The following is a 144,179-nucleotide window of genomic DNA, read 5'->3' as shown; positions in this document are numbered from 1 at the left end:
GCCTGAAACTTTTCCTCTTGCTTTTGTGCACACACCAAAGAGATGTACACCTCAAAGAGTGTGTTTATGGACCCTGGGCTCTCAAACTGAATCAACAATGATTTCTCTGCTTTCCACCCCACTGCAGCCAACCAGCATGGTTATCTTAAATTTTAAATCAGATCATGTCACTTGCAATGGTTTCCCATGCCATTCGATAGAAAACCCAGCCCTTCCTATGAGTCTACAAAAGCCTGCAAATGGAGTCCCTTGATACTCCTTTATCCTCATCTCTTACTAAAGTCACTTTAGCTCACTTCACTCCAGCCATACTAGCCTGCTTAGTGCTCCTGGATATGCTAAGCAAGATCTGCCCTTGGAGACTACACCCCTGCTACTCCCTCTGTTTTGAATGTATTGAATGGACCATTCACTCCCTCGCTTTCTTCAGCACTCTGTTTAGAAGTTACCTTCCATGGCAACCCAACATAAAATAGAAATAAACACACATTCCCTATTCCCCTTACCCTGTTTTCATTTTCTCCCCTTTCACAGCACTTGTTAACATTTGACACAGTATTCATGTACTTGGTTATTTGTTTATTGCATGCCCTCTTCCCAGAGAATACAGGTTCCAGGAGAACAGAATTGGTTTTGGGGTTTTTTTTTGTTTGCAGCTGTACCTGTAGTGCCTAGAAAATTGGCTAACACATAAAAATCTTTAATCTGAGAGACTAAAGGAATACTATAATTTACATTTTTGAAAAAAAAAACAGATGCATGTGAACAAAATTTGTTTATTGAGACTATTTAAAGGATATACACAATCTACATTAAAACATATATATTGATATACAAGTCTATTTAAAATATAAATGTATGTTCAATATATTAAAATTACACTAATATAATTATTCATGTATTAATTATTAATATAATATAAAATGTTACTATATAATAATATAATATAACATATATGCATATAAAGATTTATCAGCTCATTATCTGATCCAAAAGTACAGGTTTACAAATTCAGCTATTGAAAGTTCCTAAATTAAATAGTAATGGAGGAAAAGTGCTCTTTCTTTCCAGTAGTTTCTCCAAAGAACCTTCCATCTTCATCCAATCCAGAGAGGAAGAACAAATAGCCCCAACAGTGTCTTGATATCTGAGCCACTGGTGCTTTCCTCTTAGAAAAGAAAAGATGGTGGTCCTGGCAATGATCTCAGTGTAATTCCCAGTAAGATAGTCTAGAGAAAGGGTATCTTACTGCCCTGAAAATGCTGTCAAACCAGTCCATGCTGTTTGTGACTCAGAGTAAGAATTAAAGTGAAAATCAGGTGTGAAATATCCTGAAGTTTTTAATGTAAAGTGTTGACGGTTGAGGAAAATAGACACTATTGTGCCTTAATGCATCTTTCAGCTATAAGTTATGATTAAGTGATAGGGAAAAATGTTGTTGTACTTCCAAAGCATTAAAACTTAAATAATAATAAATAGCAGCAGATGGAGGGAGAAAAATGTGGAGATAGGGGTATTTATAAATCCCTGATTAGTTAAGAGCACATTACCTTTATTTAGCATTAATTGGGAAACAGTAATTTTAAATAAATGGTAGGTTTTTGAGTTAGAAAATTAAAATAAAACTGAGAGAAGAGGCACATTTTAATAATCAACTCACCCAACTTAGGTGGATTATTAGCAGCATATGATGGAAAGAACATGGAACTTAGAGATGTAGCTCCACCATTTGCTAATTTAGGGACTTTAGCTATGAATATATCACGTCATATAACAGGTCAATACATTCAGCTGGAACCATGAAACAAATCAGGTGGACAACTGTGTCTTTCCTTTTTTCTTCAGTTAGTTTTATATAAATATATCAGCAATCTTTGCTACTCCTCCCTCAGTTTGATTAATTTGACTGCTGACATTAGCCAAAGAACAGCCAACCTATTATTTCATTTGTCTGTCATAAACAGAGTTTAAGCCAGAGCGAAATAATGCATAAGCAACCAGATTCCCTTCAGAGGCTGTTTTTAAGGGGAAAAAAAAAAAAGATTACAGGACTTCTTGCAGGTCTCTCTTTTACATATCCACTCCCTACCCTTTCTACTTCACTTCCTATAGATAAGTTGCACTACAGACAAGTCCAACAAATTATGTCTTTAGTCTCTAAGGGAATAACTACAGAAACCATCAGAATTAGGAATTCTTGGTTTTCAGCCCAAACTGGATTTCCCTAGGTCACTCCTGTGACACTTCTCCCTCTATTTCTACAGATTGATATTTTGTATGTCTAATTTTCATGGCTCTTTAAGTCACCTGGAAAAGATTAGTATATTTTCCAGAATAATTCAACTGGTACGTGACAGCTGAAATTAACACTTCTCCCTTACCTATGCAGTCTCATTCTACTCCTCCGAAAAACAAATCCCTGTTGATAGAGAAGAGTTTCATTTGATTTTGTGCACCCAGCTACCATTTGTGAGACCTTGTTATTTCTTTTTTCTGCCAGTTTGAATTGCTGTGGCACAGTTAATGTCTCCATCGACAAGAAGAGAGATGAATACCAACAATTAGTGCTTATCTAAAATACTTCTTGTGCAAATGCCCTCACAGATCTATTTCACTTAAGTTTGAATGTACCACTCAAGGCATTGAAGTATTCTGCTAGTGGGGAAAGCCGAGAAATAACAAAAAGTGCCAGTAATGTGTGATTTGACACCAAACACATTTAAGATGAGGTTAAGAGTTATATACTTATATGTGCATTACTGATAGAGTAAACTTTCTATATCAACAAAAGAGGACAGTTTTTCCACTGCAAATTAATAGATTATAAAATCAGTAGGCTTTTCATGAAAGCAATTAAGAAACATAGGGGCAGAAACAACTTCAATCTTTTAGGAATACTTTGCCTTTAAAACAACTTTCTGTAAAATCACCTAAAATGAAATATAAGTTAACTCTGATTCTATGAGTTCAGTGGAATCAAATTTAACTTGAAAACATCTTTCATTTCTGTAGCTACTTTATTATATTTATACAGGACTACAAAAAATTAATTGGGTGATTTAAGTGAGTCAACTGTCACATATATTATGGGCTCTGCATGTGTGTGTTATGAAGCAATGCTGACCATGAGTTCAGCCTTTTACCAATTTATTTAGCCAAGTTGCTAGAAGTTACTTAATGAGCATGAACACACAAACTGTCAATAAACTTACAGGGGGAAGAGTGGCCCATGACCTAAAAGGACCCCTCTGTTGGGCCAAGGAGATGATGAAGTATGTAAGTCACTGGTCCCTCTGTGTGATCCTTGTTTATGCTGCCAAGGCACGTGTGGCAAATTTGCAGAGTTGAGGGGGTGCGGTAGGTGAGTAGGAGAAGGTCAGTTTCTAAAACTTCACCTCACAGCCTGTATTAAATAAAAAGCTGACAGGAGTACATTTTCCCAAGTAAAATTTAAGAATGTATGAAGATTTGTAACATCTAGTCTTTGACCTCTCAGTGCATAAGCTTTTCCTTGATTACACTTGGCAATCTTTTTGATTCTTTCAGTTTATAGAATATCAGCGGCAGGAAAAAAAAAAGCTTAAAAATTACCTATTGAATACATGGAAGGGTTAAGAAGAGCAGTTCAAGAATCAAGTGGAGCTGACTTGCATCCTGGCTCCACCTTAACAAGCTGTGTGGCTTTTGGCAAACTATTTAAACTCCTGAAGCTCCAGTTTCTTTATCTGTTAAATGATGAAAATAAATAATGCCTGCTGGAGGAGAGGGTTGTAAGATTAAGTGAAATAAAACAAAAATTAATATACTGTGATTTGCTCAGAAGTATTACCTTCTTATACTTGTCAAGGTTCTCAGTTTTAAGCAATAGAAACTGACCTTGGCTAAATTAAACAGAAAAGGAATGTATTGGCAAGATATCAATAACTTAGAGAATCAACTGAAAGGGTGGAGAATAAGGCTCTGGCAGAAAACCAAGGAAAGCAGGTTATAAGTGTACGGTCTGCTTAGGGCATAGGAACTGATACTCCTGCTACTGAATTCTTGCTGCTACACCACTGGCCTCTCAACTCCTCCATGTGGGCTAGGAAAAACCTTGAACTGACCCCACTCCCTCAACATTCAGAGCTACCAGAAAGAAGATCTTACTAGCTAAGCTTAAGACATGTATCCATATTTTACAGTCCAGAGAGTAAATATGGACTGCTTGTATTTCTATAATGGTAGATAGGGCCTGTCTTCTCATCCTATGATTCAAAAGAAATAGAATATAATATGGGGCACACCACTAGGCTACAAAGCAAGACTCAATAAATTTCAAAGAATCAACATAAACCGGATTTATTCTCTGACCACAACTACAACTCCATTAAATCAGAACTCAGTAAATACAAGATAAATTTTAAAAACCCATTATATCTATAAATTTTTGAAAAGTGCATTTGGAAATAATTCAGTTAAAAAAGAAATCATAATGGAAATTATGAAGTAGAAGTGGATGAGAATAAAAATATCAAAACATGCGATGCAGCAAAACTGGCATTTTGAGGGAAATTTATAGCCTCAAAATGCTTATTTTAGAAACAAAGTCTGAAAATTAGTGAGCTAACTGTCCAGTTAAGAAGTTAAGAAAAGAATGACAGAATAAACATACTAATGGCAATCAATGAATAGAAAACAGATAAAGTAGGGAGTAACAATAAACCAAAACTGTTTACTTGAAGTAATTAATAAATTAGACAAACCTCTGATAAGATTGACCAATAAAGAGCAAGAAAGCTTTCAAATAAACAATTTTAGGAATAAAAAGATGGATACTCACTGAACAATAGAGATTTTAAAAATAAGTAAAGAAAATTAATAATGTGAATTAATATTGTGAAGGCAATAAATTTGAAAATTTAGATAAATGGAATAAATTCCTAAAAATTAATACCTTATCAAATGGACTCAAAAACAAGTTGAGAGCTTATAGATTCCCTTGCATATTTAAAAAAAACAATTGAATCAGGTGTTGAAAATCTTCCTACAAAGAAAATATCACGCTCAGAAAATAACACAAAATCACTAATCTTAAGAGAAAAAAATGACAAAAATTACATTAAAATAAAGAACATGTTCATCAAAAGACACTACAAAGTAGGAAACAAACAAATAAACAACCAAAACAGCCATAAACTGAGAGAAGAGTATTTGCAACACATACTCTTTTCTTGACAAAGAATTGGAGGCCAGAATCCATAAAGAACTCCTACAAATGACAATAAAACTGAATAACTAATAAGTCAGTAGAAAATTGATGTGAACATATATTACACAGATAAAGAATGGCCAGAACTATTAAAAGATGCTAAACCTCATTAACAACGAGGGAAATGAATATTAACACCAGAAGGAGAAATTTCATATCCAATAGATTGGAAAAATTTGGAAGTCTGATTATATTAAGTGCTGGAAAGAGTATTTGCACACGTTGCTTTTGGGACTGTGAATTGGGACAACCACTTTGGTAACCCGCTTAGCATTATATTCCAAAGTTAAGCATTGCATACTTTACAATCCAGAGATTCCAACTCCAGGTATATCTCCTAGAGAAACTCTTGCTCATGAACACCAGGTGACTATGCAAGACATGCAAAAATGTTTACAGCAGGACTCTTTAAAGCATCAGAAAACTCAAGTTACTAGGCGCCCAACAGGAAATAGTAACAAATTGTGATACAGTCATGTATTTGAATATTACATAACAGTGGAAATGAAAGAATTGCAACTGCATGGAATAACATAGATAAATCAGAAGCATGTTATTGAATAAAAAAGCAAGACCATGAAGATTACATACAATATGCTGCCTTGCTTGTAAAAATATAAAACAGGCTAAACTAAAAAAATAAAAATTTACGCATAAATGCTTACGCTATAAAACTGTTTTTTAAAAAGGAAGGATAAACACAAAATTCACAGGGAATGCAGGAAAGCACAGAAGTTATGAAGCTAAATTCGAGATGGATTTAAAAGCCCCTTCATGATTTCTCTAAATTGAGCTGCATTTTCCAGTAAAAATGTATCCTAATCAAGGAATAGCCTTGTAAGATAGTCTTCCTATGCACCTCTGTGTCGTCTCTCTTCTCTTCTGGCTTCAGTTGCACCAAGGATCTGATGCTGAGACAAGGTGGATATACCCTTAAATGTTGGCAAACAAGAAACAAAGAGTTAAAAGAAATAGAGCTGGCAAATAAACCATTCAGCATTTGGCTGACTTTGGCGAATTGTCCTAGAACTAGCAAGAGCAGAAGGAGACCTGTGAGTCAGGGTGCTACCGCAATGTTCCAGGGAAGAGATGACGGCAGCCTGGAAGAGGATGGTGGGATGGACCTAGAGAAAACCGAACAGATTCAAGAGGTATTTTGTAGTTGCCTTCAGCTTTGTCATCTCAAGAGCAGTATTAACAGGAGTATTCTCATCATAGTAATCATCTAATCCAACTGACAGCCTCCAGGTGCTGACAGAGCTGAACAGCGACTGACATCAGCCCAGCCAGGATGGTTCTATGCTCAATCTCCACAAGGGTGCCTTGATCTCAAATTTTCTTATCCCTGTTTTCCCTGTTTTCTTCAGTTGCCCACCTCTCCACAGCCCCAATATTTAATCGGCCTTCCTCTTTTTTTTTTTTTTTTTCTTTTGAGGAAGAGTAGCCCTGAGCTAACATCTGCTGCCAATCCTCCTCTTTTTTCTGGGGAAGACTGGCCCTGAGCTAACATCGTGCCCATCTTCCTCTACTTTATATATGGGACGCCTGCCACAGCATGGCTTGCCAAGCGGTGCCACGTCCGCATCCGGGATCTGAACTGGTGAACCCCGGGCCGCCGAAGCAGAACATGCACACTTAACCTGGCTGGCCCCTGACCTTGCTCTTAATGACTCCACTCAGCTCTGAAACTCTTGGAAGTACTGCTTCACAGTCAGCCAACTCCCTTAATCCCCTACCTTTTTCAGAACATTCCTCTTAACTCCTTGCCTTAATACAATCATTCTCAGTCTTGGTTGCATATGTAAACTATCTGGGAAAGCTTAAAATACTACTGCCTGTGTCCTAGCCCTAGAGATTATGATATAATTTATCTGGGGTGGAGCCCAGGCAAACAGAATTTGATTAAATCACCCTTTGAATTGCTAATGGACAACCATACATGAGAACTATTGTTTTAACTGAAACCTCATATGATGACTATTGATCATTTCATACCTTCATACCTCAGAGTTATATTCTCAACCGCCTTGCTTTCCATTGTCTCTTTGAAACCAAAACTGCCTGATCCTAAACATCCTTGCTCCCATGAAGCTCAGTATATAGATTTCTTTGATATGACATCAAAAGCATGATCCATAAAAGAAAACAAATATTTTGGTCTACATTAAAATTTAAAATTTCTGCTCTTCAAAAGACACTAAGTGCACAAAAAGACGAGCCATAGAGTAAATACTTCAAATCAAATATCTGATAAAGAATTATATCCAGAATATATAAAGATCTCTCAAAATTAAATGATAATAAAACAAACAACCCAATTTTTAAAATGGGCACAGAATTTTAACAAATATTTCACCAAAGAAGATATATACTTATTAAACAAAAGCATGAAATATACTCAACATCATGAGTCATTAGGAAAATGCAAATCAAAACCTCCAAGAGATACCACTACACAACTATTAAAATGGCTGGAATTATAAAGATACATCATACCAAGTGTGAGTGAGGATATGGAGAAACTCATGGAAACTGGAAAGTCACTTTGGAAACAGTTTGGCAGCTTCTTAAGAAGTTAAAACATATGCTTACATGTGACTTGGCCATTTCACTCCTAGGTACTTGCCCAAGAGAAAAGAAGGCATGTATCTATGCAGAAATTAGTACAAGAAGGTTTACAGCAGCTTTATTCATAATAACCAAAAACTAGAAAAAACTGTATGTTCATCTACAGGTAAATAAACAAATTATGTAATATCCATACAATCAAATATTATTCAGCAATTAAAAAAATGGCTATTAATACACGGAACAACATGGATGAATCTCTGAATAACTATGCTGAGTGAAAGAAACCAGAAAGATAAACGAATAGACACTGAATGACTTTATATGTGTGTGTGTGTGTGTATGTTTCTGTGTGTATATATGCATAGAAATATAGAAAATGCCAACTAATCCATAGCAGGAGACAGCACAGCAGTGGTCACCTGGAGAGGGCGGGACAGAGATTACAAAGGGGCACAAGGTGACATCTGGGGATAACAAATATGCTGTATGCTCTATCTTGTTTGTGGTGATGGTTTCATGGGTGTACATACATGTCAAACCTTATAAAATTGTACCCTTTCAATGTCCTCACTTTATTGTATTTTTATTATACTTCACAGTGATGCTGTTTATAATTATAAGATATATAAATTATAATTATAAGCAATTATAAGAAAGAGAAAAGTAATTCCATTCCAGATATTAGCCAAAAAGATGACCTCAAACTCCAAGCTACTCAATATCCATAAAATACTCCATGGAGCTCAGACTCTAGCGGGGTGAGTTTGATAGCAAAGAAAGGAAGAAATATGTGCTATGTCATGGTGATAAGTGCTAAAGAGGAAAAGCAGGAACGTTTTTCCTGACACCATAAAATTTTCCTCTGAATTCACCTATTTGCATTCTTTTCACCCCTAGTGGAATTGTTTTTATTCAACTGCACTTTGGGAATGATGTGACAACACGCACTGAAGGATCCAGGAGATATAACCTCACAGAAGTCACACAGAGAAGAAAAATAGGAGGTGAGCTCACTTCTAGTTGATTTTACATTTTAAAAAATTTTATTTAACAAATACTTACATAGCACTTCATATGTGCCAGACACAGTATGCTTTATAAAAATTTACTCATCTAATTCTCAGAATGACCTTATGATAAAGGTACTTTCATTATCCCTAGTTTCAGATGGGTAAACTGAAGTGCAGAAAGATTGAGTAACTTGCCCAAATCCCCCCCCCCCAGTAGTAAATGCCGGAGGTAGACAGCTGGCTCCAGAGTCTATGCTCTAAACCATTGCTTCGCGGTGCCTTCCTTGAAACAAGAAAGCTTTGATAGGGATGACAGCATTCCATAGATTGCAGCAGTGATATGTAGAACAGGCATATTCCAGGAGAAGTGATAAGGAGGAATAATGAAGGTTAAGAAGAAAGAGCGTTGCCCAGAGAAGGAACAGTTTGAGCAAAGACAACAAATAGGAATTGCCAAAAAACATTCAATTTTTCAACCAACATTGAGGAAAAGTCTACAAAAAGGGATAGAATGATGGGCCAGAGGCAAATCTAGCCTGCAGACAGAGGCAGCTTCTCACATTTATGTTACCTGCCTGGTCCTTGAACACATCATCTTCTCAGTTCCTGACCAGGAAGATCACTAAATGCTGAGAATGGGGAGAAATAAGACCCCAAATAGCTCATCCATGTTCGTTCGTTTATTCTTTCATTCATTCACTCATTCTTCTATCCATCAGACTTGTTTTAAGGGTCTATTATGTGCAGGATCAGATCAAGCACAAGACCAGACCAGATCAGACCAAACTAGATAGTCTCTGCCTTCCTGAGGATTACATTTAGCTCTCTAGTAGGAGAAGAAAACTCTAAGCTATTAATTTAATAGAAAATTTAATTGCCAAAAAGGATAAATTCAATTGCTGAGGAGACATAAATACAATCGCAATTTAGAGGGTTAAGCACTAAGACTATTAGACATAGGGAATTAAGAGAGCACAGAAGAGAGGCTATGCCACTCTTTGTAAGAATGGGGAGATGGGGTGAATGGGGGAGGGGCAGGTGGGAGTCAGGGAGGAAATTTCAGAGAAGCAATCCATCTCAAACAAATTATTGAGATAAAGAAGGAAGAAGGAGATTGTAGCTTCCATTTTCCTCTCTCCATGTAGGCTGCAGGGAGAATTATAGAAAACAATGATTTTCTATGCCAAATTATTTTGTTTTCCTGACATATAGGTTTGTCCCAATTTTAAGATTCCATTCATCTCCATATGCACGTGGAAGGGCGTGCAGCTAAATGTGCACTAATGGCACCACCCTTGCACCATCTGTTTCTAATTAGGTAATTCAGGCTCTCCCTGGGTGAATGACTTAGCATGACTCTGCAGCCTAATTTGTTTTTTAAAGGATCCTGATTATTTTATGACATAAACAAGTTAATACTACAAAATGCTAACCCATACTCTATGGAATAAAAAATTATACTTCTTCTCCATGAACAGAAAGGTTAAATGACTTACGCAAAGTGCATGCACTGACAGCTGGATTTTAGACTTTCTATCTATCTTTAAGAGCACGCTCTTTGATAAGTCAAGTCTGAGTTTGCATTTTCTGAGTGCTCCTCCTGTGGAACAATTTCTTTCAGCAGCCTTCTTTGTTCATTTTTATGAGTTCAATCCAGGTTGCAAATAGATGGATCTGTCATCATTTCTCAGAATGTGTTGTTTTCAATGTGACCTGCTGATTTTCCCAAGTGCTTGCTGTTACTGCGGAGTCATGGTAGCACGGCCCATCAACTCCTTTCGTTTGCTTTTTGGCCACTGAATCCCTTGCCTTTCCTTTGACCTCCACCCAAGGATATAGCCTTGCATCATCCTTTTCTCCAGATGTCTCTACTTTTTTTTTTTTTGATTCGAGTCCAAAGTATTTTAACTTGAATTTCTTGACTTATCTCAAGCATAAGAACAGCTGCTGGCAAAAAGCCCAATTTTGCACACTGAGATCAAGGTAGCAGAGCTCTCTCACGTGCATAGCAACTTCACTGTCATGTTTCTGAAAACAGCCCCTCTCATTTTCTTTTCTCCCCACGGTGTTGTTAAGAGAGTCAAATGAGATCCAATATGTGAAGCTGTTTTGTACACTGTAAAAATATTAGTGGGGGATAACATTTTTATGGCTTTAGTCTTTGTTTGAATGAGTTTTCTTAATCTGGTAAACAATACATTGAACAAATGGCTTGTTAGATTGCAATGTAGATTGACTGACGGATGGTGACACCTGCTTTATGTACTTCAAGGCTTGTCTCAAGGTATCACCTCCTCCAGGAGCCTACTGGAACGTTGGTCTCAACTTAGCTGTATGTTAGAATCAGCAAGGGGGTTTTTAAAATCCTGATGCTCAGGCCACACATCTGAGAGCAATACATTAGAAATTCTGGAAGTAGGAGCCAGGTATACTACCATATAAGATACTTACCATCCTACCATAAAAAATACCATAGGAGCCAGGTATTTTTTAAAGCATCCCAATGATTCCAGTGGGTGGCCAAGCATGAGAATCATTGGTCTATGCTCCTCAACACCATGTGTAGAGCCCTGTCACAGCCCTTAGCACATTATATCAAATCTATCTGTCCACGTGTCCATCTCCCCTCCCAGACTATAGTCCCCTCCTTTATTCAGTTTCATCTCATGTCTAGAGCCTAGCACAAGGACTGGTACACACTAAGCATTCACTAAATGTTAAATGGAAGAGAACTGTAAATCCCTTCAGCTTCCTCTGGATGACTTTTCCTATTATACTGAAAAGGAAAAGGCTCAAAATTGGTTGGGAAAAAATGACTAGGTAAAATTGAATTTTTGCTTGTTTTGAATATTTAAACTATTGGCTGTGAATTTTCAAAGATAGTTGGAAACACTATTAAAATTTCATCTCTGAGAAAAGAACAACATCTTTTTGATATGCAGTATTAACTTTTAGAGTAAAAATTATTGAACTGAAAACCGGGTGGTAAATTTATTAACAAATTTTAACAACTTTAAGAGAAATTTATTAGAGTTTTCTGAAAATAGTTTGCTCTCAGTCTTCTAAAATACTGGTCCTAGTACTTTAATATGCTTAAGAATGAACTTGTAACTTTGTTAAAAATGGAGGATCCTCGGTATTTGTCCCAGAATTTCAGATTCAGGAGGTTCAAGGTGGAACAAAGCCATGTAGGAAGTTTTGGGTTTTTTCTATGCCAGAAGAATGTTTTATTCTCTACACAAATTTACACTATCTCAGGCTCTAGTCAATATGTTGGAGAAGCAGTGTCAGAGATTACTATTTTAAAAAATAAGATACTACCATCAAAATACCATACTAATGTCAGAATATCTCTATGGTAAGATGTTTTCAAGATCCACATTCTAAATCACATCATGGGCTTTATTTTATATGAAATAAATAGAAGACATCAACATTCAGATGCTCAAATAACATTGTTGGCCACACAAGATTAAATTAACACAGTCAAAACTGGTTAGATTTCTCTCTCTCTCTTTTAAAAGCTTTTCCCTTCGTGCCTATGCTCTTGTTATTATTCAAGTTGATTTGTTCCCAGTTGAAACTGGCTGCCAGTGTCTTCACTCCTACAAGAGCAATTATCAGATATACTAATATTCATAGTTGCGATAACAGAATCCACTCTACTTACTTTACGAAGAAAGGGTTTTATTACGAGATTTGGGTGGCTCACAGAATCATGGAAAGGCCAAGGAAACAGACTTTAGGATAAGTTCCAGGAATGACTCCCAGAATCACACTCCCAACTGGCCCACCCAGGAAGCTGATGCCTCTGCCAAAATAAGGAAGCTAGAGATTCAGGAAGCTACTATTAACAGCTCTGCCACAGTCCACACTGAGAAACGGAGACATCGCATCCACTAGTTTTCTCTGGATAATTCATTTCCAAACCAAAGTCTTCTCCAGGTGCATCTGATTTCTAGAAATCAAATTAAATATCTGTTCCCAACAGGAAAGGATTCTATCTTGGAAAGTGGTATTTACACTGTAGGAAACTGTATGAGTGTAGAAATGGTGTTCCAAAGTTTTTGGGTATCTGATGCCCCTCTACTAGGTAAATCATTATAATGATTAACTTTTTGCATCCTGAAATATTCTTAAATGCTGTTTTCTGAGTTTCTTGAAATAAAACGTAAAAATCCCTGGGTGTTCCTCTAAGTATCATGGCTGCTACAAAATCAATGATTGCAAATTTTTCAGTTTCTCTTGGACTATTCATTTCACCCTCAGGGATGTGTTTATTTTCCGGTTTCACATGCGTCACAAAACAGATTTCAATAAAAATGTTTGAGTCAGAGCCTCCATGTAGATACAGTTTAGCCTAATACTTCACCTTTGAAAGTAAATAGAATATTTTTCTCATTTTGTGAGTTGAGAGTGTATTAAAATGTTTAATTCTTGGGAGGAAGTAGGGGACAAAAAAACTTGTCTACAGGGTGGGCTGGAAATATGCCAATGTCCTTTAATTTACTAAAAAGGGCAAAAAGATGTCAAATGTGACATACTGACCAACACTACTGTATATTTACCAGCACACAAATATGATCCATAATAATAAAGAAAGAAAGAAAACAAAGAAAAGACCATTTGCCTTAGCTTAGACAAAGCTACCTGACATTTGGGATGGATGCCAATTAAAGTAATAGACAAAATTCAGCCAAATTTGACAATTATATAAAGCACCATGGGTTTCCTTTAAACAAAAAGGGTGGTGGCTTGAAATTAATACTGGGCTTAGCTCATTGCCTGTCTCTTGTGTGAATTATCTAGTACAAATACAATGCACATGAAGACCTTCTAGGGGTCTGTTTTCCCTTGCTATTGGAATCTCTATATGTGCACTTGATGGAAACTTTCCAAATCATTTCACGAAACTCAATCTGCTCAGACTTCATTTTTAATGAAAGGTTTTTCTTTCCTTGTTGCATCACCTGGGCAAGACTTTGAAGTAGCCAAGAATCTTTATTCTCTGTAATCTTAGTCTCCCTATCTCGAAGCATAACTATCCCCTCTCCTCTCACCTAGGGGACCAAGACCTTTATACATCTACCTTATCACTCATCCCAAATGTATTACTGATTTAATTCATGCTGAGAAAACAAGAATGACTGATAGCTTCAGGTTCAACATCCTATCAGGAGCTAACAGAGCCAAGTCTTACAAAACTAAAAAAAAGAAAAGACACTAATGGTATCACCCAATAAATAGGAGGATTTTAACATGGATTTAAGAGAAAGATGGATACACATCTAAATAATACATCTCTCCATTTACATGTGAAGCTGAATGTGTCTGTAAAGGAAGACATGCAATGCAATTGACTTTTCAAAAAGTCTTAAGCCACGTCTTTTTAAAAACAAATAATTCACAAAGGAATAAATTGGTATTCCCCTATTTCCACCCCCTATTGTCACTGACTCAATTCAAACCATTACTACATTGCTTATAGTAAGGCAAAAAGCCTCCTGCTGGGACTCCAAGTTTCCAGGCCCTCCATGTCACCTCCAGAGCCATCTTCCAAAAATAAATATTGTGTTTGGTCGCTTCTCAAATTTCTTCAAAGAGTCCCAGTTACCCAAAGGATAAAGCCCGGATTTCTTAAGATGACATAGCAAACTCTGATTAATATAACCACAGCCTATTCAGCTCCTATTCAGCCGTAGGTCCTAAAGGTTTTTCACTCTAAAGAGCCAGCCCTGCCCAGGTTTGGAATTGATCCTGCATGAGCCATTTATGCCTTTTGGGAGGATAAGACCCTTAGGGTCTGCAACTAGTCTTACTGCCCTAAGATTAGCAACTAGCATATCCTGGTTTAACCCTATGCATGCATGAGCCTACCAAGATTCAGCCTTCTCACTGACCTCCCAATATTTGTCTTCTCCCTATTCTGTGTTTAGGCTTTAATTTCCTAGTTTCCCCTCCACTTCTACCACTAGGATTCCAGCCTTGCCCTGAAGTTCAGCCTACTTGGATAGGTCTATAGAACCCTATAAACCCAGGGCAAAAGCCATATGACCGGACATTAACTGAGGGCTGGAGATATGACCCATGTAAGATAGTCACCTACATGAAACTTTGTCATCACAATCTTGAGACTTCTGCTACCATGTTCTGTCTAGTAGGTCAGATTCTTTAGCATGTCAGTGCCAACCCAGATACACCAAATGAGCCTTCTAAAGCCAACAGTATGGTTAGTTCCTGGAATCCTAGCCTTACCTGTTCCAGGATTCCTCCATCTTTACTAGTTTGCACCTAAGAGGTCCCAACCTACTTTTGGCACACTCCACATAAGTTATGGCTCTACAGTCTAGCCACTGATTCTTGAGTGAAACATGAGGCTCTATTACATTGACCCTGGCCCATGTTATTTGCTGTTCTTAGGCTTTCCTTACCTTTCTCCAGTCCTCCAACTCCTATCAATCTTTCAAATGCCACTCCTATGAAGTCTTCATTAAAACCCTAGAGCCTGCTCCCACTTGGCACATGCCTTGATTATAGAACTTCTCAGATTGCATCGTAATTTTTTTGTTCTAGCATATGTTTACCCCAAAAAGACTGAAACCTCCTTAAGGACTAGCTCAGCCCTTAACAGCTCCTTCCTCACTCACAGCTGAGACCATATGTGCCCTATAAAAATGTCCCTGGGGCTACTCCAACATTTCATGGAGTATGTCCAGGATCCACTCCCACTCTTTTGTCCAAAACCCTTGTTCTAGTCTAGTACACACTTGCCTCATATCTAAATGCCTTATTCCTGGATAAACTGGTGGGTTCTGCCCCTCTGCTTTGCCTCTTGGGGTTGAGCTCTTAAACTATCTTCCTAGCTTTTGATTTTGGTTCCATCCTTGGATCTATTTGAGCAACTTGCTCTTGTACACACTGGCAAGAAACACTCCAGCTTGTGTCCAGCCCAGCCTCTGGAGACTCTAACTTAGGTCCTGTTTGTCCAGGCAGAGAGTTTGGACAAAACAAATAAACATAGTTGAGGTTTGCGAAGCTTTCCCTAATGAAAGAGAACAAAAGCTTTCTCTTCATAAGGAGTAGTTATTGATTTATGTCTTGGATAGTGAGATGGTAAGATATCTGCTCTACAACCCATGATGTCAAGCCAAGCCAAGGACTCTAGAGGTTCCACAGATGAAGCACAAAGTGACATAAGGTAAAAATGAAGACCATTTCGGATATTAATTTATTCAGTGAAAAAGATGACCACAACATGAACAGTCATGGAAATACTTTAATCATCACTTCATCCCTCATACTTCCCACCCCTTCATACTGACCTAAGCTTCTCAAACGCGTCATGGTGTTTTCATGCTGTTGAGCCTACTATAAACTCTACCTCAAGCAGTCTTGCCTCTACCTCGTTTTCCCCCCGATCATATCATTTTCATCTTTCAGGTTGCAGGTAAATACCATCTCCTCTTGGAAGGCTTTTTTGACCTCCTTATTGCACACAGTACTCCTCTCATTAAAGACATTTCTCATTAATTTGTTTGCAACTCCCATGAGACTTTAAACTCAGTTGGGACAAGGATTGTGAGTCTAGATACCAGAGTACCTACTACAGGGTATAGTATTTAGTTCATGTTCAATAAATATTTGTTAATTAAATGAGTAAATGAATGAACAACAATCAGTACTATCTCTTTCATATGACGTGGCTGGTCACAGGAGGAATGACAGCATGTGTACAGATGGAGCTAAAACAGACTGGATGTGTTCATTCTGGAGGAGGAGCCATGGGAAGAAGAGGGAGAACAGACAAAGGCCATCGATCGAGTGAAGACGCTGAGCAGAGACTGTGATGAGTGGCAGATGTCATGGCCAGAAGAAATTGCTGTTATCAAAAGATATAGCTGAGATAACAGAAGATATTGGTAAACGGGCACAGAGTGACAAGGAACCTTGGATCAAGCAGTGTTCACTAATACAGTTAGGTAGTCAACTTTAGAGGTATCTTTGGGAAAGCAACAAGTCTGTAGTAACAAAAGTGGAAAGTCAGGACAACACTTCAATTACCCCTTGGGACGTCCACAGGTGCAATAGAGAAAGACTGGGAAATTGCACAGATCAGCAGCGTCTGTGTATAGTCATGAGAGAGGGAAAGGCAAATATGTAGTTAAAAGAATTGTGTCACCAGATACTGATTTCGTGTCAAGAGCAAGTTAGAAGTCTAGTTATTAGTGTTGTACAGAGGCAATAACATGGAAACTTATCTTCCTGCCTTTCCTCTTTCCTTGGTCAAGAAATACTGGACACAGAAGCCTGAGTTATACCTTTAAAATGTAAATCAGATTCAATTTTCCCACTTTCCTGCCTAAACACTTTTCATGGCTTCCCATCACACCTAAAACAAAGTCCAAAACATTATCCTGGTCTACAAGACCCTACGTGACCTGGCTTCTACCAGCTTCTCCGACTTTATCTTGTAATACACTTCCTCTTAACAATTTCAGCTGCAGTTATCCTTACATCCTTCCTTTCCTCAAACACAGCAAGTTTGTTCCTGCCTCAAGGCCTTGACACATGCTGTTTTCTCCATCTGGAATTCTTTTCCCTCAAATATTTGCGTGACTTGCTCCCCAACTTCCTTTAAGTCTTCAGGTAAATGTCGTCTCTTCAGAGAGAGCCTCGCTAAATTAAATATCATGCCACTACTTAACTCTTTATCCTTTACCATGCTTAACTGTTATAGTCCCTAGCACTTTTGAACATCGCATTATGTATTTATTTTCTATCTTTTCTCCCAGTAGAACATAAGCTAGTGAGGGCACAGACCTTCTTGATGAACATCCTAAAAGATGTTAAGGTAAAAGACAAAACCATTTCAGAAATTTAGAATAGGGGCTGGCTCCATGGCCAAGTGGTTAAGTTCGCGCACTCCACTGCAGAGGCCCAGGGTTCGGATCCTGGGCTTGGACATGGCACTGCTCGTCAGGCCACGTTGAGGCAGCATCCCACATCCCACAGCTAGAAGGATCTGCAACTAAGATATACAACCATGTACGGGGGGGGGGGGGGGGGGGCGGTTTGGGGAGATAAAGCAGGAAAAAAAAAAAAGAAGAAGATTGGCAACAGTTGTTAGCCCAGGTGCCAATCTTTAAGAAAAAAAAAAAAAGAAATTTAGAATAAATTGCAAGGTGCCAAAGGAAGATTCGAATGAAGTTTGAAAGAAAATATAAGGAGCGCTAAAGAAAAAAACAAGAGAATGAAAGTGAAATAAAGTAAAAAGTAAAAAGGACTTGGTGAAAAAGTGGTTGAAATGGAAGACAGCAATAGAGATTGAACATACATGGAACAAAAGCACAGAACACAATTAACATCAATGCAATAATACAAGAAAACTTTCCAGAAATAAGAGAAAACCTAAATCTACATATCCAAAGGACTAAGCATGAGAATATCAGGAAAATTGACACAGAATGATCGATCAACTTCAAGACAGATTCTAATAAAACTATGAAACTTTATTGAAGTAACATTGGTTTACAATATTATATAAATTTCAGGTGTAAATCATTATATTTCAATTTCTATGTAGACCACATCATGTTCACTACCCAAAGATTAATTACCATCTGTCACTGTACACCCTATACCCCTTTTGCCCCTCCATCCCCCCTTTTCCTGTGGTAACCACTAATCTAATCTCTGTATCTATGTATTTGTTTTATTATTTTAATCTTTTACTTATAAGTGAAATTACGTGGTATTTGTCTTTCTCCATTCTGAGTTATTTTGCTTAGCATAATACCCTCAAAGTCCATATATGTTGTCACAAATGGCAAGATTTATATAATGTTATAAGCCAACGTTACCTCAATAAAAATAAACAAATAAAAAAATAAAAATGAAAAACAACCTTTAAAGAAAAAAATTCTTCAGGACCTCCGGCAAAAGGAACAAATTACTTACAAGGGCAATAAAATTTAGAAAGACATAAAGTTTCTTTAAAGCAGCATGCAAAGCACAGCAATAGTACAGCATTTTTAAGAAATTCCAGAAAAGAAAATGTGAACCAAGGATGTTTTTATGTACAGCAGAACTCTTCTAGTTTTACAGGGATAGAAAAACAGTTTTACATATGTAAGAGCTAAGGCAATAGTGTGTTCACAAACTCTTTCTGAGAAATCTACAAGCCAAAAGGCTTCATTTAACCAAAAGCTGATTGGAGAAACTTTGATGAAAGGACTGAAAGTATTTAATACGTATAACTGCTGATCCAGAATGAAACAAGGATGAGACTATGAGTGTAAGAATAGTCTGAGACTGTTATATGCACTAATAAAGTAGAAAGTAGAATATGAGCATTGATTTTTGCATGAGTCAAAGGTGGGAGTCAAAAAATATAATTTAAAATTTATAAACCAGACTGTATATAATTAAAAGGGTATTGAGGACACCATGAAAGGTATGGGTACAAAACTAACCATTAGGATAACAAAAATAAAAATCCTTCTCAAAAAACAAAAGGAATTTTTAAAAAGAGCGATAGAAAAGACATCCCTCATAGAGAAAGAAATACAGTATAATATATGCTGAAATTAAAACAAAATTATAATATATAACAGGAGTTGAGATATAGTTGACACTTGATAGTCCCAATACTACAGAAATTACTTCAGAGCATGGAAAATGAAAGAAAACTTCTAAATTACTTTTATGAAATAAATGTAACACTAACAGCTAAACCTAATAAACAGCGCAAAAATGAAAACTATAGACCAATACACTTATTAATATCAATGCAAAAATAATAAATGAATTTTTACTAAAACTCTACATCACATTGAAAAGATAACCCACCATGATCAATTTATGGGATTTATAATAGGAGCGTAAGAATTGTTCAACATTAGGAAATCTAATAACTTAATCTATCACATTAATATATCTAAGGAGAAAATCATATAATTATCTACATAGATGTTGTAAAAAACCTTTAGTAGTATTCAATATCCATTCCTAATAAAATCTCAATAAACCAGGATTGGTTGACTACTTCCTTAACATGAAAGAATGTATATGCCTCTTTCTAAATCCAGCATATTGCTTAAAAGGGGGCAAAAGAAACTACAGGTATTACTATTAAGGAGAGGAATGAGGCAAGAAGACCCACTATCTCCACCACCACTTAACAATGGTACGAGAAGTATTAGCCAATGCAATTAGACAACAGAAAATAACTAGAGCCATCAAACTTGGGGAAAAGCTACTTGCAGATAACATGCTATAGCTATAAAGGGCAGAATCTGGATAATGAAACCGAGTAAAAGAATAAAAGAATTTCAGTCACATAGAAGAATATAAAGTAAATATGCAAACAGTAAAAGCCTTCTTGTACACAAATAAAAATGACCAGACAGAAGATATAATGGAAGAGAAGATTTCACTTACAACATTTTCATTAAAACGAATAAAATACTCAGGAATGAACTTAAAAGAAGTGTGCAAAATTGACATTAAAAAAATCCTATAAAACACTTCTGGAGGACCAAAAGTAGACATGAACAAATAGAAGGCTCTCCCTTGTTCTTAAATAGTACATCTCAACATCATCAATTGTATCAATTCTCCCAAAGTTAATTTATAAATTAAATGTAATCTTTTTTTTCTTAGATTGGCACCTGAGCTAACAACTGTTGCTAATCTTTTTTTCTCTGCTTTTTCTCCCCAAATACCCCAAGGACACAGTTGTATATTTTAGTTGTGGGTCCTTCTAGTTGTGGTATGTAAATGTAATCTTAATAAAATGCCAGTGAGCTTTTTCCTCCAGCCAAGAAATAGGTGATAGTAAAATTCATATGAAAAAATAAACACCCAAGAATAGCTAGGAAAACATGGAAAAGAAAGAGAGCTGAGGGAGAAATAACCATAACGGACCTTAGAACGTTGCACAAAGCCTCTGTAACAGCGCTGTCCAATATAGTAACCACTAGCCATGTGTGGCTAAATGAATGCTTAAAATGCAGCTAGTACAACCAAAAGACTGGATTTTCTATTTTATTTAATTATAGTAAACTTAAATTTAAATAGCTACATGTGGCTAATGACTACTGTATTAAATAAGGATAGCTTTACAATTAAATAAGTATGGTCCCGATGTATGAATAAATAGACCAATTAAGTGGAAAGTCATGTCTAGAAATAGCATCTCTCTCCCTCTCTCATATGATATATATCTGTATATATGACAACTTGCTATGGGAAAGGCATTATTTCAAATCAACTGGGCAAAGAAGAACTTTTTAAAAATGGTGCTGGAACAACTAGATAGTCATTTAGTAAAAGGTAAAACTAGATTTATTCCTCACGCCATAATCAAGAGTAAATTCCAGTGTATCACAGATCTAAATGTAACAAATGAAACCATACAAGTACTGGAAGGAAACATGGGTGAATTCCTCTTTATCAACCTCAGTACAGAGGAAAACTTTCTAACTATGATTCAAAATCCAGATGCAATAAAAGAAAAGATTGATAGATTTGACTATCTAACAATAAAAAAACTACAGAATGGCAAATCAAAATCTCATGATAAGCAAATCAAAGACAGATGATAGGGAGAAAAATTGCAACAATATCACAGAAAAATACTAATTTCCCTCACAAACAAATAAAAAGCCCTGAAAAAATGAAGAAAAAAAGTTTTATAAATGCCATGGGAAATGAGCAAAGCTATAAACATATCATTAACCAAAAAGTGGCCCCTAGATGCATGAAAAGATGTTTCATTTTACTCATAGGAAGAGAAAAACATATTAAAACTCACCGAAATAACTTTCCTTATCCATCATGTTAGCAAAAACTTCAAACGTTAATAAAACACTGTTGGCAAGGAGGGCTCACACACTGCTGATGGAAACGCAAAATATCACGACTCTTATGGGGGAAATTTGGCGATATTTAACAAAAGTGTATATGTATTTGTGTTTTGAAGCGGCAATTCCACTTCCTGGAATTTACCTTGAACAGTATGAAAATACATGCAAGAGGTTATTCATTGCCTCATTATTTGTAATTGCAAAATATTGGAAACTACCTAAATGTTCAAACATAGGAGATTGGTTGAATATACTATGTTGCATGCATGCAATGCAGCAGCTTATCATGTAGCTTGAAAAAGAGAATGAGGAGGACCTTAACGAAACAACAGGGAATTGCTTTCAGAATATATAGTGAAAAGGACAAAGTGTAAGAGCATATACTATATCAATTGTACATTTCTTAAATTTGGTCATTTTAGTGTGGCTACCTGAGAAATATCTTTGTTCTCAGGAAATACACAGAGTATTAAAGAATAAAAGGGAATGATGGATGCAACCTGCTTACAAGTGGTTCAGAAAAAGCAGCCAGAAAGAGAGAGAAAGACAGGAGAGCGAATGAAAGACAATGTTAAAATGGGCGAATCTGGGTAAATGGTGTAAAGAGCTACAGGAGGAATCCGTGGCATCTCTTGAGCACTCCTAGAGCACCCTTTGCTTGTTTCCATCCTTTTTCATCACTGATTGTGAGTTGCTTAATGCTTACTTTGTACCCCCATTACTTCCAACAGGATCTGGTACGTGGGAAGCTCTCAATTATAGTGCAAATGAATTCATGGATGAATAATAAGGAATTAGAAGAGAGAAATTATGTGGTTTGGTTTCTCCAAGGAAAGTATCTCAGAGGAGGTGGATCTCTCGTTTTTTTTTTTTTTAATTGCAGTAACATTGGATTATAACATTATATAGCTTTCGGATGTACATCATAATATATTTCGAATTCCGTGTAGATTACATCATGTTCACCACCCAAAAACTAATTATAGTGCATCCCCTCACATGTGAGCCTCATCACCCCTTTTGCCCTCCCCCCTCCCCCCTTCCCCTATGGTAAGCACCAATCCAATCTCCAATGCCATGTGTGTGTTTGTCGTTGTTTTTATCTTCTACTTATGAGTGAGATCATATGGTATTTGATTTTCTCCCTCTGACTTATTTTACTCAGCATACCACCAGGAGGTGGATCTTAAAATGTATCTTGAACATTGTTAAAATTGGGGAAAAAACAGGATGAATATGAGCAAGGAGAACAACTTAGACAAGGTGCAGAAGCAGGAGTAAGTGGATAGGGCTGCAGGCAGGGCCATTACGACAGGAGCAGAGGCTTTGGAATGGAATTAGTGGGAAATAAGTTTGAAGAGCTGATAAAGAGAATCAGACTGCAGAGAAACTACAAATGGAGGTAGGAAGTTTGGAGGGTACTAGAAAATCCCATTGGGCTCCTGGTACCAACAACACGATACCCATAATACACAGCTCCTCCTGTTGGCCATTCTACACTGGGGACAAAAAGAGGACAATGGTAAGGACTTGTTTCCCTCTCTGATGCTGGTCACTGATGAAGCAGGCTTCCCAATTGCTCACATCTTCCTTTTGAATTTGAAGACAGGAATCATGACAGACGGCAGCCCCAGGAAAATGTTGTGCAGTTGTTGTTTTTATCCGCCGCCCTAACCACATTGTTCCATGCTCTGAGAGTTTTGCTTGGATGAAACAATACGAAAAAGGAAAAGATAATCTTAATTGGTTTTAACTTTAAAGGGCAGAAAATACGCATTTCAGCTCCCATTAACTAGGCACGGCTTATACTCTATGAGGTGCCAAAGCTTAACTTGAAAGATGTTAAATGCTTCAAGCTGTGCAAGCAATGTGTTTCCTAAGTGGGCAGAAATGCTTATCATGAACACAGGCAAAACTTTAATCGAGGGATGTGCACAGTTTTCTTGGTCACATAGCAGTTACTAGGTCTACAATTTACTTATTGAGTGATTTTATTTTTTTCCTGAAAAGATTAATATTAATCCATGATAGGTGTATGTCTATAAGAGATTCAAGGTGTAAGAATATAACTATGAAATACGGACAGCAGAGCCAGCCCGGTGGTCTAGCGGTTAAGTTCAGGCACTCCACTTCGGTGGTCTGGGGTTCAGATCCTGGGCATGGACCTATACACCACTCATCAAGCCATGCTGTGACAGCATCCCACATACAAAATAGATGAAGGTTGGCACAGATGTTAGCTCAGGGCCAATCTTCCTCACCAAAAAAAAAAAAAAACATACACACAGCAATCAGATTGACCTCAGCATTACATGATAGAGAGTAGAATGGGTAATCATTTAGAACTAAGACAGCAAACTGATACCTTTCCTCTGGCAGGCCCAGGTAGGGGAGAAAGAAGATGAGTGAAATTCAGAAAAAGAAATGATTCTTCAGTCTTTTGTTTGATGCATATTTATTAGCATGAGAAGATGCTTATTTTTAAACATGTCTAGAAAAACATATCCTCAAAATATTAATAAGCACCTTTTTCAAAATTCCCCTATACTCAGTTGTCTACAAGACAATGCAATTGTAAATTACTTTAATTATACAATTGCTCGTTCAACAAATATTTATTAAATACTTAGGAAGTGCCAAACACTGCTCTGTGCAATGGGGATATAAATAGGAAAAAAAAAAGGCAAAGATAACATTCCTGCCCTTGGGAGCTTACATTCTAATAGCAAGGGCGAGACACTGAAGGACATAAGTATAAAATCTGGTGTGCTGGGGGTGGTAAAGAGTGTGGAGAAATACGAAGTATGGGAGGATAGGAAGCGTTGAGGAGGGTGCAATTTTAATTAAGTTTTTTGGGAAAATCTCACTAAGAAGATAGTTGAGAAAAGACTTAAAGGATGTGACAGAGTGAGGCTTGTGGACAGCTGAGCAAAGAGTCCTGAAAGGGACACAGGGAGTAGCCAGGACCTGCTGGGGTGTCCTTAGAGAGCAAGGGCAAAAGAAAGCCCCAGGCAGCCTACAGGACATAAAATGGAGCATCTAGAAGGGAAAGAAGAACACAGAGAGACAGAAGTGCTTCAAAGATAAATTGGCCACTTGGTAGTTTTTCCTAGGGGCTGTGTGAAAGCACACCTGTAAGGCCACTGGATTTCCCACTGCCTTTGGATGCCAGCACCCCATCTTAACCTCATCTTAATGCCTCTGGAGGAGTAACTAGGGCCATAGGAGCTGTTAGTAAATCAGAGAAGGGGTAAAAGGGGAGAAACAAAGAATTGATAAAGGAGAGAGAAGGGAAAGAAAAGGTTCAAGAAGAAAACAAAGATGAGCATGGAAAATCTTTTAATAGTGTGACAAGCAATGGCCCCAGCCACTGTTCTGTGACACTCACAGTGCCAGCGCAAACATCTGATCAAGGGCATGCAAGGATACGGTTGAGCAAGAGAAGAGATTTCTGACTACATTGACTTGACCAGCCTTGTGTGTCTAGGGGACAGACTCTCTGGGTGTATTTCAAATATGATCCCTGACATTATTTTGTAATAACTGAATAAAGATAAAAGTGCTTTATACTATCGCTAAATTATCTCAGATTGTTTTAATTCCCTTTGATTGTACTGTTATTTTCAGCTGGAGAGGAAGAAATAATTGAACATAAAAATCAGAGCTGGATGAAATTCAAACCAAAACTTCACTGGAATTTGATTAACCTGATCAAGTTAGACAGCTAAACTAGATAATTCAAGCCTCCAAGTGGATTTTTTGGATCAAGTAATCATACAGAAATGAGCAATCCAGTTTGGCTGTCTGAATCGATCAAGCAAACCAGGTAATTGCAAAATTTCTCCCTTATTTGTGCTACATAGATACAGATCAATTGTAGCAAGGCAGCTCTGAAAAATTCTAATGGGATTATATTGGCTATGGAGTTTTCCACGTTTTAATTCTCAGCATCTTCTCCTAACGACTTGTTTGAACAGAAATGTGGTTTGTGATCCAGGGTTGAGGACAAATGATGCTGGATGGTTTATTATTAATTTGTGGGCTCTTTCAGCTTTTTATCACAGTTCATGTCCCCATGATGATCCTAACGTCAGGTTGCTGGGTCATAACTTTTTTTCCTCCCGTTCCTGACACACATCTGGAAACTCATCAGCCCTTTTTCCCATCCAACTGCTGAGGAGGCCTATTTACAAAGTCAGCGGCAAGCAGCAATTCTGAGTAACTGCCCTTCTCCCTAGTCTTGAATTTCTCACCCCCTCTCCCCCAGCACACACTGTGCACTCCTCCACCTGGCACTAGTTTAGGATTAACGCAAGAGCGAGCCAACAAAGCAATGCAAAGTAGCGTTGGGAACAATGGTGCCTCACACACCCAACTACATTACACTCTTCCCATCGACCACCAATTTTCTATCTCTTATGGGTCTTATACCCTAAGTCCCACTCATTTTCTCCTCCTCATTATACAAATAGTCACCTTATGGTAATAATAATAATAGCCAGCACATCAGCATTTAATAATGTCAGGCACTGTTTTAGCCTCTATATAGATATATACATATATATATATATGTACAATATAGTGTGTATGCATATATATACACACATATACAATATGTATTAACTGATTAATAATAATTAATAAATAATAATAGTATAACTGATATATAGTCATATATTAGTTAACGCACAATATATTAACTCAATAATGATATCATTAATACTATATGATATATAGTTACATAGTTATTAGTCATTATATAGATAGTTATATAGTATATTAGTTATTCTATAACTATATATTATAGTTATCTATATATACTATAATATAGATATATTAACTCATTGGGTTCAAGCACTATGAAATAGACATTATTATTGGCCACCTTTTATAGATGAGGGAACAGAAGTACCATTAAGTAACTTGCCCAAGGTCACACTGCTCATGAGTAGGAACTCAAGGTGAGGTGGTCTAGCTTCAGAGCCCATGCTCATAACTACTCTGCCCCAGTCGCCTCTCTGCAGAGCCTACCGCTGCTATGTGCATGGCTCCTGGTCTGGCGAACAACTGAGGGGTCTTCTCTGCTGGTTTTCCTTTAGTGACAGAATAGCACTCACCCACTCCACAGAGAGACCTTGGAGATTTCCTCTTTTCCCAGGGCCTGGGGGTCAAAAGTGTGCTCCATGGAGCTGTGACAGCTGAATCAGACCAGCGTTGATATTGCTGGAGCCCTGCCTTCCCCAACGTCCCCTCTCCCTCTGTTCTCAAAGGCTGTGGAAGCATAGGAGGAAATAAAGGTGCAGTTATAAATTGCTAAATTCCCATTCTAGTGGCCAAAAGGTCACTGGTTGATGTGTGAATATAGATGCAGAGGTCTAGCTAAAAAGAGCTTTACAGAGCTCACCATGGATTCATTCAACTGCACGTACTAATGGGCCAGGTACTAGACGAGCTCTTGGGCTTCTCAGTACTCCTGTATGTTTCATTCTATGACGTGAACAAAATTAGTTTTACTTTACTCACTCATTAATTCATTTGACTTTTATAAAGGACCTATTTGGCAGCATCTGATAATGTGCTAAATTGGAAGATACAAAGTTGAAATACAAGCTCCGGGCTGCAGTTCCTCATATCAACTGAGGCATCATTGTACGGTGCTCTCGCCATACTCGATATCCTTCTTTATGGTAACACACGTGTCTTTGCTCATACAGCCTCAAAAAACATAACTCCCTGAGTACCAAACCTTTGACTATTAAGAAGCCCTGTTAACACTAAACTACTGCCAATACTTGTATGGCTTATTATTTGGGGCTTTCATCTCTCCGATTTTTTGCAGAATTCTCCACTTAAAATATTTTTATTGTTGAAAAAGGAGAAAGAATAGAGTATATATGGATATAAATGTCTTAGTATTTGTCCCAAACTAGTTTCTAGCTGAATCGGTTTGAGAAGTTTACCTCTGAAGCCTCAATTTCCTCATTTGAAAAATGGGATAATGTCTAATGTGAACGTTATAGCGAAGATTAAATGAAATAACGTGCATAAGATACCTATATATAATAGACATTAAAATGGCAGTGGAGGAGGAGGAGAGGGGAGGTAGAATTTACTCCATGTGACTTTTTTAGGAGTAGAAATATTGTAATAATAGGAGAACCTCCATGACCGATGGAGTATGAGATGAAGACTTTTTTAAAGAAAGGAAGAGTTTTTTCGTCATTTTGTTTTTTGACCTTGGAGATCTTTTTAGTGAAACACAAGAACCCTTTCTATATTTTTAAGTCCTTTAATTAGACTCTTCCTTGGCTTTCTGTTTTCTCTTAGCCTAAATCTGATCCTCCACATTATTTGGGAAATTTCCTGTAGTCATTGTCCTCCCAAGTCCCGCACAGGAATATAGTGCTTTATGTTAGCCTGTGGCTTTTTTTTTTCCATTTTAAAATATTTCTGGGATAAGAGATGAGCCCACATATTTCTGTTTAATAAAGAAGCCTTTCAGAAAGCCATGGTGACAACTAGATTGAGAAAATGCTAGATTCTTGGTTTCAGAGGGTCAACTTTATATTATGTAAAGAGTATTTGAGGCCAAGAAACCACAAGGAAAAAGAGAAAAGAAACATAAATATATTTTATCCAACTTTTAGGAAAATATACATAAGATGCCTAAATATGACTTCAATAGCCAGTTCAGAACATGATAGGAATAATTAGAGAGCTGACTTTGAAAGAAAGACAATAGCACTCTGATCAAGTGTTCTGAGGGCTCGTGGAAAGCTTACTATAAGAAGATGAAATGTATTTCAGAAACTGTGAAAGATCCAGAAATTGAAAATGTTTCAAGTTAAAACTAACCAGAGAAAGAATAATACAGTGAAGTGGGGAAAGGGATATAAAACTTTTACATGCAAAAAGCCTTCAAAAAATACTTAGAAAATGAGAGCAAGGGGCTTGGAGGTGCCATATGTAAAAATAAGTAGAAACGAGGCAAGAGATTTTAGCTGTTGCAATCAGTGAAAGGATTATGTGCCAAACCACAGGAAAATATTTCAGCAGAAAATAATGGGCTCTTGAAATATATTTTCAGAATAAAGGAGCAAAGGTAAAAGCTGTTCCCCTGACAACATACTAATGAGAAATTAAAGACAGGGAAGAAAGGCTGTGAAGATTAACCCTTACTTCCTGGAGAAGGAATACCTAGAGAAGGGGAGCTGGCAACCCATTTCCTAGGATAACTGGGAAGACGTTTTAAAGTGAGATGGTAGAAATTAAAACAGCAATGAGAAGGCTAGAAACTGACAGGGCAAAATATATACCAGGTCTTAATAATATATCATCATGATTACTAGATTGATAGCATACTGTTCCACTATATCAAAACCTTTTGTAGTAAAGGGATCATATAAAAGGATCAATAAAACAACTCTTTAAAACAATAAAGCAAACATATTCCATATGTTTTAGAGGAAATGAAGAAAAAATTCATTAAAATTTAAGCTTGTTTAGGTCTCTCTGGCCAGGTTAGATTAGTAAAAATTCAAGACAGAAGTAAACATTATTTTTCTAAAGGTTGGGAATTTAAAATCAGAGGAGGAGCCCAGGCAGAATGTACTGAAGATCTGGCAATTTTCTGGTTAATTTGTTTAATGTGGATAGCCTCCAAGTCTTTTTTTTTTTAAACCTGTATGATTAATATTCTCTTTCTATAATACTAACTCATACTGTCAGTTTCCTCTTTGTGCGTTATGAATATAGCCTGAGAAGCATGGGTGTATAATTTAAGATTTTTCAGCAATATTTGTACCAAATAAATTATAAAATACATACATATATAAATACTATGTATTAAATTCTGTGGATATAATGAATAAAAGAAAATGTTTACAAATATAAGTTCTTTACATATATATTAATTTATTTAACCCTTGCAAGAGGCTGTAAGATAAATTCTAGTATCATCCGCATCTTGTAAGTGAGAACACAAAGGACTCAGGATTAGAGTGAATTGCCCAAGATCGCAGAGCCTGTAGCTTTGATTTGAATCGAGGCTGTCTGGTGCCCATGGTCTCTTGCCACTACGTTATGTAGCCATCAAATAAACGGGGGGATATATATTTGTGAAATCACTCTGTTCAAGTATGAAAAGCATGATATGAGAGCAGAGGAAGGGATACCTAACTGCATGGTGGGAAGGAGGATTAGGAAAGTCTTCCTTGAAAGATAAGTAGGAACTCGCCCAGGTGGTAAGTCGGAGATGCAAGTACATGGTGAGAGAGCACACGTTTGGGGAAGGGAGAGATGACAAATAGTTAAACGTCACTAGAACACAAAACAGAAGCATGTATATTCAGCAACCGATTTTTACAAATATGATACAGTATGATCCTCTCTCATGATGCTGGGCAGCAGCAGCCCCCACAGCTCTCAGGCACCCCTCAATCACGAGGGTAAACAACCGATACACTTACAACCATTTTGTGCCCATCTAACCATTCTGTTCTTCACTTTCAGCACAGTATTCAAGAAATTACATGAGATATTCAACACTTTACTATAAAATAGACTTTGTGTTAGATGATTTTGCCCAACTGTAGGCTAAGGTAAGTATTCTGAGCACATTTAAGGTAGGCTAGGCTAAGCTGTGATGTTCGGTAGGTTAGGTGTATTAAATGCATCTTTGACTTATAATATTTTCAACTTCTGATAGGTTTATCCAGATGTAATCCCATCGTAAATTGAGGAAGATCTATAATGAAGTAATTCCATGTTATTAAGATAGACTAGGCTGTTAATTTCTAAATCTTTCTGTTAGTCCCTCCCACCCTTAAAATCACTGGGGCCTTTTTTGCTTTACTTTTAAATATTGATTCATATTCTCAATTAAATAGGTTTCTTGAAATGCTTTAGAATTTCCTCCAAGAAAAGATTTAATGTTTAATATTCTAGTGCATAATTGGTGTCCCAAATAAACATAATTAGACAATTAATTTTGAGATTGACCACTCTTCACTTCCACTTCACTCTACTATCCTAATTCTCCACTCCCACTCTATTCCTATTTGAATTCCTTGCCATTTTCCTGGAATGAAACGAGATCTGAATTTTGAAACCATGATTGGGCCGCTTATTTCCTGCCACTATTTTCACCATTCCCACCGCCTCCCCCACCCCCAACCCCGCAACAGTCCTTTTGTTTGCAATGATTCATATAGGTCTCCCTAACTCATAACACCCAGTGTACCCTTGTTAAGAACCAAAGCTCTTTGAAGATTCAGTTGCTATACTTACTCATACCCACTGATGAGATCTCAGGTCCTCATGCCAGACAAGCCAGAATCAGAGTTAGTCATGCTCTTTAGAGAGCACACAGTTTCTGCTACACAATTTCCCTCAACTGCCTCTAAACATTAGTTCCCAAAAGGCCCTTAAATTACACGCTTTGTGGCTGAACACATATTAATAACAGAAAAAAACCAACACTTTGCCTGATTCCTTTCACAGACTGGGAGCTCTGAGGTTCCAGTCACCCACTCTTCAGAGCTGCCAACAGGAATGCCATGTCTCCCTACCTTCCCGGTACACCCATGCCTAAAGCTGGCAGCCAGGATCATGAGGTTTCCGTGACATGGCCATCTCTCCAATGGGATCAGACTCAACCAGAAGATATATTTCAGGGACTCGAACTGCCTAGATACCAACTGATGGCAGGGGCCCTAAATTACCACAGCCCCAAAAGAGACTCAGATGCAGAGAGTTGTCTCTATTAAGGACCACTGGCTGATGGATATTGTCAATCTAGGATGTTGTCTTTTCCAAGAAAAATGAAGTAAGAAGGAAAATGGTCGCTCCAAGACACCCGGAATGCCTGAAAATGATAACTATCCCCATGACAGCTGTATTTTTATATGGAGCTGAGCACCTCAGTGCATACACCTTCATAAGTTTAAGTTAGAAATACAGCTTGGAAGGGGCAGGCCTGGTGGCACAGTGGTTAAATTCCCATGTTCCACTTCAGCAGCCCAGGATTTGCTGGTTCAGATTCTGGGCGCGGACCTAGCACTGCTCATCAAGCTATGCTGATGTGGCGTCCCACATAGAACTTAAGAACATACAAGTAGGATACACAACTGTGTACTGGGGCTTTGGGGAGGAAAAAAAAAGACGAAGGTTGGCAGCAAATGTTAGCTCACCAAAAAGAAGTGGGGACTGTATTGTTGCTGAGTTGCCGCCTAAAAACAACAAAGAAAGAAATATACCTTCGGGAGATTGTTTTTAGAGTTATCTTGTATTCATTTTAGACACCTGAAGTCCAAGTTTCCTCTTCCATCTTTTCGTTATTTGCATAAACTAGGGTTCTTAGCGATTTTTACATTGATATTAAAAAATAAATATGAGGTTGAGTTGCCCTCTCTTCATTATGTATTCACTTTTCCACAATATTCTTTAGTGAAATTAGACATTCATCGGAGGACACTAAAATGCCAATGACAAAAACAAAATCCAATTAATCCAATTTTGTCTTTCACTCAGAGGACTACTAATAAAAAGACTTTCTTTAAGAATTTCAGATAGAGGACAATTTCCACCTATTTTTAGAGTGAGAAAAGATTATCTTCTGGCATATGCTGAATAACATGAGTATTAACTGTAGGAATTTATGTCACTTCTGCATGTGCTTTCTTTGGGTGATAGACTCTTGCCCACTTTAGAAGAGTCACTTTACAAAGAAAGCCTCTAAAATTGCTTTAAGCTGTGTAGTAAGGAATACCATACCTCCGAGTTTATGATAAATTAGCATAGGCTAAGTTAAAGTCTTGTATATTCCTTCAGAGCATGATCCATGTTTGTTTTATTTTTTTAAAATGTGCCTGGTGCCATAACACCTAGGGACAGTGCCTTAAACAATACTAAATATTGATGAATGAATTAAAATAATTCATGTATTTGAAAGGATTTAAATTCAGTATATTATATAACTTCTACTTCACCATTTCACAATTGAGCTCCCTTGTAATTGGTCCAAATTCCCCAGAGCTTTTAATATTTTTGAATTATGTCTAACTATGGCATCACTAGCTGAGATAAATCTCATTACTTGGGATTAATACAAGGAACTAGGTTGGTAAATTCATTGGAATAGATTATATTTATTTATGGATCTGTTACATCACATAAAAACGTAAGTTTAAAGCAATTGAGAAAACACACAATTAAAGAAGAATAAACTGGAACAGACTCAGCAGAAAATGTTAAACTATTTTGGTGGATTTTGGTTTTGTTAAATTCTTAAATATGTTTGGCCTAACACATTTCCCTTTAATTCTCTTAATATACCCTGTGGATTTCCACAGAAATGTGAACCGTATGTTTCTGATTCATTTACACTTAACTCATCAACGTGTTCGGTAAAAATCATCTGAAGCACAAAGCCTCATGAACAGTTTTTGCGGGCTCTTTTATTTGGGTTAGTAAACAACTGGAACCTGAACCCAGAAATCTTGGGGCTTCATTTAATACTCAAATTCCATAAAGAATGAGAGAATTCTTAAGTGCATCAGGCACACTTTGCCGCTAACGGTGCCTCGCTCCAAATCTTGCAGCTGGGAGGAATTATTTTGATAGTTCACTCTACGTCTTGTCACTTTTATTTTAGAGACTATAGGCCTTTGATGCTGCAAAACTTGTTTGAGTCAGGACTAGATGACACCCTATCAGCTCGATTTGTTTACCCAGGCCTAGGTAAATGCTGTAACTGCCCTGGGAGCCTGCTCATCACTGTTCACTAGTAAATGAAGAGGCTGAAGCAGTGCTATTCCATCATCTCTCATGACCCACCTACTACAACTTGTTTATTTATGTAGAGAGAAAGAGATAGAAATTTTCAACCTGACTCTCTCTAGGATGTGAACGAACAAGTATAAAATTATCTTATTTAATGACTATTTTCATGAAGCCAATTATTCCTCAGTTTTCTAGTCCAACCCTGGCATCTTTGATACAGCATGGGGACACAGCCATTTCTTTTCTCTACCAACTTGGGAAAACATACACTAAAGGTCTATGCCTGAGTATTTAATGAAAGATAGTTAGTCCCAGCATTCTGGCTAGCTCCTCTCTGCCATTAGTCTATCATCCCGTGGGGTTTTATTTTTCTCATTAAAACGGCTGACATCTTGTTTTTTGGAAATTAGCAACCACACCTCTGTTCTTCCTCCTTCTTCACAGGCATTCCTCCAACAGCTGTCAGATCCCAGTTTCCTGCAGTTTGTATTTATAAAGACCCTTAACACTCTGTAAAACATTAGAGATAATCTGCTTATACTGATGTCTACTTTTCCCTCCTCCCACCCGCGCTACCTCCTTCATTACCAAAGCCCATGCCTTTCCTGTTACTTCTAAGGTCTCCTTGGGAAACAAGATCTTAGGTCTAGGGGCATTCCTTTCCTTCTGCTACTCATTGCAAATTAGAAATAAAAATTCTCTGGCTATTAGATATATGAAACTTCTGTAGAAGAAACTTAAAAACAGAGGATTAGCATACTGAAGTAAGAAGAATCTGAAGGAAATTCCTAAGGGGAAAAACAACTCTCTTTCATCCACTCTCTCCGGAATAATAGAGAGATGAAATAGATATGTGCAGTATTTGTAGGGAAAAAAAGCGTGTTTTTCAATGCAGAGCATGAAATCTACCTTCTGAGTTTTATGAACAAAGGTCGTGATCTTTTATCAAGCTCGAGTGGTATAACTTATCAGGGAAAAAATACAGTGAAAGAAAACCATGCGGAAATGGGTCCTGAGCCACTTGTTTAATAAACATTCCTGGACCAAGGTGTTGTGGAAAATAAGGCACTGGGGATGGAAGTGTGTTACCCCTCATTTATAATCATTAAGGACTTTTTATTTCCCAGTTTACATAAATCATTCTGCCCTATTAAGATACAAGTCTGAGTGGCCTCATGCCAAAGTGGGGAGAGGAGGAAATTTCTAGGACTTCTATATATTATTTATTTTTAACCTTATCTTTTAAAATTTTCTTTTTGAAATATATTGTATAATGTAACAATATACTAGTTGTGTAGTACATCTATACATTTTACAGATAAATACACAGATCTTGGAAGAACAGCCTCAAAATGCCCCTTGTTTAATTTTGTTTTGTTTTACTAATAGGGATGCATAAGCAAAAATATGTTTGGAACCCACTGACCTAACAAAGCGAATCCTGGACGGGTAGTTCCGGATCTGAGACACAGTTTCTGACCTGTTACCACTTAGCTGCTTTCCCTGGATGACTCACTTAGGTCTCTGAATCTCCATTTTAACTTCCAAGGTTAAATTAGATACTCTCTGAGGTCCCTCTTGGCAGAATGAGAGTCGTATGTTGTACACGTGCTTGTTAAAACCAGCAACTTGAAATTCCCAGTGACTTGCAACTGAACAAGTTGAAAGGATGCAGAAGACTGTCATCAAAGAGCTGGGAGTCTAACAGGAGAAAATTAAAAGGCTTATTCTATTCCAATCTTTATAACGAGGTCACCAGGAAAGGCTTCACTCTACTTACCTAGATGGTTACACGTTGGACACATCACTGTCTCCTTCTCAGGATTTTCCTGGTGGTGAGTTTAGAGGCATAGTTTCTGCAAACAAGGGGGGGAAAGTTCTTAGGTTATAAATTGGGAGCAAATAGAAACTCAACTGTTAAAGATGAAGAAAGAAAATAGCTAATGTAATGTAGAACCCACTTTGATAAGAATTCTTCTAAACCTTCTTTAGTTACATCCTTACATTTCCACTATAGAGAACTTTCTGGATTTTTATGGTTTCCCATTTTCTTAAAATCATATGACTCATTTTCTTAAATTAAGATTCTTGGATGTATACCTTGTGAATTCAAAAAGTCAGTTCTTATCTTCACCCAATGGATCAAGTTCTACCTTCTAACTACGCTGCTCAGCTCTAAATAATATGGAGTATATTTCATCCATCTCCTTTCAGAATGGAAAGATCTTTATGTGACATATCTCCCTTAGTATATTTTTTGATTTGTTGGCAAACAAAAACAGTGTTTAATTCATTTTGGATCCCCCAAAGCACCAAGTATGACTGTTTGCACAGAGCAGGTGCTCAAAACATACATTGAATGAGTGAATGAATGTACAAGAGGAGAGCAGTACCATACCAAAATCTAGAAGAGCTTTCCCAAAACGTAATCTGTGGACCAGTTGCATCATTCACTCTTTGAGACCTTGTTTAAATGCATTTTATTGTGCCCCACTTCTCCTATATTAATAAGCTCACCAAGAGATGCTGGGCATGCAAAATTTAGGAACCACTGACCAAGAGAAATGTCAACGCCTCCCCTCTTTTAGTTTTTGGTGAATATTAGGGACATGAAGGACGGCTTCTGTTCTGACATTTCTTGAGATCTAAACTTTCCCTTTGCTCCCGAGTTTGTTTGGTTTAGAATTCCATCTGAATCTCCAAGGCTGCATATTTGTGGTAATTGGACAGTAGGGATCTTCTTGTACTGGTGGAGGGTTAGGGGCCAATTGAAAGTAGGACTAATAAAGGCTACAACGTTTTGAGTACTTACAACATGCCATGTTTTGGTTTAAGAATGTTTTATATAGATTTATTTAATCTTCACATTAACTCTATTTACTAGGCACTGTTTTTAGGTCCACTTTACAGATAAGAAAACTGAGGCACAAAAAATAACTAACTTGCCCACAATTAGCAAATGGCCATTATGAAGAGATTATTTGATAGCCTTTTCCTGAAGAACTGTTGCTTAGCTGCTCTCACACCCACTATGCCTCAGTTACAAACATCATTCTTGGAGTTAGTGGCTCTGGTTGATCTTAATATGAGCAGTCTCTCAGGGGACTTGGGTTCTTATCGTGGGGAAAGTCTAAGAGTTACAGGGAAGCTTGGGCAAAGGAACAGATACCTAAGCGGAACTGAAGATTCCATGTGGAGCATAAATAAAAATGTAATTTTAGGAAAACAAATTAACACATTCTTTGCCGTGGACACATTACAAAGTGGGAGCAAGGAATTTCTTATATGCTATGCTGCTGGCCCAGGTTATATGAGATTTATCAAAATGAAAGGAGTGTGGAACTATAGACTCCAGACCAAGTCATTCTCACTAGCCTTAAGTAATAGTGGGGGAGAATGCAGCTTCCGGGGGTGGGGGTTAGGGGGTGGGAGAAGTCACTCTCTTAGGTTCAGGGTAATTGTACAGCCAGAGTAGGTGCTGACAGGCACTTTACACTTCAGTCCTCTGAATAGGAAGGTCTGAGATCCATCACACTTTTCCTGGATTAAGTCAGGACAGCTCCAGTTGTGACACCCCATTGTCATTAACAAGAAGGATATAATGTCAAATAGGTCCTTCTGAGGCAGCTTCCTGATGCCCTGCTTGCTCTCAGTAAGACATAGGGAACTTTGATCCCTTAATCAGGGGGAATAGGTCAGTTTAGAAGTGGACTAAGACCCAGAATTACCTGTGTTATTGAGACAGACACACACTTCAAGCCATCAAACATTTTTTTGAACACCTGCTATATGCCAGGCACAATGCTAGTCTCCAGTGGGAGAATTTCTTGCAAGTCATATGGAAGAGTATCTAATAGGGCAAGAAGTAATGGGAATAGGATGGATTCCAGTCGCTGGATCTGATGAACAAACAGAGAAAAGCACATAAAGTAGGTCGTTCTTCTGAGGGATGATCTTGAACACTGATTAAAGTCCCACAGTAAGAATTAAGAAAAAAAAAAAAAAAAAAGGAAAAAAGGGTCCTCTTTCCCTCAACAAAGTAGGATGATTTTTTAAAAAGCAAATCCTAAACATCAAGTTGACACAAGAGAAAGGTCTTTGAAAAAATACACACCAAAAAGTAGCTCTCAGCATGAATATTTCAGCATAACTCAGCATGCATTTAAAACGAAATGTGAATTATTCACCACCAAGAAAGTTCAAAGCTCTTCAACTGAATTTGTTTGACCTGTTTGGCAGCAAAATCAATATGATGGGAAGTCTGGTTGAGGCACCTGCCCAAGTCCAATTACATTACATTTTCATAGTATCAGCATTTAAAAGCCCCATCCCTGTTGCATCAACAACAGCGCGTGGGAACATCTCCCAAATACATGGCAACCAACGTGTTACCCAAACACGTTTGCCCCGAGAGCCAGACTCTGTAGTTTTCCAGAAAACACAAACTCAGCAAATGAAGAAGGGATTTGCATGTTACAACTCAGAGCTCTACCGCTTGAAATGCGTCACCTGGACTCGAGGAGGATCCATCTCATTAATAGTCAGCATACTTTGCAAAAGCGCAGACACCATTTTTCAGCTCAAATGGCAGAGAAGGGACTAAAATGCAAGCTTTCTCACTTTTAAATCACTATATTTTCCATTCTACAGGATGTTTCTCAGTTCAATTTTCCATATCAATGAAGCCTGGGATAGAGTTAATCAACAACCACCAACATTTTTCCCACTCCTTTAATATATGAGGTGTGGCCAATAGGTCAGATAACTTAGATTTGAGTCTACAACTCTGCCATTAACTCTATATACCTAAACAAGTCACTTAACTTATCTCAAGTCCATTTTTCTAGCCTTTAACTATATTGACTAAATTAAAGGGGTTTTGAAAAGATTATATGAAGAGTCTTGCATATTATAAGCACCAGGCAAGTATGTTAGTATTAATAATAATAACCATCTCCTTGAGGTTCAGAATTACATACACACTTGGTAAAGTACCTTGTGTATGGTAGTAATAATAATTGAATATTATTAAACATTTGCTATGTATCAGGCACTGTTCTAAATACGTTAGCTGTATAAACTAATTTCATCTTTACCACAAGACTATGAAGGAGTTACTATTATTATTCCCATTCTACATACGAAATATCTGTGGCTCAGAGAGGTAGATGGAGGAACTGAGATTCCAGCCCCACAAGCTCCACTTCATGACCACTACTGCATAAAGCATACGATATAATTAATTCATAACACTGGACCAGTGGTCAGCGGGCGTTCACTGTGCTTCCGGTTTAGGGTCCTCCTAGCCAGAGCCTAGAATCAAACACATGCCCACAAAACACTTACTGAACTCACTCTGAGCAACATGTTCTTCCACAAGTCTCTGAATCTCGCTTCACCCACCTACCTCTGTGATACGTGTGAGGCTCAATGAGAAAAACACCTTTTATACAGGTCTAAGAAGCTATTAGCAACATTTGTTAAGAAACAAATAATAGCCTGGAATTCATAGCTGGACTGATTTGTTCTACTCTTATTTTACCCTTTCTTTGGTCTAGTCCAGTACATGGTGAATTGGGTTTAGATTTCAGAGTAGAACTTGCTGATTATGTTCCCATATATAGAAGAGTCAGGAGACCTTGGAAGATTTATGCAAGGCCATGGATCTTGCTATGGGGTCCATCCAATAATTCCACCGTGGAACATGAAAGACCCAAGGGATGACTCCACTGCCAGATCACTTCCTGTGCTATTTCCTGAGGCCTCCACATTTTTGGCCACTCACCCCAGCAGGCCTTTCCCTCTACAGCTGGTCTGGCTGACAACTTTTAAGATGTGAAATAATGCAAGCCTGAGACATTATTATTACCACTTGTAGTGGCTTGCGTATCGTCCCCCCAAAATTCATGTCTATCCAGAACTTCAGAATGTTACTTTATTTGGAAATAGGGTCTTTGCAGATGTAATTGTTTAGGGATTTTGAGACAAAATCATCCTGGATTTAGGGTGGGCACTAAATCCAACGACCGGGATCATTATAAAAGAAAGGAGAGAGAGATTTAGGCACAGAGACACCCAGACACTGAGGAAACAGAGATACAGGAAAGAAGGCCATGTGAAGACAGAGGCAGAGATTGAAGCGATGCAGTACAAACCAAGAAACGCCAAGGATTGCCAGGAGCCACTGGAAGCTGGAAGAGTCAAGGAAGAATTCTTCCCTCGAGACTTAGGGGGGAGGATGGCCCTACTGACACTTTGATTTTACATTTCTGGCCTTGAGAATGGTGAGAGAATAAATTTTCGTCTTTTCAAGCAACACAGTTTGTGGTAATTTATTACAGCGACCCTAGAGAACTAAGACACTATTTCTAATGCTCCTTCTACAAAGAATTAGAAAAGGTATTTCAATGACTTTAGAATTCACTGAAGACTCAGAGATTCTAAATATAAAGCTAAATTAAAAATTCTGTAAATCACACCCTATGTGGGGAAAAAAATTCTGTTAATCACACTTTACATGGAGAAAACACAAACCATTACTGGCAACGTTTATTTTCACTTTTGATGGTCCAATAATGAGAACAAAATCTACTTATAGTCAAGAGACTTTCCCCTTGTGTAGCATACTTCCACATAATTATAAAACAGCACGCTCTTAAAAGACACACTCTATAAAAATAAACTTAAAGGAAATATTTTAGAAAAAAATGAATTCCAAAATATAATAAAATACTGTCATATTTCTGCCATCAAACAACCATTTCAAGAAATATTTTCATTACTCTTGGTTACCACTGATCTATCTATCCCAGTTTTAAATCTATTATACAGTAAAGGTCATTTAAAATATTCATTCATCCACATTTTTCCATAACCTAAATGACCAGGGACCATCAAAGATGATTTTTTAAAAACATATTTTGACTGGGTCCATTTAGGCACTTCTGACTATTTTGTCCTGGATTATTGCCCAAATGAAACATAGGAGAGACCCCAAATTTTAACTTATTAGGAAAAAAAAGCCTGTAAAAATTTTATGCTTTGCAATCAAAGGTAGTGCTCCCAGCATGGTACCTGCTACCCATATGCAGCTGTGACTGAAAAAATCAAGGCGTGATTAAACAGTCTTTTTCATATTATCCTCCCTTAAAGGCTTTTTAATTGGAACACTGCCATTATTAACAGAGCCTGTTCACCAGAAGTCTTTGCTCCAAGTGACGAAAGGAGCCACCCACCTTCTGACTTCTTCATGCTAGGTCGATGCCTGCTACTGACATCTCTCAATGGTGTACTGTTCTGTCACATGTCAGTTTTAATAAAGAAAATAACATGATAATAACTCTGTTTATGAGCTTTTGACATCCTGTGGCTTCACAACAAATTTACTTTTCACAGCACAAATAAGAAGCATTGGGGCGAGAACTCTTCTCTGTACACATACCTGTCTCTTTCCATCCCCACATTCTCCCTCCTTTCCAGGCTCCACACATCCCTCTGTAGTAGGATTATTTTCTGGTGCCCTGGCCTGAAAACTTTAGAACCACTTTAGTTCTTCCTTCTGAATGTTCTCTGCATCTCATTTATCATCAAACCCTTTCATCTCCTAACTGAAGCTGTTTCCATTCATGTCATTGCTCCGGCTCTCAGACCTGCCATCTCCCGTCGTCTGAGCCTTCTCGATGACATCTTTGGGCATAGACTCCTCCCCTCTGGAATCTCTTCTACAGTCTCCATCCAGGGAAATGTGCCTAAAACATTACTTTCTTCATGGCATTACCCTGCTTAATATTTTGGTATGGTTCCCAATTGTCCACTAGATAAAAGCGCTAATCCCAAAATGAGTTTTCAAACCCTTCTACAATGTAGCTCAATTTATCTATCCATCTTTCTTTTTCTTGTAAACTCCAGTACAGCTACTGTTCCAGACAGATCAGTGTTCACACCGCTTCCTTTCTAGCTGGATCTCCTTCTTCTTCGGGCCTCATGGTAGTGGTGCTCTTTCAGCCTGTCCCCAGTTCTTCTTTGATGTTGGGCATAGACCATCCTCCGTCTTCTCCACCAATAAGACTCTACCAATTCTTAAAGATCCTGCTCAGTCCTACTTCCTCAGGGAGTCTTCTCACACTACTATATTCCACACAATAGAATCCCACCTCCGAAATAATTAACTTTCTCTGTCCTTTATTATATGTAACTTCCTGTCCTTCCATCTCCCTCATTCCCTCATTTTCACTAAATGAGCTCAGAGATCCTGTTGGAAACCTGCAGGCTTTATTCTCTCATTATTTTTCCAGTCTACCTGCTGTCTCTTGACTTAATTCTTTCCCTACTTAGCCTATACAGTACTACATTTTCATCAGTCGAATCAGTAGTCCCATCTCACCTTGAAATGCTCCCTTGCTATCTCCAATACGAGATCCATAAATTGTTTACTTCTTCTGCTTCTTTCCAGTAGCTACTGGTACAAATTTGATGGCAATATAAATTAGTTCCTTTAAATTTTCTATTTGCACTTGTGACTATTTAGCAATTCTTCCCCCTTGGAACTCAGCTTCCTTTTCGTATAAGCCTTTATAAATTTTCTTAAGTCCTTAACCTTTTTCCTATTCCTTTCATTCTTAGCAAATGGCCATTATAACATATAGTCTCGCTCAGCTTCACTAGTCTCACATTCAGATTGGCCTATAGTATTTCTCTCTAGTCTTAGAAGAAGAGCACCCCCCTCTCCAAGGCTCTCGCTCCCCTCACCTTCCGTCTTCTTTGAGTCCTTGTTCAAACTATTGTTCTAGTTTTACCTCTCCCCTGGCTTCTCTTGTCAATTTAGAAATTTATTTATGCTCCAATCATCCCTGGATTTAAAAATACCCTTTTTTTTTTCAGCCTTCCTTCCGTGTTTTACAAGTAAACCTTTTAAAGGAATCAATTACTCTTGCTTTGTACACATTCTTACTCTAGATTCTCAGCCTGAGCCACTGCAATCTGCATCCTGCCTCCTACCCCAGTGCTCCACTGAAACTCTTCTCCACCACCTTGCTACCTGCCAAATCCAATGGCCTCACTTCATCCTCATGTGGCCCCCACAATTGTTTACCTACATCTTGAAACAACTGTCTCCTTTGCTTTCATGACATTCCTCCATATTTTCTGCTACCTTATGATTTCTCCTGAGAGTTTTTCACTGATTTCTCTTCCTTGACCTAGCCTTTAAATGTGAGTCTTTAAAAAAAATTATTCCTAGGTTCTCTTCCTCCTACTATTAATTTTCTCTCAAAATGATTTCTTCAATTCCTATGGTTTTATCTGATTCTTATGTGCTGATGACTTCCAAAATTGACTTCCATCCCTGATCTAAGCTTTAGACCCATACTGCCAGCTGTCATCAAGCTTCTATTGATACCTCAAATAATCTGCAAAAAGAGGAACTCATTGTCTTCACTCCACACCTGCTCCTTGCTCCATATTCTTTGTCTTTGTTAATAGCTTCACCAGAACTCTTGGAAATAGTCATTTTAGACTATTTCCTATACCTCTCCTCCAAGAGCAGTGGGAGACCAAGACCTAGCTCATTTCATCTTTCCAGTCTGCCCCCACCTGCATCCTGAAAACCACTGCCTAAATTCAGGTAATTCTCATCTCTCCCTAGTCTATTGAAAAAGACTTCTAAAGAGTCCCTCCTTAGCCTCTTTCAGTCTACCCAATATATTGTCCCTAAAGTTATGTCTATGTTGCCAAAACTAGCTTGTTATATACATGACCATGTCACTCCTCTATTTTACAAAAATAAAATAAAACAACTGTGATCTATGTTTCTATACGCTAGCCTGTCTTTTGCATCTTCCCAAGTTAAAATATGGCTTACACATAAAGGCTGGTTGAGAAGACCAGTGTATAACTTTTGCCCATGTGGTTTTTATTTGAGAGATGGTTCTAATTTTCTTCTCTTGTTCAAAGTGCCAGGTGCTGTCTGTGAAACCATTTCCTCCTCTTTCCAGATGCAGCTCCCTCTGCTCCAAAATGGTTCTCTCCATGTCAGTGTCTACACATCAGCCTCATTTGCCTGCTGTTACCGTTTCCTCATACCTCACAGCCATGTTTAAAAGATGGAATCTGGGCTTCAGTGAACTCTCTTAAGAAGTCTCATTTATTTCTATAGAATAGTCTTCTCACTTGGCATAAAAATAAATATTGTCACTTTTAAAAAAGCCTGCCAAAATGTCCAGTGTCCTGGCTTTCCATCTAGAATAAGATAATGAGTAGAAGTTTAAAAGAATTCACCTAATTGGAGATGACCTTGGATTCTCAAGATTATTTTAGGAGATTTACAATTGTTACTTTGCATTTTACCTGTGCAAACAAAGCCATCAAGCCAATTAAGGCTGCTTCCAGTTTACTCTGCCAGTACATGAAGGTACTTATTCACTGCCAGTGCCAGCCTGGGCATTATGCAAGTCTTAACTCATGGATCTCACCTCCCACTGCGGCTGGCTGGAGAATTCAAGCATATTTTTCAAGCCTTGTTTAGGATTTGTCAAGAGACTCTTCTCCCACTCTACTTTCCAATGTAAAGCATTACTTAGTAGAGGACAGAAAGCCTGATTTTGTGTTGATTTTTCAGCCTTTCACACAACATAAATATAAAGAGTTTTATCTGAGTTTACTTTTACTGTCTCAAGATGGATCTTAAAAAATGCTTTAAGAATCTCCCCCTTGTTTGTCATGTGGTAGGGTGTGTGTGAGAGCAGGAAAGAAGCAGCCAAGGATTAAGTTTGTTTATCTTAAAATTTTTAGCTCGTAGTCAATCACTTCATCTTAATGTGGTACATCATGCTACAGTAATTGTTTTAACCTATTTCCTGCTGGCCATACCAAACCTTCTGTGAAAGCAATTTAATTTTGTCTTTTTGAAATTGCTCTCCAGAAAACAAGGAAAACAAAGATTTGAAGCAATTATATGAATAATTACACCAAAATCTAACTATTCAAGGAGAGTTTGAGCTTGCATATTTCTCGATTGCCTCACATTTTTGAGCATATTTGTCATGCAAGACACTGGGCTCTATATTTTGCAAGATATAAAAACACTTAGATTAAATGGGTCAATCATTCCATTAACTAATTAATTAATTAACATCCTGCTTCACTTTTCCTCTAATTACATAGCTGTTAATATTTGTTTACAGGAGGCAAACATGATATACTGATAATCATTCTCATAAGCTATTATTCCATATTATAGAAGTTTTGTGACATAAAAATCACACAATTAAAATGTCCTTTTAAAAAAAAATAAACCCTTCCCCCACCCCAAAGAAAAGCTATAAATTTAAGCCAATATAAACTTGTCAGAGTTTTCCCTCACAATTTCACACCAGGGCGTGGTGCTGCACAGCTGGGGAGCTGAGCTAATAAGTGTTGAAAAATGAAAAATGCTGCTTTATGGCATCACATAAACTGGCAAAAAGAATACTTTTACCTCCACCCCATTTTTGACAAACAAATGCCGAAATGTAGATGCTGTAAGAATGAGACTTTACGGTATTGGACCCGTGGGGCAAACAGAATTGTCTTGTGGGATTTTGTTTTTATTGAATACTATATGTAATAAGAAGTGGCATAACATTTATAAAATCTAATCACTTCGTGTTCCATTTTGAACCTCAAAGGGGTCATTTCTAGGAAAGCTGTTGGAAATACTGCATAATGATCTATTTATCCGGTAGTGAAACAGGATTATCCCTTCTACAAGGCAACTGAGCTTTCCCTAACAATATAAATACTGTAATATGAATGCACACATTGAGGATTTTGAGGAACATCGTGTTCAACAAATATTTACGGAATAGCTATAATAGAGTTCAAAGAGTGATGCCAAGGCCTCTCGTGTAATTTACATTAAATAATATAATCAGGATCCAGCTGTTTTTCTTGGGCTGGTTTGTTTCCTAACTGATGGCCATTCACTCACTCACTCACTCTCTCACTCAATTAATCACTGGCTATTCATTCAACACTCAATCAGCAAACATCTACTGCAAGTTTACCGTGACCAAGACACACAGGCCTACTAAATCATGAGAACTATACCATCATAGCAACACATCCCACATTTATTATGAGATGAAATCTCTTTATTCAGGGCCTAGACATCAACTTGATGGAGCCAGAACAAGGTAAGCAAGAAAAGAGAGTCCACTGTGAGGGTACATTTCTTCTCCTTGGAGAAACACATTGAACCTCAGTGAAGAGGGGGGACAGAGCAGCTCAAGGTCCTATCCTGAGGCTTCTAGGTGTTGTTAGACTTCAGTGGGAGGGAGTTTTTTATTATAATACTTAAAGAACTATGACTGTCTATTCTACATATGTCTTTCCTGATTCTTCATAGCCGGAAATATATTCTCTCTCCTCTGAATTTGTTGACATTTTATCTATGACCTTAAAGGAGCTCTTGGTATTTACTTTTTATTATAGACACGTATACCTCTTGTCTCCCTACTAAATGTAAACTCCTTAAAGGTAGGACTAAAGTCAGATGTATCTTTCATTCACCAACAGTATTTAACACAGTGCATTATGGCTATCGTATATGGTGTGGTTGAATGAATGTCTTCAAGGGACTCAACCAATGCATAATCAAATACTCACAGCATCAGAGAATACTTATTGTCGCACTAAATAAAGATGAAAAATATAAGTACTAATTGAGAAAACTAAAAAGAATGCCTAACATTTGGAAGAAGTACCATTTCGGTAGTCTAAATCATGTGCCCATCAATAAATAATAGGATGAAATGAGGGAATTCTGATGTCAGTTTTTAAAATGTGGAATTACATGAAGAAGCCACTGAAAAGTGACCTTATCCAAATTTCCAAAAGTATTTGAGTATATTTGATAGGACACAATTGAGGACTACAATTTACATGAACTAAGTCATATTATCATTTTTATGTTCCATAATTTAATAAAATGCATCACTGGAGTATTTTCCTCACAAACAAATGCAAATTCTGCAAATGGCAGATGATTTTCAGGAATGAATCTATTCCCCTGTCACTATTATTACTCTCAGTGTTACTATACTGAGCATTTCCCCCGTCACTATTACTACTCTCAGTGTTACTCTACTGAGTATTATTACTACTCAGTATTACTAAGTTACTACTCAGTTTACCATTACATACACGAAAATGGTAAAAACAAAAAAGATTTTGGTTAATTGAAGTAGCTTCTAACTATTAAGCAGATAGCTTTAAAATGTATCATTTTCTCATCACCCTGCTGCTGTACTCTGAGCTATAGAAAAGAAATATAAGTTCTTTAAGAGTACAGACTTGTCAATTATCTTTGTTTTAGTGCTCAAGATATAGCTGGCAATCTACCAGTGCTAACAACATCTTAACTAACTTGATCAGGTTTACTGAAAAGTACTACCAAACCTCAGGTAATAGTCGCTACATTTTTGGTATCCAGTTGAACTTCTGGATGACTAACAACACAAAGGCAGTTTCCCACATTTCCACATCATCTCTAGGAAGCTTACGTCTATTCTTGATTTCACTCTAGAAGAGAAGATCATTACATCTTTTTAAGACTCAGACTGTTCATATTTGGGAGGTGGTGAATACTGGACAGTTTTACATGAACACGAGCCATCTGGATATGTGAGTAATCACTAATCTTGTACCACTTACAGTGAGGATTTTTTATCCCTTTGAATTCAAATGATGGCCATCACAATACAACTTCACTGGGGTAGGCACAAAATACCTTAAAGTCTTAAGTGAGCTTAAGTGAATCAAGTGCAAACAGCAAGGCCCGAGAGAAACACGCCTTGGGATGGAATAAAGTACTTCTTCAAACAACATGGGAGGCAGGCAAAGAAACTTCAGCCGGACAGCTTGGAATGTAGTCACGTGGAATGTGGTGACATCTTTTGAGGAAAGGATTTAGTCCACGACAGGTCGAAAAAGACAATAATTATAAACAGTGACAACCTCTGAGAACAGTAGCTAGAGCTACAAATTAAAGTTCCCTCTTCAAAGGCCTTCGTTTTAAGCTTCAGATCCCAAAATAATTGTCATGATTAGCATAATCTTTGAACGTAAGGAACAGCCTTTTTTTCCTAACTCGGGATATAGAGCACTATTTAAGAAAAAAAATATATTTGGTTCGTTGCAGTATTTGTGCGGTCTTTTTTGAGCTTATGTGAACTTTTTAAATGAAATCCCTAAAGAAGATTCTTGGGTTGATCCTATTGGAAATGCCTTAGAGATCTGTGGAACATAGCTAAGAAATAGTTGCTGTTGAGTACAAAGAGTATGGCTGAACCCTTAATATCACACTCTATATTTTTCTTCTCTTTTTTTTCCTAACTCAGAAGTGAACAAGTCCCCTTAATGATGTTATGAGGGAAACTTAGTGCTTTACTCAATGCACAACTTGTAGGGGAAAAAAAGCATGGACCTTGTGTTTATGGCCAGGGCCATAGGTCAAAATGAAAATCAAAATGTCCTGTGTGAATTGAAATAATCAAGAGATTTCACTGGCAGTGTATATTGATGTTTTCTGGAAGTTTGTTTTAAGACAAAGAATATATTTATTGATAGTTCAGTCTTTTCACTGCTCTGATGAATGGCTTAAAGACAATGATGAGATTTGTCTATGGGGGCGTATATCAAAGGAAACATGGAATTTGCCTTCTCTATTTCCATTCTAGTATGTCTTCCCTGAATAAGCAACAAATTGGTGGTAGCTATTACTCCAAGTGGCTTCCAGATGTTAACCATGTGACTGAACAGAACTATTCTCTGATGAGAGTGGCAAGAGGGGAATTGTTAGTATATGCGATGATTTTAGTAACCACGAAACACACCTTTTTGTCTATCACCTCCACCTGCACGATGTAAAAAACCTACATAAATAGGATACTTTTTTGTGGGGAAGAGGAAGATTTAAATCTATATGGCATATGTGACTCTACCTTTTTTTAAAGAAGAAATAACTAACTTAATAAAAGCTGATTATTATCCTTTAATGCTTTACAGTTTTTTAGATCTGAAATATTATGTCTATGCTCTATAGAAAGGGATATACATTCTTACAGTCTATGTAAAGATATGACAAACCCTTCTGATGTTTTACATAGTCTAGGTAAAAATTTCCTGTTAAATTTTTTCAGCTAAAGTTGAACATTGATGCACTTACATTTTTTGTTATGAAAAACAAATAATTCACACTTTTGCAAGTGAAGGTATGTACTTTTTCTGGCTTTCTTGAAATTATATTATTATTAGAAGCAACTGCCAGCAGACTTCATGGGTGGCATTTCTCACCAAGAAGCAAGACATGAATCAATATTTTTATTAGAGTCAACCGACTTGTCTTCATAAACAAAATATTACTAATGTTTTTCCATTTAGACTTCAATGTTAGAAGAAAGAATATACAAATTTTCAGAAGAGAGAAATAAACTACTCAGATAAACAGTTTTTCAAAGGCTATTATTGGTGCAAATTGAAGCAAGAAGTTGAGATTGTCAGCTTTTAACTGACAAAAGTTGATGTTATAGTGAGTTTTTTAAAAATGTAAATTATTGAGTAGCTTGCTTATTTATCTCTTGTGCTTTTCCTATTGACACAGCTGCAGTTGATATTTTTGAATGTCCTTTGCCTATTATGCATTCTATAATCACTATGTAAATATAAACTAATGGGGAATATGAGAAAAAAAGTAAGCAAAAATTCTCTCTCTCTCCACACACACGCACACACCTGCAGCCTGCCTTCAAGTGAGAGAATAATTGCAAAGGACTTAGCACAGGAGCAACATTAAATGGAAGCTCTTTATTTTTGCTGATTTTTTTTAGGCTCACAGTATGGAAGTGAAGAGCAGGAAAGACAGCAAGACAAATGGTCAAATGTGCAAACACCATGTTAGTGGTGGCCGTGCTTGCTGTAGGAGCAGGCAGAAAGGGCACTTGGGCTCAATGAAGACCACCCACAGGAAGAGAAGGTAGACTTGCATTTTGAAGAATAAGCCGGCAAGTAACCAAGGGGAAGGGGAGAGCTACTCCTGGCTGAGAGATCAGAATGGGCAAGGGCAAAGGGGTGGGAGGCAGCCCAGCACATCTGGAGAACTCCAGGTGTTCAATATGATGAAAAAGCAGACCAGGAGACTGGCTGTCTCTACAAATAAATGGGGAAATAAGTAGAGGTGTGTTTTGAAGAGTTTTTTGACAACCGGTTTTGTAAAATCAAACCTTACGTTAGATGTAAAAGCATCTTTTAAAAAAAACCGACAACTCTGTGAAGAATCCTTTTATAGTCTAGGCAATGGGAATATAAAGAAGGAAAAAAATCCAGTTTGCCTTCAAGAAGGTCACAGAAATACACACTCAATGAAATATAAATGATACCATATTTAATTTACCTTGTAAATTTAGTCTTTGAGCTGTATATCATACTTTCTTAAAATAAGGCATTCCTATAAGAGTGACCTCATTTGCTTGTTGCTTCCATGTTTGGATTTGCAAGAGTCATCCTGAAAAGTACTGTTTCCAAATAGGATAGCTTTACCTCAAGAGTGTATAAGACAGTCCTTCGGAATGTGGAAAGAAAATATTAAGACTTGTTTATATCTTATTTTTATCCCATGCTTTTAAATTTCCACTTTTATGTTTTATATGCACACAATGTATTACTAAGTAGTATCATCACTAATTTATAAATAAATAAATATACATATATAAGAGATACGCTAAAAACTTTTTACTGATGGGGCATACAGTGGAAAAATTTTGGAGACAATCACTATAAAAGTTAATTATTTTTCGAGGCCAGCCCAGTGGCATAGGGGTTAGGTTTGCACACTCAGCTTCAGTGGCCCAGAGTTCACTGGTTTGGATTCAGGGCAAGGACCTACACACTGCTCATCAAGCCATACTGTGGCGATGTCCCACATTTAAAGTAGAGTAAGATGGGCACGGGTGTTAGCTCAGGGCTAATCTTCTTCTTCTTCAAAAAAAAGTTCATTATTTTTCTCCTATCAACTAAGCTGGACAATGTGGTAGTTAACACCAGGTGAACAGTGCTACTTTGGTTCAAAAGCACACGGCCTCTCGTAAGCCTTGCTTTTTGGGATTTGGACTGAACCTGTGGCCATTAATCTCAAATGTTGTTGTTCTCAAAAACATAAAAGCATGGAGCAGTGTAGTCACATCTGAGACGCACACAATTCTAGGGAGCCCTTTGGTGGGTTCACTAAACCTCTAAAGCACATTCAAAATGATATGTTTATGTGTGTTGGTGTCCCTTTCACTTAAGATGGTCTGTAACTTTACACTGAATCTTAAAGGAGACCATGAACATCCCCTATCACCACCATCAGTTTAATAGTCTTGCCATAGGACAACATCCTTTCTCATGGGCTGGCTGATCTTTGTGCTCCAATCACACACACCATGTTTTAAGCAACCAGCCTCCCTGGATTATGGCTCTTTCTTTTCCTTGTCTTTATGATCTGGTTCTTCTTTTCATTCAGGGTCATGTCCTAGCTTTCTTTGATTCCCTTTACAAGATTTCTTAACAATGGGCTTTGTGTTTTTCAAAAACTTTGGCATCTCATGAGAAGCTGGGAACCAGTCCTCATATTGCAATCCTGGCCCCGGCCTTGTCTGGGTTTCTCCAAGTCTTGGCCTGTCCACATCTCTAGCTCTTTCTGGCGACTGCCAACATGCCCAAATGACAAATAGATGACTGAAGGAGCGTAGAGTTTCACTCTTTTTCTTCAAAATATAACTCAATTAAAAGCATAATTTAATTCTAACAGGAAATATTTATGATACTGTTCTAGGTCTTTCAGGAGGGCGCAAAGATAAAGAAAATAGTTCTTGCCCTTAAGGAAACTACAAGTTAGTAGATCACAGGGCTGGCAGGACAAGTATTCAAATTTAGGTTTCATACCTCAAATCCACTGCAACTTCCATCATAGAACACTTACAATTTTGTCTATAATTAGTTTAGAATTGTGTGTGAGTTTTCAGATTTTCAACACTGTTTAATAAAGATATTTATTTTCACTTCTATTCTTTTACTCTGTTAACCTCTGTGAAGGCAAATTAAACAAATACATGCAAAGGAAAATATACAATGAATGCCAAATTAATTCGGAATAATCACTGGTTTAAACTCCTATTTTGCCACTTGCATCCATTGATCTATTGTGATAGAAAGTACATAACATAAGACTTCTCATCTTAACCATTTTTAAGTGTAATGTACAGTAGTATTAAGCACGGCCAGGCTGTTGTGAATCAGATCTCCAGAACTTTTTCATCTTCTAAATACGAAACTCCATCTGAAACTCTATAGCCATTAATCAACAACTCTTCTTTTCTGCCTTCACTCACCCCCTGGTAACCACCATTCTACCTTCTGTCTCTATGAATATGACTACTCTAGACACTTCATATAATATGACTACTCTAGACACTTCATATAAGTGGAATCATATAGTATTTGTGTTTTTACGACTAGCTTATTTCACTTAGCATAATGTCCTCAAGGTTCCTTCATGTTGCACCATGTGGTAGGATTTCTTCCCTTTTTAAGGCTGAATAATATTCCATTGTATGTATACACCACACTTTGTCTATCCATTTATCTCTTGATGGATATTTGGGTTGCTTCCATCTCTTGGCTATTGTGAAGAGTACTACTATAAACATGAGTCTACAAATATCTCTTTGAGTTCTTGCTTTCAATTATTTTGGATATATACACTTGCAGCCATTTTCAATCTATACAAAGAAAATTTGCTCTTAAAGAATGATGTTTTGTCAGCATTTTGTAAGAAAGTAAATTCTCTGAAAGAATAATAATCAAAAGGAATGGTATTTGCCTTTAGAAAATGAATTAAAGAGAATTTTACAAAGCTTCTTTATTTTCTTAATAAAATACAGATATGACAATAGAAAATCCATTATCATATCTTTACACAAAATACTTCCCATTGGTCAATGATATAGATAGATACATACATACTTACATACACACATATATATCTTGAAAATAGTCCACTTCTGAATAAATTGCACTTACTTTTCAAATTGCAAAATTGACTTCATATTATCTGATTATCTTTTTAAAAGATCTTTTTTTTTTCAACTCTTTTTCCCCCTGGTCTTTAGAAACCACCAAGAAAAGAGTAGGAAGAGAGAGTAAGGGTGCTAAAGACCCCCTCGCCAAGCATCTCTAGTAGGAGTAGTGGGGTGAGGTAGGGGGACTCCCCACATCTGTATCTAGAAGAATTGAACTGAAAAAGTTTAAGGTCCCTAGATTGAGGCAATGGCGATATTAAAGTTTATAATTTCATATAACAATTCCTTTCTACAGAGTTTAATTCCACTATTTTATAGGAATTCAGGACTTTTAAGCTTTTTCAAGTTTTTCTTTCATCAATGGCTAAGGGGAATGTATAAAGGAACTCACTTTGGTAATTTATAAAATTTTTAAAAGTTGCCTAACACTGAGACATTTTGTTCAATGTGCATGTATCCTTTATGCATAGGTGTTTCTCTGTCCCTTTGAGCAACGCAACAGATAAAAACCAACCAATAGAGACCATACAATGTGATGATCAAGAATGAGGAAAACAACAATGCCTAACTGTGTATTGTCTGAACTAATAATGTGATTTCATTTAACTGTAATCATTTGAAAATACCAAATATACTACTCTAAGTAGCTAATCTTTCAATCATTATTTTAAAGCCAACAAGCGTGCCCTAAAGAACTTCTAAACACATAATGGGACAGTGAGCTAAACTCTGACCTTGCCATTTCTACCTTTAGATCCCAATAGATGTTGAAACTCTGCAAAAAAGGAGTTGTTTTTTACCTTTGCTTTTATTTTGTTGACTTGTTTTCTTAGTTTAGACATTGAAGTTACCAAAAGCGGGTGCACCAACAATGGGCATATAGACTGGCTGAAAACAAATGAGTAACAACAAAAAATTAAGAGATACACAAAGAGTAAAAGAATGTATGAATAAAACATCTCCCAGGGATAATTTTTCCCCCTGGTTCAAGAGGGCAAAAGATGTACCATAAGAGAAGCAAACAACCATCCTGAAACTTAATTACATTTCAAAGTAATGCAGTTACATGAAAGGAACAAAACACTGTTGTTCAATAGTTGGCCTACCAGATGGCATTTCTAAATTTAGTAATCTAAACCCTTCTGTTCGTCCTACAAATAAAGATGAAAGGAATAGCAACAATAGCTAAGGATTTAAAACACTGGAAATAAAAGAGCACTTTGATTAGGTTTGGAAGAATCTGACTTATTCTAATCATCCCGAATGTGGGGAGGCTCAATTTCTAGGGGAAGCTCAGAATCCCAACCTTCAGGTATTGCTCATTTAGCAGCTCCCACTGGTGCTCATTCAAGCGGAGGAGCAAACTAGGAACTCCTAATGAATAGAGACTCTGAAGGGCTACAGTCCCAATCTCAGAAGTAGTTTTTTTAATAAAATAGTTGGGACATGTCCTATCTTATTTTTTGAGCTAATGTGTAAACGTGGGTAGTAGTCAAGGACTTGGACTCTGGAGTCAGATAGGCCCAAAATGTGAGTCCAGGTCTACAAACAACCAGCAGCATGACCTTGAGCCAAATTCCTTACCTCTCTGAGCCTCATCAGCCAAAACAGAAAGTAATAGCACAAAGTTTTATGGGAACTTACTTATGACAGTGCTTGGCACCTAGTAAGGCCCAATCAATTTCCGGTGTTTATTATTATAATTAGCAATCATATTAACCGTAACTGTTAAATAATTATGTTTTGGGGTTTTCGCTGTCTCAAAAGCATGGGGTAGTGACAGCAAGGTTTTTTGACAGTAAATAGACTTCTCAGAGTAGAACTGAAACCCTTACCTGGCATATCTCCACGTGGCTTCTCCTAGCATAGTACTGCACTCTTCTCACCTGCCTCTTGAAAGTTATCAACAATGCAGAAAAGGTAGTTCTAGAGACAGAAGTATTTTTTGAGAATTGACTATCAGAGCTCAGCCCACCCCATCCTGTCCTCCTTAATGACCTCACTGTCACTCTGGGAACTCTCAGCTGAACTTCTTTAGCCTTTACTGAAAAGACTCAGAGTTCCTTTTTGATCTGGTTAACTAATAGCATGTAGGACCATCCCCATCCACGGCATTGGTATAACACTGTGGTAGAATAGAGCTTAGCTTGGCAACTGACCCATGATGATAAGCACTTTAGTCACTTGGGAGTAGCGTGATTACACGCTGAACAAATAAAAGATAAGTTCTAATTACTTAAATATGATGCAGACTACAATGAATGGAAGGCTGCTGTTTAATGACACTTAAAGTTGTACTGGGTTGTTTGTTAAATTTTACGTGAGGAAAGAGCCACCTGCTGGGGCTACAGCCCTGAGTATTAAAAGATGTTCATGGTTAGGTCTTTATATAGAAGTAATTGTATTTTTTTTTTTGGTATTTTAAAAATTATGATGCAATATACATAAAATTTATCATTTTAACCATTTTTAAGCGCATTAAATACATTTACAATGTTGTGCAACCATCAACACTATTTCCAGAATTTTCTCATCTGTACCCATTAAATCATCTCCCCATTCTCCTCTCCCCTCAGCCCTTGGTAACCACTGCTCCACTTTCTGTCTTTATGAATTTTCCTATTCTAGATACATCATATAAATGGAATCACACAAAATTTGGCCTTTTATGTCTGGCTTATTTCACTTAGCTTACTGTTTTCACGGTTCACCTATGTTGCAGCATGTATCAAAATTTCCTTCATTTTTAAGGCTGAATAATATTATACTGTATGGATAGACCACATTTTGTTTTCCATTCATTCATCGACGGACATTCGGGTTGCTTCCATCTTTGGGCTATTGTGAGTAATGCTGCTATGAACACTGGTGTACAAGTACCTGTTAAGAGTCCCTTCTTTCATTTCTTTTGCCTGTATACCTAGATGCAGAATTGCTAGATCATGCGGTAATTCTATTTAACTTTTTGAGGAACCACCAAACTGCTTCCCCAGCTGCTTCACCGTTTTACATGCCCATCAGCAATGCACAAGGGTCCCAATTTCTCCACATCATCACCATCATTTATTTTTCCTTTTTCCAATAATAGCCATCTTCATGGGTGTGAAATGATACCTCTTTAAATTAGATTTGCTTTGTAAACTAGTTTTAAAAACTACACAAAGAGTTATTATTCTATGGCTATCTTATCCTGTATGTAAAAAGCTACAAACATCCTGTTCAAATCCCAAAGTAGAAGGGAAAATACAGCTATACCTCTTAAATCTTAAATATAATAACACCAATATTTCTCCAAGTAAAAAGGTCATCCTGAGTTTTAGGAAGGCAGTCAAAAATCCTACAGCAAATAAATATATCTATCGGCCTTACTGAAGCTGTCACTTGCATACCATTCTTAGCAAAACCAAGCTCCCAGCACAGCTAGAAACGCCTGAAGACTTGGCCCGGAGGCGGGACAGCGCCTGCCCCTCCGCGCATGCGCGTCCCAGGCTCGCCCCCGGCAGGCCAGCGGGGCGGCGGAGGGCGGGACCCGCGGAAGTCGCCTCGGAGTGGCAGCGATGGCGGCCGCCTGGGGCTCAGTTCGCCTGCAGCGCTGCATGGTGTCGCCGGCTGGGAGGCACAGCGCCTCTCTGATCTTCCTGCACGGCTCAGGTGGATTCTAGTTTTACGTCATGGTTTTCTGCAGCCTGGGAAACGTCCTGCCCTCGGGTCCCCCAGTGTTGCCCCAGTGGGGCAGGCGCCGGGCCCCAGCAGCGACCTGTGGGCTCGGAGAGGGTGACTCTCCCCTCGCTGGATACACGGGCCTGGTAACCTGTACCCAGCCGTCGCCCCTTGTCTTACTTTTTCTATCTTGCGGTCCCTGGCCCATTGGCCTCGCTTCCAGCCCTTGTGTCCCGCCGCTCGGCCAGACCCTCCATCCACATCATTCTCTCCATTGCAACCCTTGCCGGTCACCACCCCCACCCCCCACCCCCCACCCCCCACCCCCCACCCCCCACATCCCCAGGTTTAAACAGAGCAGGTTAGTAAGGTAAGTCTTCTGCTAGAGACAAATTATTTAGTACTTTTCAGGGTCAGTTACGAATGGTTGAGTTTTCAGCCGCATTGTATTATTTGCCATTGTTTTCTTTCCCAAGTCTCCCATACTAACGTAGATGATTGAGATTCACAGTTAACTTAAATAATATTTATTGTCTCCTTTCTATGAGGCACTGTGCCAGAGCTGCAGTGCTTTTCCCTCTTTCTGCTCGCCCTTCCTTTATTCTCCTCTTTCCTCCTCTTGCCATTAAGTCCCCAAGAATACAGCACAAAGTCAACTCTGAGTCCCAGGGGCTGATTTTTCCTTCCACTTCCTGCCTTTGTAATGCGTGCTTAATTCTGTATGGTGTTTCTTACACTCATCTGTAATGACTTCTGTCTGTCCTCCCCACTGGATGGTGAGCTCCTCGAGGGTAAGGATCCTTGTTTTAATTTTTGCATCCCTCGTGCTTGGCCCAGGGTAAGTTCTTGGGAAATGTTTTTTAAAGAAATGAGATGCAGCCAGTGTCTGCAGGGGGCCTACCTAAAGTTAAACACAGAAACAATTCATTTGAGTCAGCAGTGGGCGGGAGATCCCATGATGGCGCGTGATTTACTGCCAAGTAAATTGTAAGGAGAAAACTGTGGTTAGGCGTTATTAAGGCGTTTGGAAGATGAAGAGCTTGTCAGATTTGCCAGAGAAAGTGGTCTTTGAGCTGAGACGTGTAAAGAGGATGGTGATTGGATAGTGGAGGGGATTGGAAAGATACAAGGTAGAGAAACGAGCAGTGGTGGGAAGTATTCTCCTTTTTAGAACGAGTCCCCCCATGGATCGTTGAACAGCTTGCCCAAGGTCACTTTGCTATTGTGAGTGGTGGTGGAATTGAGATTTGAAGTCAGATCTCTCTGACTCCAAAATCAGTGCTCTGGAGGGGTAAGGTGAAAAAACTTTGAACTAGGGTGTGACATTTTGGAAACAGGGAAGAAAGAGGCCAAGAATAGTTAAAGGGAAAGACTTGACTGATGAAATGTGTTTAGAAGGGGAGGTGTCTAAGATGGCAGCAATGTTTTGCAACTAGGAGACTATTGTTAATACTTTTCTGAGCTCCCATGATGTTCATTTATAAGAACCAGAAATTCTCCAGTACTTTTTTTTTTTTGATGAGGAAGATTGGCCCTGAGCTGACATCTGTTGCCTCTTTTTGCTCAAGGAAGATTGTCCCTGATCTAACATGTATGCCAGTCTTCCTCTCTTTTGTATGTGGGATGCCGCCACAGAATGGCCTGATGAGTGGTGTGTAGGTCGGTGCCTGGGATCCGAACCAGGGAACCCTGGGTCACTGAAGCAGAGCAGGCGAAGTAACAATTACGCCACCAAGCCGACCCCTACTCTTTTTAATAAATAAGTTAGTTATTTCATAGTATCCTAAGGAAATCCTCCTAGACTTTTCTTCATTTTTCCCTGGACCCCTTTGCTTAATTATCCTTATTCTTTTCAATTTCAAATTACTGACATTTTTATAATTTGTAACTATATGTCTCTGAAATGCAGAATTGTGCATTATATATATTTTTTCCCTTTGTACTTTGAACAAAGAATTTATCCAAAGAATTCTGCCAATTATGCAAGTGTAATACAATTCCTATATATTTAGAGCTCCTCTGTAGTAAGTAAAATTCTTATTGGGAGTTTGACTTTACATTAGATTTTAATACATGTGGTTGTGTTAGAGGAAATGTGTGGCTTCTGGTTAGTCCAAATAGGGGCAAACAGTTTTAACAGTTTCATCGTGCTCGTGGAATAAGGTGGTGGCTTGCTAAAAAGTGGGCTTTGTGAATGGATGGATGGATGATATTCTGTAGCATTCACTTTTGCTTTTCAAGGTTGAAAAAGTGTTTTTAGAGGCAGATTTTTTTTTTTTTTAAATCTTAAAACCTTAAGGTTCTCTTTTAGGATATGGCAGCCATAGAAGAATATATGGGAATGTAAGTTAGTATATAGCCAATATAATTTGAACCTTTCCTACTACTGAAATAAAGTACCTTCTTTCAGGAGGATAAAAACAAATGAGAGTTTAATTAGCTTTGTTCAATTTCTCAGATTAGAACCATTTACTCTGTTACGTCCTCCTTTAGTCCACTATGGTTCTCCTTTCAATAGTATTCATCATATTTGTAATCACGTACGTTAATGTCTGTATTCCACACCAAACTATAAGGTTCATGCAGGCCCAAACCATGGATGTCTTGCTTTCTCCCCATATAGTAAATCTCAGGAAATTGACTGAGTTAGTTCTGACTAAAGTCTCCAGGAACCTCTGTGTTGCCAAATGTAATGGACATTTTTCAATTATCCACTTATTTGAACCATCAACGGCATTCACTTTTCTTCTTGAAACACTTTCCTGGTTCTTTCTACTTCCGTTCGCTCCTTCTTGTTTCTTTTGCAGACTCATCTTCCTCTACCTGGCCATTAATGTTGGGGTTCCTCAAAATTTGGTCCTGTGTCCTCTTCTCACTTGACATTTTTTGCCCCAGGCTAAACTCCATAGAAGCCCATGGATTCAATTTTTACCTGTGTACAAGTGACACAAATGTGTGTCTCCATTTTAGGTCTCCTTTGAGTTCTAAATGTGTTTGTCCAACTGCCCAATAATCATTCATTCATTAATCCATTCATTCAAGAAATATCTATTACATGGCCACTGTGCGAGGCACTGCTCTAGGTTCTGGGCATTCAGCAATGAACAAAACAAACAAAAACCCTGCTCACGTGGAGCTTACATTCTAGCAGAAGAAATATTATATAACAGACGATAGTAAGTTCTGTGGGAAAAAAGAAAGCAGGATACAGAGGATGGGAGGTATGGGGATACAGTTTTAAATAAGGTGGTCAGAGTAGGCCTCACTGTGACGATGGCACTTCAGCCGGATTGAAGAGAGTGACTTGGTGAGTGAGTCATGTGGACATTGGATTAGACTGTTAGAGACAAGGGAAAAGCCAGGACAAAGGCCCTGAGGTAGGATCGCTGACATTCAAGGACAGCACTAGGGCTGTTGTGCCTGGAGTGAGAGGAGCAGAAGGTATCCAGAAGGTACAGGAATCAAGGTGGAGTGGGGCAGGGGCCCGCACACTTTTTCTGTGAGGGGTCAGATAGTAACCATTTTAGCTTTTGTGGGCCATCTATGGTCTCTTTCACTTGTTTTTCTTTTTCCCTTCCCTTTTTTTCTTTTTTCTTTTTTTTTTTTTCCTGTATGACTCTTTAAAAATGTGAAAACCATTCTTAGCTTGTGGCCCTTAAGGACCTGAGTTTTGTCCTCTAGTCTGCTCCAATGTGCTCAACCCCTGGTGTAGGACCTTGTGTACATTACAAAGAGATACCTCACGCTCATGGTGTACAGACTTGGCGTTTTGTGTGCTTCCTGTCTCAGTGCATGGTGCTATTGTTCACCCAGTTGTCCTGGCCAAAAACCTCACCTCAGGGGCTGGCCCCATGGCCCAGGGGTTAAGTTCACACGCTCTGCTTCAGCAGCCCAGGGTTTCGCAGGTTCAGATCCTGGGCACAGATGTGGCACCGCTCATCAGGCCATGCTGAGGTGGTGTCCCACACAGCACAACCAGAAGGACCTACAACTAGAATATACAACTATGGTAGTGAGGGGCTTTGGGGAGAAGGAGAAAAAAAAACAAAAGAAGATTGGCAACAAATGTTAGGTGCCAATCTTTAAAAAAAAACAAAGCAGAAACAAAAACCTCATCTCATCCTTGAAACCTTTCACCATTGACCCCTCATAACTAATCTATTGCCAATTTCTCTTAATTTCATCTCCTAAATATCTCTAGTATCTGTTCTGTGCATTCCACTGGTATCGCCCTAGTTTAAGCATCACTCACATGGACGGTAGTAGCTTCCTAACTCCTCTCCCCACGTCTGCTTCTGCCCTTCAGTTCTGTCTTCACACAGAGTGACCTTTAGAAGCATGCCCTCTTTCGACCAAAAAGTCCTGTACCCCATGCTCTTAGGGTGTGTCAGGTCCCTACAGTTTCTCTAGCCTCATTGTGCACTCACTGCTCTTCTTCTCCTTCTCAGATGCTGAACTTCTTCTTCCTGTAAAGGCTCTTAGCATTTGTCATGTCCTATCTGAGAAGAGCTTTCCTTCTGCACTTCACTTTTCACCAGCCTGTAGATTTTAGTTCAGACCATTCACCAACTATCTGTTGAATGCCCGATACGTGTCAGTCCTGTTCTAGGCATTAAATGAACAAATAACTCAGTGGATAAAACACAAATGACCCTTGCTTTGCAGAGCCTATATTCTAGTGATGTTATCCCTGAACCCCTTAACTGGGTCAGCTCTGCTTATAATAAACCCTGGCGGCATCAGCTGTCTTCTTTCCATGGTTACATTTGTCTTTCACGTTTACATGTATGATTATTTGACTAAAGTCTGTTTCTCACAATAAACTGTAAACTCTGTGAGAGTAGTGGCTCTTTCTGCCCTCATCTTCCCATCTCTTCCTCTCTAGAGTGAGCACAGTGCCTGGCACATTAATAGATATTCAATAGATATGTTTTGAATTGGTGTTTTCATGAATTAATTGATTCAGAAATTTGTTGTTACCTTTAAAATTTCCTCTTCAGGACTCCATAAGATGGACGTATATTTCCTTCCATTTTTTTAATGGAAATATGCATACGTTAATTCTTGCATGAATTTTGATTATTTGTCAGCCTTGGGATGTATAATCATTATTTTCAGTCATAGAAACATGTTATCAAAATTAAATTTTAATTTCTTCAAGTTAAAAATAAAAGTATGCTGAATACCCCTTTTGAACGATTTTATTATTTTAACCAAGAAAATTGTTTTACGTTGTTCCAACTATAAAAGTTTATAAGCACTTGAGGAATTTACTATTTTTTAAGAGTAAGATAAGAAATGACAGTGTTTAAAATCAGATATAGAAAGAATTTTTTTCTTAGAAAAATTGAATTACTTTATTTATTTGTTCCTGTTATACCCTTTAAATGGGGAAACTTAGAATTCAAGCTTAAACAAGGTCTGTAAAGTGATCAGTGGTGGTTAAGAGCAAAATAATCAAAATTATTCCTAGCTTTTGATTCCTGACCAATTAATTCACACTGATAACTTGGTTTCTGGACAGTTATTTTTATGGATGGAGATCTTTTTAATTCCTTTTTCCAGCCTCTGTGTGACATGAAAGTTATATACTGCCTTTAAGTACACTGTATTGTCAAAATGTGTTATCTTAATCTGGATTTTGTCATTCATCAGGTGATTCTGGACAAGGATTGAGAACGTGGATCAAGCAGGTTTTAAATCAAGATTTAACATTCCAACACATAAAAATTATTTATCCAACAGCTCCTCCCAGGTATGCAGTAATTTATCTCACTCTTCAGTATAACTCTGTGCATAAAATATATATAAATAGATGTATCAGCTAGATGTTCTTTAAGCTTAGTTCTGTGTTTAAAATATTTTAAATTGGGGTACTTTTGTTCCAGAACATTTTATTTTATTTTTTTTGCAATTACACTGTTGGGCCAAGTTTTGCTAAGTGAGTAATTCCCTCATTGGAAAGCATTTCCTGAAGCTCTTTTTTTGTTTTTCTTTTGAGGAAGATTAGCTCTGAGCCAACATCTGCTGCCAGTCCTCTGCTTTGTTTGTTTGTTTTTTGCTGAGGAAGACTGGCCCTAAGCTAACATCCGTGCCCATCTTCCTCTACTTTGTATGCAGGACTCCTACCACAGCATGGCTTGCCAAGCGGTGCCATGTCCGCACCCAGGATCTGAACTGGTGAACCCCGGGCTGCCAAAGCGCAACATGCGCACTTAACCACTGCGCCACCAGGCCAACCCCCCTGAAGCTCTTAAATTAAACTTTGTCCCGAGCACAAGCTACTGAACTCTGCTTCCTCTGGCCCTGCAGATTGCTGTCTTTCAAACTTTCTTTTTCCCTTCATCCACTCCAAAAAGAAACAAATCCCTCCAAAGAGCATAATCTTTCTAATAATTTAATTAAGCCAGAGTTCGTAATCTCTGGAAAAGGGTCTCGTGGCATTCATTCTACATTTAAAAGGATTTACGAGTACTGTTAAGCTTTTGGAATCAATAAACCAGAATAGAAATATGGACTTGACTACTTAATAAATATTTAGGTTATACAACCTGTAAACAACATTGTCTCACGGAATGCACAATCAGGAGATGGGTATAGTTTTGAAGTCAAACTGCTTTTTATAATGATTAAGTTCACATCTGCATAGCCTTTTTATTCTGAATGCTTGCTTTAAACTGGGGTTTGCAAATACTTTATTGTGTAAGTGAAATAATGTGCTGAGCTGTGCAACCCAATCTGATTTCCCATTATCTGTTCTTGATTTGTTCTTATGAAGCACACGGTGTACTTATGCAAATGCTTTGCTTTATTTTTGTGTTAACTTAGGATTACAGAGAAGTAGAACCAGAACTTCAAGGGCCTTTTTCTATGCACTATTAAGATTTTAGTTACCTCAGTTGATAGAATTGAAAAAGGTAGAACAATAAAATGATAATTTTATTGTAAGATTTAAGATTCAAAAAAAATTATTATTTTAATATAATTTTAGAGGAATTTAGTAGTTTGGTAGTGTAGATAAAAGACCTAAGGACCAGTGGGTTGTTTTTGCACTGTAAGTTGAATGTCTTTGCAAATATCAAGAGAACTTGTTATTCATTATTGATTATTAGGGTGAGTGAAGTTGGAAAGGAGAAAGACAGTGGTATTCCTATGGGGATGGGAAAGATAAGTTCATTTTAGCCTAAATATAAATGTAATTATCTGATAAAATTGAATGGAAGGTCATTGGAAACATGATTCTAGAAATTAATATTTTTCAGCTTACGAATTTCATGTCATCACCAACTGTGATGTGAATTCTAGATCAGCGTATTTCAGACTTTAAGCCAGAGATATTTCTGAGAATCCAAAACTCTCCATGTGCCCTAAGCATTATTTGTGGGTGCTGTTGTGATTTAGTAAAATGTAAAATCATTGAAATATTTCACTGAATCCATAGTGACTTTTTGGTATTATGTGTTTCATGGTCAGTGGCTACTTGGACAGATCATCCAAGATTTTAGGCCATGCTCACCAAAGAAATGTAATTCCAGCTGCATGTGCAAATTTAAATTTTCTTGGTACCATGTTATAAAAAGGAAAAAGAAACCAGTAAAATTAATTTTAATAATATATTTTATTTACCCCATTATATCCAAAATATCAATGTGTAATTAATATGAAATTATCAAAGTGATGTTTTACATGTTTTGTTCATTCTAAATCTTTGAAATGTGTATATTTTATGTGGACAGCACACAACAGTTTGGATGCTAATTAATTAATTTTCAATTAAATAAAATTAAAAGCTCAGTTCCTCTGTTGTACTAGCCACGTTTTTAAATGCTCTATAGCTGTATGTGGCTGGGGGCTACCATCTTGGACAGCATAATTCTAGACCTTAAAAAGGAATTCCCATTGACAGTATGTCAGGGGCCATTGTTCCAGATCAAATCATCATTTTTACTTAAATTTCTCATGAGTTATCATCCTTGAACTTGTGTAAGATTTTTTTTTTCTTAAATGACGAGATGACTTATTCTTTCCCAAGCAGGGATGACTCTCCCTCAGGGAACATTTGGCTGTGTTGGGCGAAATTTCTGGTTGTCATAACCGGCAGGAGGGGCAGCCTAAAAGGCTTCTGGCATCTAGTGGGTGGAGGCCAGGGATGCTGCTAAACATTCACAGAGCACGGGACAGCCCCACAACAAAAAATTATCCCGTCCAGGATCTCATGGTGCCTAGGCTGACAAACACTGCTTTAAATTACACCTCTGTCCCACACATGCTAGACGATTAGTATCTTGATTCTCCTTTAGGTTAAAAAAAATGTCCCTGTGTGGTCAGCTCTGCTAATATTTTAGAGAAACAAATATCAGAGGTAATTAAAGGATGAAGGGCATCATTGTTTTTGAATCAATACAAAAAGAAGCTGAGACTGCACCTAAGAACAGGTCTTTATGTACTAGGCTCCCTTTATTTTTAGACTTAATTACTCTAGGTCAGAAACGTTAAAAACAAAATTCTACTTTCCTTCAAAAGCCTTTCTAGTCTCAAATTTACTCTTGTGAGCATGGAGTTGTAAAGTTTTGCTTCCATGTTTTCACTCATTCTGAGTCCTAAAATGAAGTAAAGAGCTCAAAATTCAGTATAATTTGCAAGTTTCTATCCTGGAACTCAAGAGCTTTTCAAAACTTTTCAGAAAGAGTATATATATATGTTTTTACTATAAATAGGATCAACATTGTGGAGTATTACATTTCAGACCCCTATCCTTGATTAGAAGCATCAAATAAAACACTGAAATAAAACATGCAATTAAGGATAATAATGCCAGTTAGTTTGCTACTGATATGCAAATCAAGTAAGTTTGTAAAGTATTCTTATTTCTTTCAAATATAAATACCGGAACCCTCAACTGACCTAGCAAAATTATTTCGTGTTTAAATATTTAGCAATTCGTAGATTATGCAGCTCTACCATATTTCACTGATCCTTTTCCATATTGGAAATCAAATATCATTGATCAAGGACAGCCAATGGCTGCGAAACTTGACTTACGATTTTCTAAGTGTTGGAAGGGATCTTCCAAGTGATATAACAAGCAAGACCTGTTTAATATTTTATCATACTAGAAAATGTATTTCAACATTTCTGTGAAATCATTTTTCTTTTTTATGAATAGTGCAGAAATCATCAAATTTTAATTTCTGATGTCTCAGACTCTCTGAGAAATTAGAAACGACATTTAATATATCATTTAAAATTACAAGATCTAGGGGCCGACCTCGTGGCCCAGCGGTTAAGTTCTTGTGCTCCACTTGGGCAGCCCCCGGGTTCCGCCGGTTCGGATCCTGGGTGCAGACATGGCACCGCTCACCAGGTCACGTTGAGGCGGCGTCCCACTTGCCACAACTAGAAGGACCCACAACTAAAATATACATCTATGTACTGGGGGGTTTGGGGAGAAAAAGCAAAAAAAAAAGAAAAAGAAGAAGACAGGCAACAGTTGTTAGCTCAGGTGCCAATCTTTAAAAAGAAAATTACAAGATCTAAAATATTTTCATTTTCAAATATGAACCATATCTCTTGACTGAGGACTTTGCAATCTTAGTTCATCTTACATCTCATTGCAATTTTGGTATATGCTATTTTCTTTCTGTTTTAATGTATTTCGCAATTATTGCGACTTAAATATATCGGCATTAAATGCCCTGTGTTGAGGTAGTTAAAACACTAGATTGATGATGTTTACAAACTAAACAATAATATTCTATTCACTTGTCATATTGAAATTGATGATGATACTTTCTTCATTTCATGGTGAATTAAATGTAATATATTTTAAGAATTTTCATATTTTTAGACCTAATCTTTTGTGCCACAAATTATTGTTTCTTACGTTTTTTTTATTAATTTATGTTTGGTAGTCACATATTACGACTCCTGTTCACAATCTGGCCTTTTTCAGTTAAACCTTTTCCAGATCCTTCAATCGGTGCAGCCCAAATGCTTCAGATTTTAGGACTGTAAGTGGTGATTTTATATAAATAGAGTTAATAAAAATTTGTCATAGGAGCTGGGCCTGTGGCATAGTGATTAAGTTCATGTGCTGTGTTTCAGTGGCCCAGGGTTCACTGGGTTGGATCCCGGGCATGGACCTGCACACAGCTTGGCAAGCCATGCTGTGGCAGGCGTCCTACATATAAATAGAGGAAGATGGGCACAGATGTTAGCTCAGAGCCAATCTTCCTCAGCAAAAGAGGAAGATTGGCGGTGGATGTTAGCTCAAGGCTAATCTTCCTAAAAAAAAAAAAAATTCGTCCTAGCGGAACTTTTTGGAAAGCTTTTGCGCTTTCCTAACTAAAAGTGAAAAGTTGAGTAAACCACAAGTATTTTAAAAAATAGATGAACATTGTTAAGACTGTCTTCCTATCTGGAATGTCTTACTTGTTTATTTAGTTTTGCAAATGTGGGTTCATACTAAACATACGATTATAAATTCTGCCTTTTTTCACTTAACACTGTGATGATTTTTCCCTATAAAGATTTCTCATTGAATGGTCTTAGAAGACTATTTTAATACCTATAGAATATTCCTTAAAAATTTTCCTCTTGGAGACTATTTTAGTTTTTATCCTCAGTTTATAACTATGCACATCTATTTATTCTATTTCTGATTTTCCTTCAGGAAAAATTCCTGGAAAGTACTCAGAGGCCGTAAAGTCAATTTCGTTTTGTTAGGGGATTAACTGTTCCGAATTGTTTTCCAAAAGTGAAGCATTTGCATTGTTAACAGTAGTGTATCAGGATACTAATTTCACTGAACACTTACTAACATTAATTTATCATAAAAAGAGATTCTGATTTTATCATTGAGATTCTCTAAGAGTTATCAGTTATCAAATAAGCAATGTTTTCAACATCACTAACTAATTCATCTTAGCCTATTAGTCTAATGTGTTTAGGTGAAAACATATATAGATATAGATATGTGATTTTTTTCCTGTACACTCAAAAATTTTAAAATATTTTTTCTTGGTCGCAAAATTAATTGTTGCCTTTACAATGATACCTACTTTATAATTTGACAGCCTCTAAAAGATGTAAGACTGAAAAGAAAAATATAGAAAAGTATCAAAACAGGTACAGACTACTAATTTGTTGATCAATTTTAAGCTTAGTTAATGGACATATGCTTTGAAAATATATGTGCAGTCACGTTTATGTTATATATATATATTTTAGTGCTATTTATATTTAAGTGTGTCATGTATTAATAAAAGTAATGCATTTGTAATACATAGAGTGACAAATATAGTAATATATGAACAATAAATTCGCTTGTTATGCCTTCTAATTATTTTGAATCAACAGTCTGATTTGTACTATACATTGTGGAATCTTTGAGAAACCAGTACTTCAGATAAAGAAGAAAAGTGAAGACTTTCAGAAATATATATATAATCTCATTCTTGATTAAAATAAAATTGTGAAGGCCATTAATGAAGAACTTGTCAGTTCTGGGTCTTAATTTTCACGTGTCTAGAGGAACAGATTGGACTAGATCTCTAAAGTCCTTTGCAGTCATTAACTTTTTTAGATTTGGGGACCCTTCAGATTTTACCCATATATATAGAACAAGAATGAGTAATGTAGTATCCATCTTCTTTTCTGCCACAGTTGTTAGACCAATAGGTCAGGGAAATACCTGAGATATAATATTGTTCAGTAGGATATTGAAGACATATGGAATTATTGTGGTACAACAGTTAAGAATGGGTCTCTGGATTAGGTGGACCTTTGCTTGAATCCTGATCTCTCTGCTTAATGCTGTAAAGCCTTGAGCAAGGTATTTCACCTGTCTATTGGTGTCCCCATTTCGTCAACTGCAAAGTGGTGATAATAATTGTATCTACCTCAAAGAGTTGTTATGAGAATATATAATATTGTTGGACATGTAATGTACATAAATTCTTCAGCATGATGTCTGACATAAACACTCAATAAATGTTAGTTATTAATAGTAGCCTATGATATCCTTGTGGGCAGGATGTGGAAATATTATCCAAATAATTAATTACTGATAAGCCTTGAGGAAATTTTCCAGACTTGTGTTTCTGGGTTGTATTCTTAAGCAATTGTTTGGGTTAGCAGTTTTACTTTCGCATAGATGAGGGGACACTCTTCAAATTTTCAGATAATGTAAAGCTGAGAAATACAATGAATATGTTGAATAACAAACGAGAAATCTAAAATGATCTGATATCTAGAGTAGGGATCAGCAAACTACAGTCTGTGAGTTAAATATGGCCAACCATCTATTTTTATAAGTAAAGTTTTATTGGAACACAGCCACACTCTTTCATTTACGTATTATCTATGGTTGCTTTTGTGCTACAAAGCAGAGTTCAGTAGTTGCCATAGAGATTCTGTGGTCCACAGAACCTAAAGTGTTTACTATCTGGCCTTAACAGAAAGAGTTTACTCACCCCTGGTCTGGAGCAGTAGCTTTCAAAAGTTTTAAACTCCAATTCACAATGGGATATATATTTACTCACTGATCCTATACACACATTTCAACAAGTAAAATATTACAGATGCCTGAGTGTGGGGTTGCCAGGTTTATTTAAGAAATGAAAAGGCAATATTTAGGACATACTTATACTAAAAAGTTATTTACCTGAAATTAAAATTTAACTGGTGTCCTCTCTTTTAGCTACAATTCCACTTGGTTGTTATCCCCAGAGAGTTTGATTTAATTGGTTTGGGATGTGGCCAGGGCAGAAAGATTTTTAAAAGCTACATTGCTGGTTCTTGTATTCAGCCAAAGGTGAGGTCCACCACTGGTCTAGTACTCATAAAAGCCTGAACCAGGTCGCTGTGGTGGAAATGTAATTAAAGTGATCAATTCAGGAGAGATTCACAGAGCAGAGACCGGGAGAAATTGAAAATTAAGGGAAATGAGAAGTTGGTGATGGTAAGGTAGGAAATCTAGGAGAAAACTGTACATACCGTGATTGAACATGCAGGGTGTTTTGTTTGAGATATTTTAAATTTAGCATACTGGCAGGATGTTCAGAAAGTAGCATCCAGTTAGAAGACCTTTTATTTTTTTAATTTTACAGTTAATTTAAAAATTAGGGTTTTAAACAGAAAGGCAATTATTTTTAAAATATATTGTTCACAATAAGAATCCCTTGGGAAATTTATTAAACTGTGGATTTTTAGGTTACAACCTCTTAGATTCTGCTTGAGTATGTATGCGATGGAGCTCATAACTTGCATTTTTAAGAGCACCACTTCTGATATAGGTGGGTTCAAAGTGTCTACCAGTCCTTCATATTCAAATATACTGACATATTTTTTAAAAAATACAGAATCTTCCTTCCCAGCTCTGAATTCTGAACAGATTTTTGGATGTAATCTGGCTCCCTGTGTAGTTTTGCTGCATCAAAATTTTCGAGCTATTACTTTGGAAAATAGAGGTTAATTTGAAATGAATTTTTAAAAGCATTTTTGCAGGGCATAACTTTGAAAATATTTATCTATGTGTTTGAGATTATTTGAAATATTAACTTTTAAATATGTTTTTATACTTCGCATGTCTCTTCTTCTGATTTATGCTTTGATTAAACATGAGCAATTAACACTGGAATTGTAGAAGCCAGTGCAATTCTTAAACTCTCTCCTATGTTGTGTGACCTTTCCCCCTTTGGGGCCAGGAAGGCGAATTCTTTTACAGTTGTTACCACCAGAAATGTTTATTTCTACTGAAACTTTAAATCAGGAGAGATGATTATCACCCAATTTAAAACAGGTAATGGTAAGTTTTAGAGTTTATTTTAGATTTGTACTAGCTGCATGGTGGTATACTTAAGATAATATCATTCTTCCTCCCTTTTTGTGGGGAGGCACCTTCTATTTAATATTTTTAAAGATTCTCAGAGTTCTTCTGTTTATGTATTACTTATTTCTTCCTGACTCTTCTGTATCAGTGACTAAACATTGAGCAAATTATTTGAGCCGTCTTTATTATCATTAAAGCCTTTTTAGAAATTTTAACGCTTTGCAGCACAATTCCTTGTGATCTGTCATTCAAAAAGCCTTTTTGGTCTCTCCCTAGGTTTTACCATCCTCCCTCAAGAATTAATCACTTCTGGCTTTGTGCTTAAATATAATTTACATATCCAGTAGATGCCTTCTTGGCTGGCAATGCCAAAACCGTAATATATTGACTAGGATAGCAAAGCAGTCTGAGTACAGAATCCTTGATTACTTGTTTATTTATTTTTCTGCAGTCCTTTACAGTTGAATTCCACACACCTAATTTGATAGGCCTTTGTTTTGGTGACTGAGCTTGGTGGATCTTTCCTAAGCATTTTTTTTCTCATTTTTTTTTTATTGTGGTCATAATAGCTTATAACACAGTCAGATTTCAGTTGTACATTATTGTTTGTCATACAGCGTATGAGTATGCCCCTTCACCCCTTGTGCCCACCCTCCACCCCTTTCCCCTGGTAACCACTAGTTTATTCTCTTTGTCCATAAGTTAGTTTATAGTCCACATATAAGTGAAATCGTATGGTGTTTGTGTTTCTCTGTCTGGCTTATTTCGCTTAACATGATGCCCTCAAGCTTCATCCATGTGATTGCAAATGGGAGAATTTTGTCTTTTTTATGGCCAAGTAGTATTCCATTGTATATATTCCACATCGTCTTTATCCAGTCATCCGTCAGTGGGCACTTGGGGGCTTCCACGTCTTGGCGAGTGTGAATAATGCTGCAATGAACATAGGGGTGCATAAGTCTCTTTGTATTGTTGATTTCATGTTCTTTGGGTAAATACACAGTAGTGGGATAGCTGGGTCATATGGTAGTTCTATTTTTAATTTTTTGAGAAATCTCCATACTGTTTTCCACAGTGGCATTCCCACCAGCAGTGGATGAGGGTTCTCTTTTCTCCACAACTTCTCCAACATTTGTTGTTTTTTGTCTTGGTGATTATAGCCATTCTAACAGGTGTAAGATGTATCTAAATGTTGTTTTGATTTGTGTTTCCCTGATGATTAGTGATGTTGAGCATCTTTTCATGTGCCTATTGGCCATCTGTATGTCTTCTTTGGAAAAATGTCTGTTCATATCTTCTGTCCACTTTTTGATTGAGTTGTTTGGTTTTTTTTGTACTTCATTTGTGTGAGCTCTTTATATATTATGGAGATTAACCCCTTATCAGATACATGATTTGCAAATATTTTCTCCCAGTTGGTGGGTTGTTTTTTCATTTTGATCTTGGTTTCCTTTGCCTTCCAGAAGCTCTTTAGTCTGATGAAGTCCCACTTGTTTATTTTTTCTTTTGTTTCCCTTGTCTGAGTGGACATGGTATTAAAAAAGATCCTTTTAAGTCTGATATCAAAGAGTGTACTGCCTATATTCTCTTCTAGAAGTTTTATGGTTTCAAGTCTTACTTTCAAGTCTTTGGTCCATTTTGAGTCTGTTTTTGTGCATGGGGAAAGATAATGGTCTACTTTCATTCTTTTGCGTGTGGCTGTCCATTGTTCCCAGTATCATTTATTAAAGAGGCTTTCCTTACCCCAGTGTATGTTCTTGGCTTCTTTGTCGAAGATAAGCTGTCCATAGATGTGTGGTTTTATTGCTGGGCTTTCAATTCTGTTCCATTGATCTGTGTGCCTGTTCTTGTACCAGTACCATGCTGTTTTGATTACTATAGCTTTGTAATATATTTTGAAGTTAGGGATTGCAATGCCACCAGCTTTGTTCTTGTTTTTCAGTCTTGCTTTGGCTATTCAGGGTCTTTTGTTGCCCCAGATGAATGTTAAGATTCTTTGTTCTATTTCTGTGAAGAATGTCATTGGGATTCTTATTGGGATTGCATTAAATTTGTAGATTGCTTTAGGTAGAATGGACATTTTAATTATGTTTGTTCTTCCAATCCCTGTGCATGGAATATCTTTCCATTTCTTTATGTCATTATCGATTTCTTTCAGCAATGTCTTATAGTTTTCTTTGTATAGGTCTTTCACCTCCTTGGTTAAATTTATTCCTAGATGTTTTATTCTTTTTGTTGTGATTGTAAATGGAATTATATTCTTGAGTTCTTGTTCTGTTAGTTCATTATCTTAGTATAGAAATGCTACTGATTTTTGTAAGTTGACTTTATACCCTGCAACTTTGCTGTAGTTGTTGATTATTTCTAATAGTTTTCCGATGGATTCTTTAAGATTTTCTATATATAAAATCATGTCGTCTGCAAATGGCGAGAGTTTCACTTCTTCACTCCCTATTCAGATTCCTTTTTCTTGCCTAATTGCTTTGGCCAAAACCTCTAGTACTGTGTTGAATAAGAGTGGTGAGAGTGGGCACCCTTGTCTTGCTCCTGTTCTCAGAGGGATGGCTTTCAGTTTTTCCCCATCGAGTATGATGTTGGCTGTGGGTTTGTCATATATGGCCTTTATCATGTTCAGGTACTTTCCTTCTATACCCCTTTTATTGAGAATTTTTCTCATGAATGGTTGTTGGATCTTGTTAAATGCTTTCTCTGCTTCTATGGAGATTATCATGTGGTTTTTGTTTCTCATTTTGTTAATGTGGTGAATCACATTGATGGGTTTGTGGATACTGAACCATCCTTATGTCCCTGGTATGAATCCCACTTGATCATGGTCTGTGAACTTTTTAATGTATTGCTGTATTCGGGTTGCCAATATTTTGTTGAGGATTTTTGCATCTTGTTCATCAGCAATATTGAACTGTAATTTTCCTTCTTTGTGTTGTCCTTATCTGGCTTTGGTATCGGGGTGATGTTGGCCTCATAGAATGTGTTAGGAATATTTCCATCTTCCTCAATTTTTTGGAATAGTTTGAGAAGAATGGGTAATGAATCTTCTTTGAATGTTTGGTGGAATTCTTCTGAGAAGCCATCTGGTCCTGGACTTTTGTTTTTGGGGAGGTTTTTGATAACTGTTTCAATCTCTTTACTTGTTATTTGTTTATTCAGATTGTCTGTTTCTTCTTCATTCAGTCTTGGGAGGTTGTAAGAATCTAAGAATTTATCCATTTCTTCTAGATTGTCCATTTTGTTGGAATATAGTTTTTCATAATACTCTCTTACAATCTTTTGTATTTCAGTGGTATCCATTGTAATTTCTCCTCTTTCATTTCTAATTTTATTTATTTGAGCCTTCTCTCTTTTTTTCTTAGTGAGTCTTGCTAAAGGTTTGCCAATTTTGTTTATCTTCTCAAAGAACCAGCTCCCTGTTTCATTAATCCTTTTTACAGTCTTTCTTGTTTCAATTTCATTTATTTCTGCTCTAATTTTTATTATTTCCCTCCTTCTACTGAGTCTGGGCTTTGTTTGTTGTTCTTTTTCTAATTCTGTTAGGTGTAGTTTGAGACTGTTTGTTTGAGCTTTTTCTTGTTTGTTAACATGGGCCTGTATTGCTATAAATTTTCCTAAACATTTTAACTTTTAATATTCAACTTACTTTTCATAGGAACAAAACTCTTTTATACTCCTGTATTTTTTTAAAATAATATTTAAATTGCTTAGTTGCAATGGAAAAGGAAACTGGCATAAACAAATTTGGAAACAAACTTAGCTGACTCTTGGTAAGCGTAAAAAGCAAAATGCTCAATATGTAGGAGCAAAAGTGTGAAAGTCTGCTAGAGTGAGGGCTCCTCTATCAAGAGCATCATCAGGCATGGAAATAGGCAGCTTTGGTTAATCCTGAGGCAGTTAAGTGGAGTTCAGTTAAAAGGGATCATATTTAGTGTATTTTATTGTAATTAGCTGATTTTTTTCTACCTTGTGCTACACTGATTTCTAGAGCAGTTTATATCATATTCATTTCTATGTCCCTGAGTACTCAGCACAGAACCTGACACATAGAAGACTTTTACTGAATATTGAACAAATATCTTACAGAATTTGTTATAATTTCAAATACTGTGCAAAGAATAAATAACAGTGTTTATATATAATACTGGTAATTTTAACTCTGTAATGCTTTCTGCTTATGCAAGTTTTTAAAAAATGTATTTTGTTGTAGTAAATGATATAAGAAATGTAGTTCCTAAGGAGTTGGAGTTGTTTTTTTCTAAGACTTGACCAGTAATAGGATTAATCCAGAATGAGCAGGAGATCAATGAGTTGCAGAATGTAAAACATCATGGACCACTTTTAACTGATGAATCCCAAACTGGGCAGGCCTGTAGCGTCATGAAGCCTATAGCTTTCAACTTGGTTTTCAGACTTCGGAAGGCTGTTTGATAGTATTTTACTAGAATAATCTGGCCTTCATAGTATACTCTGTTGTTTCAAGATCTCTGACTGATGTTCCAAACAGTTTACTGCCTTTAGGCAAGGAGTTTGGGCATAGATTTACTGACCAAGCTTTTGTAGCGTAGTATGTCTTCATTTGGGTAGCACAAAGATGGCTGCCACTTTACGTCTGTTGTGACAGTGTTTCTTGTGCTGCCATTTGAGAGAATCCTGTGCCATCTACCTTATTTGCCATCTTTTAAATAGTATCAGGAGGCACGTGGTAGATAGATGCCTTCCTTAAGTCTGAGTTTAATGTGGTTGATACTTGATGAAAGTTAATTTTAACAACCTTTTAAAAAGTAACAGCAAAGTTCCATGCTTTGACATTTTGCTGCACACTTTCTGACATTGTCCAAATTTCTAGTATTTATTCTCTCTCCTGTTTTTTTCTTTTGTTGCCTGTAGACCCTTAAGTTTTTCTCCTCTATAGTATTTCATTGACTTTCTATGTTATTCCTACCAGAGTATACTAAAATATCATCTGGCTTTTTAGATCTTTCCTGGTGCCATCTAATTGGTACACAGGATTAAATGGCCTGCTAATTAAACACAGTTTTGTCCTAGAATGTATTTAGTCTCCCATGATTGAAATGATGCTCACTGTTATGCAACTTTGCCCAAGCTAGATATTTGTGAAAATGAAATGTTTAAGCAGGTCTAGCTTTATTGGCTTTGATACAGAATGCCAAACATATTTCCACAGAGATTATGGCAATATACACCCTTACCAGCAATGTTTGACAGTTCCGTTTGTTTCTCATCCACATGAACAGTTTCTGTCATCATACTTTTTAATTTTAGCCAATCTAGTGTATATGTAGTGGTATCTCATTGGGCTTTAATTTGTATTTCTCTAAATGATGTTGAGTACTGTTTCGTATGTTTATTGGGCATTTGGAAATCCTCAAAAGAAATGCCTTTTCAAATCATTTGCCCTTGTTTTTATTTGGTTGTCTGTCTTTTTCGTATTGAGTTGTTAGAGCTCTATATTTTTTTGGATTTATTTTGTTGTTGTTATTCTTAGATAGATAAATTCAAAGGCTTGTCCCTGTCTGTGGTTTGCATTTTCACTCTCTTAATGACTTTTAATAATCAGAAGTCCTGGTATGTTTCTTTAAAGTAAAATTTACAGTGAAATACAAAAATCTTAAGCATACAGTTTTGCAATTTATTTAAGCAATATGTATGCACCTGTTTAACTAACTTGAATTAAAATAGAGAACATTCCTCACCTCACGAAGTTTTCTTGTGCCTTCTTCCAGTCAATTCCTACTACACATAGGCTGCCATTGTTCTGATTTCTGCCACTATAGCATAGTTTTGCCTATTCTTGAATTTCAATTAAATGGGTTAATTTAATCTTTTGTGTCTGGCTTCTTTCACTCAACATACTGTTTTAAAGATTCATCTATATATGTTTATTGATAGTTCATTTTAAACATTCTGAGTAGGCATTATGTGCGACTATACCACAGTTTATTTATCCATTCTACTGTTGATGGGCATTTGGATTATTTCCAGTTTTCAGATATAATAAATAATACTGCTATAAATATTCTTTTACCAGTCTTTGTGTGAACATACTTTAATGGATTCTTATCTAGACTCTATTCTATTCCATTAGTTTATTTGTCTAACCTTAGGCCAGTGCACAACTTTTCTGATTACTAGCTTTGTAGGAAATTTTGAAATCAAGTGATGTAAATTCTTTTTAAAAATTATGCCATTATAGATTCTTTGCATTTACATGTAAATTTTATAATCTGCTTATCAACTTTACAAAACACCTGTTTGGATTTTGATTTGAATTGCATGGAATTTACAGTTCAATTCAGAGAAACTGGATGTCTTCCAATCCATGCACGTGGTATGTCTCACCATTTAGATCTTTATTCATTTCTTTCAGCCGCAATTTGGAGTTTTCAGTATAGAGATCTTTTGACAAATTTATTCGAAAATATTTTATGCTTTCTCATGTTATCGTAAATGGAATTTTTAAAATTTTAATTTTCCAATTGTCTGCTGTGAGTACATAGAAATACATTTTACTTTTGTATCTTGTTCTTGCATCCTGCTGTCTTCCTAAATTCACTCATTTTTAGTAGTTATATAGTAGATTCCTTATGACTTTTGTGTAAACAGTCATATCATCTATGAATAAAGGCAGTGTTACTTTTTTCTTTCCAATCTTTATTCCTTTTATTTCATTGTCTTGCCTTGTTGCACATGTTTGAATTTCCATACAGTGTTGAATAGAATCAAGGACTTCTTTCCTGTGTAATCTTAGAGGGGAAGTGTTCAGTATTTCACCATCAAGTATGAAGTTGGTTACAGGTTTCTTCTATGTACCTTTTATTATATTGAGGAAATTTCCTTCTTTGCCTAATTAGCTGAGAGTTTTCTCTGTGAATTGGATAAATGCCTTTTCTGTATCCTTTGAGATAATCATGTTTTTTATCTTTCATTTTGTTAGCAAAATGTTAACCAACCTTTCATTCCTGGGATAAACCTCACTTGGTCATAATGTATTATTCTTTTTATATAGAGCTGAATTTGATTTGCTAGCGTTCAGTTAAGGAACTTTACGGCTATGTTCATGAAGGGTATTGATCTGTAGTTTTCTTTTCTTTAATGTGTTTGCAAAATTTTGTTGTCACTGTTATACCGATCTCTTAAAACGTGTTCGGAAATGTTCCCTTCTCTGTTTTCTGGATTTGTTATTTCTTCCTTCAGTGTTCGATAGAGTTCACTAGTGGAATTATCTGGACCTGATGTTTTCTTGTGTGAAGGTTTTGATAATGAATTCAACTTCTTTCATATAATGAGGATATTCAGATTTTCTGATTTTTCGTTTGTCAGTTTTGATCATTTGTGTTTCTCGTGGAAGTTGTGTCTTTCTCTAATTGGTTAAATTTATTGGCATAAAGTTCGTGATATTTTCTTTTATTGCCTTTAGGATTTGCGTTGATATCCTTATTTCATTTCATTATCATATTAATCGTTTGTATCTTTTTTCTTTTCTTCTTGGTTCATCTTTCCAAGGGTTAATTTTATTCATCTTCTCATAGAACCAACATTGGCTTTGTTATTTTGCTCTCTTATTTGTTTCCTTTTTTATTTATATTTGCTCTTATATTTATTATTTCCTTCCTCCTATACATTAAAGCTATAAATTTCTCACTAATCACTACTCTAGCTAATTCCCACTAAGTTTCTCTTTTGTATTTTTTGTATTATTTATATTGAAATATTTTCTAATCTCTCCTATAGTCCCATTATTATTTCTGTGTAATAAACCACTCCAAACGACAGTTTTATTATGGTCGTAAGTCTTTGGGTTAGGAATTCAGAAAGGGCTCAGTGGTTATGTCTTGATTCTGTTCTTTGATAACTGGGGCCTCTGCTGGGAAAACTTGAAGGCAGGCAATGACTTGTGACTCTATTGCTAGGGACTGAAATCATCTGAAAGTTCACTCATATCTGGCAGTTAATGCTAGATATTAGCTGGGATCTTCCTTTAGTCTTATTACTGTAACACCTACGTGAGTTCTCACCATGTGGTGTCTTGGGCTTCCTGACAGCATGGAGACTGAGTTCCAAGAGTAAGTGTCCTAAAGAGAATCAGAAGGAAGCTGTATTGCCTTTTAAGACCTAGTCTTAGCAGTTACATAATACTGTTTCCTCTCTAGTCGGAAGACTGCTCAGATTCAAGGAGAGAGAACATAGACCCCACTTCTCAATGGAAGTATCAGAGTCACGTTGTAAGACAAGTATGTGGGATGGAAAATATTGTTCTGGACAAATATGGAAAATCTAGTTCTGTGAGCTTCCTTAACCCATGGAATATTTAGAAATATGTTGTTAATTTCCAAATATTTGGGAATGTTTTAGATATGTTATTCTGTTGATTTCTAATTTCATTCCATTACTGTCAGAGAAAATATTCTGTGCAATTTCAGTCTTTTGATGCTCATTGGCACTTATATTATGGTCTTGCATATGATCTCTCTTGGTGACTGTTCTATCTGCATTTTTGTGTATAGAGTGCTATAAATATCAGTAGTTCAAAGTATTACTCAAATTTTATATTTGCTTAGTCATTCTTTTTCTAAATTTTCCTATTAGGTCCAGAAGAATGGTTATTAAAATTTCCAACTATAATTGTAGATTAGTCCATTTCTCTTTTTAGTTCTGCGTGTGTTTTTAAGCGATGTTATTAGCTGTGCACCTGTGGAGGATTATTGTCTTTCTCATTAATAGCTACTTTTGTCTTATAAAATGTTTACTTTTATCTCTAGTAATACCTTGAAGTGTACTTTGTTTAATAAGAATATTAGTATATATCAGCTTTCCTATGTTTACTGTTTATATAACATATCTTTTTCTATCCTTTTTCTTTCTTTTGATTAGTGTTGCCTAGTATGTCATTTTCCATCTTTTTACTTTTAACTTATCTATATCATTATATTTAAAGTGGTTTTCTTGTGGACAACATGTATTTGGGCTTTGTTTTTTCTTTAACCACTCTGATAGTCTCTGTCTTTTAAGTGATTTGTTTAGACCATTTGCATTTAATGTAACTATTGATATGTTTGAACTTCAGTCTACTGCTTTTTGTTCCTCTTTTTCCCTTTTCCATCTTCTTTTTGGATTATTTGAATTTTTTTAATACTTCATTTTCATTTATCTATTCTTTTTTTTCATATTGCTATTAAGGATTACAAGATATATATCAAAACTTCCAGCTATTTATTTACCACTTTACATGAAAATGTAGAAACCTTACAACCGTATTAGTTCCTTTATCCTGCTCCCTTTATGTTATACTCATCATATGTGTTTCATCTTACATTGAAAACTATCAAACAAGGTTATAAGTTTTGCTTTCAACAGTCATACATATTTTAAAGAAGTTAAGAGGGGAACAGTAGTTTATTATATTTACCCAGTTGTTGTCTATTACAGCATATTAGTATGTTTTGATTAAATTGTGAATTGCCATTTTGGCTATAAGGTATTCCTTTTCCTCAACCATATTTAATAGATGTTTTTAATCAGCTAAGTTAGGGGCATATTAAATAAAAGTCAGGAATTAGCTTACTGTGTTGATTTAAATGGAAAATATTGCTTCATTTTTTTCATTATGTTAATTTGGACTCTATTTAATTGAAGTGCTCAATAAAGATTTTTATTTCTATGACATACTTTAGTTGTATTTATAATTAGAGGTTTTCTTGGTTTGGGTTTACTATTAGAATTTCCACTTTAAAAATAATAATTTTTAACAAGCTATTAATAATTTATATGTTGATATAGTTTCTCTTGGTGTTTTCAAAATTCTAAATTTAATAAGATTTGCATAGTGCTTCTACTTTTTGATTCATTATTTTTCTACTTGAAGTGCATGTTTATATTTTTCATTAAACACGTATTCCAAAGCAGTGGTAGGCACTTTTAATTTAGGTGAGGTAAACAACGGATTCAGTTTACTCTATCACTTAGGATTCCTATCTGAAGAACAATATTAAGAGATCTCTCTCCTCATACCAGTAGGTCTGTACCATACATATACTTCACTGATAGGGAACCCTACTAAAATCAGCTATTTTGGAGAAATAGGTTTAAAGTTTTACTCCTTTGGTAAATATTTTAAATAGCACATGTAAATACCTATAAGTATGTCAAAACTTGTTTTCTTAGAAACATGTTCTTTTTTTTAAAAAGCAACAAAAGAAAAATTTGACCATAAGAATCACAATATGGATTTTGTAAGAATTAAAGTCAAAAGATATTCAGAGCAAAATAAAACAATTTTAGATATTCTCATATTTCTAGCTGACGCAAATTATTTCCAAGTGACACAAATGATTATTGACATTCATCATTCAATAATACTTGTTCTTGGCACTGGGGGTATTATTGTGCAAGAGATAAAGTCCCTTCTCTCCAGGAGCTCACATAGAAGTGGAAAATAAAAGAAAAATTAAATATATTCATTTCAAGCAGTGATAAATTCTGTTCAGACAGTTAAATAGGATTGTGGAATAGAGAGACTATGTGTGCGCATTGTAGGGTGGAGTGGAGGTATACTTTAAATTGTAGGGTCAAGGAAGGCTCCCCTGAGGAAGTGACGTTTGAGCTAAGACCCAAATGATCAAGGGGGAGCCCACCATGTGGAAATATGGCAAAGAGCGTTCCAGGTGGAGGTAATATCAAATGCAAAGCACTCCGTCCAATAATGTTCTCTTGGTTGAAGAAAAACAAGAGGGAAATGAGGCTGGAGCTAGTGAATGCTGGGGAAAGTGCTATGAAATGAGAACGAAGAGGAAGACTGGAGCCAGATGATGTTATCTTCAAGGTTATGAGTGACCTTTGGGTTTTATGACATCTAGAGAACACAGATCAAAACAGAACTTGGTATCAAGCTGAATGTCAACTCTTTTTTTTTTTCTTTTTTAATCTTGGACATTTTATTCCTTCTTAATATTTTGCCAGTGTGTAATGGTTTGATTGATTGATTGAGGGGCCACACAGATAATCTTTGCCAAGCATATTTATTTATTGTGGTAATGCCTGAGCTGTTTTATACCAGCTAATAAAGTGATTATTTGAGGAAGAAGGTGAATGAGTATAACACATGTGCCAGTTTGTTTAGCCGTTTTGTAAAACAGTCTTACTTTTATGCTTTATTTAAAGGTTACTTTAACGTCTTAAGAGAGTTATGCCTTCTTATGTTTTCTTAACAAAAAAGTAAGTCATTCTTTGTCTCATTAAATTTTCCCAGTTATCTCCTTTGAACAGAATCTTAGTTTTCTCAGAGAATTGAGAGAACAAAGAGCTATTATATTAGTAAAACTTACATTGGGTTCCACCTCCATGGGGCATCTATCTCCGATTAAATAAGGCACTGTCAAAGGCAAAAAGTCATTTTTTTCTATTAATGGCTGAATTCCCAGAATGATTCATATTTTAGCCTATGATATCATCTTTATTTAAGTGTTTAGACAGACAAACAAACACTTAGAGAAATAGCAGAATAAAATGAAAAGGGAAGTAGAAATAATTCAGAAGAGTTAGAGTCTAATTCAAGCTTTAAAGTGAAGGCTGTATATTCACTTTTCATTCAGAAGATCACTGTGACTTTTTAGTGACAAATTGAATACAGTTTGGGATTTCATTTTGTTCAACAGTGACGGTAATACTAGGTGGAAAGCACCTGCTGTCATTTTTAGAGTACTTTGAGAATATTAATCTTGAGAAAGGAATTCTGGGAGGTGGAAGGCTTGAATGCCTTCTGTCTTCTCTCCTCTTCTGCTTCCAATTTATCTGCCTCTCCTGAGCCAAGCAGCTTCTGAAGTCAGAAGGCCTACAGGAATGCGGGAGAGCTGGTGCAGGATTTTATCCTCTTGATACCCTTTGAGAACCTGGAGAACGATGCAGCAGAAGCCCTAGATGAGAATCAAAATGAGGCAGATCCTAGGAAGAGCTCTGTCTGCAAAAATCTTCCCTCCTCTCAGGTTTATGTCATAAAATGTTAATTCCCAGACAATAATGCAATATTAGTTAAAATTCTACAAGGATTTTTAAGGAGAATTATTTGAAGTTATTTTATTATTTGGTTAATTTCTTAGATAAATAAAGATGACTGGATGCCTGAGAATAGGCAGGACAAGTCTGAAAAAGAGACTGGTGGTGATGATGGTGAGGAGAGGGGAATACATTGCTCAAGTGCAGGACATGCTCTAACACTCCTGTAATACAATCAATACGATCCTAACACGGGACAGAGAAATAGATCAGTAGAACAAAATAGAACCTTTCTCAGAGTTCTTCACCTAAATCACAGAACACAGAAATGATTTGAGTGAGTGTTTTTTTATTTTCCCAAGGATGGTGTAGAACTGATAGCATTCTAAATGCATTCGAGAGAAGTCCATTCATCATATGTAGTGTATGTTAGGGTTAGGGCTGTCTCTCTTACACAACCTAGGCTGAGAGACTAGATAATTCCGAACTATAAAGTTAAGTTTATGGCAAAGATGGAATTTCACCTTCGTGAGAGAAGGTTTTTTTCTTTTGGTAGTAGTACAGATACAATTGACTATCCGTATGGGAGAAAATGACTTTGAACACTTAGTTCACTTCATATGTGAAATAAATTCCAGAAATTTTCAAGATTTAAATGTAGAAATGAAATAAAAAATCTTTAAGAAATCTTGGATTCCATAGGTAAGAATGTATGAATTGGGAAGAGCTTCTTAAATCAGGAGACCCAGAAATTGTTTTTTTTTTTTAAAAAAAAAAGATTATATCAAATGTAAAATCTTTTATCTGACTTTAAAAAAAGATACCTTAGGTACACAATGCCAATATATAAAAACAGGTTTAAAAAATAAAGTACAAATGATAGATATTTGTGTCAATAATAGACAAAGTTCTATTCTAAAACTAATAGAAAAAATCAAAACCACAAGTAAAAACAATAGCAAATGATATGAATAGGTAATTCCATTTCTGTGGAGTTCTAGAATAGACAACACTAGGCTATAGTGATAAAATCACTCAGTGGTTGCCTGGGAGTGAATAGGAATTGCTTGCAGAGGCGGGTGATGGAATTTTCCAAGGTAAAGGGAACATTTTATGCCATTGTAGAGATGGTGGTTACATTGTCAAAAATCTTTGAACTATATACTAAAATGTAGACTTTTATATATAAATGATACGTCAATAAAGTTGATTTTAAAACTATAGTTGATACCCTTAAGTGGTAATATTTTAAAGAATGCTACATCTATTGCTATTAGGGCTGTGGGCAAAAGGGTATTCTCTTACTTGTAGAAAGGTGAATTTTATAGCCTTTCTGGAAGCAACTTTGAAACATCTATTAAGATAAAAATTATACCTTTCAGTTCTGTTTCTTGGACTCTATTCCATGGGAATAAAAGGCCCACTATGTAAAAACCTGTATGCAAATATGTTTAAATGCAGCATTGTTCTTAGTGGTTAAAACCTGGGTACCAAACAAATGCCCATCAGTAGGGGAATGGCTGATTAAACTGTGGAATGTCCTTGTTGTAAGATACTATATAGCTGTTTAAAAGGATGAGTTAGAACTATATCAGGTGGAAGGATTTCCATGAGGTATTGTCAGAGGAAAAGAGCATGATGCATGTAGTAAAAGCAAATAGTGCTTTAAAAATTCTCCTGTAAAGATGCATGTTTCGATGTAAGTGCAAGAAAAACGTTCAAGGATGTATTACAGATCATAAACGTGATTTACCTAGTGTGAAGGGCAAGATGTGGGGGCCAGTGGGAGAGGAGAGGCGCAGTGGTGCAAAAAAATAAATAAGATTTTTATGAAAAAATCAAAACCACACACATATGTATATAATTTCCCATATTTTCAAAATATCATGTATCTTCATAAACTTGGAGAAAATGTTAGCTTTTTGTGTACTGTATTATAGGGATATTCAACATACACATTCAAATTTTAGAAATGTGTTGCAAAGTAATGTTTATGACACGGTTCTATTTTAGTAAATAAAAGAACCTCTGTAGGGGCCCGCCTGGTGGCACAGTGCCACATTCTGCTTCAGTGGCCTGGGGTTTGTCAGTTCGGATCCTGGGTTGGGGACCTACGCACCGCTTGTCAAACCATGCTGTGACAGGCATCCCACATATAAAGTAGAGGAAGATGGGCACAGATGTTAGCTCAGGGCCAGTCTTCTTCAGCAAAAAGAGGAAGATTGGGAGCAGATGTTAGCTCAGGGCTAATCTTCCTCAACAAAAAAAAAAAAGAAAGAAAAGAACCTCTGTAGATGAGTTCTTGGTTCCAGATTTCTTTCATTTTCTCTGAGAAACTGTTCGAATATAATCCTCTGGACTTCCAGGCTCCTAAAGTGGATGTCCATTTATTTTAGAGTGGTATGATCAATATAGAAAAATTATAGTGTAGTTCCCTGTTCCCTTCAGTACCAGCCAGTGGTCCCAAAGATTGGATGCTTCCTGAGGGCAGATCCGCGCAGACTGTGGGGTCCTTTCCATACAGTGGATGAGAGAATGAGAATTGATTATTTCTTGCTCTTTGAGTTTGCTGAGGCTCCACTTGGTTCTTCACTGGGGAAGATACAGGAAGCAGTGTCAGGTCTCAGCTGGTGTCTTTCTGCCCTCCATGTTTTTGTTCTAGCTGTACCATACATGCTTTTATTTCACTGACTTTGGAGGGTGAGAGTGTACTCTGAGATGGGGCAGCGTAGTGACTGTAGGAGGACTTCTGCATCTGTGGTCATCATTGGTTTAGATTTCTTTCAAGTTATGATAGGTACTTTTGGCACTGGTATTTTCTATGGCATTCTTGGATATAACATAAATCCTGTTTTCACCAGCAGTTAAGGAGAAGGTAAGGCTTGCCAAGTGAAAAGTTTCTTTTATGGAACTCTTGTATCCCTCATCTTTGGGGAACGTTTGTTTTCCAGGTTTATCTTATATATCCCCATGTACCTCTTTGTGTTTGCTTACAGGAATATCTAAGATTGGTTTTTGTCCCCTAAATTTACCTTTACTAACATCGGACTGGAACACGGGACCCCTTAACCCCACTGTAGTCCGTTAAAATAGAATATTTGGAATACTTTGAGACACACACACACAGTCTTTAACAGAGTATTCCAGAGTACAAATATACAATGAATAGGTTAAGATTCACTCATACTGTAAGCATCCCACCTCATACGTAAATGTAAAGCATCTTCTAAGATCAGTCTTGTTCAACAAGACATCTGGTTTAGAGCATCTTATCACATAAAACATAAATCCAACAAAGCACCCAATTTGAGACCCAAATGAAGCAAACAGCGTGGAATATATGTATGATAAGTGCTTCCAAGGTTATTTGTATCCCATTAAATTCTCTCTTTTCAAGCTTTCTAAGATTTTTTAAAAACTGGTTCCAACTGTTGATTTAAAAAACAAAGCAAAACTGGGGCCGGCCTAGTAGCTTAGCGGTTGGGCTCACGTGCTCCCTTTGGTGGCCCAGGGTCCACTGGTTCAGATCCGAGGCAAGGACCTACACACCACTTATCAAGCCATGCTGTGGCAGGCATCTCACATATAAAGTAGTGGAAGATGGGCACAGATGTTAGCTCAGGGCCAGTCTTCCTCAGTGAAAAGAGGAGGATTGGCAGCGGATGTTGACTGAGCGCTAATCTTCCTCAAAAAGAAAAAAAAGCAAAACCGAACACTCCCATTCTAAGGATGATCTATCTGGATGTGATCAAGAAAGCTGTTAGATTATTAACTCACCTTTCATACTTAAGTGCTGCCAATTTTCAAGGCCTTTTGATGAATCACTTTTTCCACTCTTGAGCTTAAATGAACAAACATTGTTCAGTTAGCTGTGAATACTAAAATATTGATTCTTACGTAAGAGGAAAAAAAAGATTAAAGTAAATCAAAACAGAAATAAAAAAATAGTAGACCTGATTAATGTCATTTACATTGAGAAGAAAAAATATATACACACATAATTTTATTTATAGATATAGATATCTATCTATCTATCTATCTATCTATATATATATATATATATATACAAAAAAATTTCCACATTTTTTTGGAGATTTTCTAGAGAATCTGTGAATCCTAAAAGATAGATAGGATAAGTAAAGGTGATCAGCTGGCATTAGTAATGTTAATGGAATCAGTATAAGTATAGTCAAGTTAATGCAATATGTATGGGGAAGAAATTGAAATTATTCAAAAGACTAATGTTTTAGAAATTAAAACACCCATTTTAATATCATCCCCCTTTCCTTTCTTTGTTGTCTCTTTTTCTTCTTTATTTGGTTTCAAACAGGCCGTATACTCCTTTAGAAGGAAGCATCTCCAACGTGTGGTTTGACAGATATAAAATATCTAATGACTGCCCAGAACACCTTGAGTCGATCAATGGGATGTGTCAGGTGCTTACAGATTTGATTGATGATGAAGTAAAAAGTGGCATCAAGAAGAACAGGATATTAGTAGGTAAGTAAAATTTGATTTCAATTTTGTTCACTTTTGTCTAATTCCATACATTGAACTTTACTTGGAGTACTACTTAGAAATACTTGTATATCATTCGACGTGTTCCTAGTTTCAAATAAACTTACATATTAAAGGTTTCAAAGATATTAGAATTATAAACAACAGCTCATGAAACTTCATTTTCTTTTTAATAATAACATGGTTTGAGAATGCCACGTTTAATGTTCAGTTAAGAGATTATTCATTTCAGTTTTTAAGACATTTTATTTTAAGTAGCTTAAGTTTTATAGATATGTTTAAACTACTATTGCCGTGAGTAAGATAGAGTGCACAGTTAAAATATAACATCAAATTCATGAAGAGTAAACTCGTCAGAGTTAATATCACAGGAATAGGGTCTTTACAAACTTTTGTTAAACGTGTCTTTAGCATTCTCTGTGACCAAAGGAATATGATGTGCCTTCATAGAAGCTATTTATTCTCCATAGTACCCTTTGCTTTTTCTGTAATCATCAAATACATAAACTATTAAAATCTCCGTTTCTATAATGCATACAAAAATTAGATTGGCTGTGTAGAATGTGGATGGTGCAAGACATATTTTAGTGAAGGAGTTTTATTTTCAAATATAACTAATTTATGATGAGTTGCAGTTAATGATGAAATCATAAAGCAAATTAAATATCTCTGTCATGTTCTAAATAACATTAAAATGCACATTGAAGTCCTGTATATACAGGATTTGGGTAAATTAATAAACTTCCTTTGTGTCTGTTGAAGCACTGGACTATTCATTGAATTCAGAGGCAACATGGTATAATGAATAGAATCCACTCTTTTCCACCTGCCTTCAACTTCCATTTTTGTTAGTTAAAAGCGGTGTGCCCTCCAGCCCAGTCATGGCACCTTTCTGGGCCTCTGATTCCTCATCTACGTTTAACTCTGTATTTCTACATTTCTATGAGTCTGTGTTTAACATCGAGTTTAACTCTAACAGAGGTAAATGTGAAACATCACAGGAGTACTTGGGAGAGCACGGGGAAGGGCGCCCAACTCAGTCTAGGGAATTAGAAAACAGGTACAAGATAGAGTTCAAAAGGTGCGAATGTACTACAGAGTCCGTCATTGTCATTTTGAAAATATTTTCTAAGTTCCTACTGTGTGCCAGGAAATATGTTAGCTGCTCAAAGAGACACACGGATAAATAAAACAGGATCTGTCTCACAATTGCTGACAACCTGGAAGAGCCCGTGAGGTACGTATGATGAGAACTGTAGTGCCAACAAGCCTGTGAAGAGTGCCCTAAAGCGATGTAACTGATAGCTCTTCAAAGAGAATGATCATGTATATTTATTATGATTTTCCGGGACCCATCACAGTTTCTGGCACAGAGCAGATGCTTAGGAAATTTATAATGAATAGCATGACCTGATCAGCGGATTGATGATTTAAGTTATTAGTACCACAGGAATTGAGACAAAGAAGAGATGGTATATATTTGAGGCTATTAGAGAAGAGTTTAATAGGAAGGTAGCAGTGGCATTTGAGATTTTGAGATGTACAAATAAAATTTTAATTAGTGTAGTTTGAAGGTCAAGGCATAGAGAATGATATGAACAGTATATAGAAGTAGAAAAAGTAACGCTTGCTGTTTCTTTGTGGACATGAGATGGCTGTAGCAGAAAGTTTGTTGTCTGAATGGAAAGTGTCTTGTTGGCTGATAGCTGGGCTAAGAGACTGAAGAGCATAATGACAGAGTGACGAAAATGAGCTCAAATCTAAAGTCTAACCACTGCCTACCTAGCGGGTTCACCACTGAATTACCTGTGCTGAATTTCTGCTACTTCATCTGTAGAGTTGTACTGATAAGACAGGACCTATTTTCCTAGGAGACGATGTTTGTAAAATCCTTGGCTCATTCTAGGCTCTCAACAAATTCTGGTTCCTCTTTAATCCTTTATTCTATAGATAATTGGTGAGGGATGACAAAAGAAGGTCTTTGAGTCATATAGTTAATAAAACTGTGCTTTAGGAAAATTAATCTGGCAGAAGGGGTGAGTGAAGAGATGCAGTTGGGTGTGGGAAAACCAGTTACTGAATTTATCGTTATAAGGTAGTGAGATCCTGAAGAAATGTGATGACGGTGGATAAAAAAAAGATTAGGATGAGAAATTGCTTTACAATAGAATTACAAAATCTTCATACATAAAAAAAGTAGAAACTGTTCTAATGAGACTCTTTATGTACAGGTGTTAGAGAGTTTATCACATTGAATTGTAACTGCCATCTGCTCCTCCCCCTCCATCCCTACTTCTTGCCCTTCTCCAGATCCACCGTTACTTCCTCTTATTCATCTTTGAAAAGAAACGAGATTGGTGTGAGGTCAGACAGCTAATACAAATTTTGAATCCAGGTTTACTTCCTTTCAAAGCCCATAATTCTTCTATTTAACTGAACATTTTTAAGACTCTTAATGCATATTGTCAAATTCCTTTCATGAAAAAATTGTACCAGTTGATACCTCTACCACCTATATTAGAATGTCCATCTTTTACGCTCTCACTGAATAATATTGTCTTGAAAAATCTTTGCTAAAAATGAGTAAACAAAAAGTGGTAATTAATTTGCACTTAATTTATTTTCCTTTTAATTCTGTTTGTTATATCTTGACACAAAAAACGTTTTTTAGTTGTCTGTTATCTTTTCTTTTATGGTTTTTCTTCAAATAATGTCCTAGTTTGAGTCTTTCTCTAGAACTTGGATAAATTTTCAAATAGATTTTCTACTGATTTTTCTATAATTTGATTTTTTTTTTTATATTTAATTCTTTGATTCATCTGGAATTTATTTTGGTTTCTTTATACCATATCATGGAAGGCTTTAATTATTTTCTAAAGTGCCAAGAGAACCTTGTTAAAGGATAGTCTTATTTATAATGCAATCAGTAATATGGTCAATATTTTATCAAAGCTCCATTGAATTTATAACAACAGAATTTCTTTTGAGAAGGTTTATAGACTATTATATTATAAAATTCTTGAAATTTATTAAAGTCATATTAAAATATTGTATATAATATTTACATATAGGAAAATAAAAATTGAGAAAGAAAAAAATTATTTTTTTAGAATTTGTGAGATGAGCTAATTAACTTCTATAAATGTAGATTTCTGTAAATTAACTTCTGTAAAGCTAATTAACTTGTATAAATCTTAAGAAAGGAAAGAGACCACAAAAGTACAGATCCAAGGTCCTTATTATATGTATTGTTAGTTATTTAAGTAGTCAAGTGAACATAAATCTTCAATAATAGTTCTGTAAAGTTAAACGTGTGCCCCAAAATACACATGATTCTTGACCTCTTATACTATGACAAAAGGTTAGTTGTATTACCTCCTTTTTTGTATACTGGGTTCTTTACATAGGTTAGCTCTTGATGCATAGAGGAAATAGCATTCTAGTCCTACAGGGATTTTTTTGTTGTTATTTTTTTGTCTTATTGATCTACCTGAACCTGTCATTTATGTGAAAATGTGGCATGAAAAGCAGTATCATCGCTGTGTTAGAGTATTTGTACGTGCATCCTCTGAGTTATGAGGATCATAATTACAGATGCGCTGATGCAGCTGGCAGTGTTATCGCGTAGTTGAGAGCTTGGGCTCTGGACTCGCGCTGCAGGTTTCCAGTCCTAGATTCACCACTTTGTAGGCATGGAGTCTCCTTAACCTCTGTGCTCGGATGATCACAGTGCCTGTCTTACAGAGTTGTGATATCGAATTAGTCAAGTCATGTGAAATACTTAGAAATGCGTCTGGCATGCACTGTTGAAAAAGCCGTCTTACTGTTGTTAAATACTCTTTATACCACCCACCCCGCCATCATTCCAGAGAGCAGAAAGGCCATACCGGACCAATGCCGCCCCTCGGGGACCCGTAGGTAGCTCAGTGTTTCTTCCCTGCCAGCTGTTTTTGTTTTTGTTAGTGGTGCACATACTTTGTTTCCCTCTTTCTTTGTCATTCTTCATAGATTATTAAACAGAAGCTACTGCTTAGTACTTTTCTACTGGTTTTTATGCTGTTGTACAGTGTCTGTGATAGTCCATTTAAGTTAAGGAAAATGTAAGTGCTATTCATAATGTTTTAATAAAGAAGAGATTCAGTGGGAACTCAAAGAAAAAGGCATTTGAGATTCTGAAAAATTTTTATTAAACACACACCATAGTGAAGTTAGGTTATTTTAAAAAAATTGTAAGAGGAAAAACTAGAAAATTGCAAGATTGAAAAAGGAAAAATGGAGACAGTAGGTATAAAAATTGTTATCCTTATTGATTTTAATACGTGATAACATTTCTGATTTAATATCACACAGTATGTGCTCATGGAACCCTTGTCTCTGAGATTATAATTAGCACCAGTGTAGCTTTCTCTATGTTTGACTGTGCTCTATATTTGAGTAGGTAGTAGGTTTTCTGTGGTTTTATTTTGATTTGTGATATTTTATTATATTAAACTTAGTTTTAAAAACTATTCTTTTTATAATGTATGATATCCAGCCTTTTCTGGCTAGTCTGCTTAGCCTCGTCAGCTCAAAAATGGGACTTCTCATGCTAAATTCAACCTCAAAATTGTTAATAAAAATTTTAACTCCTGGAGCGCCCTACAAAACTGTCAAAAATTTTGCAGCCTAATGAGGGAGCTACAGACAGAAAGTGTTCTAGTACAATGCAGCTATTATTGTAAAAGTATGCACAAGGCACAGTACATGCAGTGAAGAAAGAAGTCAACCTTTTGGGGAATTAGGAACTGCTTCTTGGAAGAGAGGACTCCAACTGGGTTTTGCAGAACAAGTGAGAATATGACTGGTGAACAAGTAGGGAAATACATTCGTGAAAGAAAGCAAGAGGCAGATGAGAATCTGTCAGGATACCCTGGTTTAGTACGCACTCCAACCCCTAGGATTATTGAACCATGTTCAGAATGACGCGAGCAAATGTGCCTTTTGGAAGGATGATGCTGACTATTCCATGGAGGGCTGGCCAGTCTGAAGGCCAGGAGAAGGGCAAGATGACAAAGGCAGTAGATCCAGGAGGACGACCGAGGACTAACACACTGTTTCAAGATCTGGGGAACGCAAGGATGAGTAAGATTGTGGTTGACTGCAGATGCGTCAGCTATGAAAACAAATTGTTTTCTAGTTTTCATCACTGGAAATACATTGCTTTCTTATTGGAACAAATAAATAAACTTTGAGTAGATAGGAAGAACTGGGCAAAAGATTCACTACGTGTCTCAGTGTTAGATATCTAGGAGGTAGGTGTTCAGCGAAAGTGTGTTCTTGGAGACATTTGTGAATCCTCACTCTGTATTAAGAAAATCAGACATAAGAAAGTTTACTTATTTAATTTTATATATTTTACCACATGTAACTCTACAGAGAGTATGATAAAAGTTAGGGGAAACACAGTCAATAATTGTGACTTTTAAATTAATTCTGAATGTTGGCAGTATAGTTATTAATATAACCTGGGTTCAAACCCTGTGTTCTGATAAAATTAATAATATCAGATTATTCTGTCTTCTTCTGGTTTTATTGACATGTAGAGAATGTCCAGTGTGCAGAACATAAGCATATTTCATAGTACATTCTGCCTCTCTGTTAATGTCTATCTTGAAAGTCTTCATTTCCTTCTAGTGTGTTTCTGTATAATGTGAGAAATCAAAATGGAGAAAGGTGTATCATTTTTCCTGTGTGCACTGTTGTGCTTAAAAAGTATATATGGTAGTAATACTACTAAAATAGTTGGTATTTACATTACTCTCGACAGTTTTTAAAATGCCATTATACATCATAATGTTTTATGTTTAGCTGGTGTTTAAATTATACAGGTTGTTTTCATATACAGTATCTCTCTTGAGACTTGTAATAGGTAAAATAGGATATTTTTACATTTCAGATATGGAGAAACTAAAATTCAAGGAGATTACTGGCTAATGTAAAATAGAGTTGAGACTAGAACCCAGATCCATTGAGTTGGTCAAGAACTTTGTACCAGGGCGAGATTCCTTTTTTGGCCACTAGGTGGTGATAATTTGTTGTTAAGAGAAAATTGGTATATTTTAGGTTTAACTTTGATTTAGGATGTATAGAACCTGACAAATGATATGACCAGATTGTAAGAATTTTGATGATAAGAGCATACTATCAGAGTTTTTAAGCAAGGAGAAACAAGTGCTTCTGGAATTGTACCTGAGTAATTTATGTGGATGCTCTAAATACCCATGATGTGGGAAAGGATTTAGGGAATTATGGTCTATTAATGCAATTGAATATTATGTAACCACTAAATACTTTGTATACATATGGAAGGTACTTAGTAAGTATGTGTTGAATGAATAAAAAAATAATTATGGAGTTTCGTAATTCTGTAGAAAGAATTTCAAATCAGTTTTACATGAAAGAGAAAGTAAGGTATAAATTGTACGTATAGAGTATTTAACTGTTAAAATGAATTTTAAAAAACGTCAAAATTGTACGTGAGTAGTGAGATTTTGGATGACTCATTTTCTTTATTTCTGTCTGGTGGAAACACTTTGCACAGTGAGTATATATCAATACATTAATTTTATAATAAGATTTAAAATAAAAATAAAAGGATAGTTGGAATTACCAGGTGAAGCCCAGCACCAAAATTTCCAGGCTCCCTTGTCCTGACCTTATTCAAGTGTCTTCTGAAGCTCTTTCATGGAGCTAAAACTTGAGAATGATAGCATTCTGCTACTTTGTTTTAACGTATATATGTCTTAATTAAACGTTATGTTTCTTCAACAAAAATTACTAAAATTTAACAGGCCTGGGACTGCTATTCTAGCAGCTTTTCACAGAAGATGATAAATATTTTGTTTATCCTATGAATTTTGTAGGAGAGAAAATATGCAAATGAATATACCATAGATAATCAAATCTTTTGAGACTTTATCACAGTTCAATCTGAAGAATAATTCTAATATATAAATTAAATGGAAGAATTGTTGAAATTTGGCGGGAGGGTGGATTTTATTACATTTTAAAAATTCTAGTGCATTGGTGGTAAACTTGAATCATAAGTGTTTTTTCCTCTGTATTTTGTTTTCGGGTAGATTACCTTAGTTTTCCCAGTGTAGTTTTTTATACATTGTTTCTGTTTTATTTTATTTAAAGAGTTCATAAAAGCTGGGTTTATTATTTTTTAACATGTTTTATTCAGCTTATTAATCTTAAATGTATGTTGAAATGTTAACTCTTGACATTTTAATACTTTGCCTGCAACTATAAATATACATTATAACCATTACCTACAATGAGTTTACTATTTGGTATTTACTTACTGAGCAGTATATTTTATATGGCATTTTAGACATTTAGGTGGAAATTGAATTCAAATAACTAGTCCTTTGTTTTACATTTTCTTCTATTAGAAAAAAATACACAAAGTCTCTTTCATAGTAGTGTCTGATGCTAAAGGTGGTTGTATTGTCAAAGATGGCTGGTGAGAAATTGCAGGTCTCCTCACAAGGTGATAAATGGGTAAGGGACTGAGATTAAATCTTTAAATAATAAGATTTCAAAGAGTACATTTTTCTTTGTCAGTTATGAAAATTGAACATGAAATTAAATGTCTACAGGATGCATCTATGTTTGTTCATAATGACATTTTTTATGTGGGAAAATATTTTCTTTCTTAGGTTTTTGTTGTTGTTTCTGTTCTGGTCCCATCATGGGGGCTCTGAAACCATATAAAGTGATTTGGCTACTCTAGCCAATAAAAATGAAGTGATGGAGGGGGAAATTTTATGTGTAAAATTTTCTCAATAAGTATGCTTTTAAAATCATTTTTAAAATATGTTTTTGCTTACTAATCTATTTTTGTTCACATTTTATCTTGTGATGTGATTTTTAAAAAGTCTTTATAACATTAAAAGATCACTTTTAATGATCTTAGCCTCAACATTATCTTTTTCTGAAATATTAATTTTCTTTTCGCCCCATTTATGAATTTTGAAGCTTTTTTTCAGTCATTGGTACAGTTTAGATTATCTAGAACTTCGTTGTCCAGTATGATAGTCCCTAGCTACATGTGACTATTTAAATTTAAACTAGTTAAAATTAAATAAAATTAAACATTTGGTTTTTCAGTCACACTAGTTACGTTTAATATGTCCCATAGGTACATTTGGCAAAAATATAATTTAAGCCCTTCAATTTTTCCATAAAATAAAAACTTTGTTCCTGCAGCCTAGATTTCTTTTAAATCATATTTTCACTTTCTGTTCTTACCGTTTATACGCAATTTTGAATTGTCTGCCTTGCAGCTACTGATATTTTTCTAAGGATGTGATTCTCATACATTTGATTTATGGGTATAGGAGCTTTTAAGATTTCGACATATGCTCTGAGATTGTGTTAGTGGCTCTGGGGCTGAGTCTAGGAATCTTTATTTTTAAGGAGCCAGAGTTAGGAATCCTTGACCTGGGAAACACTAACCATTCCCTCCTACATTTTCTAAACTTTTGTATCATGTCAGATCACCAAAAAGCTACATGATGACATAAATTTGTCTCCTTGCAGAAACAACCTCATAGAACTACAACTGACATCCGTTCACTTATTCAATAAATATTTATTAAGCACCTACCATGTGCCAGGCACTGTTCTGAGCGTAGGCAGGGTACCTCATGAATACAACAGATAAAAACCCCTGCTGTCTTGAACCTGATAGTCTAGTGAATGTGAAGCCTCCGTGACCCAGAAAAGAGTCAGTAGCAGAAGTGGCTGTATGTAAAATGTCTGATTTTGAGTTTTATGTGTAATAAGGATCTACTTGATAAATTCCACCCAGGAACTCAATGCTAGGAAAAGTTTCTAGTCCCATTTGGTATGATTCCTTCTGTGAAAGGATACTGCCTTGCTACGGAGAAGCAATCCAATGTCCAGTTGCACCCTAATTACTGCTGCCCCCATATTATAGACTGTGCCTCTCTTTCTCTTTCTCCCAACCCCATCTCTCCCTCCCTCGCATTTTCCCCTCATTTTAGAGATGTAGTTTTATTGTTAACGATGTATTTTATTATAAGCAAGCTTGAATTCATTTTGTAAGTAAGTGGGGAAAAGAGGGGAGATAGGAAGTGGTGAAGGAAGTAAGCATTTGCTAAGGTGGACTCTATGAACTTTAAGGAAAGCTAAGATCGTATTCTGAGAGAGATGGAGTCTTACTCCTAAACTGAAAGTAGACTTCTGTATTTACAATAACTCTGTAAACTTTGAACATCCTTCCTGGTTTGACTTTTACGAGTGATTATTAAGCATTTTTATAATAGACTTAAAAATTTGGTGGAAACCTTAGAGATCATCTGGTCCAGCTATCTAGTTTTACTGGAAATGGAATCATGGATTTTAAATAGTTTACCCAAAGATATTCAGCTAGCATGTGACTGGCAGGATTAGAACTCAGTTTCCCTTATTTTCAGCCTGGTCCTCTTTCCACTAGACTTTAAATTAGAAAACGTTTTGTGTGTCTTTAAATAGGACAAATCTAAGAGACGTTTGTAAATGTTTTATTACTTTCATCCTATAATATATGGTTTCTAAAAATTCAATTAAACAAACTTCTATCAAGTTGTCACTGTGTGCCAGGGACTGTGCTCACCCGTGGGCATGTGAAATGGTGAAGCCAGCTCATCAGCCTGTGTGTACCAAGTGGGTGGAGCCATTGCTTGGCTCATCATAAGCTCTCAGTCAAAATGTGATGATTGAAGAAAGAACTGTTCCTTACCCTTAAGGATTTCAAAATCTAGAGGACTAATTTATAGTCAATAAATTAAAACTTGATAAGAATTGTATTTCAAAATGTGTTTGCTTCATAACTCACATAATGTATTACATAGAGAAACTTGAGGAGCCAAGTCAAGTCTCTAATTAGAATTGTGGCAAAAGCTTAGAGTTCAACAAACTTAGAGTCCCAATAAGCTTAGAGTTCTGTCTGCATACTTACAATGAATGTTTACCAGAAATACAAATCTCCTCTATAGGAAGATCTTATATCCAAATGGGGCATGTCAAAAATTTATTAATGCACAAATTCACAGATCGTGTAACCCAGTAGCTTTTAACCGTTTTGGGGAATCTGATGCACGTGTGCAAATTTTGCATACACTTTTAAGATGTTTATGCTCTCCCTCTGCCGCCAAGCTCATTCATGAACCTCTAATTAGATGTATCTGCATCTGGGGATGGGGTGGAGGTTATTTTGAAACAGCCCTTTGAGTGGTTCTCATTTATGGTGAGCTCCTGCTACTGAGGAGACCCTGTTATTTCTTTCTGGTATGTTGAAAACCACAGATGTAATATTTATCATACACTGTAATTACTTACATATTATGCCCTTTGTAAAACTCAAAAACTTCCCAAGGCTAGTCCTCTTGACTCATACATTTGTATGTACGTTAAACTCCGTTGCAAGCAATCTGGGTTCCAAAAGTCCTAGCTCTATAGCTAAAATTAGGGATGCAGCCTTAAGCAGGTCACCTAATCTCCTTGGGCCTCAGTTCCCTTCATCTATGAAAGGAGATTGTGATAAATTCAAATTTATGTTCTCTAAGGGTTCAGCTGTACCCTTTGTTAAGTGTAATAAAGCAGGAGGCTGGAAATTAGGAGATCTGAATTCTCCGGCAAAGTAGATTTTTGTATTTTTACAAGTGTGTGGTATGTGATTTACTTTCTATATTTACTTCTTTTGAAATATAAATGAGAAGTCTTTTACTCCTCACTCAAGCTGGAGAATATCAGACCACGTCTCATTATGTACCTGTCTCCATATTCTGAAATCTGTTTCCGCCATGAACAGAAGGGTCCATGTATTTTAGTATATGTGCTGTCAAAGGGAGCACGGGGTCCATGTATTTTAATGTGCTTATCTCCAGTGACTAGCACAGTGTTTAACTCATAAAGATAAAAGTTTTTCAAATGAGCAAATTATTTTTTTAAACTGTTTTTAAAAAGTTCGTATGGGTACTTCTGTTTTAATTATATCATCATAAGTCAGTTTCCAACATAATACTGTAATCCAAATTTGTTTTAACTAGGTCACCAAATTTTTGATCATCCTTCCTAATTTAGGGATCGCTAAGCATCTATTATATGGCAGACACTAGAATATAACTCCTCATGGAGCTCATAGCTTGGCAAGTAAGAAAACAGATCCATATTATTAATTCTAGTTGCTATGTGAGGACTCCTGAAAGTATAAAGAACATATAAGTAGATGTTAGAAGTTTAAATAAATAACACGTACTATGACTCATATTATAGATTATGATAAATATTTTAACTCAATGAACATGGCTTCTTTGTTCAATTCCAGCTCAGTTTATAACAATCTCTTTATCGCTGATGACATAGATGGAGCAGTGTTGTCTACTCAAAGCAGATCTTTATCCATGAGATCTAAAGTAGACTGCATTTCTTTTTAGCGCTATATCTTTTTAAGGGTCTCCAAATATTTTTAAAATATTTATGGAAGACCGGCATAGATATATCTTGTTCTAAATTTTTGTTGTGTATTTTCTCCTTTTTCTGACAAGTGAATTTTTGCTTCTTTTAGGAGGATTTTCTATGGGAGGGTGCATGGCAATGCATTTAGCATATAGAAATCATCAAGATGTGGCAGGAGTATTTGCTCTTTCTAGTTTTCTGAATAAAACATCTGCTGTTTACCAGGTAAGTTCCAGATTTTCAAAACAAAAAAGAATGAAATATTCGCACATTAAAACTAAACCAAAATTGGTAATTAGGCAATAATACTTGCACAGAGAATTCTGGAAATTCATGCCCAAATTAGTCACATTGATTAATTCCAGCTGGTCATTAATGTTCAGGAAATACCCTGTGCAAAGAATATTGTTAAAAAAACGTGTCAAAGGGAAAAGGATAAAAAACAATAAGGGTATGATATGTATGCATCCTTTATCCATATTAAAAATATAGATGATTTTAGCTAGGTTTACTTATTACATCATGAACATAATCAAAAGAAAGAGTCAATTACATTGCTGATCCGTGCTTCACAGCAGTATCCTAATTTGTCAATATGATGCATTATAGTGTTGCTGCTTTATCACCAAAGGTAGAAACAGCAGATACAGAAATGAGAACTAGAATGTAATTTTTCCCTCGATTGAACCTTAGGTCTGTGTTCATCCCTCTTTCCACTCTATGTGAAGAGGTTTGCCGTCCCAAGTCACACAGTCTCTTCAGGAAATGCTTTGACCATTTTTGAGACTGTCCTCTATGGAGTAAATGCATGTCATGTACACCCACAGCTCAAGTGGTGCCAGCGACCAGCTAAGGCCCCAGGCCTGGCCTGCCTACCACTGTGTACCTCAGACAGCACTACCACTGTCTCTTTTTTCCCTGTAAATATTGAAGCTTTGGTGAAATTGGAATTTTATCCGCCCTCCCTGATTTCCAAGAATGATGTTCTTCAGTGAGTTTCTTAAACTTTTCCATTTTTATGTCCTCTTCCCTAGGCTCTTCAGAAAAGCGATGGTGTACTCCCTGAATTATTTCAGTGCCATGGTACTGCAGATGAGTTAGTTCTGCATTGTTGGGGTGAAGAGACAAACACAATGTTAAAATCTCTAGGAGTGAGCACGCAGTTTCACAGCTTCCCCGGTCTTTGCCATGACCTAAGCAAAGCTGAGCTAGAGAAATTGAAATCATGGGTTCTTACAAAACTGCCAGGAGAAATGGAAAGACAAAATGAATGAATCAAGATTGATCTGTTAATATACATGCAGTGTCTTTGTGAGAAGCGATTTTTGCTGCCAAGTTATAATTTGATAAATGATCATTAAAATACTAAGAAATATCAAGTTTCCTGACTTATTTATTAGTTATTAAAATAGCACCATAGAGAGTAGTATAATCTTATTAATGGTAAATGTTATACAATCATCTGTGTGTTAATTTTCCAGATACATTTTTATAAAGCTTTGGAGAACTTTTAAGTAATTAAATATTTAAATGTGAAAAAGTAGTTTAAGCTAGTTTAAATAAGGGCAATGAGAAAACATGAAAAGACTTAACATGGTATTATTTCATCTTGCCTACCCCTTTCTCTAAATTGCCTTTCCAAAGATATTCATGTTTATGTAGTTTTTCACAGAATAAGACTCCAAGTTTATGAAGTGGTTTCACATTATCTCACTTGATCATCACAAGAGCCTGATGAGATAGACGTACTAGTTGTTACTGGTATTTGATAATAGGGATAGAAGGATTAAAAACTTTCCAAAACTCCTGAACCAAGATTAGAATCCAGGCCTTCAGATTCTCAGTGGAGCTCTCTTTCTGTTGGACCCAATTGCTGGAGTTGTTGTACTCCAGATCCTTGCCAACACTCTGTATGGCCAGTCTTAAATTTGATCCATTCTACTGGGTGTAGGGGGGAATCACATGGTGGTTTATTTTGCATTTTCCTAAAGACTAATGATATTAAGCAATTTTTATATGCTTATTTGTGATCTATATAAATTCTTTAATGCTATATCTATTCAAATATTTTGCCCGTTTTTATTAGGCTCTTTATTTTGTTGCATTGTAAGAGTTTTTTATATATGCTAGGTACAAAGCCTATGTTAGATAGATTTTTTGCTAAATTTTTAACTTGGTCTGTGGCTTGCCTTTATGTTTTCTTTATAGTGGGATTCAAAGAGCAGAAATTTTTAATTTTTAATTTGATGAAGTCCAATTTATTTATTTATTTTTTTCATTTATACTTTGTACTTTTGATGTCATGTTTAGGAAATCTTAATCTTAAGAAAGCCAAGGTCCCTAAAGTTTTCTCCTGTATTTTCTTCTAGAAGTTTTATAGCTTTAGATCTTATATTTAGTCTGTGATCAATTTCAGGTAAAGTTTTGTATATGGTAACAGTCAGTGTCAAGGTTCATTTTTGCCTATGGCTATCCAATTATTGTAGCACCATTTGCTGAAAAGACTGTCCTTTCCCCACTGAATTGCCTTTTCGTCATTGTTGAAAGTTGGTTGTTCATACATCTGTAGGTTTATTTCTGGACTCTGTTATGTTCCATGGATCTGTCTCTTTTTGCTAATACCACGTTGACTATATTACTGTAGCATTATAAGTAGTCTTGAAATCAGATCATCTACGTTCTGTAATATTCTTATTCTTTTTTAAAGTCGTTTTGCCTATTCTAAATCCTTTGTATGTCCTTATTCATTTTGCAATCAACTTCAATTTAGAGAGAATTGATGTCTAAATAATATTGAGGTTTCTGATCTATGAACATACTTTATCTCTCTGAAATTTTTCTGGTTTCACTAATCAGGACTTTCACATTCCCTGTCAGATTTATCTTTCAGTGTTGCATATTTTTGATGATATTGTAAATAGTATTTTTTAATTTTAATTTCCTTTTCTTTATTGCTAACATATAGATATACTATTTATTTTTATACATTGATCTTGTATCCTGCAACCTTGCTAAAATTTAGTTATTGTACTTAGAAATAATCAGCAGGTGTTTTCTACATAGGTGATTATGTCATCCACAAATAAAAGTAGTTTTACTTCTTTCTTTCAAATCTAAATGTCTTTTCTTTCTTTGCTGTTATTATAAGTTGTTATTGCTATTTGTTTTCTTGCACTAACTGAAACCTCTACTACAGTGTTTTATAAAAGTGACGAGACTGGGCATCTTTACCTTGCTCTTGGTCTTCAAGGGAAAGTATCCAGTGTTTCACCATAAGTATGTTTCACCTCTGCGTTTTCCAAAGATGCCCTTTATCAGCTTGAGGAAGTTGCCTTCTGTTCCTCTTTTGCTGTGAGTTTTTATCAGAAATGGATGTTGGATTTTGGACACCCTATTTTTGCATCTATTGAGTTTTTCACTATTACAAATAAAGCTGCTATGAACCTTCTTGTACAGATTTCTGTCTGGACATAGTCTTTATTTCTCTGGGATAAATACTCAGGAGAGTAATTTCTGGGTTGTATGGTAAGTGTATGTTTAAGAAACTCTCAAATATTTCCAGTGTAGCTGTGCCATCTACTGTTCCCACCAGCAAAGTATGAGAGAGATTTCCTACATCCTCACCACCATTTTGTATTGTAAATATTTTTTATTTTAGCTCTTCTAATAGGTATATAGTGATATCGTATTATGGTCAAAATGTGCATTTCCCTAATGGCAGGTGATGTTGAATATCTTTTCATATGCTCATTTGCCATCTCTGTATCCTCTTTGGTAAATGTTTCTTCATGTCTTTTGCCCATGACCTACTTATATTTTGGTTTTGGTTTTTGTTGAGCTTTGAGAGTTTTTTAATATGTTCTAAGTATGTCTTTTGTTACATATGTGGTTTTCAGATATTTTATCACTGTCTAGCTTCTCTTTGCAACTTCTTAACAGATTCTTTCATAGTGCAAAAGTTCTAAATTTTAATGAAGTCCAATTTATTAATTTTTCCTTTTATGGATCATGCTTTTGGTGTCAATGATCTATTGTGAGTTAATTTTGTGTATGGTGTGAGGATAAGATTGACATTCATTTTTTTTGCCTGTAAATATCAAATTGCCTCAGCTCTATTTGGTGAAAAACTCTTCTTCTTCCATTGAATTATCTTTGCACCTTTATCAAAAATCAGTTGTCTATTGTTTGTGCGAGTCTGTTTCTTGTGATCTGTTCTGTTCCATTGATCTATGTGTCTATCCACATAGTCTTAATTACTATAGTTATATATCTCTTCAAATTACATACAGTGAGTCCTCCCTTTTATTTTTATTTTTCAAAATTTTATTAGCTCTTTTCATATAAATTTTAGAATATGCTTATCTATATCTACAAAAAAAATTGCTGGGATGTTGATAGGAATTGTGTTAAGTTTGTATATTGATTCGGATAGAATTGACATCTTATTACATTGAGTCTTCCAATTCATGAACATGATATGTTATTCCGCTTTTTTAGGTCTTCTGTGGTTTCTTTCATCAGTGTTTTGTAGCTTTCAACGTACAAATTTTCTACCTGTTTTGTTAGAGTTACACATAAGTATTTTATTTTTTTGAGGAATTATAAATGGTATTGTATTACTAAATACAGTTTCCATGTGTTGATTGCTAGCGTATTGAAATACAGTTACTTTTTGTGTATTGGTCTTATATTCTATGATCTTGTTGAGCTCAATTGTTAATTTTGGGAATTTTTCTGTAAATTCCTTAGGATTTTCCACAAAGACCATCAGGTCATCTGCAAATTCGAATAGTTTTCTTTCTTCCTTTCCAAATGTATGCCTTTTATTTATTTCTTTGCTTATTACATTGACTAGAACTTCCATTACTATGCTTAATAAGAGAAATGAGAGCAGACATCTTTGCCTTGTTCCCATCTTAGAGGAAAACCAATCTGTCTTTCATCATTAAATATGATGTTAGCTGAAGGCTTTTTGTAGATGCTGTTCATCAAGTTGATGAAACTCCTTTCTCTTCCTAGTATTCTGGGAGTTTTATCATGAATCATTGTCGAATTTTGTCCAATATTTTCTCTGCAAGACTTAATATAATCATGGGATTTTTCTTTTTAGCCTATTACTATGGTGATCAGTTTTTGAATATTGACCTGATTTGCATTCCTGGAATATTGCATACAGTCATGCGTCACTTTAACAATGAGGATATATTCTGAAAAATGCTTCATTAGGCGATTTCGTCATTGTGCGAACATCTTAGAGTGACTTACACAAACCTAGATGGTATAGCCTACTACACACCCAGGCTGTATGGTACCAATCTTATGGGACCACTGTCATACGTTCAGTCTGTCATTGACCAAAATGTTATGTGGCAAATGACTGTAATTGTTTTTATACATTGCTGAATTCTACGAATATTTTGTTAAAGATATTTGTGTCCACATTCATGAAGGATATTGGTCTGTAGTTTTTGTGTTTGTTTATTTTGTACTGTTTGTGTCTGGTTTTGGTATCGGTTAACACTGGCCTCATGAATTGGGAGGATTTTTTCTCCTATTCTATTTTCTGGAAGAAATTGTGTAAGATTGGTATTAATTTTTCTTTAAATGTTTGGTAGGATTCTCTAGTGAAATCATCTGGGCCTAGGGATTTCTGTATACTTAGGCCCTCTAATCTTATCACAGTCTACCTTCAAGTTTATTATGCCATTTCACATTTAGTATTAAAACCTTCCATTTCTCTTTTCCTGGCCTTTATACTATTTTTGTAATTTTACTTATAAATATACTATAAGTAGAATGTGTCATAAACCTCACAATATTACTATTACCTTTTTTAAAGTCAAGTTTACTTTAAACTTATTTAAATAATGAAGAAAAGATCTTATCTCCCCATGTAGTTACTATTTCAGACCGAAAGGACAGCCTTTAACAATTCTTCAAGCATAAATCTGCTGGCAGTGATTTCTTTCAGTTTGTGTGTCTGAGGAAGCATGTATTTGTTTTTGAAAGATATGTTCACCAGGTATGGAATTCTGGATTAACATTTTTTTCCTTTAGTATTTTAAACATGGTGTTTCACTATCTTCTTGCTTGCATTATTTCAGACAATAAACTTTCTTTCCTTCTTTGTTTTTCTGTTTCTGATATGTCTTTTTACTCTTGCTGTTTCTAAGAGTTTCTCTTTATCACTGATTTTGAGCATTTGATTATGATGTATATTGGCGTCATTTTTCATGTTTCTTATCCTTGGGGTTCCCTCTAATCTTTTTAGGTAGTTCTTTCCCTGGACTCAGATAGTTCACTCATACACATGTGATGATTAGTACTCTGCTGAATATGGTAGTCCCCTTAATCCACAAGGGTATGTTCCAAGATCCCTAGCACATGTGTAAAACCACAGATAGTACCGAACCCTATATATACTATGATTTTTCCTATACATACATGTCTATGATAAAGTTAAATTTATAAATTAATCACAGTAAGAGATTAACAGCAATAACTAATAGTAAAACAGAACAATTATAACAATATACTGTAAAAAAAGTTATGTGAATGTAGTCTCTCTCTCTTTCTCAAAATATCTTATTGGGGGCCAGCCCTGCGGCTGAGTGGTTGAGTTTGTGCACTCCGCTTCAGCGGCCCAGGGTTCAGATCCTCGGCTTGGACATGGCACCACTCATTAGGCCATGTTGAGGCGGCATCCCACATGCCACAACTAGAAGGATACACAACTAAAAAAGAAAATATACAACTATGTACTGGGGAGATTTGGGGAGAAAAAAAAAGCAGGAAAAAAATATCTTATTGTACTGTACTCACCCTACTTCTTGTGATGTTGTAAGATACCTACGTGATGAGGTGAAAGGAGGGGAATGATGTAGGCATTGTGATGGAGCATTATTTTTGGACCGCGATTGACCACAGGTAACTGAAACTGCAGAAAGCGAAATTGTGGATAAGGTGGGACTGCTGTACTCCAGCTAAACCATCTCTAGATCTGTGGAGTTCTCTTTCTGTGCCGTTCACTCTGCTTTGGTATTCCATCCTACAAACTCTAGCCAACTTGATCTACTCAGACTCTCAGCTCTGCTTCTCAACACTGGGCATCCTCCCAGCTCTGCATGCATTTCCCCTCTCAGCCCTGTGGCCTGGGAACTCTCTCCAGGCAATAAGCTAGGGCACTCATAAGGCTCACTGTTTCCTTCCCATCTCTCAGAGGCACTGTCCTTCAGTGCTTGATGTCCAATGCTTTGAAAGACCTTGTTTCCAGTGTTTTGCCATTTTCTTTTTGGTTGTTTCAGGTGAAAGAATAAATCCAGTTCCTCATGGCTGGGAACTAAACTAAATTATCTTTTAAAGAGATTTAAAATTTGTTTAAGTCTTTTATATTTACCCATATGTATACTTTTTCCAATACTCTTTATTCCTTAATATAGTTTCAGATTCCCATGTGATATCATTTTCCTTCTGCCTGAAACACTTTAACATTTATGATAGTGCAGGTCTGCTGCTGTTAAATTGTTTTACCTCTGAAAAAGTCTTATTTTGCCTTCATTTTTTAAAGATGTATAGAAGTCTCTGTTGACAGGTTCAGTTCTTTTTCTTTCATTACTTTAAAGGTCTTACACCATTGTCGTCTAGTTTACATTTTTTCCGCTGTGTTCTAAACTGTTTTCCTCTGGCTGCTTTTACAATTTTCTCTCTCTTTAGTTTTAAGCAGTTCGATTATGGTGTGCTTTGGTGTTATTTTCTCCATTTTCCTTGTGCTTAGAGTGTGTTGAATTTCTGTTTCTTAGATCTGGGTGTTTATAGTTTTCTTGAAATTTGGAAACATTTTGGCCTTTGCATTTTCAAATATTTGTTTGTCTCTCCCTTCCCTTTGTGGTGGGACTTTGAGTCTACTTACATTAGCCTGTTTGAAATTGTGTCACAGCTTACTAGTGCTTAGTTCTTTTTCCTTTTTTTTTTCATTCTTTCTCTCTCTGCATTTCATTTTGTGTAGTTTCTGTTGCTGTGTTGTCAAGTTCATTGATCTTTTCTTCTGCAGTGTCTAATCTGTCATTAATCCCATCCACTTTATTTTTTATCTCAGATATTGCCCATCTCTAGAAGTTCTATTTTTTGTTGCAGTTTTATATTTAATGTACTTAACCTTTCTCCACCTTCTTGAATATATGGGATATAGTTATCAATAGCAATTGTAATATCCTCATTTATTGAATCTATCATCTCTGTCATTTTTTAGTTTGTTTCTTTTGATTAATTTTTCTTTTCATTAAGGATAATATTTTCTCACTTTATACATCTAGTGATTTTTTTTTATTGCATTCCAAACATTGTGAGTTCTACCTTGTTAACAGCTGGATCCATTTGCATTTCTATAAATATTTGTGAGCTTTGCCGTGGAATGCAATTAAATCATTCGAAAAGTACTTAGGAACAGTTTGATCCTTTTATGCTTCCTTTTAAGCTTTCTTAGGTGGTATCAGAGCAGTGTTTGCTCCAGGACTAATTTTGCCTGACTGCTCAAGCAATACATTTTTGAGTACTCTAGCTGATACCTGCTGGATTATGAGGCTTTGCACTCTGACTGATGAGAACACAAATTTTGTCCAGCCCTCTGGCAGCCCCAGTCATTGTTCCTTCTGTTCCTTTCAGGTGTTTCATACTTTCCCCACACCCATCTGATGACTAGTTCTCTGCTGAAGACTTGTCGGGGACGCTCTGCAGATCTCTGGCACTCTCTGTGTAACTCTCTAATCCTCTGTTCTGTGACTCTAAGCTCCTTGAGCTCTCTGGACTCCCAGCTCTGTCTCCTCACTGGGCTCCATCTGCCTCTCGCTGCCCATGCTGTACCCTGGAAGCTCTCTCCACACAGTAAGCTGGGCATTTGTAGACCTCACCTCATGTGTTTCTCCTTCTCAAGTCTTGACTGTCCTGTGCTGCCAGTATCCAACTCTGAAAACATATATGTGGTCCAGCTTCTTAGTTGTTTCAGGTCAAAGGATAAATCTGATCCCTGTTACTCTGTCTTGGTCAGCTTGGTTATAAGCAGAATCCCTTCATTTCTCTTTATTTAAAGTCTTAAAATCTAAATTTGAAAAGGGAGGGAGAGAGAAAGAGAGAGAGACAGACCAAGAATTCAACTAATAAAATCCAACATCCCTTCAGGGAAGATTCAGTTCATGCAGTGTTTTAATTATCTTAAGCTAGTTTTAATGACCTTCAATTTCTTGAAATTTTAAATGTCCTGGCTTGAATATACATGATATTACTCATGTTTAAAACCCTTATGGCTGCAATTTACCCTAAGAGTAACATATGTATGTGTCATAGATAAGGGCGTCAGGCCTATAAGTGTTGAGTGTGTACATACCAAATATAGTATAAGAGAAAAGAATCCAGATATTTTGTCTGAATACTTGTCCTGTCACTTAATAACCACATATTCTGGGTTAAATCTCAGCCTTTGCTACAGTATACTCTTTTGTGAAATTGTTGTGTGAGGATCAAGTTATATAGCATATGTAAAAGCCTTTAATAAAATGTAAAGTTAAACAAATTTATGGTATAACAGGTATTGTTTTGCCAGAGATGGAGGACTGTGTGCATTTAACAGTTGTAAATCTTTCTCCACAAACTGATCTATGCGTGGGCTATATATCTAAATTTTTATATAGGCAATCTTCAATCCAATTCTGGTCCCCTACCCATTGGGCAGATAGGATGTTCGTTCTCAATTACCATGTACTCTTTTACCTCATTCCAAATCATGCAACATCTGGCTCCCCTTGCACACAAGGAGGCCCTCCAGTATCCAGTTCTCACTCACTAATCTTGAGATACCTGTTGTCCATATGTGTGTGGTCTGTTAAATCCAGGTATTTGAACCTCAAAATTCATTGCTAAGGCTGAGCACATTAGGGTTTAAGGGTTTATCCTCCTAAGGAAACAACTCAGCCATTCTCATGTCCCATTCCAAACCATTCTGTTGCTTTACCCACATAAACATTTCCAAAGGCAAGGGATTTGAAATAGCCTTGGCACTTTCTTACATGGGAGAGGAAAAATGGCGATGAGAAGAAATCATAGATCAATAGCACAATAAATTATATATGTTGCTATGTTGGGGAGACAAATCTTTTTGCAATGGACACGAGATAAAGCTAGGATGTGAGTGAAGGGAGACTTTCACTTTTTACTCTAAATTTCTTCTTTTTCACTTTTTATAGTGAGCTTTATCTTTGTAATCCTTAAAGTAAAGAGTTTATTGATAGCATTTTCTCAACTGAAGACTCAATAAGAAAGATCATCATCAGTGGTAAGGAAATTAAATACATTCTTTATAGAAAGTTGAGTATTTCAATTGAAGTAAACAAAATGAACTGAGAACAAAATATGAAGCAGACTGGCAATTTGGCAATTTATGATATTTTGATATGTAAAAGAAAATGTCTAGATATCATTTAGTCAGAGTATATTTAAACAAAAGTCTTTATCATATGAAAGGGATTTCTTGATATATGATAAGAAAATAGAATTATCAAAGCCATGCAAACATTTCAGGAAAATACCAAAAGCATGCAAACATTTCCAGAAAATTCAGATTATATGATACACAGCTGGTTCACAAAACTCGAGTAATTTTAGCACATGAAGAGCTAGAATTATATTTACAGAGAGCAAATGTGCTGTTATGTGTATTCTGATTCTACTTTCCAATTGACCCTTTAGAAATGTGTTTCTGTGCATATACACGTGGAAAGTCTTCTGAAGGGAAGATGTAGCCTTAGCATATTCCTACACTGAGGGTAAGATGCAGACCTGTGCATGTATTATCTCTGTCATATTTGTTAAATTCTACCATTTAGCTGCAACCAAGTGAGTTCAATTTGTTTCATATAGCATAGAATTAAGAATACTAGGAGTAGGACCCCAAGCACCGGAACGAGGCCAGCCTGCAACACTGACCTCAGCTGTGCCCCCCACGGTCCTGGTCCCATCCAGCTGAAGAAATCCCAGGGTCCAGTGAGGATGTACCTTAAGAGGCCAGTTATCCTTCTCAGGTTTCTGTATTGACCTTCCCACTTGGTCCAGGGCATTAATCCAGGCATCGCAGGATGTATGAGTAATTACCCAGAGTCCACCTTGGCCTGCAAGGACACAGTCTAGGACAAGGTATCCTTCACAACAGCCATGGCCATGAATTGAAGTGCTCCTGACTGCTTCTAGGGACAAGATGATATCACTGATCATTTTAGCTAAAGACAGGCACAAATTTCATACCAACTTTTCTAATCGGATGATTCCCACTGTAGGGATCACAGCCCTTAGGCCATACATAAATAACAAACTGATTATTGTATCTAGAAAGCTTTCCTGAATAACCAAGGGTAGCTTCGTTTTGGCAAGATCTCTGCAGTCATCTGAGATCCACATGAGCCATTTGTGGCATTTCCTAAAACTTGAAAGTCTCTTATGACGGATGAAAGCCACCTTGTTTTCCAGAGAGACAAGTTAATACCTGTACAAATGATAGGCCCCCTCAAATGGGACCTACATCAGTCAAGGGCACAGGTGACAATGTCTCCTATGTGACTTCTGGGCCAGCTGGTAAGCCTTAGCGTTCCCAGTTCAGCTAGACAATTAAGTGTAGTCCTTTTTTTGCCAAGAATGTCCAGGGACAGTCATCCCAACCTGTGCTGTTTGTCCACAGCACTGGCTGGGTGGCATTTGTCCATACCACAGAATGAGTAAGTGGCAGCTATGGGAATAGGTGTGGGGAAGGTATCTGGGGTGGGGTGGGGAGAGTGTTGATAGGTGTTTTTGTTTTTGTGAGGGAGGGGTTTGGTCCAGAAGCTGAAGCCATCCTTTGCTGTTTCCATAGACTTTTCAGTAAGGTTCAGAAGAATAGCAATCAAATTTTGAATTCTCTGTTGAAGGATGGCAGGCCCAGCAGTCAGTTAAATTTAAGGTGCATGTAACTGTTTGGGAAAGCCGCACCAGGTTGTTTTCTATCTTGAGGAAAGCTGCAGGGGTGGTTCTGGGAGACAGCAATCGTTAAGGTGCCTCTCTTCCCCATAAGCTCCTGGGGTCTCAAGTGGTCTCTCCTCAGCTTCCATAATTGTTGCTTTCCCTCCTCTTACACATAATTTATGTTTCCTTTCAGTACCTGTGACTTCACCTTTCTTCCAGTTGTCTCATACTCACACCCAGACCTTTCATCCGGAAGGGTTGGGTACAAGAGGGACAAGGGCATTTTTGTAAAACTTGCAGAGATCTATTATTCCCCCAACTTAGGCCCACATTGAGCACAGTAGGGAGTTTCAGCAAGCACTGTATTCAACCAATTAATCATTCTGTTTTCATCTAAGACCATGTCAATGAAACAAATAAATCCATATTTGTAAACCAGAAATATGTGTGAATCTCCTGCATTCTTCTGGCTAAGCACCCTCCCAGAACGTGTTCTAACCAGGCTAGCCTGGGGTTGTCCTTAGGGAAAAGAAGAAACATCGTACGCAAGAATGGCAGGAGGAATCCCAAATTTTCAAAATAGATCTACACAATCTCCCAACACTTTCATCTGACCCTTACTCAGGAAACAGCTGAGAGGAGACCATCCCTTTCTGAGGACAGTTCTGTTCATTGACCAAACTGCCTTACTGGGTTCTATGAACCAGAAGAAAGTGAGGGAGGTAGAGCCAGACATCTTTGAGTCAGTTTTTGAGGAGACTGCCCCAATGCTCAATGATACCAGATCCCAATGAATTGTAGGGAATATGAAAAGCCATCAGATATCTGACGCCAGCCCATTGTTGAATTGTTTCGCAATAAGAGGCACACCATTGTCAGACTGGAAGTAGTCCAGAAATATAAGCCAAAGATATAACACAGATTAGTTTCACAAGCCACAATAGTACGGCTAGAGCGAGCTTATCAGACCGGAACAGCAACACATAACTTGAAAAAGTGTTAATAACAGTGAGGTACCACTTACAACCCCAAAAAGAGATCAAAGGTCAGATGTAATTAATGTGGCAGGAACAAGTATGGGCAATGTCCTATGCTGTGTGGTTGCCTTCACTGCAAGACAACTGGTTCAATTTTCATCATGACTTACAAGTTTGGCATGCAATGGTAGCCTCTGCAGCAAAAACATAGGATCTTTTACTTTATACCCAATATAATGGTTGATATGTTGCCATTTCTGGTATGACGATGGCTCAAGTAAGCAACAGTGGCAGTCTGGGCAGTGCAGGCTCCATCAGAAACTGAGTCCAGTCAATTTCAACAGAGAATGAGTCCATCTACAAGGGTGACCCAGACGGTTCAATCAGCGGGCTCTATTTATTTCCTTAATTTGCAGTACCAAAGAGGGGTGTCTTTATCTTCTAGTCTGTAGTTTTCCAAATGACAGTCCAAATAATCCGGCCATGGCAACAACCAAAGAGTCAGTAAAAATATAATGAGGTTTATCAAGGGGGGTATTTGCCAGAGCTATAAGAACAGCCTTGAGTTCTCCCCGCTGAGCTGAATGACCATGTCCATTTTCAGTTCTGAATAGTTGGCCCTGAAGATAAACAGTTTCAGTTGCCCAGTGGACACCATCAGATTTCAGCTTAGCCAAACCTTCGATGCAGGCGCAGGCGTTATGGGGAATCTCTGAATCAAGGGCCCCATTGAGTCAGCAATTTTACTACAGTTCGTTCTGTGGAATAGCTGCCACTTTTTCATGGAGAGCTGAGATGCCTCTGGGGCATGCCCAGCTGCATTTTTGAATGTACCATTTCCATTATTGGATCCTTTTCACTTTGTTAGTCATTGCGTCTGAGTTGATCCACTCCAAAATGGAAATATTAGGACAGAGAATCACATTTTCTCCAGGGGTCAGGCACACAGTTTCAACAACTGCCCAATAGTAAGCTAATAGCTCCTTTTAAAAGAGGTAATACTGGAAGCTGTGTCGAGGAGTCAGTGAGTCCAACCCAAAGAGGCGCCTCCAAGTGGGGGCCACCTCCCTTTGCCAGAGGCTCCAATTGGCAACATCATCAGTCCCAGATTGTAACTTGTAAGTTGTAACTCAAAAGATCATTGAAGATGTGGGCCCCAGAAGTATTAGCACTTCTCTACATCCAACTCTTCCCAATCAGGAGAATTCCTTTGGGTACTTAGATGCATTTATAGCATAAGCATATAAAACATCAATACCAATTATACATTTAGCAGTGGAAGTTAGTACAACAATACATTGAATCAACACAGAGGGCTCTACCCCCAGGCCATGTAAACTTCCCTTCCCCAGTGTGAACTCTGCCCTGACCCCCTCAGTGGAATTTGGGCATACCCTCACCGCATTGAACCCAGTAGGATGGTAACTCAGGTGCTGGTATCCACCAGGGTTACAAAAATTTGAATCCCCTCCCTTCCCAACATTCCCTAACATATTTGGTAGACGAATGGCCCTTCATCCCTTTTAGGAACAGGGAGATGTCACTCTAGCCCTAACCATCTTTCTCCTTAAATCAGCAGAGGTTACTGAAGGAAGAAGGGATGGATCCAAGAGGCTCCATGCAGTAAGCAAACCACATTTCAGTTTGGAGAGGAAAGGCAGTGGCAATAATTTATGTAGATTTTCAGGGTCAGTTTCTCACTCGTCAGGGTATCAACCACATCAGCGTTGCAGACCCAATCTAGGGCAAGGTGAACCTGAGTACCAGTCAATGCCCTATCTGTGGTTTCCCATGGGAAATTGTGTGTCTCAGGGAAATTTCCCGAGAGGGCCAGAGCTCCCTTAAAACAGGCAGGACCCACTGCAGAAAAACAAAGGAAAGCTCTGAGGCCTTTTACTGCCATCTTCAAATGGATCTGAGATAAGACGGCCCAGCTGTTCTGTTCCTCCTTAGCGAGCATCCTGTACAATGCCCTCCAATCTTCCAGGTGAACCAGCCAACATTGTAAAGGTCTGCCCTGTCTCCCCATAGGGATTGTGAATTGCCCTCCTTTTACTCTCAGTTCAGGTGAGTGTCTCTAACTGTTGTCTGAAAGAGGGCAGAACCTTCTGCCCATCCAGGACGAATGTTAGTACTAGTTATTCTAAAGGGGTGGGCCTGATGCTGAGGCTGACCGAGGTCCTGCCACTGGAGGAGGGTTACCAACAAGCAGGGCACTTTTTGGATAGTTGTTTGGACCCCTTTCCCCAGCCTGCAGTCACCTCCCTAATTTTTCCTCATTAAAAGGAAGTAAGATGGAAGACCATTTATTGCCCAGTTGACCATACAATTTGGTCAATATGTCTGCTCCCATTTCCCATAGACTTCCCTCAAATCCTGTTAATTGCACTGCAAAACCTTCATTCTTCCCTTTTTAGTACTTCAGTACTTTAGAAAATGAGTGTGAAATTGCATTTGAAATATTGAATGGACTTTTACAAAAATGTAAAGTACTATTTTAAAAAATACGTTTTCTTGGTGCTACCCTCGAGTTATTATGTGCATCATGTTTGTGATATTTAGGCCTTTTGTTTGGGGTTGGTTGTGAAAGTCATATGTGCTTTTTATATTGGGAATAAAATTAATGGTTCTATGATGAATAGTGGACATCCTGTTTTGAAGAAATCATATTTTGGGCAAAATGCCCGTAAGAGGCTTATGTTTTTGCCAATAGTTTGGTTCAGAGCCTCTGGGATCTTTCTTTCTTTTTTTTTTTTTAGGAAGTGATGAGAAAGTTTGATGCTTTTGCATTCTATTTTAAATTCTTTTTAGGGATAATTACACAATAACTTGTTACTTCATTTTTTGTTATTGTAACTAATTCATAATGGTTTTTTGTTTTGTTTTGTTTTGGTGTTTCCCTACCTATTATTAAGGACATAATATTACTTTAGTTAAAAATCACTCTGTTTTCATTTTATTTGCCTCGTTATTCCTACTCCATTTTTTTCTAGTCAGTTCTTGGCTTCTCCAGTTGAAACTAGAGATACACTTGACATATTAGTTACTTGACATATTAATTTTGGCCACTTCTGGTTTGCTTTCTTTTGCCAATGAAATTATTGAAATTGAAAAATTGGGTGGGGGTGTCTATGACAGACAGAAGTCTCTCCCTTGGGCATTAAGCATTAAGCCAGTTTCTCTGTCCTATAACAAGAGAGAAGTGTTAAAACCAAAGTTCACGGCACGCAACTGGCAGAAGCATCTAAATGGTTCTCTTTAAAAATTTCACTTCAACAGCAATAAATCTCTAAGTTTAAAAAGAAGATTTTTAAATGGCAAGTGAAAAATGTATCGCTTTCAAATAGTAGCTGAAATGCATTTCTTTGTTTTTTTCAGGTTATTTAATTATCCTGTGAAATGTCAAGTGTGTTTTAGGGCAGCTGATTAACATTGTCTTAGTTCTGCCATAGAATCAAAGAATTTTTATTGCTGGAGGGAATTCAGAGATTATCATTTTACACATATGGAAACTGAGATCCAAGAAGTGAAGTGATGTGCGCGCAGTCCTGAATAAGCAGAGCTCAACCGTAATTCTCCTTTCTGATGCTCTTTTCACTACACCACATTGCCATAGTGCTCGTGTTCAGAAAGGCTCGCTAAAAGTTCACATAAATTTCAAGTGTTTTAGATTCAGAGCCGTTTCCTTTCCTTTGTAGATATTTTATATTCATGCTGCCTTTGGCTCCGTTTTTACTGTTTGGCGAAAGGAATGTAGTGGTCTTTCCCTCTGCCTCAACGTTAACAGCAGGGCCCAACCTAATTTTTAAGTCATGGTATGGATTTAAGAGTTTTTAAAGATTATTAATCACTTCTATCAGAGTTCTGATTTCTGAATCCCATAGCCTGCTTCAGTCCTTATTTGATGTCTTTATAGGATTGGACACTGATGAACCCCTGATTCTGGAAACTGGAGCCCTTCCAACCTGGTTTCTCTAGTATCTCTGGACTGTGATTTTTCTGTCTCTTTCATTCGCTCCTTCACTGTTAGTCCCTTAATGTAGAGGCTGCTTTTGATTCTGTTTTTCTTTTTATTCTCTCTCTGGGTGATCTTCTCCTTCTATGGCTTCAGATTGCTGGCTCCATATACCTAGCTATACCTCTGGCCTCAAGATCTCATTCTAGCTCCACATCTGTATTTTGAACTTCCTGCTGGAACTGCCCCCCTCTCATATTTTCATCATGTCAGTTTCCAAAACCTTTTGATGTTCTGTCAAAGAACTTTGCATTTTGGCCTCTAAACCATCCTCATTGTCTCTGCCTTAGTTCTGCTCTCGTCATGACTTTGGATGGGTCTCCCTGTTTCTGGTCTCTCCGTCTATTCATTCTCCAGCATGCCATCAGAGTTATTGCCCTGCTTCACCACCTAACAGCCCCCCACTGGCTCCCCACTGTCTTCAGAATAAAATTAAAATTATTTAGCTAAGCAGCAAATCCTTCCACAATCTAGACCCTACTTGCTATTTCACCTTCATCTCTGCCCCTCTTTTCTCCCATGTCACAGTGTACATGGATAGACACACACACTCGGTGCTCTTGCGACACAAAAATCCCCTAGATGCGCCAAAACTTTTTCATGACTTTGCCTTTAGCATATTATTCCCTCCACTTGGAATGCTCCGTCTTCCTCCTTCGCCTGACAAACTCTTAATATTGAAGACACAGGTTCTGAGTGACCCAGTGCCTTGCCCAATTGTCTTTGGCAGAAGGAGTTGCTCTGTTCCCCAGGGTTTTGTCTTTATCCTTTGTACGTTGGTCCTCCACCCACTCCACAAATTTGGGACTCAAGGACAAGGGCTATATTTTTATTTCCTCATCCGTGCCTAGTACAGCGAGTGGCACACAATAGAAATGCAATGAATGCATGATAGCCTAATCAGCATTTCCTGCTGGCTTCTTTGTTAGATTTCTTTGGATGTTCTTTCGAATTTCTTTTATAAGACTCCAAGAATGTAGTCCTTTCTTTCACTTTAGTTTTCCCTGAGGTGAGATTTAACTTTAGTTTAATTTTGGCAAATATACAGCATGCATTCTGCACCTCACCCAACCCCCAGCCGATATGGACCACCAGGCAAAGCTTTCTTCCCTGGGGAGCCACGTGGTTCTTCGGCCTTCTCAACACAGGACTCCAAGTGGCCGCTATCAACTGAATGAAGTTGGCAGCTGACATGAGGCCTGTTTGGGATAACAGGTAGTTAAAAAATACAGGACGAATATGAGATGAACTAAAATTCTGTTCCAGCTTTGTTTCTGGTGTCTCTGAGATGCCTACGATGGCACTTTGTGTGGTGTCTTACATCACATAGATATTCAACAGTTTATCTATTAGCAAATGGTTGTTACTATTTTTGTCTCATTTTCTCTATTCAAACAGTAGGGCAGGTAATTTCCAAGCAACTTTTGATGGTTGATGGAAGAATAAACATAAGGAATGTGAATTTACTAGGAAAATAGTTCAAAATGATCTATAAATAATAGTTTCATGAAGTTAAAATATTATGTACAATGAAGTCGTTAACTTGTAAAACTAATTGAGTGTCTTATGATTGAGTTCTAACAAATGGGAAGGTAGGCTATACCACTCTCTATTTTAAAACAATTTTAAATTTGTATAAAAAACAGTTGCAAGTACAGTACAAAGAACTTTTTTTCTTGAACTATTAGAGAGTAAGTTGCCAACAGAATGCCCATCATCCCCCAGTACTTTTATGAGTATATCCTACAAACAAAAACATTCTGCAGATCCACAGTACAACCGTAATAAGCAAGAAATTCAAAATAATACCTTGCTACTATCTAATCCTGTTTAGATTAGATCCCCATTGAACTTTCACCAAGTGTTCAGTTATATTCTTTATAGTAAAAGGAATCCAAATAGATCACGCATGACATTTGTTATTCTATCTCTTTAGTTGCCTTTGGTCAGGAAGAGTTCTTCAGCCTTTCCTTGACTTTTATCACCTTGGTACTCTGGAAGCTTGTAGGCCAGTTATTTTTGTAAACCAGATTATTCTGATGTTTCCTCCTGATTATATTTGGGTTAATTCCTCTTGTGCAGATATACAGAAGTGACAGTGAGTACTTCTTATTGTATCTTATCAAGCGGCTCGTGGTTTCAGCTTATCCCATTACCAGAAATGTTCATTTTGATCGTTTTATCAATATGATAACTTCCAGGATTATTTATTATAAAGTCACCTTTTCTTTTTAGAAATTAAAAAGTATTTTGTGAGGAGGTACTTTGAGACTGTGGCCGTATCTAATTCCTCAGCAATGTTTTACTTTGTTTCTTTACTCATATCAGAATCAACTCATGCTTCCTATTTTGTTCAATGGGTTGTAATATGTTGCTGTCATTTTGTTGTGTTTTCTTTGGATATTGAAATTGTCCCAGAATTGGCCAGTTGGAGCCTCTTTGAGTTGGCTTCAATGTCCTCTTCACATGTCCCTTTCATTCTTTGAACACTGTGTTACTTTACAGCTCAAAAGAATGTATCAGGCTCATCTTGTACTTTTCTTGCCCAAGACACTGAATCAATCGTTTCTCCAAGGACTCCTGGTTGCAATTTAGTGGAACATGAAATTTAGACACCAAGATCTGGGCACTAAGTAGAGTTATTCTATTAGGGTATTGCTATTCCTAGGCCCTCAGTGGAAAGAACTGGGGATGAGTCTGTATATACATACACACATTTGCAACTATATTTATATGTATGTATATTTATGTAAATTCTATATACATATTCTATATTATGTATATATACATATATGTAACGAGTTCATACCTATACCTCCAATCCCAATAATAGTGATCATTTTACCCCTGAGTTGTTTTAGAGCCAGCTTTTACTGCCTCCCAATTGTAAAATTTTCAGGAATTTTGCAAGCTGGTAGCTTGAAATTGGCCATGGTGGGAATCTTTACACCGTGGAAATCCTCGGTCGCTCCCCTCGATGTGTCTGATTCACATATTTGCAACTAAAACACTGATCTTGCTTCTGAACACCAGACCAAATTTTCTAATGACTTGCTAGATGTCTGTCTTTTCATTGATATCATCCCATGAGCACCAATTCCAGGGTAGATAACCTGATCATATCTTCCCCTAATCCTGCTTCCATGCCTGATGCTTATCTCATTATAGCTAAGAGTGCAGCTTTCTCCCTGACCCACAAACAAGGGGTAATAGAATCGTTTTTATTCACCCCTTCATCTTAACCTTCCCAAGTCTAGTCTCAAGTTCTGTTGAGTCCGTCTCTGAAATGTTTCTTGTTTGCCCCCTTCTTTTTAAATCCCTTTTATCATTGGGATTTATTATTTTAGGCTTTTACTTTTTTCTTGCCCGGTCAGTTGAAATCGTAAATTTCTCACCTTGAGTGAGAGATAATGTATGATAATAGAATACCTTCTGACTTTCCCAATATTAAAAGTTAAAATTATCTGTATAGAGTGATTTTGACTGCAGAAATCCTGATCAACTATGACAGTTACTAATCTATCATATAAAAGTCAGAGAAGAAGTGTTCTCAGGTTTGGTAGAGCTGTTCAATTCTGTCATGAAAGACCCAGCCTTTTCTATCTGTTCACTGTGCCATCCCCAGCATATTGGCCATTTTCCTGAAACTTGGCATTCTCCGGTCATAAAATGGCTGCCAGAACATCAAACAATGCATCCTCACATCACAGCATTCAGTGGAAGAAGAAGGAGCCCCAAGAAAGACACAAAAAAGTCTTGCCTGTCTTTTTTCAGACAACATAGTCTTTGCCAGAAATGTCCTAGCTGTCTTCTCCTTCCATCCTAGTTTTCAGAACTATGTTACATGGCCCCATCTCCCTTGGAAAGAAATCATACTTAGCCCAAGTTCTCTGACTTTGTTAACAATATTATTTTTTTAGTTTAAAGTTTATACCAACTCTTCTGTCTTTCTGCTGGGTGGATGATATGTGGAGAAAACCACACCCGTTCTTTCTAAACTTGTTCACACCCCAAGCAGGGGTCCAGTTCCACCAAGATTACAGAATATGTATTTATTAATTCAACGAGCATTCATTGACAATTACTGTAAATTCTAGGATATGGTAGTTAACAACACAGACAAAAATTTCTGCCCTGAAGGTGCTTACATTCTAGTGGCACATCTGTGCCCCATTAGAGGAAATCTAAACCTAAGTCAGGAGATCAGAAGACTTTTCAGAATTACCTTTCCTTACTTCCTGCCACTCTGCTTTACTCTTTCAAAAACAGGAGTTGGGTGTTGATTTCTGCTGTCTTTTGACTCTGACCTAAATTATATTTTTCCTGGCTAATATTTCTCAGTTTGTGAAATGAACTTGGGCTTCTCCCTACTTTTAAGTACTAACATTTGCAATGCTGTTTTTGCATCTCTTTGTTCATTTTGGTCAACGGTAGTGTTGAGAATTTTATAGTCTTGCCCTTTGAACGGCCACTCTTCCTTAGATTTAGTGTGTCACATTTGAGAAGAAACTTATACATTAAATGGAAACTTTTGCTTTACAACATGGTTTTGGAAAAGTGCCACAGGAATGTTTTCAGATTGTATAGGACTTGGCAATGAAAATAATTGGTTGAAGAATGACATTAAAAAATAATCCTTGGATTTTGACACCTTATAGAAGAAAAGAAAGAATGTTATTATATCACTCTTTCTCCATGATATGGTTTTCTTAAAGGAGAACAGTATATGTTTAACTAAATAATAACTCACTCCTTAATGTCTGTTTTAAAAGGGTATTTTATTAGTGTGGATATTTTGGAACAGCATGTAACAGAAAGCACAGTCTCTATCTTAGTCCGTTTGGGCTGTTATAACAAAGTGCCACGGACTAGGTGGCTTATAAACAACAGAAATTTATTTCTCACAGTTCTGGAGGCTGGAAGTGCAAGATCAAGGTGCCAGCATGGTTGGGTTCTGCTGAGAGCCCGCTTCCGAGTTGCAGACTGCTGACTGCTGACTTCTCCCTGTGTCCTCACATGATGGAAGGGGCCAGGGAGCTCTTTAGGGCCTCTTTTCTAAGGGCAAAAATCCCATTCATGCGGACTCCACTTCACGACCTAATCACTTCTTAAAGGCCCATCTCCTAATATCATCGAATTGGGCATTAGGGTTTCTACATATGAATTTGGGAGGAATATAACCATTTAGCCTATAGCAGACTCAACCTGAGTTAAGAAAGAAATGTATTATTTCACATAACCAGAAGTCCAGAGTGGGGCGGGCTCTAAGGAAAGTGCCCTCCATGGTGCAGCCCATCTGTTAGGGACCCAGGTTCCTTCCATCCCTTGGCACTGCCATCCCAAGAAGGCTGGCTGTCCTCTCAGGCTGACTCCCCTCTGGTTGAGTGATGGCCTCAACAGTTCCAGGCATTACATTCAGACGCAACATCATCAAGAGGAAGCAGAAAAACCATCTCCTTTCCTGGCTCTTTCTTAGAAGCGAGAACTCTTCCCTAAAAATCCCCGGAAGACTCTCTCTCACATATTATCGGCCAGATTTGGTTCACCTGTCCATTTCTAAACCAATCACTGACAAGAAGAGAAGTGGGATTATCATGATTTACTTAGTCAAATCAAGGTCCATTCCTGGAGCTGGGGACAGGATCGCCTTCCCATGACGCACATGGCTTTGTGGAGAGCAGATACCTGAACGAAATTGGATTCTGCTAGGAAGGAAGAAGTTGGAAAGAGAAAATGGATACTGAGTAGACAACCAGAAGTCCCACCATAATCTCCAACAGTAGAAAACTTTCTTCTTATGAGTGTCGCTGTATTTTATCATCTGACATATATGATTGCTTTTCCCACGTGACATAATTTATTATTTTATTTACTATAATTACATATGTGTTCCCCAAGCTTCCCAAGAATAGGACAGATGCCTGATGATTCAATGTATTTCTGTAGTAAGTAGTTATCTGGCAGTATTTTTTTTCAAGTACATTTCTAACCACTTTACCTATAACTCTTAATCTTCACAACACCTTTTGAGATAAGTACCAATATTATTCCCATTTTACATGTGAGTAAACAGAGGCACTGAAAGGATAACCACTTTTTCCAAGGTCACCTGGCTAGTAAATGTATCTTTAGCTATTTGGCGTAAGGGAAAGCAGAGGTACCTCAAATATTGGTCAGTTCTTTTTCCCTGAAACCAATATTAGCAAAGTCCTCTAACTATACAAACTGAGATTTTTGATGAAGGAAGAATTCACCTCTACAGATTGGAAATATTTTCTGTCTTTTAAGATGGTGATGCTTACGTTTATCTTTAGGGCAAATTGACCTTATTATTAAGACCACCACGCCAATGGCCTTTTAGCTATATAAATACAAAATGAAAGATTTTTCTCTGAAATAGAGGCTTTTAAAATAATTAAGGGGCCAGCCCCATGGCCGAGTGGTTAGGTTCACGCGCTCTGCTTCGGCGGCCCAGGGTTTCGCTGGTTCAGATCCTGGGTGCGGACATGGCACCACTCATCAGGCAATACTGAGGCGGCGTCCCACATGCCACAACCAGAGGTGCTCACAACTGGAATCTACAACTATGTACTGAGGGGCTTTGGAGAGAAGAAGAAGAAAAAAAAGAGAAGATTGGCAACACATGTTAGCTCAGGTGCCAATCTTTAAAAAATAATAAAATAAAATAATCTAGCTTCAAACAGTTATAATATTGTGTATCCATTACATTCTGTGCTGTACATATTTCTTGAGTGAGTCCTCTGCAGCTGGGACCATACCAGGTGCTAGGAATACAGAGATGAACTACCAAGATACGGTTCCTGCCCTTATGGTGCTTACAGTCTAGTGGAAGAGACAGAAAAGAAACAAGCCGATAAATGCTTACCATATGTTAAATGAGACTTTCCTACAGTCTAGCTATTTTGCCAGGAGTTTCCACTCTGAGAAAATGCAATACGAAACCACACATTCTAAAGAAAGATGCTAGTTCCCTGTCCAGATAGGAGGACAACTTAAGGAGAGATAGAGGTTTGAGTTAGTGGTGAGTATATATAATACTAAGCAAATGAATTAAATAAGACACTTATTAATTACAGAGAGTACAAGTTATGCAGGGGAGGAAATGTAATCATGGAATACTACATATCTCAGCTCTGAATAGAGTTTACATAATTATAATGATATAAACGATAATCATTGAGAAAATAAAAATATTATATTTATATATATTTAAAAGTATGCACACATAGGAGAGTACATCTTAAAAGTTCTCATCACAAGAAAAAAAGGTTTGTAACTATGTGTGGTGATGGATGTTAACTAGACTTATTGGGATGATCATTTCTCAATGTATCCATATATAGAATTATTATGTTATGCATCTGAAATTAACATGTTATATGTCAATTATACCTCCATTTTTAAAAAGTACACATACAAACACACACACACACACAGAGATGAGGGGAGCAATGGAGGGAGATAGATAGATGGATAGATAGGTAGATAGATAAATAGATGATAGGCGGGAAGACAGATGGAAAATAGAGGGATGGAGAAAAGAGAAGTGTGTATATGTAGCGAGGACAGGTAAAGGAGAAAGCACAGATAAAACCACTCTACTGAGAAGAGGATAAAATCTGAACCTGAAAAATCGAATAACAGTTAAACATATGTTATTTAGAGGTAAATGTGTAGGTAAATATCAAAATAATCAATTAAAAGAATTAAACAGCAAGGCACCACTACTTTGTTTGATAAGACTTATAAAACTAAATTTAAGGTGTTAACAAAAATGAAAAGGAAGTTAAAGCAAATGATATGTGAAAGCATTTTATAGTTGCCAAAAGTCAGTATGTAGAGTCATTAGAACGTTATGGGGAGGTCATGTTTCATTGTCTGAAAGAATCCCCTTTGTAGTTTCTCCTTCTCATTAATATCTTACTCTATGTTTTGAGCTAACTTTTCCAAGTTTGTTCTTGTGAACTATCGTGAGCCATTGTGAACTGAGGCCATTTTGAAAACAGGAATGAAAGACCTGAGTTACTTTCACTATTCAACCACTTAGTAACTGGGTTCTTGCTACTATTTGATTGGTTTAGCAAGGTCAATGCATTGGTCAAAAGAAAATTAGTCTAGCTAGGATTACATTGTCCTGACCATATGTTTCCAATTGTATCAAAAAGCAAAATACAAGGAAAATACAACTTAATCTCATGTCATTAAAAATTTTAGGTGTAATTGTAATTAGCATTTAGCAGACAACCTCCAATCCCCAAATGTAATAATCTGTCTCCATCAGTGTCTCCTTTAACCTTATAGTGTTACTACCTTGGTTGGTTTTTAATGCTGGAAGTGTTATCTAACTGTTCAGCTGCAATGCACATTTATTCAGTTTTAATTCCCCTTGATTGGTACAAAGAAGATTTTTAGGGTGCTGGTGGGAAGCTGTTTTCACTAAGGGCAGTTCTGGATGAAGAGCTGAATTCTGTAGGAGAATCATGCCAGGGCAAGTCTCAATCCAGTCAGATGCCAGACTCACAGAATCTCACCTGGCCACCCACCCAAGTGGACATTGTTCTGATTCAGAAGTCATTTGTAGAGGCCCTTTTAAAAAAATTACATGTCAAAATTTAGTTATATAAATCCTTGAAAATAGCCAATAAAACCACTAACAAAGACAGCTAACTTGTATAGGGCATTTCTAAAGAAATATAATTCTGCTTTTAAATTAGTCCTTCTTGCCAGTATATTGAAATACTTGAAATTTTAAGTAAATCATCCTTAAGATCCCTTAACAATTTTGTACAGATGGAGGGCTACGTGGGTGAATATTTTGCATGCATAAGGATGAGATCCAGATGACGGGAATGCAGTAGGGGTCGTTTGAAACATGTTAGAGGAGAACATGGAAAACATCAAACGCTATGATTATAAGCAATGGAAATAACTGTCCTAAAATCTGAAACAATGCAAGAATATGAAGACATCAAAACTCATGCTATCTTCATTTAGTCTTTCACTGGACTAAAAATATTTGTATTTTCTGTCAAGAACAGATTAGCTTGATTATATAAATATATTCATACAAACATGCATATTAATAAACACATATGTATGTAATATATATGACATACATTGCATATATATGTGCATAGATATCTTTGTGTATATGTATGTAGGTTTTTTAAGAAGACAAACATCACTAGTATGTGATAGAAAATGTTCATTATTAAACCTTTATTTCCTAATTTTCTTAACAATAGCACCAAAGCTAGAAAGTAGAAAAATAAAAAGAATCATCATTTTTGAAACAGATGGGGTAAACATTCTCTGGGGAAGTCCAACAAGACTGATGTTTCATCTACACCAATTTCTTTACAGACTATCAGCCATTTCTTGACAGCTTGGCATGCTTTCCTTACGTGTTGAACATCAATATCTATGGGCAACTACATATATGTTCTCAAAAGAGTAAAGGTCATGTCAAACAACTACCAATCTGTGTGTGTAATTATTTCTATGTGGCTATACTAGCTATCTAATTTTCACTAAATACTAAGCTCTTTCAGAAACAGATTTTTTCCTATATTCCCCATGACATATACATAGAAAATATTTAGTACAGAATTTTCACAACACTGTAGAATCTGTCCACATATATGTAATTGAGATTGTATATGTTTCTAATGCAGTTATTTCCATAAAACTGGATGCCAGATTTCAGGAAATGAGTTTTCTCTTGAAATTCTAAATTTTAATTTCTTGGCGATCATAATGTGTTTGTTTCCGAAAGGGTACTTTTCCTTTTAAATAGGCAAGTATTACCTATGTCACCTAAAGTCTGTGAGGTTTTAAGGAGATATTATTAGTAGATTTGGAATAAAGTGGTGCTCTTTACTGCAGATGATTCAGCTCCTCTGTAACTCAGTAATAGTGCCCAAGCTCAGATAGCCTCCCTTCAGGGCGTTTAAACACACACACACACACATAGATTTTTTAAAAAACAATATAACATAAAGTTGGACCATTACTTTACACCGTACATAAAAATTAACTTAAAATGGATTAAAGACGTAAACATAAGAGCTAACCTATAAAATTTTAAGAAGAAAACCTAGAGGAAAGCTTCATGACATTGAGTCTGTTAATGATTTCTTGGATATGACACCAAAAGTATAGGCAACAAAAGTAAAAATAGATAAATTGGGCTATGTCAAAATTTAAACTTCTGTTTTAAATCATCAAAGGATACAATCAACAGAGTGAAAAAGCAACCTATGGAATGGGAGAAAATATATGCAAATTGTATATCTGATAAAAGGATTTATTTCCAGAATATATATGGAAGTACAACACAACAACAAAAAAGACTTTAAAAATGGACAAGGTTTTACATAGACATTTCTCCAAAGAAGGTATACAAATTGCCAACAAGCATATGAAATTATGCTCAACATCACTAGTTATTAGGGAAGTGAAAATCAAAACCAAAAAGCCTCACACCTGTTAGGATGGCTACCATCAACAAAAAAAGGAAAGCAAGCATTGGCAAGGATGTGGAGAAACTGGAACCTTTGTGCATCGTTTGTGTAAGTGTAAAATGGTTTACCTACCGTGGAAAACAGTATGAAGGTTCCTCAGAAAATTAAAAGTAAAATTACTTTTTGATCTGGTGATCCAAAGGAATTGAAAGTGGAGTCTCAAAGAGATATTCGCACACCCATATTTACAGCAGCACTATTCACAGTAGCCAAAAGGTGAAGCAACCCATGTCCAATGGTGGACGAATAGTTAAACAAAATGTGCTATATATGTGCAATGGAATATTATTCAGCTTTCAAACGGAAGGAAATTCTGACGTATTCTACAACATGGATGAACTCTGAGGCCACTATATTAAGTGAAATAAGTCAGTCACAAAATAACAAGTAGACTGTGTGATTCCTCTCAAGTGAGGTGTGTAGAGTAGTCAAACTCATCAAAACAGAAAATAGAAATGGTAGTTTCTTAGGGCTGGGAGAGAGGTTAATGGGGAGATTAATGGACGTATCGTTTCAATCTTGCAAGATGAAAAAGTTCTGGGGGTTGGTTGCACAACAATGTGAATATGCTTAACACTATTGAACTATACACTGAAAATGGTTAAGATGGTTAATGTTATGTTACTTTACGACAATTTTTTAAAAGGTGTGACAAAATGCAATCAGATATAACAGTGGAAAAATGCTTTCCAAGGGAGTGATATTTTCTGCTTACAAGTACTGCCATCTGTAGAGGGACAGAGGCTGTGATGGGCACTCTGAAGAAGAGATGTGGCATGTTCAGGGGAAAGCAGCAAAGAATACAGTGGAAAGACTATCACCTCTGGGGTCAGTTAAATGAAGGTTTGACCATACTAAGTATTGCTATGTTGAGCCAAGGTCACTACATATATAGTGGTCCCTGGGTTCTCCACGTTAAGGAGAGGCAAATATATAAATCTTATGGGGCCAGCCCGGTGGCATAGTAGTTAAGTTTGTGTGCTCTGCTGTTCACAGGTTCATATCCCGGGCACAGACCTACACACTGCTCATCACGCCATGCTGTGGCAGCATCCCACATACAAAATGGAGGGAGACTGGCACAGATGTTAGCTCAGGACCACTCTTCCTCACCAAAAAACTAAATAAGTAAATCTTACAACATTATTTTGAAGATGAATTTATATATATGTATTAGTTAAGTACCCAATACACAGCCTGGAACAAAGAAACTACTAATCTATTGTTATTACTGTAATCATTGCCATTCTTCAAAATGTTTTTGCTTCAAATCTGGATTGTTTTTAACTTTGGAAAACAAAATAATAATGTACCAGATCTTATATAAATAGATGTAATTTTGTGCATGTTATTGAATCAGTAAATTATGGATGAGTCTAAAAAACTATAAATCTCGTTTAGATAACTTCCTTAAACAGTAATTTCTTCCCCTAATCAAATAAACACTCATGCACAAAAGATAAACTACAGATAATCAGAAATGTTATAAATTTTATATTAGAGAATATTGGAAGTTGTATAAGATGACAATGAAAATCTGCACATTCAACTAGAAGAAAAGCATTGCTCCTCTGTCAGTAGGTCCATGGGCTTTCTTTCCCGTTTGCTGCTGTGAAACTACTGGAGACATCCGTCATCCTCTTCCTGTAGCATTCTCACTAATCTTTGAAATACCTTTGATTCGATTCCTTTGCAAACATCACCTTTGATTACTAAACTGGTACTTTTATCACTTACGGACATTTGTTAAGTGCACATTGCGGAGTCTCTAAGAGAAGTCGTATTTGCAAATAAATAATGGATAATGTACCTCCAGCCTCTAGTTTGGAGGTAAAATGAGACATATCTTTTCCTTAAATATTTAAGGTTACTCATTTCTTTATCCTTGTACTTGATGAAAATAAGAATATGGCAAAGGTCAGAGTCACTCAAAGTGATTTTTAGAAAGCATTAATTTTTCACACTGGCTTTCTATGTAGATCTTATATAGTGTAATATGAGATGCCTCGTCTGTGTACATCGTAATTCACTTTGACCAAGATGTCCTGAGGAGAAGAAAAGATTAATTAAAATATTATTGGGCTTGACTGCTGAACATATGGTTTTCGATGGCTGACAAGACACTGGGCAGAGGTTGAAATACCACACCATTAAATCATACGGTAACCGATGTATTTGCTCATGGCTCCATCTGTAAGCAAAAACGTAAACATCTGAAACATAAAGGTGACATTCTTGAAACAGAAAACTTCTTTCACTGAGAACATACACTTTCTAAAGTTAATACTGAGGCATCTTTGATTACTACCAGACCACGCTGAACGAGAAAGTGAGGTTGTCAAGCCAAACCTTTGTTTACAGAGCATAATCTAATTACCTAAGGATCAGTGTGGGAAAATAGGCCAGGATCTGACTTGACATCAATGTGCTTTTAATATTTCAGACAATCTCTTTTACGTTCAGCCTTGGAACGTGTGACTTGACCGAGAGTGTTTTTGCAGAGTAGCACAGAAATGAAGCTTGCCATTTCTGCCATGTGTGTGTACACATACAGAGTGTATTCAAAAATAAAGTTGCCTACTTCCTACATGGTTTTCTAAGACATATTCATTCTGTATATAAGCCTCTGAATTTGAGCATAGTCTTGGCATCAGGAAGACTTCTCAACGCCAATGTGAAGATTAAGTACCCATGCTTGTTTAATATACGAATTGCCAGCATTTAATAAAGTTTCTGTCTACCTTCGGCACACTGGTGTAAGGAGCCAAGAGAATAGGTTGACATTGTGAAGTTCCACTATCAGGGAAAGGACTGAAGACATGGCTCTAATGTTCAGCATTTCTTTGGAGTTCCAACAATATTGTTTTCATTATAGTGAGCTTAAATGAGCATTAGCAGCCTTTCTATCAAAGAAATTAGTCCTCATGTGAATGGCCTATAAATAAAATTGTTATACACTGGAATAATAGGAGCATGTAATGAAACTTGATTTCCAGCCAAACAAACATATGGACATTAAAAACAAAAAAAAGGAAAATGTGCGCTATATGGGTCCCATGTGGGACGATTGAGGTCATCCACTAACATGTGTGTCTGGATTCTATCCATTTAGCAACACAAGATTCTTTCAGGCAGGGGACTGCTCTTACTATCTAGGGGTGTTGGATGTGAGAAGATGTGGTTTCCTGTGGGGAGAAAAGGGGGTGAGGCAAAGTTTTCAACAGTTACAAAGGTATTATTCAACACATTTTATTGGATAATGGGATACCAAGAATCATGGCATAGGCAGTATTAGCAATTACAGCATTCACTATTATCTCAAAGCAGGTAATGATGCCTCTATTTTGTATCAAGAGTTATCTTACAAATTCCTACATGGTTATGGTTGACTACATCAGACAACATGTTAATTTCATACATTCACCTAAAGTCTTAGACATTTATTAATTCAAAACCTTCATCAAACTCCTATCAATAAGACAATTGCCTAATAAACAAGTGTCACTTTATGTATCTCTACCAAAATGGTCTATTCAGTCACATAATCCTAGTGACAATACTTCTTGTATACCTCGGAGTTTTCCTAGTCTGCTATGATAGTGTAAAGTACCAAATAATGGACTGAATTATAGTTGAACAAGCCACTTGAACTTTTTATGAATTTTTAAATCAGTGAAAGGGCAGTTGAATATAAAAGAAAACACTTTTAAATTTTTTTGTTTTAACACCTAAAACTGTATGAGTTCACAGAAAATGATAAATAGAAAGTAATGCTGTTAACTGAGTATTTTGATAATAGGAAATTAATGACTAAAGCAGCATAAAATGTCAGGCCAGCACAAATGAATATGCCTACTTGTTGGGCATTCAATACCACACACTGAAGTTGAGAAAATTTTGAGTGAGCTATAATGCTAAATAAATCATCAGCAGAATAAAATACAGATTATAGAAGCTTAAATTTCATTGTTTAAATATTTTATATTTTCTTTTCAGTACAATAGAAGACTTTTTTTCCAAGTAACGTTATTTTGGGATTCATGTTGACTGAGTTATGGCTCTTAACGAAGACTCAGACCCTGCGTGTAGGAGAAAAAAATATCAGGGAGAAATTTCCAACAGTTACCAAAGATTTTGTCAACACATTTTATTGGATAATGTGATACTGGGCTTCATGGCATAGGCAGTATTAGTAATTGCAACATATGGCATTATCTCAGAGCAGTCCTGATGTCTCCATGTTGTATAAAGAATGATATTAGTTATCTTACTGCTGGGTCCAGGTTGATCATAAACTTTCACTCCTCTTATGTCCATCTTTTCTCTTCCCTTTGTCTGGTTTTCCTCTGTTCTTTTTTCAGATTTCAGCTTAGATTTCTCTTCCTCCAGGAAGCTTTCTGGGAACACCCAAACTGAGTGGGGCTTCCTCTGGGTTTTCTCATAGCACCCTATACTTCCTCTTTCACTTCACCTATATTGTAATTCCTTATTTAATATTCTGTCCACCTACCCAACCGCCCCCTCCCCTGTGTACGCTCTATTAGAGCAGAACTGTCTCATTTACCACTTTAATCCTCAGAGTCTAGCACAATCCCTTGCGTATAAAAGTTGCCCAATATATATTTATTGAATGAATGAAATAATGAGTGAATGAATAAATGTATGAGTGGGAATCTGTAGACATAACTTCTAGACTTTGCCACTGTTGGTATGGCTTTTGGCAAATCACTTGCATCTCTCTGCCTTAGTTTCCTTAGTTCAAAGTGAGAGGTGTGGGCGAGATGATTTCTAAGAACTTTAAGGATCTCAACATATATACCTCTGTGATGAACCCTTCAGAGTAATCCTTCCTTCAGAATACCGTCACATCTGCCTGAGGAATGGTTTTCTCAATTTCATAATGCCATGTTGAGGGAGAATTGCTTCCATAAGCAAATAGATAGCTAATAACTCAAATGTAGGGCATTTGTTTAGCTTTTCTTAGGTTTTTAGGCAAGGTCTTTAACTATTGTGGACTTTGTACTTAGGATCTATTACAAAGTTGACACTATCAAAAAAAAAAATCAAATACTAGGTACTAAAATAAAATAGGGCTCTATTTTACCTATACCAGCACACATAAATAACAATATAAACCTCATCTCATTTGAAATTTTTGTTAGCCATTTAAAAAATAAGCTTCATATAAAACAAGACAGAGTATAAAGATGAACATATAATCTCATTACCATTATTTAGATAAATACATCTTGGCCGTTGTCTGTATGAATTCAACCAGAAAATAGAGAAGAGAAGGAGATGGCAGATGTTATCTTGATCATAGAGTGAATAACCTTGAGAAAGTATTCAAAGATGTGGGGTGATGTACTGGTGAGAGTCTGTCCCAGGAAATGTGTACACCAGGAGAAATTAATTATTTCCTTATTGCCTGTCTTAACCCCTCTGTCCCTAGCTGGGCCAAGGACACTGTCAGATAATAATAGCTAACATTTATTCAGAGTTTACTATGTGTCAGGCCCCGTGACAGGAAATGTCTTGTTATTTCCAGTTTACAGATTAGGAAATTATAAAATAAATAAGACTGCTGGGATTTCAGGCTATCTGAATAAAGTCCAAGCATGTGGTTACTGTGCGTAACTGCCCTTGCTTGCTCTGATTATATTTCCAGCCTCCAACATAGTTCCTGGGACACAGTAAAGTTCCCAATTTATGTTTGTTGAATTAATAAATGAGTAGATAGATGAATAGATAAGATTCCAGAAGTAGATAAGGGAGGCCAGAAATGTGAAGATAGGTCAAGGAGTTGGTCAAGATGGCAGTGAAATCCCCTTTATGAAAGAAACACTATCTTGGGATACACAGAAAGGATTTTGTTACAGAAGTGCATTTGTGACTTGCAATGTGTGTGTGTGTGTTTTCTTGTGTTAGCACATATAATAGTTTACAAATGATAAGGTCTTAACTTAAAAGTGAGATTTAGGTATTATATTCCAATTTATAGCCAAACTAAATGTGACAAACTATAAACTCCTGACAAGTAAGGATTATAATGGAAATCTTGGCAGTTCCTCAAGTATGCTTCTAGAACACATCATAATATTTTAACTCTTTATATTTAGGCCTGGAATAAAGTTAAATTACAGTATTTTCCCCACAGGCATTTAATCCAATAATTATAATTGAATCTGTCCAATTACTGATTTTAACATGATCATTGGACTTTTCCCTACTCATCAGACAGTAATCAATGGATTTGCAAAAGATTCATTAAGAGGAAATATTTTTAACCGAGGCAAAGAAAGGGTCACAGTATTTCCATTATCATTAAACACTTGTCAAACAATGACTCCAAATGGGAAAAGACAATAGGATGTAGTCTGAAATCTTGAAGTCCTGGTTATAAGGCATATGGAAAAATATAAACTAGATTCCATAGCATACTACACTACAGTTGTGTGTGTCTGTGGTTTTGACAATGTGGTGGGAAAGAATTACTTCTGGAAGACTTTGATATTACTTGTTCCCTTGTACATTTTCTGAACCTAGGAATGGCAAAGAGGAAATAGAATTTATAAATGTGTGCGTATTGAAATTACATATTTTTAACAGGCGTGAGAAAACCCTTGGAATTATCAAGGCACTAATGAAACTGTCCATGAGATAATGGTAGATCTAGGGTTTTACACAATTTTGAAAGATTTTCTATGAAATGTATTGGAGTAAAAGTACACTGTACAGTAACACAAATATAGCCCAAATGCTTAAATTGGGACACAGGCAAATCTTTAAGTTTATTTGCATATAGCCTAATTAATTCTTTTCATTTAGGGTTATTTGAAAACATTGTTAAAATATAAAAATTACTATCATATCAAGATGGAAATTAAGTAGAATCAGCTTTTGGCTCTCTATGATTTTAAATTATGAAAGCCAAATTTCCCGAATGAAATATTTCAGAGGTAAGTTCTTCTAAGTTCCATTGTTTTTCGGTGGAATTGTTTTCAAATAGTTCAAGCAATATTTGTTAGGTAAGAGAGAAAACTGTGATTTGACCTCCAAGAACTTAGAAAAATGGGTAGTCTTTTGTAGTATAGACTGCCCAGAAGTTTCCAATTCTGTTCTCTCTTCATGTGGATACAAGAAGACTACATTATCCACTGCCACTAATGGAATGTGAGTACAGTGATGTTCATCACATCTAGGACTAGTCCTTAAAATATCCCATGGGATCTTCCCTGATGTTTTCCCTGTTGCCGTGGATGGAAGTGAAGGTATCCATGATGGTGAAGCCACCAGACAGAAGGATCCTGGATCCCTGAGTTAAAACTTGTAGAAAAACCACTAAGGAGAACTCATCTAACCTACATAAGACTATGACATGAGTAAGAAGGATGATTTTACTTTATTATCCACTGAGATTTGGAGATGGTTATAACAGATAGTTGTAATTACCCCAGTAGATAAAGAAATATTTGTATCAAATGGGGTTGATGGTGAAATAAAAATCTAAATTATATGGCATTGACATAGTATTTGGACATGAGCTTTGCAGAAACAAAGCAAACTGAATGGTTAGAAATTCCTAATCTTCTTGGGTTGTGAAATCCAATTACTTCTAGACCCCAAAGAATAAGAGATGGGGCTATGAGCCACAGTGGCCCAGAAAAATTTCTCAGTTTCATAAATGGCTAAGAGTTGTCAATGGAAGAGACCACCACTTACTATCTGAAACAAATAAACAAACAAAAATTTGAATTTATTACTTACTAAGAAAATGAGAGCTGTGCTTGTGAGATACAGTATATGAGCAAAGAAGAGACCTAACCTTATATATACATATAAGGTTTGGGGAAGCATCAAGTTTGGGAATTGGCAGGTTTTCAGAAACAGAAGTTGGATGTTGATCTTTCCCTGTAAAATGAATAAGACTGTTGTTGACTGGCTGTCTTTCAGAAGGGTGTTCACTGAAGTGAGGGTGTTGTTAATTGGCTGGCTTTCAAAGTGTTATTACAGATGCAAAGTTGTCGTTGATCAAATAGGAGACATTTAAAATCACTTCAAATTGTTACTGTTTGCTATGGCCAGAAAGCAATCCATCCTTTCCTAGGGGATAAGGAACTTTTTATTTTCAGATCTAAGATGAAATTAAAAATATGATTTTCTCACCCATGGTTCTAGGTAGTACTAAAATAGTCACTATTAAGTTGAGAGGGTAGGGCATCAGAATGTGGAAGCAAAATAAATCAGTCTAAGGGACAATGTATGGAAAAGAACTTTGGGTATGGTTATTGAGCAGTTTCTTTGACATAGAACCAGCTGGAAACAAATATGTCAGAAGCCTAACAAGTTTCTGAAGGAATTCTATTACCAGAGAAGCCATGAATGTGGACTTACATCAACCCTAGGCCTCCATGACTACAAGCTTGGCATACTTCCCAATGTCAACCTCTAATGAGTCCAAGGAGAAAAACAGACAAGGAAGAACCTACTAGAGAGCAGAGCCAAGGGCCGTGGAGAATAATGGATAAAGCAGTCCCTTTCAGAGAACAGAAGCAGGGCCTATTCAGAGAACTTCTACACTCCTGCAGTAGGACGTCCGTAATGCCTGCCTTGGTAAATTTCATCATGTCTATGGAACAGTAACTGCTGTGTGCCTTCCACTCTTTCTTTTTCTGAATGAGAGATTTTAATTATGGTTTATCCTGTTCCTGCTCTATCACTCTATATTGGTTGAAAACATGTTGTCCCCACAAAATTGATCGCCAATGAGTCTCTCTCTAACAATTATTAAAGAATTATACTCCAGAAAAAAATATGTATATATCCAAGAAGAAAAAGATGGATACAAAACTGAATGGTGAAGAAATAAACCAGTAAGGATTGATTGTTAACACTGAATAACTGTGGTTGTAAAAACAAATTAATTTAGTTTTGAAACTAAAGTCTGATGATGTTCACAAGATATTTGGAGATGGACAAGTAAAAGTGGAAATTAAAAGACAGTTGAAGCAGAACAATTTTTTTGGCTGCATTTGCAGGTTTTCTCAATCGAGACAGCAGTTTGGGGCTTTAAACTATAAAACCATCCCAATCCCATGTGGATTAAAGAGGACCAGTATGTCCCAAACCAGGCATCTGTAGGTTGTGCTCGATCAGCTGTCCCACATTTTGTCGTCTTAGAACCGTGGTCAGGAACAGGGAAGAGAGTTAGCGGGAGGGAGTACTAGCTTCTTAGATTCACATAGTTTGACCACAGGTTTTGTGCTCACTAAACATGTGGTCTCAACATGGCTCTACATTTATTAATTACATGAGTTTGGATCGTGGCTTCAGATTTCAGAGAGCCAGACTTTGGCTTCATCCACTGAAATGGACTAAATATTTGTATCCCCCCAAAATCATAGTCTGAAGTCCTAATCCCCAATGTGATGGTGTTTGGAAGTAGATCCTTTGGGAGATAATTAGGTTTAGAGAAGGTCATGAGGGGGAGCTCCATGATGGGATTAGTGCTCTTATTAGAAGAGCAAGAGACCAGACTTCTCTGCCATGGGAGGATACAGAAAGAAGGTGGCCAGCCATTCACAAGCTAGAAAAAGGGATCTCATCAGAATCTGACCATGCTGGCACCTTGATCTTGAACTTCCAGCCTCCAGAACTTTGAGAAATAAATTTTTGTTTCTTAAGCCACCTATGACTTAAACTATGGAATGTGTTATAGCAGCCCAAGCTGACCAAGACACCTACAGAAGGATGATGGGTTTTATTTATAAACAAATTAAAATAAATGGAAATGCTTTGTTTTTAGGATCAAAGTAAAGAAACAACACAGGGAAATATTTGCAAACCCGAAAGCAAAGGAGAAAATTTAAAAGGCCTATGTCTGGAACATTGTTTCTAGGAATCAATCTTCATCAGGAAATGAATGAGGAACTAAAGTGTTTTGAGATATATGCTTTGGTCTTACCCTCAGAAAGAAGAAAAGGAGCAGTTAGAATAAAAGCACAATAAAGGAAGACCAGGTTCATTAAGCTGAAGGGTAAAAGGGATTTCCTTTGGAGAAATGTTGAGATTTTAGGTAGACTCGGCAGATATGATTAAGAACATGAGATCTGATTGGATATGCTAGAATTTTGGCAAAAGAAAAGCTATTCATGTATAGCTACTCAAAAAAATGATGTGTGGAGTGGGGAGAGGGTTTTTGGTTACTTATATACCAAAAAGAATGACCAAGGCTCAAAGAAATCTACCAGAGGTGGGCAGGTAAGATCTCAGACAGCAGACTGAAAAGAATCCTCCCAAAGGAATCATCATCAGGAAATAGTTGATATGGATCCTTATAAAGTTACTGGTAGAGCCAATAAGTGCAATCAGAAAACAGCCTTTGAAGACTGAGCATCAATAGGTGACCTTCGTGGTGACACATTTACAGTAAGTGAGGAATGCAGTTATTGCCTAAGCCTTGAAGGAACATGCCCAATGAGAAATATAAAGGGAGGCACAGGGAAGCTAAAATACTGAAGGAAAGATAGGCAGGGCAAAGATTAACAGAGTGGGTCTGGGTTAGATGTTGGTCTGGTGGGAGAGTACATCCCGGGTGGAATTACTCAACTTCTGCCATTGATATGGCACAAATTACTTAAGTCCCAGAAAATTCCAAATTGGAGGAGAGATCCTGCCTCATGGAACACATGGTGGAGGGGTAGGTCCTAATAAGAGAGACAGGCCCCAGAAGCATCAACAGCTCTTTCAGTGAGGAATATGCAGAAGGAGATTCTCCAGCTAATCCACCTGGAGAAAATGTCCCTTAGAGTCAGATTTGATTATTCCTACAATTCCATAGCCAGAGGTCACTGTAGCAGCCATGATTTAGGTCTTAATAGGTCTATTGGCCATGGATTTATCATTCATTCATTCATTCATTCATTCATTTAGGTTTAGATCTTTAGGGAGAGCTCATCTTCCATATCACATTACAGTTTCAGAGTTACAGAGTAAAAAGTGGGAATCAATTTACAACTTGGAAGCATTTGCATACATTGGATAGAGAAGATCAGCATCTCAGGATGTTTTAAACTGCTCAACTTCCAGACTCATATAGAAACTTTATCCATTCTGAGCTGCAGTTGCTAAAGGAATCCTCACTCCGCCCAGGCATTGCAGTGACACTGAGAAATTGGGGAGAATGATGTTTAGATTTTCACGATTACCAACTTACATTTTACTGCATTTTATTTTAGAGCAAGGGAATTTTTACTTTAATTATTCCTCACAGGTTTCATAATAAAAAGGACTTATAATCAAATTTGAGCCATCTCTTCATTGACTCACTATGTACAACTGGAAGATCAGTGTTGTGTCATTTTATTTTATGCATTTTCTCTGGTAAGCTATATTGAGCTACAAGTGTCAGCATAATCTGAGATAGGAAATAGAGTAAGGAGGAAATTTGCATCCTATGATACAACTGGGCTTGATCTTAATGTGATTAGTGTAAAATTTGACCCATGTCAGCACCTTCCGGTGACAAAATCTAAAATTCACACTATGTACTAAAGTGGATAAACAAAAAGGGAGAAATCTTCGTGAGGAGAGGAGCTAGACTATCATGAGGGAATCTCTTCTGTGCGTTGGGGTCGGGGGAGGGCAGCTAGCCATACTTCTGGTTTATTTTAGGTTTAATGGTTAAGAAATGAAAGTCCTGGAGAATGTTAGGAGAGAACTGATATTTGCTTTGCCCCTTGGTTCTCTACAATCTGCTAGCATAGCAGTCTTGGCTGCTTGCCCCATCTCTTACTATTTCCTGATGGAGAATTGAGTTATCTGATTGATAGATGGCATCCATGGTCCATATTTCTCAACTGGGTAGAACTGATCCACTAACGGTAGCAAACCCCAGATCAATGAGAGGCAGAAATCCTGTTCTTTAGTTCTAAATGTTCCCATAGGCAGGCTGGCCCAAGGTCTAGGCTTGAAATGGAGCAGCAAGGCCCTTTCATCAATACATCTCAAGTCATTTTATCCAATCAGCTTTATCAATAATAAAGCTGACATTTTCATCTCCATCTGGGTCTGATTTGTCAAATGGATCTGAACATGAAAGTGGAAGAAAAGGATATTATTTACTGCTTCCCTTCACATCAACACTCCTCCCTATGCATCCTATGTTGTTGCCCCAGCTTGGAGTGACTGACACCAGAATTCCTTCCCTTTATGACAAACAAATGCCTAACTTACAAGTAGACTTAACTCTAATTTACGTTTTCCATAAAATAAAGGAACATGTAGTGGAAAGGCCAGAAACTTGAAGTGAGGCATAGCTAGGTTAGAACTCTGATCCATCATGATTTGAATATGGGCAAAATAAACCATTTTCTCTGAACGTGTTTTCTCTCTGGCCAGACTATATTGAGTATCAAATTAGACACATAAAAAAAGTACCTAGTACTATGTCTGGTACAATAGTTGTTCAACAATAGATTATTCTTGTTAGTATTAGTAATAACTTGTTAACCAAAAGCTAACTTTTGAGACAATGTGTCACAGTTTCTAGTACATCATAGTCAATAAACATTAATTCCTTTTAGTTCAGTCTTTGCTCCTGAAGAATGAGTAATAGAATCCAAATGAAAGAAGTTTTTGCCTTATTTGTTAAATAAAAAAGTGCAATGTAAGAAAATCTTATAAAGAAACATCTGTCAAGTGAAATTTGTAAGTTTCTTTACTTGGGAAAGTTCTAGTTTGTGCTCCATTATTTATGGTACGGGTTTAAGATCGTGTTGGGTGGCCCAGCTGTTCCTCCTGTGCATTAGGAATGTCGGGCACTGCATACTTCTTAAATCCAAAAGCAATAGCTCTTTCCCTCATGATCCAGCTCAAGATGTAGTTAGAGTTAGTTGGACCAAAAGTTGAGTAGGGCCATAAACCAAAGCTAGGCTTTGCTTCTTCCAGTTTGCATGCTTTCTGTGGTTTATAGTGTGATTGGTAACTGGGAAAGTTGAATATAACCGGCTCATTGCATCTGGGTTAAGATGTATGCAAAATTATAAACATTGGCAACAGACTCAGCTGTGGAGAGGCAACCATGTTTATTCAAGAATATGGCATAATAGTAATCCGGCTTCTGGCATATGATTTATTCCGTAAGGCCAAAAATCTAATGACCCACGTTAGAAGTCTGTTATTAAAGCCTCAGGCATGTAGAGCTTATTTGATTTCTAGAAGAAATCAATGAGAAATGTAGGAGAGTAAAGGGGGAAATATAGAGAGGGTTAAAAAATAAACCTCTTGTTAACATGAAATCCATTTTAGAGATTTTTTTTAATCTTTGAAAGAGCGATATTACTGGACCAAATGATAGTCTCTCTATAAAGAAAACATTATACCACTTCTCAAAGTATTTCTTAATATGCATCTAAAGTTTCATTGTTGAAGAGTCAAATTTTCCAAATCAGAGAAAAGTATTACTTCATGGTTCCCAAGTTTCCAATCACTTAACATATGAAACGTTGAAGTTTAAGAGTCAAATGCTGCAAGTGAAAAGCATCTGTTTGATGTTGGCGAGGTCTCTGACAAATTTGGTGTTAAAAGACTCTTTGTGCTGCTCTTTGAAAATATATCACTTTATAATAAATCTCTGGGCTCTGACACACTCAGTGATGAGGTTTGCTTTATAGACTTATGCAAGAGGATCTGTTTGCTGCACCTGGCTCTCTGCGAAATGAGAGTGGCAGATTTTAAAATCTAGACTAACATGCGGCTTCAGGTTAGGTGCTGGCCAAAGCACCTTTATTTTCTTTACATTCAGCGCATACATTCTCAGGAGAGTGAACTCTCCTGGGCTATCTAACTTTGTGTCTTCTCCATTTCTGGAAAGGAAGGTACCAAATTATAGAAGATGCTAGGAATTACGAAAGTTGCTGTGGCTGTGTCATCATGGCACTTGGATTTTGAGATGGTTAGTGCAATTATTTCAGCCGCTATGGGAGCTGGTTGATTGGCACAGAGAATGTATCCAATGTAAAATGTCCCATTTTGTAGTTGCTTCAGGGAGTGAAGGATATCTTAGTAAGACAGTAAAAACTGATATCTTACCTAACATTAAGGAACAGCGTGATGATGAATTAGATCCCTAAATGTAACACACTACCTTAAGAAAAGTGTATTATATGTTCACCAGAACCTTTAAATACCACAGATAAGCACAAAAGAGATGCATCTCACCATCTAGAAATAATCTCTTTGGCATATGTTGACTTCTCTTACCCATAAATTCACAAACGCGCGAATATGTTTACTCGTGTCTTGTAGAAAAATAACATGGACCACTTGACATATTGTTCAAGATAACGGTTTTATCACATAACATGTCAAGAACATCATTCAATCTCTCTCTCTCCCTCTATAGTGAGTTTGTGTATACACACACATATATTCATTTTAATGGTTGCATAATAATCCATTATATGGATATTTCACAATGAAACCATCAACCAGCCAAATAACTAGATGATCACCAAGGACTCGTATATACCCTCAGCTTCTCACCTGTTTCCTTCCCTTTCCCTCCCACCAAAGGAAACCACTATCATGAGGTTTGCGGGTTTCTGTTTATCATTCTCTTCCTGTTTAAAAAAGGAACTACACATGCACTCACATGCACGCATGAGCAGGTACAATATGTGGCTTATTTTCTCTGGCATTTGGTCTTTATAAAAAAGAGGTTATCTTGTTTGTGGCCTTCTTTTTCTATCACTTAGCATTTCAAATGTTTTTATGATTCATCCATATTATTGACTGTAATTCATTCCTGTGTAATATTCAATACTGTTAAAATACTATTATTTATACATTCTGCTATTGATGGACATTTGAGTTGTTAGAGATCTGTGTGTTAATGTGTGTGTGTATGTGTGTGTTTTGCTCTTATGAACACCAGAGACGTGAATATTCTTGTGCATGTATCTTGAAACATGAGCAAAAATATCTAGGAGTGAAAATACTGGATCATAGAGTATGCTAATGGTTGGCTGTAAAATAAAATGTCAAATTATTTTACAAGTGGTTGTATCCATTTACACTTCCACCCAGAAGCACTTGAAAGTCCTATTGGCTCCATATTCCTGCCCACACTGGATATTTTCTATTTTTTCCATTTTACCTATTCTTGTGGGAGAGTAGTGGTATGGAACTGTGGTTTAATTAGCATTTCCCTCATGACTTTAATCAGCATTTCCAATAGCTGAGCACCTATTCATATATCTATTAGGCATTTGAATATTTTCTTTTGTAAAGTGTCTGCTCATACCTTTGACTCACTTTCCTCTGGTTTTTTGTTGTTATTGTTTATTTAATTGTAAGAATTTTAAATAACACAGTCTGAGTTTGTTGTTGAATAAATTCTTGGCAAATATTTTCTCCCATTTTCTGACCTACTGTTTCACTCTTTGCATGGTGTCTTTTGATGAACAGACACTCTTCATTTTAATTTAGTCCAATTTTTAAATTTTCCCCTTTATGGCTAGCACCTTTTTTCTAGCACCATTTGTGTTTCAGAAATATTTTTGCCTACTCCAAAGTCATAAAGATATTTTCCTATCTTTGCTTCCAAAAATTTAACTGCATTACCCTTTATAGTTTGATTTACATTTTATCTACCATTGATTTTTGTGTATGGTGTGGTAGGATTCAAGAGTCACTTTTTTGCATATGGGTGGTCAATTTACAGAGCACCATTTACTGAAATGACTATCCTTTCCTACCACACTGCTCTGTTACCTTGTCATGATCTGGTGACCCTACATATGTGAGTCTGTCTCTTTCCCTCTGTTCTACTGGCCTTTTCATATATCAGTGGCTCAAAGTATTGATTATTATCATTTTATAATAGATTTCGAGGTCTGGTGTCATAAGTCTTCCAGCTTTGTATTTCTTCTTGACTGTCATAGGCCTTCTGGATTTCCTTATAAATTTTAGAATCAGCATGTCAATACACGAAAAAATGTTCACATTTTGATTGGAATTGTTTTGAAACTACAGGTCAATTTGGGAAGAATTGACATCATTACAAAATGACTTTTAGTTTTCATGAACATGGTATATATTCTTCCGTTTATTTATGATTACTTTAGTTTCTCTCTTTAGCGTTTGGTTTGTTCAATTGTCTAGTAAGGTTTTCTACGTTTAAAATAATTTTGTCTGCAAAATTGCAATTTTATTTCTTCCTCTCCAATTCCTGCACCTTTCATTTCTTTTTCTTGCCTTGTTGCACTAAGTAGGACTTCCAGTCCAATGTTGAATAGAAGTAACAGGAGTGGATAAGTCTTTCTCCATTCCCAATATCAATGGGAAATCTTTCAATAAGTCACAATTAAGTATAATGTAGATATCCTTTATCAGAGTAAGGAAGTTTTCTTCTATTCCTAGATTCTGAGTGTTTGTCATGACTGGATGTTGAATTTTATTTTTCTGTATCTATAATGATGATAAAAATGAAGGAAAATCCACATAATTATTCTCCCCTTTTCTCTTAATGTGATAAATTACATAGATTGAGTTTTGAATTTTAAACCCCGTTTGGTCATGACATACTATTCCTTTTACGTATTGCTGGATTTGGTTTGCTAATATGTTGTTTAGGATTTTTTCATCTATTTTCATAAGATAAATTTGCCTGTAATTTTCCTTTTTAAAATATTCTTATCAGGTTTTTCTATCAAAGTTTAATTGCATCATAAAATGAGTTAGGAAGTGTTCCTTTTTTCCTACTCTCTAGAAGAGTTTTTATAATTTTGCTTTTATTACTTCCTTAAATGTTTGGGAGAATTCACAAGTGAAACCATCTGGGCTTAGAGGGTTTTTTCTTGAGGAGATTATTTAATAACAGATTCAATTCCTTAATAGGTAAAGTACTATTTTGATTTTCTATTTATTCTTATGTTAGTGTTGGCAAGGTGTATTTTTCAAGAAATGTGTACATTTTATTTTAAAATTTATTAATGACTTAAAATTGTTTTAAATTTTCAGATTTATTGGCATATAATTGTTTAAAATTTTCCCTTAGTATATTTTGAATATCTGTACAAAATGTAGTGATGGCCCCTTCTGCTGAAAGATTAGTTTGAGCTCTTTCACTCTCTCTCTCCCTCTCTCTCTCCTTCTTTCTCCTTTTTAATGATCAGTCTTATTAGTTTTACTAATTTTCCTTTTAAAAGAACTAACTTTTGCCTTTGTTGATCCTTCTGATTGCATGTTTGTTTTCAAGTTTTGTTAACTGAATGCTTTCCTCTATGCATGGTTTTAGCTATATTCTACAAGATGTCATATTTTAAGTAAGATTTAATTTAAATTGTTTTTCAATTTTAGTTGTAGTTATTCCTGACTCATGAGTTAGGTACAAGTAAATTACTTACTTTCCAAACATTTGGGGATTTTTCTGGCTATCTTTTGTATTATTGTTTCTACCCCAATTCCATGGTAATCAGAAAACATATTGCATGATTTCAAGCTTTTAAAACTGACTGAGGCTTGTCTTATGGCCCAGCATATTGTTGATTTTAGTAAATGTTCCATGTGTACTTAAAACAAATGTGTATTTTGTTATTATTCTAGTTTCTAAATTAGATCTAGTTTCTTTTTTTGTTGAAATATAATTGACATACAATATTATATTAGTGTCAGGTGTACAACATAATGATTCAACATTTGTATACATTGTGAAATGATCACAAAGATCAAGTCTCTTAATTGTCTTTGTCAGATACTCTTTATCTTTACTGTTTTTTTTTTGGTCTGCTTGCTCTGTTTTATCTTGTAAAAAAATTATATTAAAGTCTTTTGCTGTTATGATTGTTGACTTCAATTTAATTTTTTAAATTTTTTTCACATACATTGAGGCTATGTTAATAGATATATACACATCTAGAATTGTTGTGTATTCCTGATGAGTTGACATTTTTAGCTTTATGAAGTGTCCCACTAGTAATGTTTCTTGCTCTAAAATTTATTATGTAATTTGAATATGTCCACACTAGTTTTCTTTTGGTTACTGTTTGAGTAGCATATTTATGTCTACCTGTTTATTTTCAACTATTCTGTATTCTTAAAATTAAGATTTATCTTTGTAAGCATAATATTGTTGGATTTCAAAAATTTTTGTCTTTAATGAGTTTTTAATTAATTTACTTTATGTCATTACTGATATGTTTGTTTTCATCTCCATATTTGTTTTATATGTACGCCACTTTTACTATATTTCTTCTTCTCTTCCTTCTTTTAGGTAGAATACTTTTTAAAATTCCATTTCTATTAGCTTATTATTATATCTTCTTTTACTGTTCTTTTAACAGTCACTCTAGAAAATACAACATACGTCCCTGACTTATTACAATTTTTATATGGCTTAATCCTTTTGCCACTTCCCAGACAATGTAAAAAACTCAGAACACTACGTTATTTACTCTACTCACACCGTATTTGTTGTATATTTCCATTCTATATACATTTTAAACTCTATGAGGCATTATTATTATTATGATCATGATTTAACACCGTCAGTATT

The 144,179-nt window shown here is 36.5% G+C and overlaps 1 protein-coding gene across 2 annotated transcripts; it reads left to right on the top strand.

The window, feature by feature from the left end:
- Positions 1-56,027: 56,027 nt before the first annotated feature.
- LYPLAL1 (lysophospholipase like 1) lies at positions 56,028-99,487 on the top strand. 2 transcript variants are annotated; one of them, XM_005608025.4, is made up of 5 exons: positions 56,028-56,221; positions 61,886-61,985; positions 86,413-86,582; positions 98,218-98,333; positions 99,143-99,487. In XM_005608025.4, exons 1-5 carry the CDS (start codon positions 56,128-56,130, stop codon positions 99,380-99,382), a joined length of 720 nt encoding a protein of 239 aa, XP_005608082.2. In that variant the 5' UTR covers positions 56,028-56,127; the 3' UTR covers positions 99,383-99,487. The 2 variants fall into 2 exon arrangements, with proteins under 2 accessions (XP_005608082.2, XP_070112145.1); XM_070256044.1 differs by lacking the exon at positions 56,028-56,221 and adding an exon at positions 56,937-57,021.
- The last annotated feature ends 44,692 nt before the right edge of the window (positions 99,488-144,179 follow it).

Source organism: Equus caballus, chromosome 30, assembly GCF_041296265.1.
Source record: "Equus caballus isolate H_3958 breed thoroughbred chromosome 30, TB-T2T, whole genome shotgun sequence".
In the NCBI taxonomy this organism is placed as follows: domain Eukaryota; kingdom Metazoa; phylum Chordata; class Mammalia; order Perissodactyla; family Equidae; genus Equus; species Equus caballus.
This window is presented reverse-complemented; position numbering and strand designations above follow the sequence as displayed.

What these genes read in the sequence shown, in the direction of transcription:
- LYPLAL1 (XM_005608025.4), top strand. Translation starts at nt 56,128, where the DNA reads ATGGCGGCCGCCTGGGGCTCAGTTCGCCTGCAGCGCTGCATGGTGTCG. An exon ending in GATCTTCCTGCACGGCTCAG is followed by an intron (nt 56,222 to 61,885) that starts GTGGATTCTAGT and finishes GTCATTCATCAG; the next exon opens with GTGATTCTGGACAAGGATTG. An exon ending in GAAGAACAGGATATTAGTAG is followed by an intron (nt 86,583 to 98,217) that starts GTAAGTAAAATT and finishes TGCTTCTTTTAG; the next exon opens with GAGGATTTTCTATGGGAGGG.